At 35.7% G+C, this 144,179-nt stretch overlaps 2 protein-coding genes across 4 annotated transcripts; both read left to right on the forward strand.

The window, feature by feature from the left end:
• Positions 1–62,611: 62,611 nt before the first annotated feature.
• On the forward strand, positions 62,612–69,614 carry LOC142349876 (uncharacterized). 3 transcript variants are annotated; one of them, XR_012760853.1, is made up of 2 exons: positions 62,612–63,724; positions 64,279–64,794. XR_012760853.1 is itself a non-coding variant. In XM_075401702.1 (2 exons), exons 1-2 carry the CDS (start codon positions 62,638–62,640, stop codon positions 69,423–69,425), a joined length of 948 nt encoding a protein of 315 aa, XP_075257817.1. In that variant the 5' UTR covers positions 62,612–62,637; the 3' UTR covers positions 69,426–69,614. The 3 variants fall into 3 exon arrangements, 2 of the variants coding, with proteins under 2 accessions (XP_075257817.1, XP_075257818.1); XM_075401702.1 differs by lacking the exon at positions 64,279–64,794 and adding an exon at positions 69,326–69,614 and having other exon boundaries at positions 62,612–63,485; XM_075401703.1 differs by lacking the exon at positions 64,279–64,794 and adding an exon at positions 69,332–69,614 and having other exon boundaries at positions 62,612–63,485.
• Positions 69,615–74,598: 4,984 nt separating this feature from the next.
• LOC142349897 (prolyl endopeptidase-like) lies at positions 74,599–106,266 on the forward strand. The gene is made up of 9 exons (XM_075401743.1): positions 74,599–75,092; positions 75,760–75,927; positions 79,141–79,373; positions 83,319–83,457; positions 88,314–88,509; positions 93,780–94,007; positions 94,273–94,582; positions 95,824–96,069; positions 105,960–106,266. The coding sequence occupies exons 1-9, from the start codon at positions 74,623–74,625 to the stop codon at positions 106,190–106,192; spliced, it is 2,223 nt and encodes a 740-aa protein (XP_075257858.1). The 5' UTR covers positions 74,599–74,622; the 3' UTR covers positions 106,193–106,266.
• The last annotated feature ends 37,913 nt before the right edge of the window (positions 106,267–144,179 follow it).

Here is a 144,179-nt window from a genome sequence, read left to right on the forward strand (position 1 = left end):
AAACAAGTAGATTCCTATATTCAATGTTTGCCTAATGTCTAAAAGCCTATTTAAGATGCGTGATTCAGCGGGTGGGTTTCCTGCTGCGCCTTATTGTACTTTACGGTTTTCAGCGGGTTTGTTTCCTGCTGCGTTTAGGAAACTTGTAATTGCCTTTTTCAGCGGTTTGGGTTCCTGCTGCGACCTAAGAGCATTAAGTTACGGTTTTCAGCGGGTTTGTTTCCTGCTGTCTAAACAAGAAGGTTCGTATATTCAAGGTTTGCGTATTGTCTAAAAGCCTATTTAAGATGCGTGATTCAGCGGGTGAGTTTCCTGCTGCGCCTTAAATTCGTACTTTACGGTTTTCAGCGGGTTTGATTCCTGCTGCGCTTAGGTGACTGGAGATTGCCTTTTTCAGCGGGTTGGTTTCCTGCTGCAACCTAAGAACATTAAGTTACGGTTTTCAGAGTGTTTGTTTCCTGCTATATCTAAACAAGAAGGTTCGTATATTCAATGTTTGCGTATTGTCTAAAAGCCTATTTAAGATGCGTGATTCAGCGGGTGAGTTTCCTGCTGCGCCTTATATTCGTACTTTACGGTTTTCAGCTGGTTTAATTCTTGCTGCGTTTAGGAAACTTGTAATTGCCTTTTTCAACCGGTTGTTTTCCTGCTGCGGCCTAAGAGCATTGAGTTACGGTTTCCATTGGGTTTGTTTCCTGCTGTCTAAACAAGAAGATTCGTATATTCAATGTTTGCGTATTGTCTAAAAGCCTATTTAAGATGCGAGATTCAGCGGGTGTGTTTCTTGCTGCGCCTTAAATTCGAACTTTACGGTTTTCAGCGGACCTGTTTCCTGCTGCGCTTAGGAGACTGGAGATTGCCTTTTTCAGCGGGTTGGTTTCTTGCTGCAACCTAGGGGCATTAAGTTACGGTTTTCAGCGGGTTTCTTTCCTGCTGCGGCTTATGACAGATAGTTGGCGTCCGCAGCGGATTTCTTTCCTGCTGCTGATAGGAACCTAGAAAATGCTTTTTGCAGCGTGTGCATTTCCTGCTGCGGCCTAAATGACAGAGTTGCTTGTTTCATTAAGTTTGGTTCCTGCTTTGTCTAAGCAAGAAGGTTTGTAAATTCATTGCTTACCTATTATTTCTCTTATAGCCCATTTTAAATGCGTGATTCAGCGCCTCTAGTTTCCTGCTGCGCCTTATTTGTACTTTACGGTTTTCAGCGGGTTTGTTTCCTGCTGTCAAAACAAGAAGGTTCGTATATTCAATGTTTGCCTATTGTCTAGAAGCCTATTTAAGATTCGTGATTCAGCGGGTGAGTTTCCTGCTGCGCCTTATTTGTACTTTACGGATTTCAGCTGGTTTGTTTCCTGCTGCGCTTAGAAGACTGGAGATTGCCTCTTTCAGCTGGTTGGTTTCCTGCTGCGACCTACAAGCATTAAGTTACGGTTTTCAGCGGGTTTCTTTCCTGCTGCGGCTTATGACAGATAGTTGGAGTCCGCAGTGGGTTTCTTTGCTGCTGCTCATAGGAACCTAGGAAATGCACTTTGCAGCGTGTGCGTTTCCTGCTGCGGCTTAAAACGACAAAGTTGCTTGTTTCAGTAGGTTTGGTTCCTGCTTTGTCTAAGCAAGAAAGTTCGTAAATTCATTGCTTACCTATTATTTCTCTTACAGCCGACTTTAAATGCGTTATTCAGCGGGTGAGTTTCCTGCTGCGCCCTATTTGTACTTTACGGTTTTGAGCGGCTTTGTTTCCTGCTGCGTTTAGGAAACTTGTAATTGCCGTTTTCAGCGGTCTGGATTCCCGCTGCGACCTAAGAGCATTGAGTTGCGGTTTTCAGCGGGTTTGTTTGCTGCTGTCTAAACAAGAAGGTTCGTATATTCAAGGTTTGCGTATTGTCTAAAAGCCTATTTAAGATGCGTGATTCAGCGGGTGAGTGTCCTGCTCTTAAATTTGTACTTAGCGGTTTTCAGCGGGTTTGTTTCCTGCTGCGCCTAGGCGACGGGAGATTGCCTTTTTCAGCTGTTTGGTTTCCTGCTGCAACCTAAGAGCATTAAGCTACTGTTTTAAGGGCGTTTGTTTCCTGCTATGTCTAAACAAGAAGGATCGTATATTCAATGTTTGCCTAATGGCTAAAAGCTCGTTTAAGATGCGTGATTCAGCGGGTGAGTTTCCTGCTGAATCTTGTTTGTACTTTACGGTTTTCAGCGGGTTTGCTTCCTGCTGTCAAAACAAGAAGGTTCGTATATTCAATGTTTGCCTCTTGTCTAGAAGCCTATTTAAGATTCGTGATTCAGCGGGTGAGTTTCCTGCTGAATCTTGTTTGTACTTTACGGTTTTCAGCTGGTTTGTTTCCTGCTGCGTTTAGGAAACTTGTAATTGCCTTTTTCAGCGGGTTGTTTTCCTGCTGCAACCTAAGAGCATTGAGTTACGGTTTTCAGAGGTTTTGTTTCCTGCTGTCTAAACAAGAAGATTCGTATATTCAATGTTTGTGTATTGTCTAAAAGCCTATTTAAGATGCGAGATTCAGCGGGTGTGTTTCTTGCTGCGCCTTAAATTCGTACTTTACGGTTTTCAGCGGGTTTGTTTCCTGCTGCGCTTAGGAGACTGGAGATTGCCTTTTTCAGCGGGTTAGTTTCCTGCTGCGACCTACAAGCATTGAGTTACGGTTTTCAGCGGTTTTGTTTCCTGCTGTCTAAACAAGAAGATTCGTATATTCAATGTTTGTGTATTGTCTAAAAGCCTATTTAAGATGCGAGATTCAGCGGGTGTGTTTCTTGCTGCGCCTTAAATTCGTACTTTACGGTTTTCAGCGGGTTTCTTTCCTGCTGCGGCTTATGACAGATAGTTGGCGTCCGCAGCGGATTTCTTTCCTGCTGCTGATAAGAACCTAGAAAAAGCGTTTTTCATCGTGTGCATTTCCTGCTGCGGCCTAAATGACAGAGTTTCTTGTTTCATTAGGTTTGGTTCCTGCTTTGTCTAAGCAAGAAGGTTTGTAAATTCATTGCTTACCTATTATTTCTCTTATAGCCCATTTTAAATGCGTGATTCAGCGCCTCCAGTTTCCTGCTGCGCCTTAAATTCGTACTTTACGGTTTTCAGCGGGTTTGTTTCCTGCTGCGCTTAGAAGACTGGAGATTGCCTTTTTCAGCCAGTCGATTTCCTGCTGAGATTTTAGAGCATTAATTTATGGTTTTCAGCGGGATTGTTCCTGCTGTCTAAACAAGAATGTTCGTATTTTCAATGTTTGCCTCTTGTCTAAAAGCCCGTTTAAGATGCGTGTTTCTGCGCCATAAATTTGTACTTTACGGTTTTCAGCGGGTTTGCTTCCTGCTGCGTTTAGGAAACTGGTAATTACCTTTTTCAGCGGGTTGGTTTCCTGTTGAGATTTAAGAGCATTAATTTATGGTTTTCAGCGGGTTTGTTCCTGCTGTCTAAACAAGAATGTCTGTATATTCAATGTTTATGTATTGTATGAAAGCATATTTAAGATGCGAGATTCAGCGGGTGTGTTTCTTGCTGCGCCTTAAATTCGTACTTTACGGTTTTCAGCGGGTTTGTTTCCTGCTGCGCTTAGGAGACTGGAGATTCCCTTTTTCAGCGGGTTGGTTTATTGCTGCGACCTACAAGCATTAAGTTACGGTTTTCAGCGGTTTTCTTTCCAGCTGCGGCTTATGACAGATAGTTGGCGTCCGCAGCCGATTTCTTTCCTGCTGCTGATAGGAACCTAGAAAATGCGTTTTTCATCGTGTGCATTTCCTGCTGCGGCCTAAATGACAGAGTTGCTTGTTTCATTAGGTTTGGTTCCTGCTTTGTCTAAGCAAGAAGGTTTGTAAATTCATTGCTTACCTATTATTTCTCTTATAGCCCATTTTAAATGCGTTAAATTCGTACTTTACGGTTTTCATCGGGTCTGTTTCTGCTGCGCTTAGAAGACTGGAGATTGCCTTTTTCAGCCAGTCGATTTCCTGCTGAGATTTTAGAGCATTAATTTATGGTTTTCAGCGGGATTGTTCCTGCTGTCTAAACAAGAATGTTCGCATATTCAATGTTTGCCTCTTGTCTAAAAGACCGTTTAAGATGCGTGTTTCTGCGCCATAAATTTGTGCTTTACGGTTTTCAGCGGGTTTGTTTCCTGCTGCGCTTAGAAGACTGGAGATTGCCTTTTTCAGCCAGTCGATTTCCTGCTGAGACTTTAGAGCATTAATTTATGGTTTTTAGCGGAATTGTTCCTGCTGTCTAAACGAGAATGTTCGCATATTCAATGTTTGCCTCTTGTCTAAAAGCCCGTTTAAGATGCGTGTTTCTGCGCCATAAATTCGTACTTTACGGTTTTTAGCGGGTTTGCTTCCTGCTGCGTTTAGGAAACTGTAATTGCCTTTTTCAGTGGGTTGGTTTCCTGCTGAGATCTAAGAGCATTAAGTTACGGTTTTCAGCGGGTTTGTTCCTGCTGTCTAAACAAGAAGGTTCGTATATTCAATGTTTGCCTCTTGTCTAAAATCCCGTTCAAGATGCGTGATTCAGCGGGTGAGCTTCCTGCTGCGCCTTATTTGTACTTTACGGTTTTCAGCGGGTTTGTTTCCTGCTGTCTAAACAAGAAGGTTCGTATATTCAATGTTTGCCTATTGTCTAGAAGCCTATTTATGATTCGTGATTCAGTGGGTGAGTTTCTTGCTGCGCCTTATTTGTACTTTACGGTTTTCAGCTGGTTTGTTTCCTGCTGCGTTTAGGAAACTTGTAATTGCCTTTTTCAGCGGGTTGTTTTCCTTTGCGACCTAAGAGCATTGAGTTACTGTTTTCAGCGGTTTTGTTTCCTGCTGTCTAAACAAGAAGATTCGTATATTCAATATTTGCCTAATGTCTAAAAGCCTATTTAAGATGGGTGATTCAGCGGGTGAGTTTCCTGCTGCGCCTTATTTGTACTTTACGGTTTTGAGTGGCTTTGTTTCCCGCTGCGTTTCGGAAACTTCTAATTGCCTTTTTCAACTTTTTGGGTTCCTGCTGCGACCCAGGAGCATTGAGTTACGGTTTTCAGCGGGTTTGTTTCCTGCTGTCTAAACAAGAAGGTTCGTATATTCAAGGTTTGCGTATTGTCTAAAAGCCTATTTAAGATGCGTGATTCAGCGGGTGTGTTTCTTGCTGCGCCTTAAATTCGTACTTTACGGTTTTCAGCGGGTTTGTTTCCTGCTGCCCTTAGGAGCCTGGAGATTGCCTTTTTCAGCGGGTTGGTTTCCTGCTGCAACCTAAGAGCATTAAGTTACGGTTTTCAGTGTGTTTTTTCCTGCTATGTCTAAACAAGAAGATTCGTATATTCAATGTTTGCCTAATGTCTAAGAGCCTATTTAAGATGCGTGATTCAGCGGGTGAGTTTCCTGCTGCGCCTTATTTGTTTTGAGCGGCTTTGTTTCCTACTGCGTTTAGGAAACTTCTAATTGCCTTTTTCAGCTTTTTGGGTTCCTGCTGCGACCTAAGAGCATTGAGTTACGGTTTTCAGTGGGTTTGTTTCCTGCTGTCTAAACAAGAAGGTTCGTATATTCAAGGTTTGCGTATTGTCTAAAAGCCTATTCAAGATGCGTGATTCAGCGGGTGAGTTTCCTGCTGCGCCCTAAATTCGTACTTTACGGTTTTCCGCGGGTTTGCTTCCTGCTGCGCCTAGGAGACTTGAGATTGCCTTTTTCAGCTGGATGGTTTCCTGCTGCGCCCTTATAGCGTTAAGTTACCGTTTTCAGCGGGTTTCTTTTCTGCTGCGGCTTATAACAGATAGTTTGCGTTCTCAGCGGGTTTCTTTCCTGCTGCTGATAGGAACCTAGAAAATGCGTTTTGCAGCGTGTGCATTTCCTGCTGCGGCCTAATGCTTGTTTCATTAGGTTTGGTTCCTGCTTTGTCTAAGCAAGAAGGTTTGTAAATTCATTGCTTACCTATTATTTCTCTTATAGCCCATTTTAAATGCGTGATTCAGCGCCTCCAGTTTCCTGCTGCGCCTTAAATTCGTACTTTACGGTTTTCATCGGGTTTGTTTCCTGCTGCTCTTAGAAGACTGGAGATTGCCTTTTTCAGCCAGTCGATTTCCTGCTGAGATTTTAGAGCATTAATTTAAGGTTTTCAACGGGATTTTTCCTGCTGTCTAAACAAGAATGTTCGTATATTCAATGTTTGCCTCTGGTCTAAAACCCCTTTAAGATGCGTGTTTCTGCGCCTTAAATTCGTACTTTACGGTTTTCAGCTGGTTTGTTTCCTGCTGCGTATAGGAAACTGGTTATTGCCTTTTCAGCGGGTTGGTTTCCTGCTGAGATCTACGAGCATTACATTAAGTTACGTCTTTCACCGGGTTTGTTCCTGCTATGTCTAAACAAGAAGATTCGTATATTCAATGTTTGCCTAATGTCTAAAAGCCTATTTAAGATGCGTGATTCAGCGGGTGAGTCTCCTGCTGCGCCTTATTTGTACTTTACAGTTTTCAGCTGGTTTGTTTCCTGCTGCGTTTAGAAAACTTCTAATTGCCTTTTTCAACTTTTTGGGTTCCTGCTGCGACCTAAGAGCATTGAGTTACGGTTTTCAGCGGGTTTGTTTCCTGCTGTCTAAACAAGAAGGTTCGTATATTCAATGTTTGCCTATTGTCTAGAAGCCTATTTAAGATTCGTGATTCAGCGGCTGAGTTTCTTGCTGCGCCTTATTTGTACTTTACAGTTTTCAGCTGGTTTGTTTCCTGCTGCGTTTAGGAAAATTGTAATTGCCTTTTTCAACTTTTTGGGTTCCTTTTGCGACCTAAGAGCATTGAGTTACGGTTTTCAGCGATTTTGTTTCCTGCTGTCTAAACAAGAAGATTCGTATATTCAATGTTTGCCTAATGTCTAAAAGCCTATTTAAGATGGATGCGTGATTCAGCGGTTGAGTTTCCTGCTGCGCCTTAATTGTACTTTACGATTTTGAGTGGCTTTGTTTCCTGCTGCGTTTAGGAAACTTCTAATTGCCTTTTTCAACTTTTTGGGTTCCTGCGTCGACCTAAGAGCATTGAGTTACGGTTTTCAGCGGGTTTGTTTCCTGCTGTCTAAACAAGAAGGTTCGTATATTCAAGGTTTGCGTATTGTCTAAAAGCCTATTTAAGATGCGTGATTCAGCGGGTGTGTTACTTGCTGCGCCTTAAATTCGTACTTCACGGTTTTCAGCGGGTTTGTTTCCTGCTGCGCTTAGGAGACTGGAGATTGCCTTTTTCAGCGGGTTGGTTTCCTGCTGCAACCTATGAGCATTAAGTTACGGTTTTCAGTGTGTTTGTTTCCTGCTATGTCTAAACAAGAAGATTCGTATATTCAATGTTTGCCTAATGTCTAAAAGCCTATTTAAGATGCGTGATTCAGCGGGTGAGTTTCCTGCTAAGCCTTATTTGTACCTTACGGTTTTGAGCGGCTTTGTTTCCTGCTGCGTTTAGGAAACTTGTAATTGCCTTTTTCAGCGGGTTGTTTTCCTTTTGCGACCTAAGAGCATTGAGTTACGGTTTTCAGTGTGTTTGTTTCCTGCTATGTCTAAACAAGAAGATTCGTATATTCAATGTTTGCCTAATGTCTAAAAGTCTATTTAAGATGCGTGATTCAGCGGGTGAGTTTCCTGCTGCGCCTTATTTGTACCTTACGGTTTTGAGCGGCTTTGTTTCCTGCTGCATTTAGGAAACTTGTAATTGCCTTTTTCAGCGGGTTTTTTTCCTCTTGCGACCTAAGAGCATTGAGTTACGGTTTTCAGCGATTTTGTTTCCTGCTGTCTAAACAAGAAGATTCGTATATTCAATGTTTGCCTAATGTCTAGAAGCCTATTTAAGATTCGTGATTCAGCGGCTGAGTTTCTTGCTGCGCCTTATTTGTACTTTACGGTTTTCAGCTGGTTTGTTTCCTGCTGCGTTTAGGAAACTTGTAATTGCCTTTTTCAGCGGGTTGTTTTCCTTTTGCGACCTAAGAGCATTGAGTTACGGTTTTCAGCGATTTTGTTTCCTGCTGTCTAAACAAGAAGGTTCGTATATTCAATGTTTGCCTATTGTCTAGAAGCCTATTTAAGGATTCGTGATTCAGCGGCTGAGTTTCTTGCATCGCCTTATTTGTACTTTACAGTTTTCAGCTGGTTTGTTTCCTGCTGCGTTCAGGAAACTTCTAATTGCCTTTTTCAACTTTTTGGGTTCCTGTTGCGACCTAAGAGCATTGAGTTACGGTTTCCATTGGGTTTGTTTCCTGCTGTCTAAACAAGAAGGTTCGTATATTCAAGGTTTGCGTATTGTCTAAAAGCCTATTTAAGATGCGTGATTTAGCGGGTGTGTTTCTTGCTGCGCCTTAAATTCGTACTTTACGGTTTTCAGCGGGTTTGTTTCCTGCTGCGCTTAGGAGACTGGAGATTGCCTTTTTCAGTGTGTTTGTTTCCTGCTATGTCTAAACAAGAAGATTCGTATATTCAATGTTTGCCTAATGTCTAAAAGTCTATTTAAGATGCGTGATTCAGCGGGTGAGTTTCCTGCTGCGCCTTATTTGTACCTTACGGTTTTGAGCGGCTTTGTTTCCTGCTGCGTTTAGGAAACTAGTAATTGCCTTTTTCAGCGGGTTTTTTTCCTTTTGCGACCTAAGAGCATTGAGTTACGGTTTTCAGCGATTTTGTTTCCTGCTGTCTAAACAAGAAGATTCGTATATTCAATGTTTGCCTAATGTCTAGAAGCCTATTTAAGATTCGTGATTCAGCGGCTGAGTTTCTTGCTGCGCCTTATTTGTACTTTACGGTTTTCAGCTGGTTTGTTTCCTGCTGCGTTTAGGAAACTTGTAATTGCCTTTTTCAGCGGGTTGTTTTCCTTTTGCGACCTAAGAGCATTGAGTTACGGTTTTCAGCGATTTTGTTTCCTGCTGTCTAAACAAGAAGGTTCGTATATTCAATGTTTGCCTATTGTCTAGAAGCCTATTTAAGGATTCGTGATTCAGCGGCTGAGTTTCTTGCTGCGCCTTATTTGTACTTTACAGTTTTCAGCTGGTTTGTTTCCTGCTGCGTTCAGGAAACTTCTAATTGCCTTTTTCAACTTTTTGGGTTCCTGCTGCGACCTAAGAGCATTGAGTTACGGTTTTCAGCGGGTTTGTTTCCTGCTGTCTAAACAAGAAGGTTCGTATATTCAAGGTTTGCGTATTGTCTAAAAGCCTATTTAAGATGCGTGATTTAGCGGGTGTGTTTCTTGCTGCGCCTTAAATTCGTACTTTACGGTTTTCAGCGATTTTGTTTCCTGCTGTCTAAACAAGAAGATTCGTATATTCAATGTTTGCCTAATGTCTAGAAGCCTATTTAAGATTCGTGATTCAGCGGCTGAGTTTCTTGCTGCGCCTTATTTGTACTTTACAGTTTTCAGCTGGTTTGTTTCCTGCTGCGTTCAGGAAACTTCTAATTGCCTTTTTCAACTTTTTGGGTTCCTGCTGCGACCTAAGAGCATTGAGTTACGGTTTTCAGCGGGTTTGTTTCCTGCTGTCTAAACAAGAAGGTTCGTATATTCAAGGTTTGCGTATTGTCTAAAAGCCTATTTAAGATGCGTGATTTAGCGGGTGTGTTTCTTGCTGCGCCTTAAATTCGTACTTTACGGTTTTCAGCGGGTTTGTTTCCTGCTGCGCTTAGGAGACTGGAGATTGCCTTTTTCAGTGTGTTTGTTTCCTGCTATGTCTAAACAAGAAGATTCGTATATTCAATGTTTGCCTAATGTCTAAAAGTCTATTTAAGATGCGTGATTCAGCGGGTGAGTTTCCTGCTGCGCCTTATTTGTACCTTACGGTTTTGAGCGGCTTTGTTTCCTGCTGCGTTTAGGAAACTAGTAATTGCCTTTTTCAGCGGGTTTTTTTCCTTTTGCGACCTAAGAGCATTGAGTTACGGTTTTCAGCGATTTTGTTTCCTGCTGTCTAAACAAGAAGATTCGTATATTCAATGTTTGCCTAATGTCTAGAAGCCTATTTAAGATTCGTGATTCAGCGGCTGAGTTTCTTGCTGCGCCTTATTTGTACTTTACGGTTTTCAGCTGGTTTGTTTCCTGCTGCGTTTAGGAAACTTGTAATTGCCTTTTTCAGCGGGTTGTTTTCCTTTTGCGACCTAAGAGCATTGAGTTACGGTTTTCAGCGATTTTGTTTCCTGCTGTCTAAACAAGAAGGTTCGTATATTCAATGTTTGCCTATTGTCTAGAAGCCTATTTAAGGATTCGTGATTCAGCGGCTGAGTTTCTTGCTGCGCCTTATTTGTACGTTACAGTTTTCAGCTGGTTTGTTTCCTGCTGCGTTCAGGAAACTTCTAATTGCCTTTTTCAACTTTTTGGGTTCCTGCTGCGACCTAAGAGCATTGAGTTACGGTTTTCAGCGGGTTTGTTTCCTGCTGTCTAAACAAGAAGGTTCGTATATTCAAGGTTTGCGTATTGTCTAAAAGCCTATTTAAGATGCGTGATTTAGCGGGTGTGTTTCTTGCTGCGCCTTAAATTCGTACTTTACGGTTTTCAGCGGGTTTGTTTCCTGCTGCGCTTAGGAGACTGGAGATTGCCTTTTTCAGCGGGTTGGTTTCCTGCTGCAACCTAAGAGCATTAAGTTACGGTTTTCAGTGTGTTTGTTTCCTGCTATGTCTAAACAAGAAGATTCGTATATTCAATGTTTGCCTAATGTCTAAAAGCCTATTTAAGATGCGTGATTCAGCGGGTGAGTTTCCTGCTGCGCCTTATTTGTACCTTACGGTTTTGAGCGGCTTCGTTTCCTGCTGCGTTTAGGAAACTTCTAATTGCCTTTTTCAACTTTTTGGGTTCCTGCTGCGACCTAAGAGCATTGAGTTACGGTTTTCAGCGGGTTTGTTTCCTGCTGTCTAAACAAGAAGTTTCGTATATCCAAGGTTTGCGTATTTTCTAAAATCCTATTTATGACGCGTGATTCAGCGGGTGAGTTTCCTGCTGCGCCCTAAATTCGTACTTTACGGTTTTCAGCGGGTTTGCTTCCTGCTGCGCTTAGGAGACTTGAGATTGCCTTTTTCAGTTGGTTGGTTTCCTGCTGCGCCCTTATAGCGTTAATTTACCGTTTTCAGCGGGTTTCTTTCCTGCTGCGGCTTATAACAGATAGTTTGCGTTCTTAGCGGGTTTCTTTCCTGCTGCTGATAGGAACCTAGAAAATGCGTTTTGCAGCGTGTGCATTTCCTGCTGCGGCCTAATGCTTGTTTCATTAGGTTTGGTTCCTGCTTTGTCTAAGCAAGAAGGTTTGTAAATTCATTGCTTACCTATTATTTCTCTTATAGCCCATTTTAAATGCGTGATTCAGCGCCTCCAGTTTCCTGCTGCGCCTTAATTTCGTACTTTACGGTTTTCATCGGGTTTGTTTCCTGCTGCGCTTAGGAGACTGGAGATTGCCTTTTTCAGCCGGTCGATTCCCTGCTGAGATTTAGGAGCCTTAATTTATGGTTTTCAGCGGGTTTGTTCCTGCTGTCTAAACAAGAATGTTCGTATATTCAATGTTTGCCTCTGGTCTAAAACCCCTTTAAGATGCGTGTTTCTGCGCCTTAAATTCGTACTTTACGGTTTTCAGCTGGTTTGTTTCCTGCTGCGTTTAGGAAACTGGTTATTGCCTATTCAGCGGGTTGGTTTCCTGCTGAGATCTACGAGGATTACATTAAGTTACGGTTTTCAGCGGGTTTGTTCCTGCTATGTCTAAACAAGAAGATTCGAACATTCAATGTTTGCCTAATGTCTAAAAGCCTATTTAAGATGCGTGATTCAGCGGGTGAGTCTCCTGCTGCGCCTTATTTTTACTTTACGGTTTTGAGTGGCTTTGTTTCCTGCTGCGTTTAGGAAACTGTAATTGCCTTTTTCAGCGGGTTGGTTTCCTGCTGAGATCTAAGAGCATTGAGTTACGTTTTTCAGCGGGTTTGTTTCCTGCTGTCTAAACAAGAAGGTTCGTATATTCAAGGTTTGCGTATTGTCTAAAAGCCTATTTAAGATGCGTGATTCAGCGGGTGAGTTTCCTGCTGCTCCCTATATTCGTACTTTACGGTTTTCAGCGGGTTTGCTTCCTGCTGCGCTTAGGAGACATGAGGTTGCCTTTATCAGCTGGTTGGTTTCCTGCTGCGCCCTAATAGCGTTAAGTTACCGTTTTCAGCGGGTTTCTTTCCTGCTGCAGCTTATAACAGATAGTTTGCGTTCTCAGCGGGTTTCTTTCCTGCAGCTGATAGGAACCTAGAAAATGCGTTTTGCAGCGTGTGCATTTCCTGCTGCGGCCTAATACTTGTTTCATTAGGTTTGGTTCCTGCTTTGTCTAAGCAAGAAGGTTTGTAAATTCATTGCTTACCTATTATTTCTCTTATAGCCCATTTTAAATGCGTGATTAAGCGCCTCCAGTTTCCTGCTGAGCCTCAAATTCGTACTTTACGTTTTTCATCGGGTTTGTTTCCTGCTGCGCTTAGGAGACTGGAGATTGCCTTTTTCAGCCGTTCGATTTCCTGCTGAGATTTAAGAGCATTAATTTATGGTTTTCAGCGGGTTTGTTCCTGCTGTCTAAAGAAGAATGTTGGTATATTCAATGTTTGCCTCTTGTCTAAAAGCCCGTTTAAGATGCGTATTTCTGCGCCTTAAATTCGTACTTTACGGTTTTCAGCTGGTTTGTCTCCTGTTGCGTTTAGGAAACTGGTAATTGCCTTTTTCAGCGGGTTGGTTTCCTGCTGAGATCTAAGAGCATTAAGTTACGGTTTTCAGCGGGTTTGTTCCTGCTGTCTAAACAAGAATGTTCGTATATTCAATGTTTGCCTCTTGTCTAAAAGCCCGTTTAAGATGCGTGTTTCTTCGCCTTAAATTCGTACTTTACGGTTTTCAGCGGGTTGGCTTCCTGCTGCGTTTAGGAAACTGGTAATTACCTTTTTCCGCGGGTTGGTTTCCTGCTGAGATTTAAAAGCATTAATTTATGGTTTTCAGCGGGTTTGTTCCTCTTGTCTAAACAAGAATTTTTGTATATTCAATGTTTGCCTCTTGTCTAAAAGCCCGTTTAAGGTGCGTGTTTCTGCGCCTTAAATTTGTACTTTACGGTTTTCAGCGGGTTTGCTTCCTGCTGCGTTTAGGAAACTGTAATTGCCTTTTTCAGCAGGTTGGTTTCCTGCTGAGATCTAAGAGCATTAAGTTACGGTTTTCAGCGGGTTTGTTCCTTCTGTCTAAACAAGAATGTTCGTATATTCAATGTTTGCCTCTTGTCTAAAAGCTCGTTTAAGATGCGTGTTTCTGCGCCTTAAATTCGTACTTTACGGCTTTCAGCTGGTTTGTTTCCTGTTGCGTTTAGGAAACTGGTAATTGCCTTTTTCAGCGGGTTGGTTTCCTGCTGAGATCTAAGGGCATTAAGTTACGGTTTTCAGCGGGTTTGTTCCTGCTGTCTAAACAAGAATGTTCGTATATTCAATGTTTGCCTCTTGTCTAAAAGCCCGTTTAAGATGCGTGTTTCTGCGCCTTAAATTCGTACTTTACGGTTTTCAGCGGGTTGGCTTCCTGCTGCGTTTAGGAAACTGGTAATTACCTTTTTCAGCGGGTTGGTTTCCTGCCGAGATTTAAGAGCATTAATTTATGGTTTTCAGCGGGTTTGTTCCTGCTGTCTAAACAAGAATGTTCGTATATTCAATGTTTGCCTCTTGTCTAAAAGCCCGTTTAAGATGCGTGTTTCTGCGCCTTAAATTCGTACTTTACGGTCTTCAGCGGGTTGGCTTCCTGCAGCGTTTAGGGAACTGGTAATTACCTTTTTCAGCGGGTTGGTTTCCTGCTGAGATTTAAGAGCATTAATTTATGGTTTTCAGCGGATTTGTTCCTGCTGTCTAAACAAGAATGTTCGTATATTCAATGTTTGCCTCTTGTCTAAAAGCCCGTTTAAGGTGCGTGTTTCTGCGCCTTAAATTTGTACTTTACGGTTTTCAGCGGGTTTGCTTCCTGCTGCGTTTAGGAAATTGTAATTGCGTTTTTCAGCAGGTTGGTTTCCTGCTGAGATCTAAGAGCATTAAGTTACGGTTTTCAGCGGGTTTGTTCCTGCTGTCTAAACAAGAATGTTGGTATATTCAATGTTTGCCTCTTGTCTAAAAGCCCGTTTAAGATGCGTGTTTCTGCGCCATAAATTCGTACTTTACGGTTTTCAGCTGGTTTGCTTCCTGCTGTCTAAACAAGAATGATTGTATATTCAATGTTTTCCTCTTGTCTAAAAGCCCGTTTAAGATGCTTGTTTCTGCGCCTTAAATTTGTACTTTACGGTTTTCAGCGGCTTTGCTTCCTGCTGCGTTTAGGAAACTGTAGTTGCCTTTTTCAGCAGGTTGGTTTCCTGATGAGATCCAAGAGCATTAAGTTACTGTTTTCAGTGGGTTTGTTCCTGCTGTCTAAACAAGAATGTTGGTATATTCAATGTTTGCCTCTTGTCTAAAAGCCCGTTTAAGATGCGTGTTTCTGCGCCTTAAATTCGTACTTTACGGTTTTCAGCTGGATTCTTTCCTGTTGCGTTTAGGAAACCGGTAATTGCCTTTTTCAGCGGGTTGGTTTCCTGCTGAGATCTAAGGGCATTAAGTTACGGTTTTCAGCGGGTTTGTTCCTGCTGTCTAAACAAGAATGTTCGTATATTCAATGTTTGCCTCTTGTCTAAAAGCCCGTTTAAGATGCGTGTTTCTGCGCCTTAAATTCGTACTTTACGGTTTTCAGCGGGTTGGCTTCCTTCTGCGTTTGGGAAACTGGTAGTTACCTTTTTCAGCGGGTTGGTTTCCTGCTGAGATTTAAGAGCATTAATTTATGGTTTTCAGCGGGTTTGTTCCTGCTGTCTAAACAAGAATGTTCGTATATTCAATGTTTGCCTCTCGTCTAAAAGCCCGTTTAAGATGCGTGTTTCTGCGCCTTAAATTTGTATTTTACGGTTTTCAGCGGGTTTGCTTCCTGCTTTGTTTAGGAAACTGTAATTGCCTTTTTCAGCAGGTTGGTTTCCTGCTGAGATCTAAGAGCATTAAGTTACGGTTTTCAGCGGGTTTGTTCCTGCTGTCTAAACAAGAATGTTGGTATATTCAATGTTTGCATCTTCTCTAAAAGCCCGTTTAAGATGCGTGTTTCTGCGCCTTAAATTCGTACTTTACGGTTTTCAGCTGGTTTGTTTCCTGCTGCGTTTAGGAAACTGGTAATTGCCTTTTTCAGCGGGTTGTTTTCTTGCTGAGATCTAAGGGCATTAAGTTACGGTTTTCAGCGGGTTTGTTCCTGCTGTCTAAACAAGAATGTTCGTATATTCAATGTTTGCCTCTTGTCTAAAAGCCCGTTTAAGATGCGTGTTTCTGCGCCTTAAATTCGTACTTTACGGTTTTCAGCGGGTTTGCTTCCTGCTGCGTTTAGGAAACTGGTAATTACCTTTTTCAGCGGGTTGATTTCCTGCTGAGATTTAAGAGCATTAATTTATGGTTTTCAGCGGTTTTGTTCCTGCTGTCTAAACAAGAATGTTCGTATATTCAATGTTTGCCTCTTGTCTAAAAGCCCGTTTAAGATGCGTGTTTCTGCGCCTTAAATTTGTACTTTACAGTTTTCAGCGGGTTTGCTGCCTGCTTTGTTTAGGAAACTGCAATTGCCTTTTTCAGCGGGTTGGTTTCCTGCTGAGATCTAAGAACATTAAGTTACGGTTTTCAGCGGGTTTGTTCCTGTTGTCTAAACAAGAATGTTGGTATATTCAATGTTTGCCTCTTGTCTAAAAGCCCGTTTAAGATGCGTGTTTCTGCGCCTTAAATTCGTACTTTACGGATTTCAGCTGGTTTGGTTCCTGCTGCGTTTAGGAAACTGTAATTGTCTTTTTCAGCGGGTTGGTTTCCTGCTGAGATCTAAGAGCATTAAGTTACGGTTTTCAGCGGGTTTGTTCCTGCTGTCTAAACAAGAATGTTCGTATAATCAATGTTTGCCTCTTGTCTGAAAGCCCGTTTAAGATGCGTGTTTCGGCGCCTTAAATTCGTGTTTTACGGTTTTCAGCGGGTTTGCTTCTTGCTGCCTCTAGGAAACTGGTAATTACCATTTTCAGCGGGTTGATCTCCTGCTGAGATTTAAGAGCATTAATTTACGGTTTTCAGCGGGTTTGTTCCTGCTGTCTAAACAAAAATGTTCGTATATTCAATGTTTGCCTCTTGTCTAAAAGCCCGTTTAAGATGCGTGTTTCCGCGCCTTAAATTCGTACTTTACGGTTTTTAGCGGGTTTGCTTCCTACTGCGTTTACGAAACTGTGATTGCCTTTTTCAGCGGTTTGGTTTCCTGCTGAGATCTACGAGCATTAAGTTACGTTTTTCACCGGGTTTGGCCCTGCTGTATAAACAAGAAGCTTCGTATATTCAATGTTTGCTTATTGTCTTAAAGCCTATTTAAGATGAGTGATTCAGCGGGTGAGTTTCCTGCTGCGCCCTTAATTTGTACTTTACGGTTTTCAGCGGGTTTGTTTCCTGCTGCGCTTAGGAGCCTGGAGATTCCCTTTTTCAGCGGGTTGGTTTATTGCTGCGACCTACAAGCATTAAGTTACGGTTTTCAGCGGGTTTCTTTCCTGCTGCGGCTTATGACAGATAGTTGGCGTCCGCAGCGGGTTTCTTTGCTGCTGCTCATAGGAAATGCGTTTTGCAGCGTGTGCGTTTCCTGCTGTGGCTTAAAACGACAGAGTTGCTTGTTTCAGTAGGTTTGGTTCCTGCTTTGTCTAAGCAGGAAGGTTCGTATGTTTAATGCTTGCTTATTGTCTAAAAGCCTATTTAAGATGAGTGATTCAGCGGGTGAGTTTCCTGCTGCGCCTTGATTTCGTACTTTACTGTTTTCTGCGGGTTTTTTTCCTGCAGCGCTTAGGAGACTGGAGATTGCCTTTTTCTGCGGGTTGGTTTCCTGCTGCGACCTACGAGCATTAAGTTACAGTTTTCAGCGGGTTTGTTTCCTGCTATGTCTAAACAAAAAGGTTCGTTTATTCAATGTTTGCCTAATATCTAAAAGATCGTTTAAGATGCGTGACTCAGCGGGCGAGTTTCCTGCTGCGCCCTATTTGTACTTTACGGTTTTCATCGGGTTTGTTTCCTGCTGTCTAAACAAGAAGTTTCGTATATTCAATGTTTGCCTATTCTCTAAAAGCCTATTTAAGATACGTGATTCAGCGGGTGAGTTTCCTGCTGCGCCTTATTTGTACTTTACGGTTTTCAGCGGGTTTGTGTCCTGCTGTCTAAACAAGAAGGTTCGTATTTTCAATGTTTGCGTATTGTCTTAAAGCCTATTAAAGATGCGTTATTAAGCGGGTGAGTTTCCTGCTCTTAAATTTGTACTTAACGGTTTTCAGCGGGTTTGTTTCCTGCTGCGTTTAGGAAACTTGTAATTGCATTTTTCAGCGGGTTGGTTTCCTGCTGAGACCAAAGAAACATTGAGTTACGTTTTTCAGCGGGTTTGTTTCCTGCTGTCTAAACAAGAAGGTTTTTATTTTCAATGTTTGCGTATTGTCTAAAAGCCTATTAAAGATGAGTGATTCAGCGGGTGAGTTTCCTGCTCTTAAATTTTGTACTTAACGGTTTTCAGCGGGTTTGTTTCCTGCTGCGTTTAGGAAACTGGTAATTGCGTTTTCCAACGGGTTGGTTTCCTGCTACGCCCGAAGACCATTAGGTTGCCTTTTTCAGCGGGTTTCTTCCCCGCAGAGCTTAGGAACTTTGAAAATGGTTTCCCAGCGGGTGCGTTTCTTGCTGAGCCTTAAAATGATAGAGTTGCTTTTTCATTGTGTTTGTTTCCCGCTAAGCCTAAACAAGAAGGTTCGTATATTCAATAGTTGCCTATTGTCTAAATGACTGTTTAGGATGCGTGATTCAGCGGGTGAGTTTCCTGCTGCGCTTTAAATTTGTACGTTAGTGTTTTCAGCGGGTTTGTTTCCTGCTGCGACCTACGAGCATTAAGTTACAGTTTTCAGCGGGTTTGTTTCCTGCTATGTCTAAACAAAAAGGTTCGTTTATTCAATGTTTGCCTAATATCTAAAAGATCGTTTAAGATGCGTGACTCAGCGGGTGAGTTTCCTGCTGCGCCTTATTCGTACTTTACGGTTTTCATCGAGTTTGTTTCCTGCTGTCTAAACAAGAAGTTTCGTATATTCAATGTTTGCCTATTCTCTAAAAGCCTATTTAAGATACGTGAATCAGCGGGTGAGTTTCCTGCTGTGCCTTATTTGTACTTTACGGTTTTCAGCGGGTTTGTGTCCTGCTGTCTAAAGAAGAAGGTTCGTATTTTCAATTTTTGCGTATTGTCTTAAAGCCTATTAACGATGCGTGATTAAGCGGGTGAGTTTCGTACTCTTAAATTTGTACTTAACGGTTTTCAGCGGGTTTGTTTCCTGCTGCGTTTAGGAAACTTGTAATTGCATTTTTCAGCGGGTTGGTTTCCTGCTGAGACCAAAGAACATTGAGTTACGTTTTTCAGCGGGTTTGTTTCCTGCTGTCTAAACAAGAAGGTTCTTATTTTCAATGTTTGCGTAATGTCTAAAAGCCTATTAAAGATGAGTGATTCAGCGGGTGAGTTTCCTGCTCTTAAATTTTGTACTTAACGGTTTTCAGCGGGTTTGTTTCCTGCTGCGTTTAGGAAACTGGTAATTGCGTTTTCCAACGGGTTGGTTTCCTGCTACGCCCGAAGACCATTAGGTTGCCTTTTTCAGCGGGTTTCTTCCCCGCCGAGCTTAGGAACTTTGAAAATGGTTTCCCAGCGGGTGCGTTTCTTGCTGAGCCTTAAAATGATAGAGTTGCTTTTTCATTGTGTTTGTTTCCCGCTAAGCCTAAACAAGAAGGTTCGTATATTCAATAGTTGTCTTTTGTCTAAATGACTGTTTAAGATGCGTGATTCAGCGGGTGAGTTTCCTGCTGCGCTTTAAAATTGTACGTTAGTGTTTTCAGCGGGTTTGTTTCCTGCTGCGCTAAGGAATCTGGAAATTGCTTTTCAGCGGGTTGGTTTCCTGTTGCGCCTCAAGGCCATTTATTTGCGGTTTTCAGTGGGTATATTTCCTGCTGCGTCCTAAGACAGATAAATTGAACTTCTTATAAATGATGGAAAACCATTCATGTACTTTACTTTAGTTTTTTGAATTGGGAAGCAATAAATTCCAATGGCTCCTTATGTCCGTAGAAAAGGAGGATATTTGCATTATTGAGGCTGAATCAGATATTTGGGGTGAAAGAACATTAGCAGAGAAGTTGCTTAAAACGGAAGGAAAACAAATAGTGTTTTTCAAAGATCAAAAATTAAGGACTTATTTAGTTGTGAAACAAGGTGTGGGTAGCATGAACAAATTGACAGAAGATTCATAACAAGAATATGGTCTCAGATGTTCATCTGAAACACAGTTCGCTGTGGCGTCCAATTTAGCGAAAGAAATATCACAAAAGTGTAAACCGTTGGATGGAGAAGACCGGAATAATGAGTCTAGACAAAGAGATGCAGCAAAAACCGTTCCCTCAGAGAGCATTCGTGTTGTTCAGGTTAATGAGTTAACGTTAAATAAAAGGTCAAGTTTGTAAGGTAGTTTAAAAAGTAGTTGCGGAGTTGCATTTGTCAAGGCTAAATTTTCGAAGGGAAAAAACAATAATAAAGTTTCAAAATTTTAGTTTTTGGGTTTAGTGCTGTGAGAAACATCAGTTTGCTGCAAAAGTTGCGCTGGAAGACGAGAAAAGAGTCCATGAGATCATTAAAGTTTTGGAACAGACTATCAGACAGGCTGCTGAGGAGCTTGCGTGCTTGACGACAAAGTTAAACTCTGTTGTAATCTCTTCAATTCGTCTTTCCTTTCCTTCTATGTCTTTTTTTCTGCGTCAAAATTTTTTACAGAAAAGCTTCTGAAATATTTCAACTGAGTTTTATTCACAAGGGCGGCATTGGTCTTCTTTATGCTCATCGCTGAGTTTTTTGTGGTTTTTTTTCAGTTCGTGATTTTTCATCCAATTTTTTCTTTGTCTCAGTTGAAAGGTGTAATTGGCGATCTCGAGAACGCAGAAGGCGATCTGATCGACAGTACCGAAACACGTACCTTAGATTCTAGTGATGAAGGCAATGAAGAAAATCAGTAAGAGTCCCTTGAAGATGCAGCTGTTTATAAACAAGTTGAGGCAAAGCCACCGGTTCAATTTGGACTCAATAAGAAAAAGCTGGACCTAATCTATTCTGGTCATCAGCCATGCATGGGCATTTGGCTTGGCTCTCCGCAAATGGATTTTGGGTGTTAATGGACTGGCATACGTTATGATGTTACCAACGAAACAGCAAGGTCTCAAGCGAACCTGTGTCTTAATGGAAAAAATGCTTGTTTTTTGTAAGTTTTTCTTTAACTTTCAATTGTTCTTTGCTCAGGGTCCCTCCAATCAAAAATTTTTTGACATAGATTTCATTGAATTCTAACATTTCCAATGAAGGGTGAGGAAAATATTCTTCAACTTAAATCGATATTTGGTTTGACAGTTTGCAGGCGCAGTTGAGCGGAATTTTCCTCAACGAGCTTTCCCTGATGCCAGAAAACTAGCCTCGAGGACAGCCAATAAAGCAGGATTGATTGCGAAGCAGGGTATGGAAAAAAACTGCGAAATACAGTGCTGATGCAAAACTTAGGAAGCATGAAGCTCGAAAGAAACGTCAAGTTTTGAAGTAGATGTTTGTAGTCAATGCTTATTAAAAACGTATACTCTGAAATGGGTATATTGTTTCCAATTGTGTTGCTATAATTGATTGTTTTAATCTTTTAAAGTTTTTGGGAACACTTCATTTGTATTCGATATAAAATTGTTTTGATTGTTGTTGTTGTTGTCGTGCTTTGATTTTGTACAGCCTGAAATCTTACTTTTTTTACCGCCTGACGTTACATAGATTAGTTTTGTTTCCATGCTTTGCACAATTGGAGGTAGATAGATAAAGAATCCTATAAAGATTATCCTATAGATAATGAATCCTATGGTGAATCCTTTAGTATTTATCCTATAATGAATCTTGATAACGTCTACTAAGTGAAGTTTGTCTGGCGGCACTGCTTTAAATTTCGTTAAAACAATCTTGGACTCAAAATAAATCAAAGCTTTTTTACGTAACCTTCTTTTTTTAATCTTTGCAAGAAATCAGATCTTCCAAATTTTTCTTGTGTAATCGTCTCTTCTACAAACTTCCTAATTTGATATTAGCTAGCCATTAAAGACAGGTATGCTGTAAGGAAGTATTTTCCAGTGTCATGTTTCAAAAGAAAGCAGGAGTTCGAAGCTCAGGTAGAGTTATAAACGAAAATCATTTTGAAACCGAGCCCGAAACTGCGGTTGCCCGAAGTTTCCGATATGAGCATAGAGATACCAAGTTTGTGTTTACTAATGGTCAAAACATTTTGATGGCTTCAATTGAGAATGACAAATGGCCTTTGGGTACAACCCTTGACGAAAAACTTTCTTTGAAGCCCGGTGATCCTGTCAAAATCATCTTAAACAGACTGCCTTGTGATGTGACGTTTCTTGGAAGAGGTTCTGCGAGAACTGCCGCTTTCTATAAAACAAAAGCTGAACTTAGGCTTTCCAAAGGTCTGCAATTGGAATTTATAGATTGTCCTCCTGCGCAACAAACCAAGAAATCTCTGAGTCAAAATCCCTTAGGCATTCTTACAGCGCAAGAGGTAACATGAACCCCAATTTCTTCACAGAATTAAAGTTCCCACGTGTTTTCACAGGCTGCTCAACCAGTGAAGAGAAAATTGGTTCTCGAGAACAATGTGGAAGTTTCCGAGAACCGCCTATTTAAGAAAATGTTCCAAGAGAAAAACCACTCCTGCTCTTCAAACCAGATGCTTCCTTGCCACAAACGTCGGATTCTCAAGTCGCACAGTTGATAAAGGCAGATAGATTCCTATCGTTTCTCTCGCTGCTTCGTTTTTTGTAGCTAACTGCTTGTTTAGGCTTTCTTTTTGCAAGCTGGTGCTCCTGATTTCTTATTCCTTAGCAAACGTTTTGTGAAATTAGAAAACTCAATTCTGAATTATTTACAGGAAGAAAATTTTTGATTTTTTTGAATTATTTTTTAAAACACAAATTTTAGGAATGTGAATCAGTTTGTGAGGACTCCACAAGTTTTGCTGAAGAACATGAACAGCGAATGGTGAGAAGTGCAGCTGTTGCCTATGCCGTCGAGAAAAATTCCGAAAAGAAGAGAAGGAAAATTTTCGAGGCTTGTGAGGAATCGGTAAAACTTAATTTTTTTGTAGATATTTCCTCATACTGCTAACTTTAAATTTACTGCTAATAAAAATCATATTTCAATTAAGTGCGATTTATTGGGAAATAAAGTACATGATGCTTGCAAAATGATCTTTTACTCGAGACGTGTTTTTTAAATTGCGATTTCAAGTAGTGTGTAGACAAACCATATAAATGAGTTCAAAATCAGATTCCAAAGTGCTGAGGATGTTTCGATGTTTCAATGAACTTTGGTTTTGTTAAACTTTGATCTTTTTTTGTAGTTACAATTGTTACAATTGTTCAAAAAAAGGATTCCAAAGTGTTGACGAATTTCCAGACTTGCTTGAGGCATATCCTGAGAAACGTGTTATGTACCATGGCACAAATTTAATGGAAATGCGAGCAGATTCTCATCCATCGTTGCTTGGGTGAGCTCTCAGAAAAGAGGTTTTTGGAATTGATGGGCTCACTGGCGAAATGATAGACAGCCAGAACTCTCCAAAGCAAAGTGAGGCCGTGTTGGATAAAACAATGAAATTCAAAGGTGTCTTTTTAACTTCTAAAATACATGATTTTGTACATTAGTTGATTTAATAAATTGCAGTGTTGTTTATCTTGTTAACTTGTCAGATATGGGAGAAAAGTTTAAGGTTTCAACCTACAACGTGAGCATAGTGACTTCTCTTATTGTGTATTGATTAGAGCTAAAAAAAATTATTTTAGAAGTCGTAATTCAGAAGTATCCCCTCACACCTTGACTGGCTTATGAGAAGGCAAAACTAGCTGCTAACAAAGCTGGGCGGGAAAGAAATTCAATTTTACAAGTCTCAGTCCGAGGAAGGGCCTCCTAATTCAAATGAAGAGCAAAATTCGACCGAACGATGCGTTCGAAGAACGATGAGTTTCACAGAACGCTGCGATTTCAAATAATGTTAATTAGCCATGAATAATTTAGATGGAGAAACTGATTTTGATAGTGTGTAGTGATAACTCTTCTGGGTCGCAGTCTGAAATTTGAGTTTGACTTAAAGCTTTAGTTACAAAAGTTTTTTCGTTGTAACTTCATACTTTTGTATTTAGATATAAAGTCATGATTCGAAGTTTAAACTGTAGTGAAATTGTACTGTTGATGTATCATAAAGAGCTTGGCAGTTTGATTTTTAGACTTGTAGCTGTTAATTCTTTTGGCGTTGCTCTCTGAAGTCTCTCTGGAATGTTGATATATGAGAGAAGTTTTTGAAAACCTGATATGAGTCAATTGTTGTTTGAAAGTATAACTCAAATTAACTTTTTTTAACCATGAGACTTTCAACCAGGACATTTTAAAATTCTTCTGTTTCTTTTGTTATGAAAATTTTGCAGTAAAAGTGCGACAAGGAGCAAGCTGATCAAACGTGATTTTTTAAAATGACTATTTTGGTGGGTGAAACTGTTGCGTAGAGTAAGACTTATGCAATTAGAAAATTTATTTCAAATTGGCCGATGCACAATTGATCTTGAGCATCTTTTATCTGAGGTTTTTTTGTCTGTGTTATTTGCGTTTCTCAATTTTTTGTTTTTGAAACTCTTGATTTTTTTTTATTTTACCTAATTTTGAATTTCAGAAAAATGGATTATTCTGAAATGTTAGCGAAAACTGAAGGCCACGTGTCTGTTAAACTTCTTGAGCGCAGCGATAGAAAAGCACATAATTTGACCAATTTGTTATCTGAAGAAGATTTTTTGAGCTCTGGAATAATGACAGAAAGTTGAGGAAACTCTTTGAAGATATGATACAGATCTATTGAGAGGCGTATCATGCGGGCTTCAAAATTGAACCCCGGTGAGATCAGTTGTGCTGTCGGATTGCTTGGAAATCAGCGTAAGGGTCGTTTTCTAGACGATTGGTCACTGATGGAAGGAGATAAGTTGGTTGTTGGTGTAGCTCGATGGGCCAATCATTTATGTCGTCCAAACTGCAACTATTACATGGCTGGTGGTTTTAATGGAGGTGTTTGCGTTCGGCTGCGCTATTAGGGAAATTGAAATAGGAGAAGAGCTTGTGACATTCTATAACGGTGACTTCTTTGGAAGGGGCAATAAAGATTGTTTGTGCGGAAATGTGGAAGATCACGACAAGGATTCGCTGGGGTTGAAATTTCCGAAACAGTAGTGACGACCAAACGGCGGAAACAATTAAAACCCGCTAGCAAATTTATTCGATCAAAAAAGCAATCAGATCTATTGGGTGATATGCTTAGATTTTACGATGAACTTCCTAGTGATAGTTCCAGTTTAAAGCATAGTTATCTTGACCAAGCAGTTTCATCTGTTTTTGATGCAGCTATGCTAGAAGAGTGTGTGGTTCCTGCTAGATTACAAACAGATACTGATGTTCCTCAGGTGGATATATGGGAAGATACCGAACTCAAAAATGCAACTGCCCTTCTTGAAAGCGCCGATTTCGAAATAAGTGAAACCTCCTCCGATAGTGAAAGTTCGGGAAAAGCAATTGAACTTTGTCCTGATCAGCAAACAAGATTACAAGAAGTAAATGCACTGACGCCTGTCAACCTCGCTGCATCCCTAATTTCAATTGTTTCCAAGCACAGTGGTTCAGATGCTCTGCTCAACGATCTTCTTAATCGAGATCAGAAGTTATTTTCTAACCAGCCAATAGCCCCTTGGACTATTAAAACGCGATTTCAAATGCTCTGTCTCCGTTATCAGCACACAAAGCAAACACTCGAAACTTGGTGAGCTCATTTTCCTCAATTTTCGCTTCTTGCTTCTTGACATTGTCAAAACGTCGTTAGAAGACATGCTGATCTATGCAGAAAATAAATGTTCTGATGAAGATATTGTTATGCCGACTCTAAAGATCTCAAACCGCAAAATCAAACTAAGATTGATTTTGAATAGATGGAGCCGTTGTGTGCAAATCTCCACCACTGTCAAGCTTTCAGAAATATTGTTTCGGTTTCCCTATTTGTCGGCACAGGGTATCCTAATTTTGATGCTATTTTGAAGCATGTTAAGAGAGAGTATGCAGTTGTCGAGACCATTTGCTTCAATAACGAAAACTTAGCGTAAGTTTTGAACTGATTTTGTTTGTTGCTGACTTAATGGCTAAATCTAAAGCTCTCAAGATGAAACAATTCAACGGATACTATGGGTGTACTTTGTGTTTTCAACGACGTGAGCACTTTGATGGAACCCATTACTATTCTTACAATGAAAAATTTGCTCTGCGGCCCCCAGAGTCACATTTAGTGAACATAACAGAGCTGGAAAATGAATGATACGAGCAAAGCATTGAAATGATACGAGCAAAGCATGGGAGAAAAGCTTATTGCAAGAAAAGGACCCAAGGCGTTAAAGAAAGAAGTTAAATTCTATCCGTCATAGCCAATCAGCCGTTGACGTCACCAGTAGACCCCATGCACCAACTATTTCTGGGAGTACGAAAAGATGTCCTGATTTTTTTACGACAAGATGATGCCTGAGCGTGAGAGTGAACTGAATGATGGCTTGAGCAATATTGTCCTACCGATTGAACTCAAGAACACCGTTCGAAGTCTGGAGGCGTTGTTTTGATCTCTTAAGCCAAAGAGATCAAAACAGTACTTCTTTATTTGTCACCTATTCTTGTGGTCCCTTATCTTATTGGGGAAGAAAGGAATAGCGATAAAGATGATCTGCATAAGCTTGTTTATGCTCTCCGTCTTCTATTTGAAAGTAAACAAAATACTGTGTTTGCAGACAAATTGTTTAATGAGTTTTGCATCAGCATGCAAGAGAAGACAAATATAATGGATTCTATTAACTTTCACCTCCTCAGACATCTAGGCTGGCAAGTGAAAAACATTGGGCCACCTTTTGTTTCGTCAGCTGCAATGTTTGCTAATCGTCTCCTCCTTGCGCCGCTCACAGGGACTGTAAATCATTGCCAGTTACTTGTTCATCGATATATTAGGACAAAATTGGTCCACAAAATGGAACTTCAGGAGGACAGCCTGAGTGGCTTGCTGGAGGATTTTGGAGCAGCAAAATTTTTCGACGAGTGTTTTAACAAGAATTGAAACTAATTGAAACTTAACAAGAACCCTGAACTTATATTAACCTGCAGACATCAGGGTACATTTTATCCAACTTCCGAAGCCTATGGAAGAGGGAATGCTGCCGACCGCTTCGTTGCAAAAATGGATGATAGTAAAATAGTAGGAGAACTCAGTTCTTTTTTGAGCATTTTGAGAAAATGGTTGTCATTCGGTTGTTTAGAATTTTGAAAAGACTCAAGTTAGTGAATTTTGATAGCCTTAGCTGTGTGCCATATGCGTTTTTAGTAAAAAAACTGAAGAACTACTTGATTTACCTTTGTGAGCTGTTTTACACAAACTGTTTAGTTTGAATTATAAAAATAATTTTTATCTCATAACCATAATGAAGCATTTTGAGCATAACTGAGATTTCACTTTTACTCACCGCTCTTTATAGATTATAGAATGTCTTTGTTTTTGCCTGTGATTTTATTGTGTTACCACAATTAGCGTTTGTTTATTCTATTTCTTTGTTAAAATTAAAAGCGTTGTTCCTTGTTTCATTAAAGAATTTTCTGAAATTGAATGTTTATATCTGCTTGTTGACCGTCAAGTAGCATGGGTTGTCTGTAGCTTCATGATAAACTTTTTTTGCAAGTTTGGCTAATCGCTAAATGCGTATTATGTTTAGAGATCCTTATGATTTGAAAAGCGTTTCAGAAAACTGTAATGGAGCAGACACAAGTTGTTTCCACTGAAACTGGAATTGGTATCAGAAGGGCTTCGGGTTCTCGTACATCTCTTGTGCCAGCAAGCCTGCGTATTAAACAGCTGCAAAAGGAACTGGAAAGTGTCAAAAAAAAACTTGAGGTGCTCTCAGAAAGAGTCCGTGAGCTAGAGAAGGCTTCAGTAGAATTCGTTGATCTTACTGGTGATTCCAGCTCAAGTTTGGCCTCAACGGTGTCAGTGGGCTCAGATGCCGAGTCTCCCAATGTTCCAAATGGCATCTGAAAAAAAAATGAGCTGTCTTTTTATGGTGTTACATTAGTTGCCTCTAAATTTAGTTTGTGAAATGTTTCTCAAGGCGTATGATAAATTACGACAAATTTTACTGGAAAGATTTTTATTTGCAGCCTTTTGTTTCTTTGAATTAAGTTTCTTGAACTTCAAAGATTTTTTTAAAAACAGTATTCAAATTATGTATCGGAGCTGTCTGTAAATTATAAAAATATTTTTCCTTCTGATGTAGCAAAAAAGTTGGGTTTTCATACGGAAATTTGCAAATTTTGCGAATAACGAATTTTAGTGTTGTTTTTGATTGGGTCAAGAAATTGTTCAAATTAAACAAAACTTGATATGGAGTATCCCCTGTGTCGGTAGAGTCTAGCACAAAAAGAATTTTTGCTATAGCTTGCCTAGGAGAAAAGTTAATTTTTCATACGGAAAGTTGCAATTATTTCGAATATATTGCAATTATTCAATTTTAATAATAGGTCTTTTTCATCGGGTCAAGGAGTTGTCCAAATCAAACCAAAAACGGTATGGAGTGTAACCAGTTTAATGAGAGTTTGTAAAGTAATAAGAATTTTTGGTATAGCTTGCCTAGGAAAAAAATTGAGCTGTCTATTTTTGATGTTAGATTAGTTGCCTCTAAAACTAGTTTGTGTTTCTCTAGGCGTATGATAAATTACTACTAATTTTACTGGAAAGATTTTTATTTGCAGCCTTATGTTTTTGAATTAAGTTTCTTGAATCTCGAAGATTGTTTTAAAAACAGTTTTCAAATTATGTATCGGAGCTGTCTGTAAATTATCATAATATTTCTCCTTCTGATGTAGCAAAAAAGTTGGGTTTTCATACGGTAATTTGCGATTTTTGCGAATAACAAATTTTAAATATAGTTATTTTTGATTGGGTCAAGAAATTGATCAAATATAACCAAACATGGTATGGAGTATCACAGGTTTAATGAGAGTGCAAAGTAATAAAATTTTTTGGTATAGCTTGCCTAGGAAAAAAGTTATTATTTCATACGGAATTTTGCGATTATTTCGAATAAATTTTGCGATTATAATTTTAAAAATTTCGTCGGGTCGAAGAATTGTTCAAATCTAACCCAGCTCGACATGGAGTTTCCCAAGGAAAAAAGGCTTGCCTAGGAAAAAATTAGTTTTTCATACGGAAATTTGCTATTATTTCAAATAAATAATTTTAAAATTACGTCCTTTTGATTTGGTCATAGAGTTGTTCAAATTGAACCAAACTTGGCATGGAGTATCACCAGTGCAGTTAGAGTGTAAAACGAAAAGATCATTTGGCATAGCTTCCCTAGGAAAAAAGTTAGGTCGTCATACGGAAATTTGCGAATTTCGCGAATAACGAATTTTAAGAATAGGTCATTTTCATCGGGTCAAGGAGTTGTCCAAATCAAACCAAACACGTTATGGAGTATCACCAGTGTAATGGAAGTGTAAAATAATTAGAATTTTTGGTATAGCTCGCCTGTGAATAAAGTTTTTTTTTCATAGGCATTATTTCCGTAGGCTATTAAAAAAAAAGTTTTTTTATAGCCTACGGAAATTTGCGATTATTTTGAATAAATTTGCGATTATAATTATAAAAATAGATCTATATCGTCGGGTCGAGGAGTTGTTCAAATCTAACCAAACTCGGTATCGAGTATCCCATGTGTACCTAGAGTCTAAAGTAGAAAGAATTTTTACTACAGCTTGCCTAGGAAAAAAGTTGCTATTATTTCAAATAAGTATTATTAAAAAAGGTTTTTTTGATTAGGTCTTAGAGTTTACCAAAGGGAACCAAAATTGGTATGGGGTATCCCCTGTGTATATAGAGTCTACAACAAAAAAAATTTTTACTATAGCTTGCCTAGAAAAAAGTTAGTTTTTCATACGGAAGATTGCTAGTATTTCAAATAAGTAATTTTAAAAATAGGTCTTTCTGATTAGGTCTTAGAGTGGACCAAAGGGAACCAAAATTGGTAGGGGGTATCCCCTGTGTATATAGAGTCTACAGCATAAAGAATTTTTGCTATAGCTTGCCTGGGAAAAAATTAGTTTTTCATACGGAAATTTGCTTTTATTTCAAATGAATAATCTTAAAAATAGGTCTTTTTGATTGGGTCATAGAGTTGCTCAAAGTGAACTAAATTGATATCCCCGGATACCAGTACTATTTAGGTTGTAATGCAAAAAGAATGGTCCTTCTAACTTTCCTAGAAAAAAGTTAGTATTTCGATCTGTTTTGGAGAGAGCTTTTCGAGCCTAGTTTTTTTCTACTGCTCTGCTCAATTCTCGTATAGTTGTTTGTTTGTAACTCCGCCATAGCCGGTCCCCAGCCCGGCTGAGCGAAGGAGGAGGGCAACACACACAGAACATACTGGAAAATCTCAAAAAGTTGATTTTCTCAATCAGCTTGAGATAATTTTCCGACAGTACTTTATAGAAAAGATGTAAAAAAGTGTATGGTGCAGACCTTAGCTCGCCTATGATAAAGTTTCCAGCTCGTCTGTGGGGCTGAAGGTGGCTCTTGTATACGGCAGAACGTGGCTCGTCTATGTTCCAGAATTGGTGCGTCTATGCTGCTGACTTTGGCTCGACAGTAAGTACCTGGTCCGTTAATGATGCTCGACCTATATTACCTGGTGCGTTAATGATGCTCGAGCTAACATACCTGGTGCGTTAATGTTGCGCGACCTTAAGTGCGTGCTCGTTTCTGCTGCTCGTCAATCAAGAATCCTCGATCGTGTATTTTTTGAACGCACCTTACCCCTTGTGTGCGTTCAAAAATGGTCTTCATCATAAAAGAGGACAAAAGAAAACCTCGTCCTGGGTAAATAGAGTTAATAAAGAAAGAGCAAATGAGGAGCAAACGTACAGAAATCTTAATAGGCTACGCGAAAACTTTGAAATTGATGATTGCGAAAATGTAAGATCACAATGGATATCAAATAGAGACAATTACAGTACAAGCGATTATAGACAAATTTTAGACGATAGAGAACAAAATCAACAAAATAAACGTTCAAATTTAAATGAACAATTAGAACAGCAGAAAAATAGTAAGGAGCAAAATGGTTCAGAAACTCCTCTTCTTTTATAAAAAAGACTAACATCAATGAGAGTATTAGAACTTGAAATGAAAGATAAATATCAACAAGTATCAAACGGTTCTATGCCAACAACAGTTACAGCATTTGATGGAAAAGATTTACATTACACTGTAGAAGAATATTTAAGTAGCCTTATTGCAGCAATGACGTTGAGGTGAGGTATATTTTTGGAAGAAAAGATTTACATTACACTGTAGAAGAATATTTATGTAGCCTTATTGCAGTAATGATGTTGAGGTGAGGTTTATTTTTGAGGTCGAAAAATTTTGTCTCTCAATTTTGCCAGAGGGAGAAAAACTTGTAAAATTTTTCTCGATTTGTGCCGCGGACAAAAACATGAAAAAATTTCTCAATTTTGTGGGGGACAAAAACTTTTTTGTCAATTTTGTGCGGTGAGAAAAACTTGAGAAATTTTTGTCAAATTTGTTTGGCGGACAAAACTTATGATATTTACAGCTCCTTTGTGCGGGAGATGAAAACTTGTCAAAATTTTACAGTTTGGAGGAATTATTGAAAAACTTGTTAAAATTTTGCAATTTTAGGGGTTCCATAAAGAAATTTTAAAAGTTTTTAAACCCTTTTTTAATCAAAAAGACTATTCTTGGTTTTTTGAAAAACATATAACACACTTACCTTTTTCATTTCAATCTCTTGATAATTTGTTATGTAATATATCAACATTTAAAGCAAAATGAAGTCAGCAAATGAGCAATTTTAGTGGTTTTGATGCAACACCTGGTTTTAATTTGATAGTTTTTTTGACCATGTGTTATCCCAGATTAGGGAGTGTGGCAGATTAGAAAACCAATAAAACGTAAGTGCCAGGGCTCCAAATTGAGAATTATCGTGTCTGGTATGAAATTGGCATCGCCAGAGGTGAAAAGAATGCTCTACCACGGTCATCTACCACGTTTAAATGACGGGAGAGTTAGAAATCGAGAAAAAAATTTTGTATTTTCAGAGTAAAAATTGTTGTTTTTGGATAACTTTATGCAAAATACTTCCACAAAAAGCAATTCCATAATGCACAAATTGTTTTGCATTGTGATTGACAACAACTGCACACCGGTAAATTGTATAACACAAGGTGTTTTAGGGCTACTGTGATCACGTAATATAGTGTAAAACTTCGGGAAAATTATAAAAAATGACGAAATTTTAACGGGAAAAACTGATGTCCGACTGAACCTTACTGCGTAATTTAAGCAAAATGACAGAGTGAGCAAAATATTTTGGTTATATACTATAGAAAACTAACCTCTCTTTTTTTGGGTAGGAAATTCAACTTTTTTTTCATTACTTTAATGAACAGTTTTCCTGTTCTGTTTTTGTACTCCAAATAGTTTCATAGCAATAACAAAAACTATAGCTGTATGTCTACAGTGTTCATCTATTTTTATCCAATCTGGACTTCTTTTGCTGACCTCTGATTTGTTGAAAACTGACTGAAGAATAATTTTAAACTTGTGCATATGACAAAAGATGTTTTTGATTTTTTTTGTTGCGCAAGCTTTGGTCTCGGCATTTGTGAATGGTTGGCCGAGTTTTAGGAATTATCATGTCTACTACATGTACCAACATTTGTCTTTCATTTCTATAAGCAATTGAGTGTGGTCGTCTCAGCTTCTCTGATTGGTCAGTCGAACGCTCTATTTAAGATTTATGTTGAACACGTCTTGCACAAGTTTGAACACGTGTTGTTTTATTATCAACGACAAGGTGTAGTCTATTTTAATTCCATATGCTAGTCTGATTGGTTGAGTTTAAGCTTTATTACTTTCTTGCACATATTTTAACAAGTTTTGTTTTGTTGTCAAAGACAGGTGTGGTCAAATGTTTGTTTTTAAAAAGAAAGCAGTATGTCGTCGTCTCAAGATTACTTTGATTTTTATCACTATATCGCTCGCTCAATAGAATGTTTACTATGTATAAATTAAAAGTGCAGTGAAAGCAAAAATTCAATTTCGGGTGAAACAATGTGCGTTGAGACGAACAATGGAAAGAAATGTTAGGCTATATAACACGGAACAAACGATACTAACAAAATAATTTTCACAATAGAAGATCTCAGAAACAAAAGAAACAATGTCTTTAATTAAGTTTGGTAGAGAAGAATTTGACCGAGTTGTAATTGGACTTTCGGGGCTAGTTGTAATCCGCCAAAAACTATCGATAATTTGCAGGTCCTTCCAATAGCCCTCCTGGTTTTCGTATAGAGGAATCTCTTTGATATCATAGTCATAAAGAATTTTCCTAACATTTTCATCTATCGTCTCTGGATTGAACACAAATTTTCTTATGTTACCAGTAACATGATCGATCGTGTACTGTGCTCCTTTCGTCAGCGCCTTTTCAAATCTGAATGATTGGATGTAGTCAAAAATTACAATTGGTAGCGCCATGTGGTTAATTGTAATCCACTCTTTGTCCCGCAACTCTTGTTTAACAATAACGACTTTCTCTTTTTTGCAAGTTTCATATGCTATTGCTCTCAAATCGGGATTGGTCTCTTTTTTCAGAAAAATGCCACCGGAGACATGTTCAAACGTCGAAGACAATGTTGCAGTTAATGAATTGTTGTGGTAGTCAATGAGGTCATGAAAACTTTTGGTCAGCTTTTCTATATAATCCAAAGATAAAACAATTTGTTCTAAATCTTAAGAATTGAGTATCAACCTATATAAACTGTGCTATAAAAATCTTTTGAAGTCAAGTTTTGAGAATAATTAGATTGTTAACAATAGTATAGAAAGAGAAAAAGAAATGAGGAAAGACTGTGAAAAGAATTTGCAAACAATTTTTAGATTGTTGTAGAGCAAAGATTTAGATTTTGTGAGCAACCAAACAATATGCAAGAATTGAAAGAGAATGATTATTTGTGTTGAATTGTTTTTTCTACATTAGGCGTGTTGCTTCTAAGAATAGCCCAAAAGTTATACTTGTCAGCTAGAGCATAATAATTGCATACATTTGCTTTTATCTTAGCCAATCAGAAAGCAGCAAATTTCGAATTTTAATCTTATGTCTAGTAAGGCAAAAGGACAGCAACTACAGACAGTTTACAAATGCGTTGTTCTATGTCTTATCTTAACCAATTGGAGAATTTGTGAACAAACAAAAACAACATGCAGTTAGCATTGCTGTCATTGGTTCTTAGTGGTTAAAATTATAAAATTCAAAACTCAATAAGTTAGTCTCTCGCTATTATTAGAATGACAAAATCTTATTCACTCATTGTTTAAAGATTATGAATAATGAATGGTTCAGACTCTTCAGAGAAAAGCATTAAAATTTTTGTTGGGTTGCAGTTTGATAAGTGAAAAAAAGGACTTAGCATGCGTTTTGATTAACCAGTTGTTTGTAGAAACTGTTTGGAAAGTAATCGTGAGAAGTATTTATCCGTTTTCCCATGTTATTCTGAAAAATCAGTGAGATTAAAATACTTCCTGGCAGCAAGTGAATACTTTAGTGAGTTGGACTGCTTTGATCATGATATTGCTCTAAAGTTGCGTCCATATGGAGGTCCAATTGGCATTGACAATTCATCTCTCCACAAGTATCTAATTTTACACGACTATTTTGCACGCTATTTTACACGACGCAGGTGGTTTCATATGCGAAATATAAAACCAAGGACCTGGTTATTCTTATTTGCTTCCGTGGAAAAGCAGCAATTGTTATAGCGGGCATCCGTCGGGAATATTATTTTGCTTATATATTAAGATTTTTCATACGTCAGTTTTTTGCTTATTGGAATGCTGAGCAGCAAAACGGTTGTGTTAGACGTTGAAGGATTTCGTCACAGAAAAGAAAATTTTTTTGTTAAAGAGTTTGGAATTTGTACTGAAAACTACCTTGACTGCGTGTCAGTTTTACCACCAACAAGTCATAGTGAGTTAACAACTCAACAATAGCAGTCTTTCAGTTGGTTGAGTAGAAATTTGCACGGAATCAATTGGGACATAGGAAATTGTGACTATATATCAAAGATAAATCAAATCGTTCACTTGCGGAATCCTGGTGCAATATTCTTTGCTAAGGTAGCGGAGAAAGTAAATGCTTTGTCAGAGATTCATGAATGCCCTGTTATTGATCTGACTTCACTTGAGTGTCCTTCGATATCTGTGAACTATTTTACACAATAATGTCAAAATCATTCAAAGGGCAAAAACATTTTCGACAAACATTGTGAAAAGAAAAAGCCATATTCTATTTCTACTGGTTAACAAATGAGGGAGAAATTGACGAAAGTGGAAGCACTCTTGTCACCGAGTTCAAAAATTTGCGCCTTGATTACAAGGGAGTGGAATCTGAGTCTTTCAATTTCCAAAGACAAAACCATAAAAACCGGAAACCGATTTTTACAGAGAAAAGTTAAATTCTTGCTGACTGAGGACAAAATTTGCTCATTTACTCATTCAGTATATTATATTGAACCTTTTCATCAGTAGAGAAACCAAAATGTTAAAAACTCAACCTAGAGTCTGCCCTCCGAGACTCTTAGTGACGTCGAAGCATCCGGTTGGTGAAGAAATTGACAAGAACGATCCTTCACTGCCAAAAGAGATTCAACACATGGTGAAGGAAGAAAGAGAGCACAAAATTATTCATTTTGACAAAACTGAGAGACTCACTGAGTGCTTTATGGTTCATATGAAAGACTCTCTAACTGAGTTCAATTGCTATGAATTGTTTTATGTAGAGTGAATTTTTCTCAATACATTTTTTAAAGAATTCATTTGGCCTCGAGATGGAAGGAGTAATATTTGATCAAGTTGACGCTGTTGTAGAAGAAATTTTTTTTGAAAAAGAAAGCAGCAGCAAATCTTCATGGAAATTTTGTAATCAAACAACGTCGCCACGGTCAGAAGTTGAATTTTTCTTTCAAATGTTTTTTATATTACGGCTAATATCACTTTGCATTGTTAAATTAACCGTTATAAAACCAAATTGTGAAGAAAAATTAGTTTGGATATCAAGATTGTCAAGTTTAGTTGGATTCATTTTACCAAATTCAAGACTATGATAAGACAAAATCTACACAAGATAGAGTTTTCATGGCCGTTGTAGGGCCTTCAGATTGTGGCAAAACAGAGTTAATTTTCAAAATGTTGAGTGGGAACACATTTTACCCAAAATTTAACAACATTAAATTTTTATACAGAAAAATGCAACAGATATACATCAAAATGGAGAAAACACTTGGTGTTACGGTAAAAAAGTACGCCAATTTAGAGTTTTTAAATAGCCTTGCAAACTGTCTTCTGATAAGTAATAGACGACTCGTACGAAAAAATTCACAATGACGAAGAGTTTGTTAAATCGGCCGCTGCAGGACGTCACAAAAACGTTAATGTTATTTATAAAAAGCACAAATTTTATCAACAGAGAAAGTAGTCTCGTACAATAGACTTGAAGACAACACACATCATTTTGTTCAAATCAGCTCGCGATATTCAACAAGTCGAATTTTTAGCCAAACAGTTGAGCCTTGTTAAATTTTTAAAACACTGCTGTCAGTTAGCAACGAAAGAACCGTTTGGGCATTTGCTTATCGGTCTTGTTCTAAAAACTTCTGATTGCTTACGATACTGTTCAAACATTACTGAGCCAGGTCCTGCGGTTTTCTATCTTCCATCTGATAAAGCAGAAACAGCCACTCTAAACATTGAAAGAGAAAAAATTATCTATACTGAAGCAAATGGTGCATTTGCAGCCAAAACAGTTAAGGAAAGATTTGCGTAGTTGTGATACTGATGTTATACTGGTTTTGTGTGAATGTCTTCACAATGTTTTACTAGGCCATATTAGAGTCAAAGTAAGAGACTTAGAAAATTACAGAAACATATTTGAAGACGTTCTTAAGAAAAATTTGTCAACGGATAAACGACGCGCACTTTTACTAACAAAAACCGAATTGGAACTGATTCAACTCATTACTAAATATTGTTTCATGCATTTGAGTTAAGCAATGTCAACTGCCGAAGAGTTTATTTTGATTCCCAAAAATCAGTTTATGGAGAAGCAATCATATTCCTCACAAAAACTAAAAGATCTCAGAGTTCAGCATGCAGTTGCTCAATTTTTGTTTTTGAACCGTATGCGACCAAATGAAAACACTGACAAAGAGAACCAAGAAATTTTGGATACAAGTGAAACAACTGATTCAACTGAATTGTCAAGGTTACATGCGGACAACATTTTTCAAAATCTAAACATGCGAGTGCCAGCAAAATTTATCAGGACGGAAAAATTAATAATACTCATTAAAGAATCAAAAACAGTTGTTATAGACAAAAATGAAAAATTCATTTTTGACGGCAGGGCGACAGGAAAAAATGTTCACATTTTTCTCTATGATTTGCAGCAACCATCTAAAAAAATTATCCAGATTATTTCAAGATTCTAGAGGCTTTAAACATAAAAGAAGACTTGGTGATCAACAGTAATGCTAAAGTTGCGATCCGGAAAAAACTCATAGAGGTATCAAATAAAAAAAGAAAAAAAACTCAAAAAAACTCAAAAAGAATCAAGCACAAAAAAACCAGGCGATTACTTACAGAGGAATCTTCAGACGCCGGAAATGGTTTCGAAACCTCAAAGGATGACAGAACTCAACAAGAGGAGAAGGAATGGGATTGTTTCGACGAATGAGAACAAATTGCTTGAGTTAAAATGTACGAAAGGTCCCGCAGCATTTGGAAGCGTAAAAAATCTACAAAAAGCACAAATTTGAAACCAAGTAAAATTAAACTGTTTCTAGATCGCAAAAATGCCCACATAAAGCATAAAAAATACAGACAAATTTTTCCAACGATGAAAGTTATTGCTTACGACATAAACGAGATTTGGTCGCTAGACTTGGCTTATGTGGATAAATTAGCAACAGAGAACAAAGATGTAAAATATTTGTTGGTTGCGGTGGACTGTCTCTCACGTTATCTACGAGTGGAACCCTTAAAAACAAAGTACGCCACAACAACAGCAGAAGCGTTTAGGAGGATGACAAAGAACAAGCGACCTAAAGAGTGTGGGTAGATGCTGGTATCGAATTTAAGGGCTCCTTCAGCACCTTGTCAGAAAAATGAAACTGAACTTTAAACAACTTTCAGCGAGAATAAATCAGCATTTGCGGAGAGAAAGATACGATCGCTCAAGAATTTGATATACAAGTATTTAGAGGACAAGTGGACATATTCGTATATTAATCAGTTGCAGAGCTTTGTACAAACCATTAACTCTAGAGTCAACAGGGTAACGAATTTGTCGCCGAATAAAGTGACAAAAAAAGACGTTCCTTACTTGATATCCTTAATTTTGTTGCAAAAATAAAAAGCGGATCTTCCTTCTAGAAAAGGATACAAGCAGACATTTAACAACAAAGTTTCCGAGATTTACGATATACTTACAACAAATCCCCCTACTTATAGTCTCATTGATGCATCCCAAGAGCCAGTCAAAGGAAAAATTTATGAGTTGGAGTTGTTCAAAGTTAGAGACAATAGTAGTGAACTAACAAAACATGAATGAATTCACGGTTCACTCAGCTTCGTCAGCCTCTATGAATTTTTCCCCCAAAACACCTTGTCTTAATTCAAAACTTATTTCAATGAAGAAATTAATTTGGAGTGGGATTGGCGAGTTGCACTAACTGAAATTATCTTCCCGGCAAAAATAAATCAAGTGAACAAAATTCCTTTGAAGATTTTTCCTTCTGACGGTCCTAAATTTTATGAGAAAAATATTCCATTTGATGCTGTTTCCAGACCATACGGAAAAGAAAAAGCTATCATTGGAATTGGTTCCTATGAAAACCGTGACCATCTTTTGAGATCCTTAAAAACAACTACCGGATTGCTTCATTTTGACTATCAGTATAACAAAATCAATGGAGTTTTATTTCTCTTTTTTGGTAAAAACGAAAGAATTACTTTTCCGGATAATGAAATTCCAAGCATACTAGGTTTCAACGATATTCATGATGGGTCCGGTTATCATATTGGGTACAAGATATTGGACACTTTTGAAAATCTGACCATGGCAGATGACGAAGAAAAAATTTTGTTGGTGATTATCTATTTGATTTGTCTGCAGGAAAGCAACTGATTTTTTTTTACGTTAACATAATTGAGTATCAAAACGTAGGTGATACTAAAGCTCCTCTTATTCGAGTCATTGATTCAGAACAAAGCCTGAAAAACGGTAGCCCCTGCGAAATAGAGCCAACACATAGAATTGTTTTCAGCAACTTGGAATACAAAAAATTATTATGAAAAAATTTTTAGTCTAATGAAATTCAATTGCGGACAGAAACCGGAAAATTAGTTCCATTTGCTGGAAAAGAAAAGTTATTTTGACTTTGAATTTTAAAAAATTCGACTAGGTGGAAGCCTACTATCAACAGCAATCGGTGTCACCATACTTTTGAGGACACTATCGCCAACGACGAATTGGCTGTGGCTTTAGGAGCAGGTATTGGCAGAGCCGCATTGCCGATTGCAACAAAATTTCTTTGGCCTGTAGCCAAAAAGATTGGACGTGAATGAATTGTTCAAGCAGCTACTGAGCTGGTAGATGTAGTTACAATGAAAAAGTCTCCAAAACAAGCAATAATGTCTACTGTGGAAAAAACTGTTAGAAAACAAGTGGGCGTATCAAAAACAGGAAGAATGCGTAAATTGAAAACCAACGGTGAAAAGCCAAAACAAGGCATTCGTAAGAAGAAGTCTTTGACGAGAAGTCGGTCAAATTTCTTTTCTAAAGTTCAAAATGATTACTAATTTACTGCCCGCAGAGGTAACACACACAACACTTGATTTGTTTGAAAAACAGCCTCTGCTTATTACTTTTGACAATGTTTTTACTCAAATAGTTGGACCATCATATTCCCCGGAGGGTCCAATGCTCGGGTTTGAAGTTTTGGGTGATACGAACAACTTCATAAATTTACAAAAACATCTCCCTGAAATTAAATGCAAAATCTCCCGGAACAAAAACGGCAATTTACGGACAGGAACTGATGCAACAAATACAGGCGCGCCATACTTTAGCAACAACGCATTACATTCTTTGTTTTCAGAATGCACTGTATCTGCTAACGGTGACAAAATTTCCAAGACAAACGGAAACTATGCGAACAAAGCATTCATTGAAACGGAATTTTCTTCAGGAAAAACTGCAAAAAACACATGGCTAGTTTGTCAGGGATATAATTACGAGGATGAGACAGCTAAAATTGATGGCACCGGCGGTCGCGCTGACGTTGTAGCGGCCAGAAAACCTCTTGTTGCTAATTTGCAGGCAAACTACTTAATAGGAAAGCCGGCGAGTGATATTTTAACTTGTGTTAAACACCTAATTAGTGGCGTTACTCTGCGAGATTTATGTAGAAGTTCTACAAATAATTTTGCTGTAATTTTAGATTCGAACAAACATTACAAATTTAAAATAGTTGAAGCTAAAATCTACGTCAGCAAAATAACAATAGGGGATCATTATTGACGGCAATTGAGAAAACTCTAATAAAAACGCCTGCCGTGTATCGCCCACGAACATTTTAGCTACAACTGCAATAAGAAGTTGGAGCCATGAGTATATTTTCTCGAAAGAACCTGTACGACGTATGATAATTGCAATGGCAACAAATCAAGCATACCTCGGAACTAACCGCACTAATCCTTTTCACTACCAGATTTTCAATTTGAGCCAAATTGTTGTTTATAGTAATGGTCAACCTATTGTAGGAACTCCGGTCCCAACAAATAACCACGCATTTACTTCAAAACTCTGGAAGCCCTGGATTTTCTTGACAAAGGTGGGCATGGCATAACTCTGGACAATTATCCCAATCAATTTATTCTGGCTTTCGATTTAACTTCAACGCAAGAGGCTTCTCGTGATTTCATTCATCAAGAACTTAGAAATTGCTCAATTTCAGATCAATTTACATTTGACGAAGCATTGGCGGCCAACGTAGAATTTTTATTTCTGGGTGAAAGAAGCCCCACGTTTTATGTTAACCCAGAACAAAAGGTGACAAAAAACTCAATTATCAACTATGAATAGTGATGAAACACGCTGTTTGTTGGGAAAATGTATTCAATTGAAATATTCTTCCTATGGAGTTTTTGCAGCGGACAATTTCCCAAAGCTAACAGGAGAAGGATTTATTATAGTTAATGCTTCATCTAGGCAATATGAAAGAAGTCATTGGATGGTTATTTTGTTTCATGAAAACAAAGCTTATTTTGCAGATCCGCTTGGAATCCCGATACAAAACCACCAATTATTGTATTGCCGACTGGTAAAAATTTACAATGAAGTAACTCAAATACTCAAACTTAAGCCAATTCAAAATCAAAACTCAAAACTATGTAGAATTTTTGCCTTTATATTGCGCATGTGATTTTATGGATATCCGTTGATAATGAATATGAACAATAATGATTTGCTACGTTTTGCTAATCATATGCTCTAACATTTTTTAATTAACATTTTTTGCTCAATTCTTTCTTCAAAGACAACAGAACAAGACAATTCTTTATTAAAAGATTTCGATTCCATATTAAAATTTATCAAAATCAAACTATTATCAACATGCAAACAACCATAAGCACTAAATAAAATATCAAGTATTTTTGAACGCTCACCGTACATACCACCATTATAAATACTATAAAAACTTTCAATCGTACAAGTAGGTAAAAAGTCAGTTTGCCTTTGAATATCCTGTGTCACTATCATGTTGACATTTTGTAATTTTTTTTTAGAAATTGAAACAGTTAGATTGTGCTGGTCGTTGTAACTGACTGCCTCATAGAGTTATTCCATCAATTCGTCATGATGCACTATGTGAGAAGACCCCCGAATGAGCAGTTGAAAACAAGTGAAGAGACATGGTATTGTATATGGATTAGAAGAAGTATCCTTGAAGGACTGCGGTAAATGATCAACAGCAACAATGACCTGGTAATTGAATTGTTGTATTTTGCAATGATCTTCATTTTTGTGCTGGCTGTGTGCGAAGTTTTTTGTAAGATTAGAATCAAATTGAGGCTCACCATTGCAAATAAATTATCAAAAAAGTTTTTGGAATTGTCGAAAATATTCGGGCGTACGTTCAAACATTGCTTCAACCATTTTCTTTTGCTATTTAATTCTCTTTATTACTCACTTAGGCTTATTCTGATTTTTTTAATCTGCAGCTACGACTTTGACCTTTCGTTTCTAAACTGGAACCAGGCTGTAACTTCCTTTTGCCAGAACTGCTCTGCTCGTTCATAAACTTTGAGAGAGTTATTCTTCTGATAGCATCAATTTTTTCTCCCACTTGCTCCAATTCCTGCATAGAGAGAGTGAGTTTTTGGTTGAAACGAAATTCGTTGTCTCGGTTTTCTTTTTTGAAATGTTTCAGCAATATATAAGTTCCAGTATCATCATATGTTTCCACACAGGCAACTACATTTATTGTTTTTCAGAACTCGCTATATCGTGGTAAATATCAAAGTAATCTTGAGACGGCGACATACTACTTTCTTTTTAAAAACAAACTCAAACCTTTGACCACACCTTGTCTTTGACAATAAAACAACACTTGTTCAAACATGTGCAAGACGGTAATAAAGCTTAAACTCGACTGACCAATCAGAGAGTCGGAGACGAGCACACTGAATTAATTATGGTAATAAAACAGACTACACTTTGTCTTTGGTAATAAAACAACACGTGTTCAAACATTTGCAAGACGGTAATAAAGCTTAAACTCGACTGACCAATCAGAGAAGTTGAGACAACCACACTGAATTGCTTATGGAAATGAAAGACACATGTTGCACATGTAGTAGCCATTATAATTCCTAAAACTCGGCCAACCGATCACAAACGCCGAGACCAAAACTTACGAAAAAAAAATCGAAAACATATTTTGTCATTTTTTGTAATATGCCCAAGTTTAAAAATAATCTTTAGTCAGCTTTCAACAAATCAGAGGTCAGGAAAAGAAGTCTATATTGGATAAAAATAGATGAACACTGTAGACATACAGCTATAGTTTTTGTTTTTGCTATGAAACTATTAGGAGAACAAAAACAGAACAGGAAAACTGTTCATTAAAGTAATGAAAAAAAAAGTTGAATTTCCTACCCAAAAAAAGAGAAGTTAGTTTTCTATAGTATATAACCGAAATAGTCTGCTCACTCTATCATTTTGCTTAAATTACGCAGTAAGGTTCGGTCGGACATCAGTTTTTCCCGTTAAAATTTCGTCAGTTTTTATAATTTTCACGAAGTTTTACACTATATTACGTGATCACAGTAGCCCTAAAACACCTTGTGTTATACAATTTACCGGTGTGCAGTTGTTGTCAATCACAATGCAAAACAATTTGTGCATTATGGAATTGCTTTTCGTGGAAGTATTTTGCATAAAATTGTCCAAAAACAACATTTTTTATTCTAAAAGTACACAATTTTTTTTCTTGATTTCTAACTGTCCTGTCATTTAAACGTGGCGGATGAATTGCTTTACCGCACATTTTTAAACACTTTTTCAGTTTTTTTTGGAACATTTCACATAGTTTTGTGCATTTATTTTGTCCATTTCATACTTATATATCTTCCTTTTTCTCTGCAATGTTGCATTCTTTTCACCTCTGGCGCAGCCAATTTCAAATCAGACACAATATTTCTCAATTTGGAGCCCTGGCACTTAAGTTTTTTTGGTTTTCTAATCTGCCAAACTCCCTAATCTGGGACAACACATGGTCAAAAAAACCATCAAATTAAAATCAAGTGGATCAAAACCAACAAAATTGCTCTTTTGCTGACTCCATTTTACTTTAAGTGTTGATATATTACATAAACATTAACAGGAGATTGAAATAAAAAAGGTAAGTGTGCTTTATGTTTTTAAAAAACCCATGAATAGTCTTTTTGATTAAAAAAGGGTTTAAGAATTTTTAAAATTTAAAATCAACTTTATGGAGCCCTAAAATTGCAAAACTTTTACAAGTTTTTCAATAATTCCTCCGCACAAGTTTTCATCCCCCGCACAAAATAGTTTTTGTCCCGGCAAAAATCGAAAATATTGTCCCTCTGGCAAAATTGAGAGACAAAATTTTTCGACCTCAAAAATGAACCTCACGGATCGTCCCCACCCGTTACAAAGCGTGTACACGGATGGTCACGGGGGATGTTCCCCCGTGACAAAGCGTGTATTTGGTCTTACTACTACCGTTAATATTACATACGTTAACAGGACCAGCTCAAAATTTGTTTTCAATATTACAATCAAAAACAAAGTTGAATTGGGATTCATTTTGTAAAGAAGTATCAGATGTTTGAAACTGAAAAATCACGACAACAAGCAAGATTAGTACTACAACACAGCCAGGAACATACTAAAGAAACATTAAAATCATTAGCATCAAGAATTGAGACCCTATTTAAAACAGCATGCTCATACAAACAGAGGGATATAAAAATCATGATGAATGTAACATTTATGCGATGTTTAGACACAGATTTACAAAAGATAGCACTGAAGAAAAGAGCAAATCATAAACAAACAACAAAAGAGTCCGAAATTCTGTTTAATTCACTTGATGAGAAAATAGATCAGATGGACTTAACATGAACAATAACAAACAAAAATGAAAGATTAGATAATATCATTTCAATAAACGTAAAACCACAAAAAGAATTACTTAAAGCATCACTAAATCAACTACTAGAACTATTGAAAAATTAAAACAAAATTGATCAAGGCAATTTTTTTGATTAATTCGAAAACTGTTCTAGATAGGGTAAATAACTCTTATGGTAAACGACGGAGTTTCAAAAGCAGACCCAGATTTGCACTCTATTGTAGTATTTGTAACACACGGCCATACCAAAGGAAATAATTCAAACGTCAAATAAAACAAAAAATACAAAAACCTTGAGATAAATCAATTTATGGATACTTGAAAAACAATAAAAGTTTACAAAACAGAGAAACATCATCAAATAATATAAACGGCAGACAGCTTCCGAGTAACTCTCAATTTAGACAAAGAGAACGGTCATATTCAAGAGATAACAGAAATAAAAGGTACAGCACGAATTCAAATTATTGAAATAATAAAAGAAGTCAAAGAAGAAATTATTATGATAATAGACGAAGTAGAAGCAATAGTAGAAGTAATAATAATAATTATAACAATTATCATAACAGAAGCCAACTTTAGGTTTCAAGAACACGACTCAGAGAGATATTATAACAGATCGCATAATCAATCCTCACATCGGTCACCACTGTCTTCAGAAAATCCTATAAAAAAAGCTATAATTAAAAAAACACTGATAACCACGACTATAATAACAGTAAACATGATTACAAAATTAAACAGCACCCAAATGTATCAATCTATAATACAAGAAACAATAGTACTACCCGGGCCGAGGTGTCAACGCTAAAAAACGCAAAATTATGTAAGATTGGCGTTGTATGCGTTGAATTTATGTAAGATCTACGCCTGAGCGTAGATCTTACATAAATTCAACGCATTCAACGCTAATCTTACATAATTTTGCGTTGAATTTTGGCGTAGATCTTACATATTTAGCGTTGAATTTTAGCGTTGATCTTACATAATTTCAACGCATTCAACGCTAATCTTACATCATTTTGCGTTGAATTTTGGCGTAGGTCTTACATATTTAGCGTTGATCTTACATAAATTCAACGCACTCAACGCCAATTTTACATATTTAGGGTTGAATTTTAGCCTAGATCTTGCATATTTAGCATTGAAATTAGCGTAGATCTTACATAAATTCAACGCATTCAACGCTAATCTTACAAGATTTTGCGTTGAATTTTGGCGTAGGTCTTACATATTTAGCGTTGATCTTACATAAATTCCACGCACTCAACGCCAATTTTACATATTTTGCATTGACTCTGGCGTAGATCTTATATAATTAGCGTTGAATTTTAGCGCAGACCTTACGTAAATTCAACGCATTGATCGCCAATCTTACATAATTTTGCGTTGAATTTTGGCGTAGAATTTACATATTTGGCGTTAAATTTTTTCGATTCAACTGCAGACCACTTTACAATTTCAAAACCTTTTCAAGTGTTTTTTTCAAAAAATCAGTTTTTTTCACTGTTTCGAACCCTATATTGCAAAGGTGAGAAAAGTGAGACATGAGGTCAGAAAAAAATCATTTTTAGTGCTCTTTTATAGTGCAAAATCCAATTCAGACCATGTTATGATTTAAATTTTTCCCAGTACGCCTCACAAGGTTAATGTGTTGAATATGCTAAGTTAAATACTCCGCAAAATCAACGCAAAATATGTAAGATCTACGCTAAATTCAACGCAAAATATGTAAGATCTACGCTTTATGATGGTTGCGGCTCTTAAGGAAACCAAAGTACTGTGGTACAATGGTAGAAGAGGCGACAAGCAAACAGGAGGTCAGCAGTTCGAGTCCCATACGCAACTGGAGGTTAATAGTTCAAGTGGACGCTTTGATTTTTTGTAAGATCAACGGTAAATTCAACACAAAAATATGTAAGATCTACGCTATATTCAACGCTAATTATGTAAGATCTACGCTAATTTCAACGCTAAATATGTAAGATCTACGCTAAATTCAACGCTAAAAATTTAAGATCAGCGGCAACTAGCGTTGACAGGTCCGAAAATTCACCAAAATTTTCTTACATAAATTTGCGTTGAATGCGTTGAATTTTTGTCGTCACTTTCAACGCATTGAACGCAAAATAATGTAAGAAAATTGCGATGAATTTTCCGACTTGTCAACGCTAGTTGCCGCTGATCTTAATTAATTTTGGCCAAATTCCTTGGCCCGGGTACTAGAGGACGACAACATAGTAGACCTATTAACGCAATAAAATATAGAGTAGAGACAATCAAAGGAATTCATCAAAATTTAACAACGTAAAAACGAATGAAGATTCACCAGGTTTTGATGGATATTTTAAAAATTACTCATCTTCAGAAGAAAATTTACTAGAAACTTAAAATAATGCAATTGAATCCTGCAACACATTAACAAACATACTTGAACATAATCCATTATGGATATTGCCATTTTACTATAATAATAAACTAAAACTCGATTTTACAACTCACAAACCAAAAACACAAATTGACTTCCTTTTGGATTCAAGAGCATCCTCGAAATTTTTAAATATAGACAATTCGCATGAATTAAAATATAGTAATCACAACCTAATAGCAGCATCAACAAAAAGAACGTTAACTGTTGTAAATAATACAACTTTAAAAACAATAGGTAAAGTTACACTAAGTTTTACATCTGATAATTTAGCAAACAGTAGAAATACAACAAAACAGTCTGCTTAACATTCCGTACAACAGATAGTATATATAAAACATACCTGCAACACCGTTGCTCTTTGTTTACCATGTAGAATCAATCAATATTAACACACAAAAGCTAATGTTAAATACAAATAAAATATTGCCTAATGAAATAAATTTCTATTCTAATACAACGCAAAATTATGCCATTTATGCAAGAAAACATCCAGTGATTAACTGAGAAAGACAATACTTTTACCCAAATGAGCACAGATGTTTACTTTTTCCAATACCAACATTCGCAACAATGAAAAAAAAATCAAGCGATAAAAAGTTTACGCATCATGGTTTTTATTTTGAACCAGGTATCAAATATCAATTACTGTCATTTACTGTTAGAAAATTTTTGTTTTCAGAAAACAGAGAAAATGTCCTCAAACACTTTTTAGTGAATAAAACAAACCGTAAAATCGCATTATAAAGAGTATTAAGTTAGTCATTTGATTTTATACCAACAGACCATAATACAACAAATAATATTACCTTTCCACAACATTATGCAATCTACCTACGAGCAGGACTACGATGTCGAAAAACTTTTAACAATAGAAAACAAAGAATAATGTTTTCACCAAGTCGCCACAGAGAACGAGAAACTAAATTTCAATTGTACATAAAACAAAAAACTAACGATACAGATAAAGAATTCTTAACAAGTTTAGACTTCGAAAATTTACATCTAACACAAGAACAGTTTGAACGCATAGAAACAATCATTTCAGATAATCGAGAAGCATGTACAACGACAAAAGTCCGCGTAGGAAAACAAAAGCAGAACTGCATTTACTCATGAAAAAATCGCAATATTCAAAAAACAAAGAAAAAGCAAAATAACATTACATTTAAGAGAAAGAATAAAAAATCTATTAGACACTATACCAAAAAATGACATAAAGTTTCTAGTAACCAACGAACAACTAAAAAAAGGCAATACAATTACAAACCCAGTGATAATTCTCAAAAAAGAGGAAGTTATAAAAATAGTTCTCGACGAAAGATATTTGAACAGTATGATTGACCAAGCAAAATGCAACTGACCAATCAAACCAGTAGATGTAGCACTTACAAGAATTAATGGAGCAATTTTTACAGCAACAGACTTAAATAGTGCTTATGACCAGAAAACGTTAGACGAAAAATCGGTACAGTATGCTCATTTTACAATTGGAAATGTACTATATTGTTTCAACCAATTACTTTACGGAGTTTGTTTTGGATCAGCAGCTTTTGCATCTATCTTAACTCATTTTTTTCCACCAAACAAAAAAAACAATTGTCTTTTATATAGACAATATAATCGTGCATACACAAATGTACGAGGAATTGTTCGAAACCTTAGTTCAATATCATAAAATACTGCAACAGGAAACACTTAAAGCAGCATCTGATATCTTGTTAAAGAAAATCAATTTTCCAGGACAAATATTGGAAGATAAAAATATAAAATTATTAACATCTAGAAAAGAATGTTTTCAAAAACTAAAACCGCCATTGATATGAGAGCATTACAACGAAATCTCAGGGAAAAAAATTTCTCAAAAAATCTATACGGTATGCAAAGCATCCTAGAACCGTTATATAGTTTTTTTACATAAATAAACTGAAATCAAAAGGACAGAAGAACAAAAAAAGTTTTTCAACAGATGAAAACAAAAATTACTAATTACCTGAAACAAAAGAACCATTTTATATATACTATATATATATATATATATATATATATATATATATATATTTATATATATATATATATATATATATATATATATATATTATATATATACTTTATATATCCTAACGGATGCGTCACATTTTGGAATAGGAGCAGCCTCAATGCAGAAAATTAGAGAAGGTACAAAAATGGACCTCATATGAGCAAACTCAAGATCATTTACACTGATTGAGATGAAACTCTCTAATTTGATGAGAGAATGATTAGCAATGATACTTGCGTTGAGTGAATTTGAATTTCTGATAACAGGTTCGAATCACCCAATCAATTTATTTACAGACCAAAAACCTATCATTTAGTTTTTTACACAGAAAAACAAACACAATCAACTAATATACAGACTTCAACAGATTTTTATGAAAATGCCAAACCTACATTTTGTATGGACTGAAGGTAAAACCCCTGCATTACCTAATCTATTAAATGGAAACAACAACGAAGCAACCTACTCAAAGATTAGAGAAACAACTGTTGAAAAGCCTGAAAAAAAACGAATTCATTTTCTCAAAAACATAATTTCCATCACAACTCGAATACCAATATAAATAATGCTACGACAACAATAATCAAGAAAATTCAACTGAGAAAAGCACACAATGCCCAGTTTTAGCGAAAATAGCATTTATCTATTTCAAACTAAAACAAATGAAAACCAATTTAACTCAATAAACCAAAAAAAAACTTCAAAACGAAACAACATTAAAGATAATCTCCAAGCACGTGCCAAATATCCAAATATGGAATTCAAACATAAAAGAGAATGACTACCTAAATTTTGAACAAAAGAAAATTGGACCATCCAAACAAATCATGGAAATCTTTTTTTTTGCGATTAATAAGCAGCGTTAACAGAGAACAAATAACGATCAATGAAACGATTTACACAAATGACACAGGTATATACATAGACTTGTTATATGAATTACAAATACTTGACCCGATTCCACCACAGATACGAATGTGGAAAAAGATCAAAAACAAAACAAGAACATTAGATATTAAAGGAAATATAGGGTTATTTTATTGTTTACAAAAATAAAACTCGTAATCAGTTAAACAACGATGGAAAATATTTAAAATATTACGTAGGAACAATGCAGATCAACCACATAACGTGCAACAAATTGCCTACCATTAACTTTTTTCGCTTTTCGCATCTCACAAACATCACGCAACTGATACAATAGGTCATACGGGATTGGAAGGAAACGAAAGGAACTTCACAGAAAAACAATATTTCCCAAATTTAAGAGCACCTTTAAAAATTCTATTAGCGGAATGCATCAACTGTTAAACCAAAATTTTTGCCTGAGACCATACAAATGCCCAAGCTCAAAAGTTAAGCTCAGCAAAGACATCCTTAATGAAATAGAAATGATAGAATCAAACGGACCAAAAAACGACCAAAAAAACAAATCATGAGAGGGAAGCCACTTTATCAGCGTAATATTAGATGCCTTTTTGCATTATATTGCAATTGTATGGGCACAAACAAAACAATGCATACTATGCATACACAGTTCTCATTGAGCATTGTTTCATGAAAATTGGATTACCAAAACAAATATAATCACATAACGATAAAAAAATATATCAACACCGAGTTTCCACATTTATGCCGTTAATTTAACATCAGTGTTAAACCAAATACAGTGAAAGCACCTTGAACAAATTTACTGGCTGAAAACACGAACAAAGCATTAAGACAATTTATAAGACAATTCTTAGACAAAGTAAAACATTACAATGAAGCATATCAAATAATAAGAAAACTATAAAGAAATAGAAAGAAACTGACAGATAATCTGTACACACGGTTTCGAACACCATGACCATTACAATTAAACACTAATGCCTTATTTAACAACAATAAGGACAAAGAAAGAATATCGAAAAAGCTACAAGAATGTGAAGTTCTATAGATTCCAACAAATTCTAATGAAATTCCCAAGCCTACATTTTGTATGGACTGAAGGTAAAAACCCTGCAATAACTGATCTATTAAATAGAAATATTAACGAAGGAGCCTCTTCAAAGATTAGAGAATCCGAACATAAAAAACAAGAAAATATCAAATTCCTAATAGCAAAATCACAATATTCATCACAAATTGAATGCCATTATCACTTATGTTACGTCAACAATAATCAAGAATATTCAACAGAGAAAAGCACACACTACCCAGTATTAGCACACATAGCGTTTTCGATTTCAAAATTGAGATAGATGAAAACAAATATAACTCAATAAGGCAACAAAATCCTCAAATCGAAACAACATCAAACTTAAACCACAAGTACGAACCAATAAAACAAATATGGAAACTAAATATAAATGAAAATGACAACCTATATATTCGTAGAAATCAAATTGGACCACACAAAACACATCATGACAATCATTATTTCCGATTAATAAGCAATGTTAAAAACGTTAAAAACAGCGAACAGATAAAGAGCAGTAAATTGTTTTACATAAATTACACAGGTAGAAACAAAGTCTCATTATATAAAACAAAAATACTTGACCCAATTCCACGACAGATCTGAATGTGAGAAAAGAACAAAAACAAACCAAAAACACTAGATATCAAAAGAAATAAAGGGTTTTACTCTTTTTTTTCCAAAAACAAAATTCGGTATAAATTACCAAACTATCGAGAATATTATTAATGTAAAAGAAACCAATTTGTCAAATTAAAATTACTTCCAATACTTAAAACAAACGTTTTCGAACTTTACGTTCTTCGTCAGGTTAAAACTGTTTTACAAATTGTTAAAAGATAAAATGAATATGTATTTACATTTGTCTGAGATGACAATTAAAACAATTCTAGGAAACATTCTAAAAAATTCAATCGAAAATTTTTCCTTATATACAATATTTAGCCTATTTACAACACATATTTACATCTGTTATCAATTTACTTAAAAATATTCCTATTCCGGATTTTTCGATTTTGTCCATGTTCTTGTATTTTTAGGGTTATTCCGAATTTGCCCTAACCATAAGTATCCCTCTTGTGGAGGTTTTGCAAATTTCGTTTTGTCATGCACGAAATGTTTTTTGCCCTATGCATTCTCATTTAGTCAAAATTATGATTTGAACTAATATTTTAGCGTGAGTTCCCTCCCCCTATATTCGTCGCGTGTGTTTAGTGCCGGCTTCAGCTTGCTGATATATATAGCTTCGATGATCATTAGTTTTTCTACTGACCGACAGGCGTCCAGAATTCTCCATTCAATGTCATTCGTGGCGCCACGACATTCAACTAGATGTTGACCCACCTGTGAATCCTTCTTTTGATGTTCTGTTATCCTTGTGGTAACATGCCGGCTTGTTTGCCCAACATAGATGGATCCGCATCCATTACATTTAATTTCATATACCACGTGGGATTTCAGATCTCTATCAAAGGATGATTTCAGGGTGGGGAGGCACGATCTTAATTTTCGCGTTGTAAAAACTACTTGCAATTCGCATAGTTTCTTCAATTTGCTTGCGAAGTTTTGAGTGAGGTTGCCTCTGTATTGTAGAAAAATAGTGGGCTTATCATTAGATTTAGTCTTGCTTTTTTGATGCTCTTTTGGTGTTGTTTTTAATTGGTCTTTACCGCCACTTATTATTTTTTCTAGAGTCTGATTCACAATTTTTGAAGACCATTCCTCTGGATATTGATTTTTGGTCCAGCAAGATTTGTTCTTTTCAAGAGCCTGATCGAAGGCCAACCAATTAGAGGTCGCATTAAAAACCCTGTGAACCGTCCCTTGAATCACATTTTTCTTATGTTGAAGCGGTGCACAGCTGCGAAAATTCAGTATTATTCCAGTGTCAGTTGGTTTTTGATACCAATGACAGGTGATATTATTTTTGCTGCTCACATTTACGTTAATGTCAAGAAAAGCCAAACCCCCATCCATGTTCACTTTTTCTAAGGTAAATTGCAGGTTGTTGTGTAATGAATTTGCAAATTTTAAATACTCATCCGGGTCACCACGAACCGTGCAGATAATATCATCCACATACCTTTTAAACAATTTCATCTCCTTATCGTGTCCCACTGTCTGTTGGTTGCTGCAATAAGTACAAATCCAAACCACATCCTGCATGTTGGCGTATTCCTCATTCGATATTATTATAATATTAATATTAACCAGGAACAATGACGATAAATCACAAAAACTACAAAGAATTGCTCACCTTTACTAACTTCAAAATAACCAAAAACGTTAGATATTAAAGAAAATAATGATTTATATTTATGTGAGTTATATCAGCTAGTTTTGCTGGAGGGTTACAGTTTTCATAGGCATAATATTCTCCAACTGCACGTGTTACTTTCGACATCATTTCTCAGTAGAAAGTTGCCCCAGAAGAGATCACTAACTCTTAACTTCCTTTGCTCTGGGAAAATTTTTGAATATCTGCTAATGAAATTGAATTGAATAATTGAGAGCTGCGTGAACAAAAGATTTCGTCACTTCTGCTAAGACGAGTTTTCAGTATTTTTATCTAGCTATTTTTTCCTTGTCTCGTACAATCGTTTTTAATAAAACGTATTTGATGAGCGAAGTTAACATCGTACCTATCGTCAATTTGGTCAGATAGAAGTAAAACGGATTGTAGCTCAAAGTAAATCCACATTTTTCTTATTTTTCTTATTGTGTTAATGGAAGCTTCTTGGGGATCTAATATTTGTACCAGCGTCACTGTTTTATAGAAATATTGGAGAAAAAGGTATAACCTATGGAACCAATACTGGTGCTGTCAGTTTCGGTCAAAAATTAAAGCAAATAGCAAAAGAAGTTTACAAGTTTATGTTTACCTTTGGATCCAATACTGGAACCTTCGGCTCTAGTTTCACACATTTTTCTTATTGTGTTAATAGAAGCTTCTTGGGGATCTAATATTTATACCAGCGTCACTGTTTTAAAGAAATATTGGAGAAAAATGTATAACCTATGGAACCAATACTGGTGCTGTCAGTTTCGGTCAAAAATTAAAGCAAATAGCAAAAGAAGTTTACAAGTTTATGTTTACCTTTGGATCCAATACTGGAACCTTCGGCTCTAGTTTTGAAAGCAACCACTCCTACACACACCCTCCGTGTGTTTGAAGATGGCCTTGGCCATCAATGGTACTGCTGAATTTATTTCGAAGAATTTTGTTCCTTTGTATTGAGCAAACACCAACAAGGGCTACACCGTTAAGATGTACGTCATCGTTTTCTAGGTGGTATTCGGAACCGAATATATCCTTACTGGCTCCTCTAAAGTCCCAGTCATTTTCGTTTGCTAGGCTATGCAGACTGTCGTTCAAGGCTCTTGATCGTTTTTTGCTATCTATCTATTCACATCTGCTAGGTATTCCGATATCAAAGTCTTTCTTTGCTAGTGGTACAAAGTTATTGGCTTAGAAAGCGAGTTCTCCGGCAATCTCTTCTTGTTCTTCAGTAGAGGGCAAGAAAACTATGAACAGATTGTTTCTACTAATGAAGAAAACAATTATATTGTACTGGCCTGCTGGGGTATGAAATGGGATTGGTGCTGAAGTTTGCAAGGATGATATGTTTCTACGGTGATAATTGTATCACTGATTATTGAATCGCATTGGGACTCCAATTGACATTGGGACGTCAACTGTCAAAGCTAGGAAGTGAAGGGGATGTGGAAATATACCTATGGAACCAGTACTGGTACCGGCGGTTTGAGAATTGATTATTCTTTTCAAGCTCTACTAATGTGAATCCAGACAGTTCGCATACGGGTTCCCATTTAATAATATTAGAAAGAATTAACGACTTATTAATAAGTATTAAATAATTAATGAGTATTAAGGGTATTAAATAAGTTCGTATCTAAAATGTATTAGAGACAATGGTAAAAATAGTCATAATTTATACCTCTAACCTATCTGAACAACCTGGTTATATGATAATTAATATTGCAACAAATATTTTAAACCAAAATGTTACAAAAGTTGGAATATAATATATTTAATTAAAATTTAATTAAAATGTTGCAAATGTGATCTTACAAAAATGGAATAGATTTTATGTAATTGAAATGTAAAATTCATTGCAATTTTGACTCATTTCAAAGATATTTTTGATAAATAATTTTAATTGATTGTAAAACAGTTTTTTGTAAACCTGATGAGAAACGTTCGAAAGTTCAAAAACTTTCTTTTCTATATCAATTTAACATTTATTAAAAATTCCTTTCTCTCTGCAGCTTTAACCATTGTCATTTCGATCTTTAACGAGTTCTAAAAAGGGCAAAACAAAGCAAAAATTTGATGTTTTTCAGAAGTGTTACAGACAAGATAATTAACATTCTAACAGCCAGCTCACTCAATCAAGCGGTAAAAAGTGTCCAATATAGCAAACAAGAGGAGATTCTGAAAAAGGTGATAACAGTCTCCAGACTTTTTTGAAAGCCCTAATATGAAAAATTTGCTGACAAACGCACAGAATATTCTGGTCAAGGGCCAATTGAGCACAAGGACTGACATAGTTGTGTGGCATGATGTAAACAACAACAACATCTCAAGCCAGAAAGCGGACAATTACAGACCATATTGTGTACAGGAGCTGAGAAACTACTTGACTACGAGAGAAGCACGTATTATCGAAGTGGAAGAAGAGAACACAGCTGGTTGACTAATGTGTGCTCCACCATGAACTGGAACGTGAGATCAAGTCACGGGACGTTTTTCTGCACCACCAAGGTAATTTGAAAACTCTATCAGGAAAGCTACAGGGGAGAACCTTGGGGAACGACACAAGAAGGCGAAAGCAGAAAAAAGACTGCCAGATAGAGCACAGGAGGAGAGGGCAGCTCCTGAACAGTTAAGTTTGCCCCCCGTTCTTGAGCGAGCTTCCGTGATGTGCGAAATAATACTACAACCTTGACTCCTGAACATTCTAAGGCATAACAACTGCTTAAAATATTAACTAAATTATGTCCAACCTTCGAATAAACAAATCAATTGTAATTATCTAACAGACTTTCTAAATTCTATAATAAAAATAATGAAACCAAGCGGGATTTTTTGAAACTTCGAATTTCCAACAAAAGTTTTTTTTTCAGAACAAGTAGTGCACAGTTTTCTGCGTAAGCTCTTGAGGAAAGAAATAAGTCTTGCGGAACATGGGCGTAGAATGTTCAATTAAAAGAGGGTAGGGACATTCTCAGGAAAATTGTGAAAAAAAATTTCACCATCAATTGTGTACAACATTAGAAAGCAAATGAGATATCATTCCGAATTGATTGGTAAGAGACTTAACAACAAAATGACAAAGCTGTCGGAGAGACAGGACAAGCCTTTGCTGAATGGATCTCAAATAATGTTCTTACATTGGACGGTGTTGAACTGCCGAAATTTGTCCTGACGTCTTATCATTAGTTCCAAAGCGTCCAATCAGATACAAATTGTTCGTGATGATTAGTTCGTGAGTTACGTGAAAACAACAACGGTGGAAAAAAGTTAGAAGAAATAGAATTATCGGCGAAATGGTTCGCCAAAAAATTACGTGAGACACCAATGCTTATAGGGGTCGAAATAGTTCATGGTTTTTCGAAGGCTCAAAAATTACTTGCTCTACAATTTGATAAGGCGTATGGTTTTTGTGTGATGATTCAGACAACATACTCAGCTAAACTGAATTAAATCATTAGAGCCTCTAAGTTGGAGGCGGATGCTTGTGATGGATTAAGTGACAGTCTAACCGTAAAACTGGGAAGCAGATAAATAGCAGTTTGCCTCAACTAATGAAGCAGGGAAAAATAAGCGAGAAGATTTATCACAGGCACAGAACAATTGGATCGCAACCGTCCAGGCTTTATGGACTTGCTAAACTTCATAAAAAACGGTACTCGGCTTCGGACTGTTCTAGCAAAACCCGTGAGCAAATAGGAGAACCTCAATAATTTTCTGTCTCCCTTTTTTCAGAGGTTACCAGGGGCAAAGATTGAGACTAAATCAAACGATACCAGTGCCCTTTTGCAGGATACCAATCTGGAGGAAGATGAACAGTATCTTTCGATGTCAAGAGCTTTTCCACCAATTTACCAGTTGAGGAGGCAATTGAAAATGAGCCTAGGGAACTGTACTCCAGTGACAAGGTTCCCGAGATTCTGAGGTCGGCTAAGAAGAGCCTTTTGAGACTATCCGTAACGAATGCTAGTTTAAGTGTTATAAAATGTGGTACATACTATTTGACGGTTTTGTCATGGGTGCTTCACCAACGGTAATTCTGGCAAATTTGTGGGTGAAATCTTTTGAAAAATCATAAAAACCAAATAAGAGAAGGGAGAACAAAACTCTGACATGAAGGGAATGTGCATTGATTGTGACCGACGGGTTACTCTTTGAGGGAAAGGAGCTGGGTGCAAATCACATGAAAACTGTTTTCATGCAATATGGCATGGCATTACTGTTGCGGAATATAAAAGCATGCAGTATATTGTATGAATCTGTTTCTATTGTGCAGAAAAATGTACAACGAAGGTGAAACAGGAATTAAAAGTATTTGTCAGGTACGCAGATGAACGGGTGTGCACTGTTAACGGGAACCCTCTGGAGTACATTGAGTATGCGAATTCTCTCCACAAAAACATAGAGTTCACTCTTGAGACAACCAACGCTGATGGGGAACTGTCGTTGCCAGATCTGAACATAAACGTAAACTATGAAAGACCAATTAGCTGTAATTGGCATAACAGTTCTACTGATACCGGCATTCATTTGAGTTTCCGTAAATGTGCACTGTTACAACATGAAAAAAATATGTTTCAAGGGATTGCACATAATATTTTGAATAAAACCAATGATTGGTGGCAAGCAAAATCAGGAGATCTAGACTGATTATCAGTATCCAACTAACCGGTCTTGAAGAACTGTTAATCAAACGTTGGACAAAATACACTCAAGAAAGGAAAGGTTCCATCAAAAGCCCTTAAACATGAACATTATCTGAAAACAATTAAAAGTCTCAACAAAAATGAGACTAAACTGACCTTTTTGTTCAATAGAGAAGAAAAATCACTGATACGTTTGCAAGTAGACTGAAAAAACTGTTTGATATTTAAATCAATTTCACAGGAAGAAAATTAGAAAATTGTTTGCCCACCCTGAAATCATCTTTCAATAAAAATCAGAAATTGCATGTGATATATAAAGTTACATGTAATGGCTGAAATTCCATATAATGGCCAAACTAGCCGACATATTACCTTTAGAATTTCGGAACATAAAAAAAAAGATTCCCCTGGGCGACAACCACTCGTCGAATGTTGTGGTACAGCGCGTATTATTGAGTGGGTCAATGTCGATACTTGTCGCGGGGTTGAAAAACTAATGACAATAGAAGCGATCTACATCAAAAAGTAGAAACCGCAAGTAAATACGGGCGACTAGTACCGGGAGCGGGAAGTGATGTTGAAGTATTAGTTCAAATACAAAAAATGTGACTTTTGAAATTCAAAAATTATTCTGATACGTTTTTTCGAAATTTTTTTAACCGCAACTACTAAAAGGGAAACAACATTTGAATGAAAGTAAAAACTCCTTTTCAGGAATTGAAATTAAAATAACCGGGAATTGCAAAAATACGGTAATTAAGATATTTTGATGAGTTACATGTAATTAAATTGTTGTAATTGTTATTATAACTGTAAATAATTTCAAAAATTCGTTGAGATTTTTGTAGAATTCGGCAAGGCTATATAAGTTTTAAATCATTATTCGATTGTAAAATCAGTTTTAAGCAAGCCTGACGATGAACGCAGTGTTGAAAAACGTTCGTTTTTTAAATCAAATTAATTTTCAATTGACAATTCCTTTGATCTTAATGGCGATTGAATTTACACTACATTTGGGGTAATATTTATAATAATTATTTTTCTTATAAGTCATAAGTGTTTCGGAATGGCTGTTGTAAGCCAGATTTGAGAAAGAAATAAATTACAAAAAAATACGCCGAAAAGGTCCATTATTTAAAAAAATAACTTTAAAGGCAGCAATTTTGAAGAATTTTTTTATTGGCTGAATATCACTTTTTATACACTACGTCTATTACTACTATTACTTTTACTACTACTATGCCGCCGCTGTGATGTTTCGTAGTGGTGATGTTCGATGTTGAAGTATTAGTTCAAATACAAAAAATGTGACTTTTGAAATTCAAAAATTATTCTGATACGTTTTTTCGAAATTTTGTTAACCGCAACTACTAAAAGGGAAACAACATTTGAATGAAAGTAAAAACTCCTTTTCAGGAATTGAAATTAAAATAACCGGGAATTGCAAAAATACGGCAATTAAGATATTTTGATGAGTTACATGTAATTAAATTGTTGTAATTGTTATTATAACTGTAAATAATTTCAAAAATTCGTTGAGATTTTTGTAGAATTCGGCAAGGCTATATAAGTTTTAAATCATTATTCGATTGTAAAATCAGTTTTAAGCAAGCCTGACGATGAACGCAGTGTTGGAAACCGTTCGTTTTTTAAATCACATTAATTTTCAATTGACAATTCCTTTGATCTTAATGGCGATTGAATTTACACTACATTTGGGGTAATATTTATAATAATTGTTTTTCTTATAAGTCATAAGTGTTTCGGAATGGCTGTTGTAAGCCAGATTTGAGACAGAAATAAATTACAAAAAAATACGCCGAAAAGGTCCATTATTTAAAAAAATAACTTTAAAGGCAGCAATTTTGAAGAATTTTTTTATTGGCTGAATATCACTTTTTATACACTACGTCTATTACTACTATTACTTTTACTACTACTATGCCGCCGCTGTGATGTTTCGTAGTGGGGTGGATCATACCTTTTTATATTTTTTTCAGTTCCTCATGAACAGTTCGTATAGTATACTCAGATTCAAACGTAGGCAATCTGAAGATCGACCTGAAACGATTGCTGTGCAGTGTAAAAAGCCCAAACTTGATGGCTCTGAGGTTAGTGACTCCGTTATATTCAAATATGTTGGTCACGCTACTGATGACAGCTCGATAGAATTGACACTGAGTCAGATCGATTCTCCTGTGAGAAAGAAACGTTCCTTGACTAAAAGTGGAAATGACGGTATGAATAAGCATGTATTGGATTCTCACAGCAAAAATTGCAGGTCCGTCTCTGTATCAAAAAGGCGAAAAGTGGGAGAGAATATTGAGTTGATAGAAGTAGCAGGAAATACACCTCTGAATAGCAATGATCTCTCTAACGTCCAGTCTTATTCGGATTTATTGAGCTGCAACGGACTCAAGCTAATGAGAGATAAGCTAAATATCAGCGAGGAGCCTTCCAGCTCTGCTTGCTACAATTCTGATGGTGACGATTTTTTTGATCTCTACTACCATTGCTGGTCGCATGGCGAAGAAATTCAAGCTTTTGACCCGCTGGACATCCTTTACGTCGCTCCGCTAAGCTCACATGATTTATTGGAAGATTCAGAAAATGAGAACGTTGGTGACAGTGACAGTAATGATGAAGACAATTGGAGGAACGATTATCCGGATTTTGACGGTTTTGTCATGGGTGCTTCACCAACGGTAATTCTGGCAAATTTGTGGGTGAAATCTTTTGAAAAATCATAAAAACCAAATAAGAGAAGGGAGAACAAAACTCTGACATGAAGGGAATGTGCATTGATTGTGACCGACGGGTTACTCTTTGAGGGAAAGGAGCTGGGTGCAAATCACATGAAAACTGTTTTCATGCAATATGGCATGGTATTACTGTTGCGGAGTATAAAAGCATGCAGTATATTGTATGAATCTGTTTCTATTGTGCAGAAAAATGTACAACGAAGGAGAAACAGGAATTAAAAGTATTTGTCAGGTACGCAGATGAACGGGTGTGCACTGTTAACGGGAACCCTCTGGAGTACATTGAGTATGCGAATTCTCTCCACAAAAACATAGAGTTCACTCTTGAGACAACCAACGCTGATGGGGAACTGTCGTTGCCAGATCTGAACATAAACGTAAACTATGAAAGACCAATTAGCTGTAATTGGCATAACAGTTCTACTGATACCGGCATTCATTTGAGTTTCCGTAAATGTGCACTGTTACAACATGAAAAAAATATGTTTCAAGGGATTGCACATAATATTTTGAATAAAACCAATGATTGGTGGCAAGCAAAATCAGGAGATCTAGACTGATTATCAGTATCCAACTAACCGGTCTTGAAGAACTGTTAATCAAACGTTGGACAAAATACACTCAAGAAAGGAAAGGTTCCATCAAAAGCCCTTAAACATGAACATTATCTGAAAACAATTAAAAGTCTCAACAAAAATGAGACTAAACCGACCTTTTTGTTCAATAGAGAAGAAAAATCACTGATACGTTTGCAAGTAGACTGAAAAAACTGTTTGATATTTAAATCAATTTCACAGGAAGAAAATTAGAAAATTGTTTGCCCACCCTGAAATCATCTTTCAATAAAAACCAAAAATTGCATGTGATATATAAAGTTACATGTAATGGCTGAAATTCCATATAATGGCCAAACTAGCCAACATATTACCTTTAGAATTTCGGAACATCAAAAAAAAGATTCCCCTGGGCGACAACCACTCGTCGAATGTTGTGGTACAGCGCGTATTATTGAGTGGGTCAAGGTCGATACTTGTCGCGGGGTTGAAAAATTAATGACAATAGAAGCGATCTACATCAAAAAGTAGAAACCGCAAGTAAATACGGGCGACTAGTACCGGGAGCGGGAATACATGTTGAAGTATTAGTTCAAATACAAAAAATGTGACTTTTGAAATTCAAAAATTATTCTGATACGTTTTTTCGAAATTTTGTTAACCGCAACTACTAAAAAGGAAACAACATTTGAATGAAAGTAAAAACTCCTTTTCAGGAATTGAAATTAAAATAACCGGGAATTGCAAAAATACGGCAATTAAGATATTTTGATGAGTGAGTTACATGTAATTAAATTGTTGTAATTGTTATTATAACTGTAAATAATTTCAAAAATTCGTTGAGATTTTTGTAGAATTCGGCAAGGCTATATAAGTTTTAAATCATTATTCGATTGTAAAATCAGTTTTAAGCAAGCCTGACGATGAACGCAGTGTTGGAAAACGTTCGTTTTTTAAATCAAATTAATTTTCAATTGACAAATCCTTTGATCTTAATGGCGATTGAATTTACACTACATTCGGGGTAATATTTATAATAATTGTTTTTCTTATAAGTCATAAGTGTTTCGGAATGGCTGTTGTAAGCCAGATTTGAGAAAGAAATAAATTACAAAAAAATACGCCGAAAAGGTCCATTATTTAAAAAAAACTTTAAAGGCAGCAATTTTGAAGAATTTTTTTTTTGGCTGAATATCACTTTTTATACACTACGTCTATTACTACTATTACTTTTACTACTACTATGCCGCCGCTGTGATGTTTCGTAGTGGTGATGTTCGCTGTGATGTTCGATGTTGAAGTATTAGTTCAAATACAAAAAATGTGACTTTTGAAATTCAAAAATTATTCTGATACGTTTTTTCGAAATTTTGTTAACCGCAACTACTAAAAGGGAAACAACATTTGAATGAAAGTAAAAACTCCTTTTCAGGAATTGAAATTAAAATAACCGGGAATTGCAAAAATACGGCAATTAAGATATTTTGATGAGTTACATGTAATTAAATTGTTGTAATTGTTATTATAACTGTAAATAATTTCAAAAATTCGTTGAGATTTTTGTAGAATTCGGCAAGGCTATATAAGTTTTAAATCATTATTCGATTGTAAAATCAGTTTTAAGCAAGCCTGACGATGAACGCAGTGTTGGAAAACGTTCGTTTTTTAAATCAAATTAATTTTCAATTGACAAATCCTTTGATCTTAATGGCGATTGAATTTACACTACATTCGGGGTAATATTTATAATAATTGTTTTTCTTATAAGTCATAAGTGTTTCGGAATGGCTGTTGTAAGCCAGATTTGAGAAAGAAATAAATTACAAAAAAATACGCCGAAAAGGTCCATTATTTAAAAAAATAACTTTAAAGGCAGCAATTTTGAAGAATTTTTTTATTGGCTGAATATCACTTTTTATACACTACGTCTATTACTACTATTACTTTTACTACTACTATGCCGCCGCTGTGATGTTTCGTAGTGGGGTGGATCATACCTTTTTATATTTTTTTCAGTTCCTCATGAACAGTTCGTATAGTATACTCAGATTCAAACGTAGGCAATCTGAAGATCGACCTGAAACGATTGCTGTGCAGTGTAAAAAGCCCAAACTTGATGGCTCTGAGGTTAGTGACTCCGTTATATTCAAATATGTTGGTCACGCTACTGATGACAGCTCGATAGAATTGACACTGAGTCAGATCGATTCTCCTGTGAGAAAGAAACGTTCCTTGACTAAAAGTGGAAATGACGGTATGAATAAGCATGTATTGGATTCTCACAGCAAAAATTGCAGGTCCGTGTCTGTATCAAAAAGGCGAAAAGTGGGAGAGAATATTGAGTTGATAGAAGTAGCAGGAAATACACCTCTGAATAGCAATGATCTCTCTAACGTCCAGTCTGATTCGGATTTATTGAGCTGCAACGGACTCAAGCTAATGAGAGATAAGCTAAATATCAGCGAGGAGCCTTCCAGCTCTGCTTGCTACAATTCTGATGGTGACGATTTGTTTGATCTCTACTACCATTGCTGGTCGCATGGCGAAGAAATTCAAGCTTTTGACCCGCTGGACATCCTTTACGTCGCTCCGCTAAGCTCACATGATTTATTGGAAGATTCAGAAAATGAGAACGTTGGTGACAGTGACAGTAATGATGAAGACAATTGGAGGAACGATTATCCGGATTCACCCTATAGTCTTAGCGAATCTTCACAATCGGATGATAGCTTTTCCCAGAGCAGGCACGTCTTGAGACACCGTAATTGGAATGCTGATGGTGGCAATTATATCAGTGATTATGACAACACCCAGTATGGCTTTTTTCATGACCCAACAGACTTCTTCGATCGTTATTCTGACCACGTTCAGTCCGATCATTCACTTTCTGACTAAAGGAATGTTTGAATAAGAATCTTTAATTACTGGTTTTCAGCTGTTTATTTGCTCTCGAACGAAGTTTGAAGCTATTATTGTAAACGTGTTGATCTTTTTTATGCAAAATTTTTCCTTGACCGATTTGTCTTTTCGAGTGACTTTTGCGCCCTTTATTTTTTCGTTTTGCGTGATTTAAAATTATCATTCACAATTTTCAAGCAGCTGAACTCAAGTGGCGGCAGTTCACCACTAAAAGTCAATTGAAAAGTGCGCCGAAATTGGTCTAGTTTTCCTTTTTAAAATTTATTAGTGACTAGCGGTATATAATATCTACTGACGTCATTTGAAGCGCTCAATAATTTTAGTTACCCCCTCCCCGACTGAAGCAGGCCGCAATAGGTTAGAGCTCCCACTAATCGTCCGAGAGCAATTCTTCCAACGTTGGTCAGAAATGTTTTTATTACTATTGTGTACTTTAATGATCGTATGAATTTGAAATTTTGACCAAGTTGCTTACTCTCGGAATACTTGTAGAGGCACAAGGTAATCTAAAGTATAGAGAAGAAATTATGTAAAAGATTTGCAAAAAGTGACGGATTTGGTGCGGCTTTTGGCGATAACTCTTTCCTATAGCGGTCGAAGTTCGCTTGGAAATTGGAATCAAACTGAGAGTTAGAATTCCGTTTTTCTCCATTTTTTTCTGTTCTAAATATTAACCCATGAGCTTTTAAAGTAAGATTATAATTCAGAGTGCTGAGCTGTCACAATGCCGCTTTTTTTCTTGAGATACCATGAAAACTTTTTCCTCTTATTCTACAACTTCAATACAACTTTGGGTTCCATATTAGGGCCACTGTTATTGCCTATGTTCATAAACGATCTGCCGAACGTTGTTTTTCATTCCACTTTTTAATGATGATTTGAAGCTTTTTTAATCATGAACAATTGGGCGATGACTATCGAGCTCAACTTGACTTAGATCCGATATGCCGGTGGAGTTACGAAAACATGAATTTTAATCTGGAAAAATGCCATATTTGTTTTAATAACGCGCCTAAGATGCAAGTTCTTCTGGGTAATTCAATCCTGAATATGAAAAAATCTGTTGAAGATCTTGGTGTTATTGTGCAAAGCGATTTATCTTGGAGCAGCACGTTGAAGCTAGAATGAACGTTTGAAGAAATTATGTAGCAGTTGAGAAAAGTGATTTTGGCGATAACTCTTGCCTATAACACTCAAAGTTTGCTTGGAATTTGTAATCAAAACTATTCGAGAGTTGGAATTCAGTTTTTCCCTGTTTTATTTTTTCTAAATCTAAACACTTGAGCTTTCAAAGTAAGATTTTAATTCAGAGTGCTGAGCTTTCACAATGCCCCATTTTCTCAAGATACTATAAAACTTTTGTCTCATATTCTACACATTCGATACAACTTTGGGTTCCCTATTAGGGCCACTGTTATTGCTTGTATTTAAACGACCTGCCGAACTTTGTTTTTCATTCCACTTTTTAATGATGATTTGAAGCTTTTTTAATCATGAACAATTGGGCGATGACTATCGAGCTCAACTTGACTTAGATCCGATATGCCGGTGGAGATACGAAAACATGAATTTTAATCTGGAAAAATGCCATCATTGTTTTAATAACGCGCCGAAGATGCAAGTTCTTCTGGGTAATTCAATCCTGAATATGAAAAAATCTGTTGAAGATCTTGGTCTTATTGTGCAAAGCGATTTATCTTGGAGCAGCTCGTTGAAGCTAGAATGAACGTTTGAAGAAATTATGTAGCAGTTGAAAAAAAGTGTTTTTGGCGATAACTCTTGCCTATAACACTCAAAGTTTGCTTGGAATTTGTAATCAAAACTATTCGAGAGTTGATATTCAGTTTTTCCCTGTTTTATTTTTTCTAAATGTAAACACTTGAGCTTTAAAGTAAGATTTTAATTCATAGTGCTGAGCTTTCACAATGCCCCATTTTCTCAAGATACTATAAAACTTTTGTCTCTTATTCTACACATTCGATACAACTTTGGGTTCCCCATTAGGGCCACTGTTATTGCTTGTATTTAAACGACCTGCCGAACTTTGTTTTTCATTCCACTGTTTACCCTTTTACTGATGATTTGACAAATTTTTTTTATGAACGATTGGGTGACGACTATCGAGCTGAACTTGACTTAGATTCGGTATACCGATGGAGTTACCAAAACATGAATTTTAATCTTAAAAATTGCCATATTTGTTTTAATATCGCGCCTAAGATGCAAGTTCTTCTGGGTAATTCAATCCTGAATATGAAAAAATCTATTGAAGATCTTGGTCTTATTGTGCAAAGCGATTTATCTTGGAGCAGCACGTTGAAGCTAGAATGAACGTTTGACGAAATTATGTAGCAGTTGAGAAAAGTGTTTTTGGCGATAACTCTTGCCTATAACACTCAAAGTTTGCTTGGAATTTGTAATCAAAACTATTCGAGAGTTGGAATTCAGTTTTTCCCTGTTTTATTTTTTCTAAATGTAAACACTTGAGCTTTCAAAGTAAGATTTTAATTCAGAGTGCTGAGCTTTCACAATGCCCCATTTTCTCAAGATACTATAAAACTTTTGTCTCATATTCTACACATTCGATACAACTTTGGGTTCCCTATTAGGGCCACTGTTATTGCTTGTATTTAAACGACCTGCCGAACTTTGTTTTTCATTCCACATTTTAATGATGATTTGAAGCTTTTTTAATCATGAACAATTGGGCGATGACTATCGAGCTCAACTTGACTTAGATCCGATATGCCGGTGGAGTTACGAAAACATGAATTTTAATCTGGAAAAATGCCATATTTGTTTTAATAACGCGCCGAAGATGCAAGTTCTTCTGGGTAATTCAATCCTGAATATGAAAAAATCTGTTGAAGATCTTGGTCTTATTGTGCAAAGCGATTTATCTTGGAGCAGCACGTTGAAGCTAGAATGAACGTTTGAAGAAATTATGTAGCAGTTGAAAAAAGTGTTTTTGGCGATAACTCTTTCCTATAACACTCAAAGTTTGCTTGGAATTTGTAATCAAAACTATTCGAGAGTTGGAATTCAGTTTTTTCCTGTTTTCTTTTTTCTAAATGTAAACACTTGAGCTTTCAAAGTAAGATTTTAATTCAGAGGGCTGAGCTTTCACAATGCCCCATTTTCTCAAGATACTATAAAACTTTTGTCTCTTATTCTACACATTCGATACAACTTTGGGTTCCCTATTAGGGCCACTGCTATTGCTTGTATTTAAACGACCTGCCGAACTTTGTTTTTCATTCCACATTTTAATGATGATTTGAAGCTTTTTTAATCATGAACAATTGGGCGATGACTATCGAGCTCAACTTGACTTAGATCCGATATGCCGGTGGAGTTACGAAAACATGAATTTTAATCTGGAAAATGCCATATTTGTTTTAATAACGCGCCGAAGATGCAAGTTCTTCTGGGTAATTCAATCCTGAATATGAAAAAATCTGTTGAACATCTTGGTCTTATTGTGCAAAGCGATTTATCTTGGAGCAGCACGTTGAAGCTAGAATGAACGTTTGAAGAAATTATGTAGCAGTTGAAAAAAGTGTTTTTGGCGATAACTCTTGCCTATAACACTCAAAGTTTGCTTGGAATTTGTAATCAAAACTATTCGAGAGTTGGAATTCAGTTTTTCCCTGTTTTATTTTTTCTAAATGTAAACACTTGAGCTTTCAAAGTAAGATTTTAATTCAGAGTGCTGAGCTTTCACAATGCCCCATTTTCTCAAGATACTATAAAAATTTTGTCTCTTATTCTACACATTCGATACAACTTTGGGTTCCCTATTAGGGCCACTGTTATTGCTTGTATTTAAACGACCTGCCGAACTTTGTTTTTCATTCCACTGTTTACCCTTTTACTGATGATTTGACAAATTTTTTTTATGAACGATTGGGTGACGACTATCGAGCTGAACTTGACTTAGATTCGGTATACCGATGGAGTTACCAAAACATGAATTTTAATCTTGAAAAATGCCATATTTGTTTTAATTACGCGCCTAAGATGCAAGTTCTTCTGGGTAATTCAATCCTGAATATGAAAAAATCTGTTGAAGATCTTGGTCTTATTGTGCAAAGCGATTTATCTTGGAGCAGCACGTTGAAGCTAGAATGAACGTTTGAAGAAATTATGTAGCAGTTGAAAAAAGTGTTTTTGGCGATAACTCTTGCCTATAACACTCAAAGTTTGCTTGGAATTTGTAATCAAAACTATTCGAGAGTTGGAATTCAGTTTTTCCCTGTTTTATTTTTTCTAAATGTAAACACTTGAGCTTTCAAAGTAAGATTTTAATTCAGAGTGCTGAGCTTTCACAATGCCCCATTTTCTCAAGATACTATAAAACTTTTGTCTCTTATTCTACACATTCGATACAACTTTGGGTTCCCTATTAGGGCCACTGTTATTGCTTGTATTTAAACGACCTGCCGAACTTTGTTTTTCATTCCACTGTTTACCCTTTTACTGATGATTTGACAAATTTTTTTTATGAACGATTGGGTGACGACTATCGAGCTGAACTTGACTTAGATTCGGTATACCGATGGAGTTACGAAAACATGAATTTTAATCTTGAAAAATGCCATATTTGTTTTAATAACGCGCCTAAGATGCAAGTTCTTCTGGGTAATTCAATCCTGAATATGAAAAAATCTGTTGAAGATCTTGGTCTTATTGTGCAAAGCGATTTATCTTGGAGCAGCACGTTGAAGCTAGAATGAACGTTTGAAGAAATTATGTAGCAGTTGAAAAAAGTGTTTTTGGCGATAACTCTTGCCTATAACACTCAAAGTTTGCTTGGAATTTGTAATCAAAACTATTCGAGAGTTGGAATTCAGTTTTTTCCTGTTTTCTTTTTTCTAAATGTAAACACTTGAGCTTTCAAAGTAAGATTTTAATTCAGAGGGCTGAGCTTTCACAATGCCCCATTTTCTCAAGATACTATAAAACTTTTGTCTCTTATTCTACACATTCGATACAACTTTGGGTTCCCTATTAGGGCCACTGCTATTGCTTGTATTTAAACGACCTGCCGAACTTTGTTTTTCATTCCACTGTTTACCCTTTTACTGATGATTTGACAATTTTTTTTATCATGAACGATTGGGTGACGACTATCGAGCTGAACTTGACTTAGATTCGGTATACCGATGGAGTTACGAAAATATGAATTTTAATCTTGAGAAGTTTCATATTATTAGTTTTAATAACGCTTAAGATGCAGGATCATCCGGTTGACATTAATGGTGAAGACAATTGGAGAAACGAATATCAGAATTCACCATAGTCTTCACTACTTAAATTCAAATGAAATGTGCGACGAAATTGGTGTAATTAGGAAATATGTATCAGTGACTCTAGTGGTATATTCGGTATACAGCGACTTATATTCGGTATACCGATGGAGTTACCAAAACATGAATTTTAATCTTGAAAAATGCCATATTTGTTTTAATAACGCGCCTAAGATGCAAGTTCTTCTGGGTAATTCAATCCTGAATATGAAAAAATCTGTTGAAGATCTTGGTCGTATTGTGCAAATTGATTTGTCTTGGAGCTCCATGTTGAAGCTAAAATTGAATGTTCGAAATTTTTTTCTATCAAATTAAAAACGTGTCAAGTAAACTCATGGTGACGATTGGTTTGATCTCAACTACCATTGGTGGTCGCAAAATGAAGAGATTCAGGTTTCTGACCCGTTGGACATCATTTACGTCGTTCCGCTAAGATTATATGATTTATGGGAAGATTCAGAAAATGAATACGTCGGTGACAGTGACAGTAATGGCGAAGAGCACCCGAGAAACGAATATCAGGATTCGCCAACAGTCTTCACTACTAAAATTCAAATGAAATGTGCACCGAAGTTGGTGTAATTTGAAAAAAATCGTCAGTGACTCTAGTGGTATAAAATATCTATTGACGTTATTTGAGGTACGACACGTGATTTTAGTTAAACCTTTCCCGACCGAATCTGGTTGCAATAGGTCGGAGCACTCGAACTCTTTCCTATAGCACTTGAAGTGTACTTGAAAATAGGAATTAAATCTATTTGAGATCTAGAATTCGTTTTTCTCCTTTGTTCTAAATAGTAGCCGCTGATTTATTTGGTAAAATATTAGAGTGCTGAGCTGGCACAATGCCGAAATGTTTTACTCAAGATGGTATGGAACTTTTAGCTCTTATTTTAAAACTCCTATGCAACTTAGAGTTCCATATTAGGGCCGAACGTTGTTCTTCATTCCACTGTTCAGCTGTTTGCTGATGATTGGAACCTTTTTTTTAACCATGAATCTTTGGGTGTTGACTATCGAGCTCAACTTGACTTATTAATAGCCGCACAGCGATAGCTGGGGCTATTATTGGCCTTCTCTTGGATTTTTTTATTTCGTTGTCATGATTTTTGTTACGACCATATGACGTCACAGCCACTTTTTGTTCATTCGTTCATGCAATTTCAACTGAATTGCATGTGTGACGTCATTTTTCGCTCTTAGTGGAGCGAGTTTGTTTGTTCATGCGCGTGATTAAATTTTTGGTCACATTTGACTTACCTCACTCTCAAAAATGACTTCCTCACTTTGAAATTGACTTTTATTTCCTTCAATTCAAAGAGATAAGGTCAAATGGGTGTGTGTCACTCTAAATGAAGGTTATTAGAGATCAGCTAATAGAGGCAGCAATAACTTATACACATTTTCAATCAAAATATAACAGATCAGCCCTCAATGAGAAGACGAATTTTTTTGGTCTGTCTTTTTTACTGTTTTTTTAGACTGCCGATCTACGAATCTATTGCGGCTATTTTCTGGCAATCTGCCAGCTATGTTATATAAATTCACTCAACTCGACTTGACATAAATTTTAATCTTGAGAATTGTTCTTTTAGTTTTAATAACGCGGATCTCGAAGATCTCGGTCTTCTTGTCCAAAGCTATTTATCATGGAGCAACACGTTGAAGCTGTTGTTGAAAGGCCCTTTTAATTTTCCTAATGTATTGGATGTAGTACGTTAAATTTTTCAACGCGATCAGCTGTCTTATACCGATTACATTTTTGTGTTTTCTTAATTCAGTTGACGACTTCATACTAGAAAGAAAAATACACTTCAAATCCAATTCATCTGTTTCTCCAATGGAAGCAACAAAGTAGAACTGATTTGAAAGAGACATAAAGCAGAGTACTCTAAATGACTAATGAAAAGTGCGTGAGAAAGAATGATGAATACTTTGGTTTGAAATCTATGTTGTACAGTTTCAATAATTTTGATACCAACAGCCATATTTTTCATAATTTTTCACTTGTGTTTAAAAGCAAAGGTCTATGGTAACACCAATTAGATTCTTTTTTACTTTTGCTTTTCCTACAACTAGTCTAAGAATCGTTGAGCCTGTTATCAGTTTTGCGAGCGAACGTAATAATCTCAGTGTTTTGGCATACAAGTTTAACCCAATGATACAAAAGTAAGTTTTCAAACGTTTAATGTTTTTCTGAAAAAAAGCAATATCTGAACCTACTGCAAAAGCTTGTCAGTTTCTCTTACTTGCTCTGGGAGGTCATTTATATATAAATTGAAAAGACGTGGTCCTGAAACTGTCCCCGGAGGAACTCATTGCTTTAGCTCAATACAATTTGACACAACTCCCTTAACAAAAACTGGTTGTATGCGATCCGTAGGAAAACATTTGATGACCTGCAATGAAGAAGTTGAAAAGTTTAGAGATTCTAATTTTCGCGAAGGATTTTGTGCGATAATGAGTCAAAAGCTCTAGTAAATCGAGCAAAACGGCATGAACAATATTACCATTATCAATTTCTTGATTCAATGAAAAATAAAATAGCATCTTGTGCTGATGCCATACGTCGAAATCCAAATTGAAGCAGTGATAGTATTTTCCTACCTCTCAATATAACTTGATTTGTTTGTTCAAGCTTCTTTTCTAATGTTTTAGAAAACGATGTGGCTATCGAAATAGGACGATAGTGTACATGGTCCATGATGTCATCTTTGTTTATTGATTGGTTTTATGGCAGCTCTTTTGAGAATCGTAGGAAAAACAACAATTAGGGCATTGATTTATAATGAACGTTGGGTTGGGGCTACAATTTGCTTACCATCATTTGTAGCCCAAGTCGGTTCTTTACAATGACCAATGGGCTTGTTGAGATTTAGCTCTCTAATGATATCAAAATGTTCTCTGACGTTGGCCAAAAATCAAATGATGAATCGCCAAAATTGAAACATGCTGTTTTTCATTTTTCTTAACCATATTCTGCCTTAGGTTTGAGAACACAAAATTAAGATATTCTGCAATTTTTCGCCGTGAGATAGCATATAACCGAAGGAGTTTTTTTTTCTGCAGTAATATTTACAGCTTGCTTATTTGTCCCCCTAACATTATTAATAAAGCTCCAGCGATCTTAAGCAGTACTAAGGGAGAAAAACAGTTCCAGGAAAACTTCCGTTTTTCAATATATTGGACAGTTTGTTTTGAGGCTTACTGTTTAGTGACCAATTTTCTAGCAATGAATTCAAACTAAAATTCTTATACGCTGTTTGACGTTCACGCTTTAAACTTTTGCATTCCTTGTCAACGCCATTTCCTTAAAAAGTTTTGGAGTTCTTTTCTTTAATAATACCTTCTTAAGGGGCGCATGCTTTTGCAATGCACTTGATAGAAGATAGACAAACATGTTAAACATATCACTGGCATTTGAATATTCATATACTTTGAACCATTGCATGTCCGACAATGATTTGCGAAACAAGATTTTATTATACTTCTTCCTATCGAATCTATTTAATATAATGCTCTTTTTCCAAAGTTTACTCCGGTAAACAATACAGCCAAATTGTTCGGTTTTGATAGGACTGTCAAATAAAAAGCTTTTATCATCGGCAACGTTTTCAGCTAAAATGTAATCATTGAGGTTTCGTTTTCTTACATCCACGCGTAGGTAAATTTGGACTAGCTATTGTGAAACCGTCGGGTAGAACTACCGAGTCCAGATTTTCTTTTTCGCGAATATTAAGGTAATCTGTTATAATCAACCAACAGAGTGATAGGAATGGAAGCGCAAGGTGAATGGTTTATGTTAGTCGATAATTGCCCAAGGAATTCATTCTGAAGAAAGGGGTGAAGTAATGCTTTTCGAGGGCACAAAAAGCATTACTTCACCCCTTTCTTCTTAGAGGTTATTGCTTTTCTAACACATCTAAATACTTCATGAGTATTGGGAGCTACATTCCATAAGAACAATTTATCTGCTGTCAACAACCCTTTTTCTGTTATACCCACAATAGCATTCTTTCCCATGTCTTTAACAAAAGACTTCAGTTGCATACGTTTTCAGATTCTTTCTGAAAGTTATGAGCAACGCGTAATTTTTGTTTATACTTCTCCGACACTTTGAAAACGTTTTTGTATTCATTTTAAGGGCCCGGATTTCGCTTGATGTCACCACAGCGGTTCAGAAACTGTTCAGCATACAAGAAAAACGTCAATGCGCAAACTGATGAGTCAGATATCCCAATGTTTCAAAAAGCAAACTTTTTTACTTTCTTACATACATCAGAGAATAGCTCATTATCGCACTTTTGGAACTTGTGCAGATCTCTCAGTGATAAAGACATTAATTTTCTCATTAACAGTAAGAACATAACCAACATTTTACTTCTTCCTCAATTAACTAGTTATCTTGGTACGAATTGGGGTCAGGTCGTCATTAACAAATATGTTGTTTTTAAATTCCTCTTTTTCTTCAACTGATGTTTAGTATCACGTCTGACAATTTGTTAATTATCGGCTTTGGGCCCTTACCACCACTTGGTAAGCTATGACATGTACTAACATAATTTGAAGTGATTAGACCCCGGCCTTCTCAGCTACATTCACCACCTTTGCAAAGACATCCCCAACTGGCTCCTCCGCACCAAAGGTCCGCACGTTTTCACTGCGCCCGTTTTGCTCAATGCTGTCAGCATCTATGACTGAAGACAGGTCTTCCACAGCAGAGCAACGCTTTTTTCTAATTCCTGGACAATTCAGAAACCACATAGGAAAAAATTGTGAAAAATTTTTTGGGGATGAGTGTCGGCACCCAGATGTTAGTCCAAATAATGCAGCCATTCCCATCAACCCCTGTGCCATTACACTCCACAAGATGATTGCTGCCCTCCTCTCTTGCCCGAATTGTTTGCGAAGTTATTTCTTGTATGAACCATCTCGTCTTGATGTTTTAATTTCAGTTAATCTGAAGAGACTTATTAAACAGCCGAAGCTATTCGATAAGTTTATCACAACAAATAGGCTCTGCAACCAATTCGGGCAAGAAAGAGGAAAATTGGTGACATGATGATCAGTTTTCCACTTGTTCAAAAATGGAAAGCAATAATGTAAAAACCATGAAAAAATTGAAGTAAAAACAAATGGTCTATGTCATGGACTGTTCGAGTGAAAGGAAAAAGTGTAGAACCATTTTGTTATCACTTTTTTGAGCTAAGAAAAAGATCAAAACTTTTCCGTTCATTATTTTTCTAAGTTTCTGCCCGTCCAAGCCTTCTAGTGTATTAGAAATAGATTTGATGGAAAATTCACATAATGGACCAATTTTGCGATACAGGAGACAAAAACAACAGAAAACATAGTGAAAAGTTTGTTTTTCATTTTTTTCTGATATTTTCTGATGTCTCAGGCGACCTTCAAACTTATGTTTCTCGTTAGCCTCTAATTGACTTGTAATGTTCGTTAACTAAATAAGGAAAAAAAAATAGTACCTTATCGTTTTGAAAAAACAAGGCACTAATATACGGAACTTCTTAAATTCCCTGAGATAGAAAAGCAACTAATAAAAACAAAACTGAAGAAGGCCGGATAATTGACTCTCAGATGACAATACATAAAACACGAAGAATGTAAAAGTTATTCATTAATGTTTTTCTACTAATTTTGCTGTCACACATAAACATGTCATTAAAAAATTTAATATGTTGCTGGTTAAAGAAACGAAATGTTTTTGGCATAAAATTGAGCAGAACTTCTCTTTTTTAATGCTAGTGTTTCAGTCTTTTGAATGCGTCGTAAAATTACCGGCCGGATATCTATTTGCAGATATTTGATTGGGTCAGCACGCTTGAGAATGCCTCTTACACATCAAGACTACCCGGAGTTCAAGAGAGATGAGAGTAATGTGATCACATCGCATGGATATAGCATTGCTGACCCGTACAGGTGGCTTGAAGACCCGGAAAGTGAAGAGACAAAAGAGTTTGTAGAAAAGCAGAATGCGATCGTTAACCCAATCATTGACAGCTATGTTGATCGAGAGAAAATCGAAGCTCGCTTGACTGAGCTGTATGACTATGAGAGATATGGATGTCCAATGAGGCGAGGAGATTTCTACTACTATTTCCACAACAGTGGACTCCAGAATCAGCCTGTGTTGTATCGAACTAAAGATTTGACATCGAGGGGGAAAGTGTTCTTGGATCCCAACACCTTCTCAACAGACGGCACCACCAGTATCAACAGCTATACATTCAGGTAATTTAATATCAAGATAAAAAATATCCCACTACTCTCCAACTAAAAAGTTTTCTATTTTGATTTGGCGAATACACGTGTATGTGCATTGATTATCCCTTTTAGAGACCAAGAGGGTGTCGCACTAGGCATTTTTTAAGAGAATTAAAAAGGGTGTTTGCTCTTAAGCCGCGCTGGACAATCCAATGGACGAGTAGTGATCCCCTACTATGAGACATCACTGCATCGTATATAATTTTAAAGACACAGCATTATAGCTCTTTTAGAGCGGCATCATGAGAATTAAATTTCTATATAAATCGACATCACTGCATCGTATATAAAATATGTGTATACCATCTTAGTGGTCTAAAAATGCGAGAAATTGACGCAGTTGGAGGTATCAAAGTCTAAGAAATTGACAAAGGAGAATATACTGCAACTAATAAATGACTAATTTGTCTGATGCTAATTTTTACTTCCTATATTTCAGCTAACCCTATTAGATAATGATAATTCAGTTCTCCCCGACCGTTTCAAATTGCTAGTTCGAATCTCATCTTTGCCAGCCTTCTCCTGCATTCTTAAGAATCTTCTTAGCTTGAGGAATGGCCCTGCGTGGTTACAGATTAGAGTGGTAAATGAATAGCAATTGGCTCCAAGATACGATGAATGTTCGTTTTTATAGTCAGGACGGTGCTCTGTTCGCTTATTCGGTGAGTGAAGCAGGATCCGATTGGACAACAATACACGTGAAAGACACCATAAACAACCAAGTCCTGTCAGACAAACTGGAGAGAGTCAAGTTCAGCTCTCTCAAGTTCACTAAAGACGGCAAAGGACTCTTCTATAACCGGTATGTACTATATCAGTGTTCCGCTCCACTTTTCTGAAATCACTGTTTTTTAAAATCTGAAACATGTAAAATAATCTAACCACTTGGTTAATGTTACATGTTATAAATTTATTAATCAAACATTATTATTTTCTAATTCATAACAAGCTAAGGTTCGGTTTTCTTAAAATAGTTTAATAAAAAATATGTTTGAATCCTGCAACCCTTCTGCCTATTGGAACTCTTTCGTGTTTTGCAAGCATTTCCGCTGTAACTTTTTGTTTAAATTTGGTGTTCGACGTTTCTTTGTTAATTGTAATGGAAGTGTGTTCCATTCTCGAATAAAGTTACGAACAATTGAACCATTACTCCATTTTGACTTACATTTTTGTTCTAAGAAAAGGTTATGGGTTCGTTTGTTTGCAATAATTGGCACGTTTTCTAAAAATCTGAAATGTTTATTAGAGCGATTTCTTGTTTGTTGGAGAATATTGAAAAACCTATTTAATGACACCCGTGTTATTTGGAATGAAGTTAATAATGAAGTTATTTAATGAAGTTAACATTTGCTAGTTGATATTTTGCATTAGTCTTTTACCTTAATAATAGCCGCCAGCAATTCCAGGCGGCTATTATTGCGCTCCTGATTTTTTAACTACGTCTAAAAAACTATTACTATTGAATAATTAGCGGCATTTTTCTAAGTAATTTGGAAAATTTCTTGAGATTCCTGGGGCTGCCAAGTTGCAAATATTTTCAAATGATCTCTAGTTGTTTTTCTGTCGCCGCCAATCATCAAAATTGTTCCTCTGTTTGCATACTTTTCCTCTGTCATGATTTTCAGTTCCTTTGGTCTACTAGAGAACATTGTGCATTGGTTTCTACTCGATAAGAGGTGGTTGCGTTTGGCTTCTCTTGGGTCCAAATTTGAATCCAAATTTGATAAACTATGGTTCTCAGGAAGAGCTTAAGATCCTGTTGGACCAGCCTACGTGAAGTTCATACAGGGCCATTTGGCAATTATTTGAAGTGAATGGTAGCATTACTCTTTGAACATCCCCATTACATGTCTCCGCCTATGATCTTGAGAACATGTAGGGCATGTCGTTGCTTGGGGTTTAGCAGGTTATTTTATGCAAATGAGATAGCTTCCGGGAATTCCTTCCTATGACGATTTTCGTGCAAACAAGAGGAAGCTTCGAATATAAGCAGAGTAGCCTTCGATTAATCTTTTGTTAACCGCCAGAATTTTGTAGTGACATTGTCCTCGAATTAATAGCCGCCGTCAGCCTCTCAACGGCTAATACTTAGGCGCTGTCCTTTTCCTTTTACAATTCAAAGAATTGGGGTGCTGTCTTTTTTTAAGATCTGTTCACACATTTTCAGGATATTTGAAGTCAAATTGGAGTAGTAATTTTTGTCACACGAAAACAGGAAGTGGAGTGAAAAATTGAATGGTTTTGCGGCGTTAATTTTTTCTAATTCCATAGTAGAGCGAGAAAACGGTGTTTGAACAAAATTTCGCCTTCTCGCTAGTGATTTTTTGTTCACATGTGGCACTTTTACTTTGATTTGACTGTTTTTCGATTTTTGGACAGGATTTTTAGATTAATTGTTTTCCCAATCCATTCATAGTTCATTCTAGGCCTAATTTTTCTGTTTGAATCAAATTTCCCTTTCTATTGTTTTTTTTTTGTTCAGATACGGCAGTTTAACTTTGATTTTCCGTTTTTTTTTTGTTTTTTTATCTGATTTTTTTTAGGAAATCGTTTTCAAAATTCATTCTAAGTCCACTCTAGGTCTAGTCGTTTGTTTAGTCAATGAAAATTCTTTGAATTGTACCTCAGGACTTGTCCTGCTATGTTTTTAATTTGCTTTACCTTTTGATCACGTTTTTGATGTACATAAGTCACGATTTTCACTTTTGACTGTTTTCTTACCTCATTCACTGTTTAAACTGAATGGATTTTAAGCTCTGCCTTTCCTTGAATTGCGTACTGTAGTGAATGCGGTCAAATTGATGACAATTTTCGTGCAAACAACAGGAAGCTTCGAATATAAGCAGAGTAGCCTTCGATTAATCTTTTGGTAACCGCCAGAATTTTGTAGCGACGTTGGCATCTAATTAATAGCCGCCGTCAGCTTTTCAACGGCTATTATATGGGCGCTCTCTTTTTTGCTTCGTTTTAACTTTTGATCACGTTTTTCGTTTTACATAAGTCAACTTTCAAACTTGACTTACTTCACTCACTGTTTCAATTTAATGGATTTTGAATTCTTTCACGTATTGAATTACGTAATGTAGTGAATACGGTCTGTTTCAAAAGAGGGAAATCAAAATAATTCAAAATTAGCTCAAAAAGCGGATTGCTAGCTGGCATTGGTATTAAGCTTAATAGATTTCGTTTTAGAAGCTGAATTACGTGGTCATAGTCAAAAGATTAAAATCAAAAGAAACGAGATAAATATATAAAGCCCGTTCAATAGGTCATAATTCATTAGGTTATCAAAGTTCATTAAAGCTATTGCTAGCTGACAGTAGTATTATGCTTAAGAGCCTTCAGTTGAGAAGCTTAATTAGGTGTAATTTTAGAACCTAACCGAATATGAACACTTTGAAGCTTAGAAAAATCTGTTAATTTCTATCTCTTAATTTCCTTTTCTGTTTCAATCCCAATGTGCTTCAAGCGGGTCAACGGTGGCTATTTTCCAGCAGTTTGCTGGCTATATTTCAAATTTTGCAATTTCTCCGCCCAGTTGAATCGAGCTACCTATTAAAGCAAAGATCTTGATATCATTCGCTGTATGCGCTGATTATCATAGATCAGTGCGTGCAAAAAGAAGGTTTTGGTCATGCGGGCTATATTCAGCTTTCCCGACACAGCTTGAAGCTCAGTTAGAAATGATGTTCATTATTTGTTGTATTTTGTTTATGGATTCATCATTTATATCAGTGTCAGCATACTCATGGTGTGCAATAGCAGTGCAATTACCGCGAGACTCCAATGTGTCCAATTTCAAGCGAACTTGGTATACTTGGTATACTCGCGTGGTATACTTGGTATTGCACACTATAATGATAATACGCATCTTTTTCGGATATTGTCTCAAGTATAATAAAATAGTAATTTGTTTCGGAAGTAGACGGACAGAAGCATAGTAGTTGGTTATTCATAAATTAATGCCTTAGAAGCTGTTTGGAGGTTGCTTCATATGCGAAGTGTTCTGCTTTAGGTATCCAGCAGATGGAAGCAGTGCCTCTGGCACCAGCACAGCTGCTAACAAATTCCACACTCTCTACTACCACCAGTTGGGACAGGAGCAGGCAGCTGACGTCATCATGGCCAAGTTCCCCGATTTCCCTGACTATATGGGTCACGTGACGGTGTCTGAAGATGGCAGATATCTCTTCCTGTCAGTATCGGAGTCTTGTGACACCAAGTGCCTCTTCTGGTATTTTGATTTAGGTAAGCACTCGCTCAACCTACGTGCTAAAATACTCCATTTCAGACAACACTCCGGAATAGGTATGCAAGGTGCAAGGGATTGTTAACTCTGAAACACTAGGTTTAAATATAATTTTTACAATATAATATTAATGAATCATTCAAAAATTTTGGTCACGTCGAAAGAGGACGTGGAGCAAAAATGTGAGTGGTTTTGTGGAGTGAATTTTTCTACCCTAATTATGAAGCAGAGTGAAAAAACGGTGTTTAATGGCTGCCGTCAGCCTCTCAGCGGCTATTATTTAAGCTATTTTTACAATTCAAAGAATTATGATTGTATTATTGGGGCGCTGTCTTTTTTACGACTCGAAGAGGAGTATTGGAGAAGTCCTTTTTTAAAAATCAATTTTATTGGAGTGATTTTTGAAGCGGGAAATGAAACGCGTGAAAAAATTTGAGTGATTTTGGTGCTGAACAAAAGTGAAGAGCGGAGCGAAAAGAGAGTGGTTTTTGTTCATACCGCTGTTTTTGAGAGAGCGAGAAATTGATGTGTGAAAAAAATTTCTCTAAGCGGGCGAATATTTTTTGTTCATTTGCGGCTTTTAAAAGCAGATTTCTTTTGCAATTTTTGATGGTTATGAGGTTTGAATGTGGTATTGTGTTAGTTTTAGGCTTGTTTTGATATAAATTGAAGGTTTCAAGTATTTAGTTTGAGGTTTTTGGTCAGTTTTAGACGAAATTTTTTGATTTTTTGCCTGATCTGTTTACACATTTGCATGATTTTTGAAGTCAAATTGGAGTAGTGATTTTGGTCACACCGAAAATGGAAATGAAGCCAAAAAGCGAGTGGTTTTGCGGCGTGATATTTTTTCGCTATAATTTTAAAGTAGAGTGAGATATCGGTGTTTGAACAAAAATTCGCTTTCTCGCTAGTTGTTTTTTGTTTACATGCGGCAATTTCACTTTAGTTTTTACTGTTTTCGATTTTTTTATCGGATTTTTTTTCCAAATGGTTTTCCCAATCGATTCACGGTTCATTATTGGCCTATTTTTTGTGAGAAACAGATTGACATTTCTCGGTAGTGGTTTTTTGTTCTCGCTAGCGACATTTTGACATTAATTTTCTGTTTTTTTGTTTTATCTGATTTTTGTAGAAATGGTTTTCCCAATTCACTCGTTCATTCTAGGTCTTGTTTTGTGTTTAGTCAATGAAAATTCTTTGAGTTGTACGTCAGGACTTGTCCCGCTATGTTAAGATCTGTTCACACATTTTCATGATTTTTGAAGTCAAATTGGAGTAGTGATTTTGGTCACACCGAAAATGGAAATGAAGCCAAAAAGCGAGTGGTTTTGCGGCGTGATATTTTTTCGCTATAATTTTAAAGTAGAGTGAGATATCGGTGTTTGAACAAAAATTCGCTTTCTCGCTAGTTGTTTTTTGTTTACATGCGGCAATTTCACTTTAGTTTTTACTGTTTTCGATTTTTTTATCGGATTTTTTTTCCAAATGGTTTTCCCAATCGATTCACGGTTCATTATTGGCCTATTTTTTGTGAGAAACAGATTGACATTTCTCGGTAGTGGTTTTTTGTTCTCGCTAGCGACATTTTGACATTAATTTTCTGTTTTTTTGTTTTATCTGATTTTTGTAGAAATGGTTTTCCCAATTCACTCGTTCATTCTAGGTCTTGTTTTGTGTTTAGTCAATGAAAATTCTTTGAGTTGTACGTCAGGACTTGTCCCGCTATGTTAAGATCTGTTCACACATTTTCATGATTTTGAAGTCAAATTGGAGTAGTGATTTTGGTCACATTGAAACAGGAAATGGAGTGAAAAAGCGAGTGGTTTCGCGGTGTGATATGTTTTCGCTCTAATTTTAAAGTGGAGTGAGAAAATGGTGGTTTTTGAACAAAAATTTTCTTTCTTGCTAGTGGTTTTTTGTTCACATGCGGCAATATGACTTTGTTTTTTAAGGTTTTTTCGATTTTTTTGATCCGATTGTTTTCTAAATGGTTTTCCCAAGACATTCATAGTTCATTCTAGGCCTAGTTTTTAAGAATCAGATTGACATTTCTCGCTAGTGGTTTTTTTTGTTCTCGCTATTGGCATTTTGACATGGATTTTCTGTTTTTATCTGATTTCTTTTCAAATGGTTTTCCCAATTCACTCATATTCCGTTCTAGGTGGTTTTTTGTTTAGCCAATGATAATTCTTTGAATTGTACGTCAGGACTTGTCCTGCTGTTTTTTTATTCGCTTTACATTTTGATCACGTTTTTCGTATTACATGTCACGGTTTTCATGCGTTATTTTTGACTTACTTCACTCACTGTTTCAACTGAATGGATTTTGATTTTTTTTCACGTATTGAATTACGTAATGTAGTAAATACGGTCAAAGTCAAGAGCAAAATCAAAATAAACGAGAGAAGCATATAATGCGCGGTCATTAAGTGATAATGCATTAGGCTATCGAAGTTCATTAAAGCGATTGCTAGCTGGAATTAGTATTATGCCTAATAGCCTTCAGTATTGAGCTGAATTAAGTGTAATTTAAGATTGAAACGAAATATGCATGATTTACACCAAATAAGACCACTTCTGTCTGAAAAAGTTCTGTCTATTACTATCTCTTATTTTCTGTCCTCTGTTTCGATCCCAATGTGCGTCAAGCGAGTCGACGGAGTCTTTTTCCGGCAATTTGCCAGCTATGTTTTTAAATTTTTGCTTTCTTGCTAGTGTTTTGTTTACTTGCGGCAATTTGACTTTGATCTTGGCTGTTTTCCCATTGATCCGTTTTTGTGCGGTTTTCCCAATTTAATCATGGTACAATCTATGTCTTTGAATTGTAGCTCAGGACTTGTTTGCTACCATTTTGAATTGCTCTTGAAGAGAAGCAATTATTGTAAACGTGTGTCTTTTTAATGCACAATTTTCTTTTTTGACTTTTCGATGGACCTTTACTCCCTTGGCTTTTTGCGTGATCTTACACTCTCTCTGAATCGCAATTTCAAGCAGCGGAACTCAATTGTTGACATATTGATACTAAAAGCCAATTGATCTTAAACTCGCTCTTAAACTCGCACTGCGTGATCTTAAACTCTCTCTGAATCGCAATTTCAAGCAGCGGAACTCAATTGTTGACATATTGATACTAAAAGCCAATTGATAAGTGAGCCGTAATTGGTGTCATTCTTTCACTTCAAATCTGAATAGTGGTATATATCAACCTCTAATAAGGTTATTTGAAGCCCAGTAATGAATTTCTCAGTCCCATTTAGCTCTCCAGACTGAAGCAGATTGCATTTGATTAGAGCTCCCACTAATCATTCGAGAGCAATTCGTCCTACCTTTCGATCGCATTGTTCCTTTTGAAGTAGTCACGACTTTCACGTTTGACTTCTGCATTACCTCTCTCGCTGTTTCAACTGAAAGGATTTTGAATCCATTCACTCAATGACAAACGCAATATAACGATTACGGTCATGGTCAACGGAGCAGAATAAAAAGAAACAGATAAACCGATAAAGTCCTGTCATTAAGTCAGAGTGCAATAGGTTATCAAAGTACCTTAGAGCGATTGCTTTGTTTTATCAGTTTTAAGCTGAATAGCTTTGAGTTTTGAAGCTGAATTAAGCACATCTTTAGAATCTAAAAAACTGCACACCAAATTAGAACACTTTTTGACACGTTCTATATCTTTTTTTCTATTTCTTCTTTTCCCTCTTTGTGTTTCGATCCCGATGTGTATCAAGGGAGTCAAAGGTGGCTATGTGTTTACATTGTTTCGACGTCTTTAAACTTATACCTATTTGTTAACACCGCTGATCAATAATTGAGAGTTTTTGGAACTGAAATGCGTATAGGACATGCAATAAAGTTCCTTAGTTGCAGCCTCTTTTCTAAGCCTTTACTATATTTACTGAGCTGGTTGATAGATGCCTTTTTAATGGATAGAGTGTGATTAGAAAATGTGCATTACGAGTTGGACGGGAATAGTAGTGGTGATGGTGGGATAGAGTGGGTGAAGCTGTTTGACAAGATGGAGGCAGAATACCAGTATGTGTACAACTTCAACAGAGACGTCATCCTACTCACAAACAAAGAGTTAGTAACACTTACATTTCTCCACTCATATTGTAAGACACTGAATAAAGCAAGCAGACGCTACGAAGTTTGTGGCAATTATTGTAAACATGTCGGTCATGTTTAATAGCCGCGAAGCGATACCGGCTATTATTGGGGACAACGTGATATTTTTCAATTCGTCGTCTCCATCGATTATCCTTGCGACCTGACTTTTTGAAATTGATTTTTTCAATTTCAGTGACTTCTACTGCTTTGCAGTTGAAATTTGTATGCGTGACGTCATTTGTTCTGCTTTTAGGTCATTTGCGTGACTTACCTCACTAAAAAATGACTTCTGAAATCACTTAAGGAACTTTAATTTTTATGAAAATTTACTAGTTAAAGATCAATAGTGTGCATCTTAGTAGTGCCAAACATATATGCCCTAATTCTTGAGTATTTAAATTCGAGTCTTAAGTTCTTGAGGCTCCATTAGGGCTTTCCTTATAAGAGCATATGTGTCTCAAAGATCTCACCCAAAAAATCCAGTGGTCTATTAAAGGACCGGTGGTCAAACTGCCTATCTTGTTTTTCATTTCATGGAAGGCCACAAGCGTCTATCGCGGCTATTTTCCGGCAATCTGTCAGCTATTTTTCTACTCAAGGGAGTATTGGTATTCTACAGATTTTTACGACTCGAAGAGGAGTATTGTTATTCTATAGGTTTCAACGACCCGAAGAGAAGCATTGAGATTCGTCTCTTCGGTTGATTTTTACGACTCGGAGAGGAGTATTGAGATCCTAAAGATCTTTTTAGCTGAAGTCATGACTTCAATTTGGACTTCTTTCGAACAAATTTTTAATTTTCGAACGAACTTTTTAATTTGCTTTAGAACGTTGACTTCTGTTTTTGAACAATGGACGTTAAAAGTAACTTAGTTTGTAATATATATTAACTAAGAACTGATGGTGAAAAGATAATTTCGAGATTTTTTTGACACCATATAAGGCCCTCCTACCTATCTAACCTGCCCCTTCCCCCGAACTAGCCCCCCTCCGCCTGCCCCTCCCCCCAAGAAACACACCTACCCCCACCCCAAACCCTCCTCCACCTACCTACCCACATTTCTTACTAAAAGTGGTTTTTTCTCATTGTCTTTTTCTTCTCTTTTCTTAAATATGTGAGATTAGATAACAGTTTTTTTGCACGGCTCCTTGATCCGTTTCCGGTATTCTAACGGCTATGTTTTTTTTGGCTAGAGCCAGTGTACAGTCCTTAGGAGCTGCTGGTAATATTCAACACGAGGATATCATTTTGAGATTTTAGGTCCCATACAAGTCATCCTACTTACCTGAACGACAGACACCGCACTACCTACCTACCTGCACCACCCCACCTTTAACCCCCTCCCCTGATTGCCCCCTACAAACACCTTCCCTTTTTTGAATATTTTTGAAATAGGAAGGGTGAATTAAGAGTTTTCATTGCACGATTCTTCTACCAGCAATGTTTTTTAGCTGAGATGATGACTTGAACTTTGACTTTTGTTTTCGAACATTGATGTTGTTTTAGTGCGTTGATTTCTGTTTTCGATCAGTGGGCTTGAAAAGTATCCTATTTTGTAATGTATAGTAATTAAGAACTGATGGTAATATTCCAGGTGAAAAGGTCATTTCGAGAATTTTTGATCCCATATAAGTCCCACCTACCTATCTAACCTACTCCCGCCACCGAAATATCCCCCCTCCCCACAAGAAGCTCACACCTAACCGCGCCCCAAACTACCCACCTACCTTGCCACATTTCTCCCTTAAAGTGGATTTTTCTCACTGTATTTTGCTTTTTATTTTTCTCTTTTCTGAAATATGTAGGGTTAGATAAGAGTTTTTATGGCACAACTCTTTGAGTTGTTTCTGGTATTCTAGCGCTGTTTTTTTAGATAGAGCAAGTTTGTTCATGACTTTGATATTGATTTCTTTTGTTTCGAACATTTAGGAGTTGCTGTCAATATTCAAGATGATGAGGTCATTTTCAGATTTTTAGTGCCTTACAAGTCAACCCTACTTTGCTAAAAAAACGCCCCCACTCCTACCTCCCCCCACCTGCCTACCTGCACCACCCCCACCATTAACCCGCTACTTTAACCTCCCTTTCTTTATTTTTTTTTGAAACAGGAAGGGTGAGTTGTGAGTTTTCATTGCACGACTCTCCGTGTTCTACGTATTCTACCGGCTGTTTTTAGTAAAATTTCTGCTTAACCGTTTTGAATTTTCGAGTGACTTTTGCGCCGTTGGCATTTTCGTTTTGCGTAATCTAAAGTTTCTCTAATTAGCGGTTATAGTGGCATATAATAACATCTAATGACGTCATTTGCAGTAAGTCCAAGTGAATTTAGTCCCCCCGCCCGCGACTGAAGCAAGCTGCAATCGATTCCAGCTCCCACTAGTCGTTCGCGAGAGGCTCTCGCGAAATTAGTGCATATTGTTTCTCAATTTGCCTCCACCTTGAATGTTTTTAATTGCTCTGGAATAAAGGTTGAAGCCATTAATATAAATGTGTCTTTTTTATGCAAAATTTTTGCTTGACCAGCTTTGCTTTCGTTCTAGAACATTCTTTGACTTCTCAATCAACTGTTTCACTTTTCTTTGAGTGACCTCAAAATTTTCATATTTGAGTGACCTCAATTGCTCTCACTCATAAGTAAAGTTTGTTACTAAAGTAAACTCGTTTGTAGGATTGGAAAAAACGAGTGGTAAATGGGGCTGCCCAGGACTCTGGAGGTTGCGGTTTCGAGTTCCAAGCTGGGCGAAAGTTTGCACCTATAAACAAAATATCTAGACTAAAGCCCTTGTATTAAATTGCCCAGCCTGTAGCTCGAGAGCAATTTTTCCGATTTATGTCGGTTTATATTGAACTTTTTTGCTTTCCATATTGCCATCAATTTGTATCGAAAGCTATTTTTGAAGTACTCAGCTGCAATTCTCGTTCTTGTCAAATATAGCTCATATGATAAAAGCAATATAAACCTCCTATGTTTTTTGATAAAAGAATTCTATTGATGAGACATAGGTTCAAGTAGGCCTGTTTTTAGTCAGAGGAGGTTAATAGGAAAGATTAAAGATTGTGAGTGTATGCAGAATATGTAAGCGGTACTTTTGAAACGCTGGAAAAACAAATTTTTGCTCAATCAGGGAGTTACTGTTGCGGTCTGTGGTAATATTTTTCTCCGGGGACTACAGTAATAGTCTTGATGGATTGAATTTGCTTGTTTAGTGCACCCAAGTGGCGAGTAATGAAGGTGAACCTGGATGATACAGAGTGCAAGTTGATAGACTTGGTGGCAGAGTGTGAACAAATAGCCCCCCTCCCTTGAAGAAGCTCACACCTAACCGCTCCCCAAACTACCCATTTACCTTGCCACATTTCTCCCTTAAAGTGGATTTTTCTCACTGTATTTTGCTTTTTATTTTTCTCTTTTCTGAAATATGTAGGGTTAGATAAGAGTTTTTATGGCACAACTCTTTGAGTTGTTTCTGGTATTCTAGCGCTGTTTTTTTAGATAGAGCAAGTTTGTTCATGACTTTGATATTGATTTCTTTTGTTTCGAACATTTAGGAGTTGCTGGTAATATTCAAGATGATGAGGTCATTTTCAGATTTTTAGTGCCTTACAAGTCAACCCTACTTTGCTAAAAAAAACGCCCCCACTCCTACCTCCCCCCACCTGCCTACCTGCACCACCCCCACCATTAACCCGCTACTTTAACCTCCCTTTCTTTATTTTTTTTTGAAACAGGAAGGGTGAGTTGTGAGTTTTCATTGCACGACTCTCCGTGTTCTACGTATTCTACCGGCTGTTTTTAGCAAAATTTCTGCTTAACCGTTTTGAATTTTCGAGTGACTTTTGCGCCGTTGGCATTTTCGTTTTGCGTAGTCTAAAGTTTCTCTAATTAGCGGTTATAGTGGCATATAATAACATCTAATGACGTCATTTGCAGTAAGTCCAAGTGAATTTAGTCCCCCCGCCCGCGACTGAAGCAAGCTGCAATCGATTCCAGCTCCCACTAGTCGTTCGCGAGAGGCTCTCGCGAAATTAGTGCATATTGTTTCTCAATTTGCCTCCACCTTGAATGTTATTAATTGCTCTGGAATAAAGGTTGAAGCCATTAATATAAATGTGTCTTTTTTATGCAAAATTTTTGCTTGACCAGCTTTGCTTTCGTTCTAGAACATTCTTTGACTTCTCAATCAACTGTTTCACTTTTCTTTGAGTGACCTCAAAATTTTCATATTTGAGTGACCTCAATTGCTCTCACTCATAAGTAAAGTTTGTTACTAAAGTAAACTCGTTTGTAGGATTGGAAAAAACGAGTGGTAAATGGGGCTGCCCAGGACTCTGGAGGTTGCGGTTTCGAGTTCCAAGCTGGGCGAAAGTTTGCACCTATAAACAAAATATCTAGACTAAAGCCCTTGTATTAAATTGCCCAGCCTGTAGCTCGAGAGCAATTTTTCCGATTTATGTCGGTTTATATTGAACTTTTTTGCTTTCCATATTGCCATCAATTTGTATCGAAAGCTATTTTTGAAGTACTCAGCTGCAATTCTCGTTCTTGTCAAATATAGCTCATATGATAAAAGCAATATAAACCTCCTATGTTTTTTGATAAAAGAATTCTATTGATGAGACATAGGTTCAAGTAGGCCTGTTTTTAGTCAGAGGAGGTTAATAGGAAAGATTAAAGATTGTGAGTGTATGCAGAATATGTAAGCGGTACTTTTGAAACGCTGGAAAAACAAATTTTTGCTCAATCAGGGAGTTACTGTTGCGGTCTGTGGTAATATTTTTCTCCGGGGACTACAGTAATAGTCTTGATGGATTGAATTTGCTTGTTTAGTGCACCCAAGTGGCGAGTAATGAAGGTGAACCTGGATGATACAGAGTGCAAGTTGATAGACTTGGTGGCAGAGTGTGAACATGTGATTGATCATGTCTCTCCCATGGCAAATGGGACGATGTTCATCATCAACTACATCATGCATGCTGTAGACACTCTCTTCATATATGACTCCACTACCTGGAGTGTACTAAAGGTCTCAATTTTCTCCCGCCACTATTAACTTATCTCGCACGAATGAATTACTTGTGAATTGCTGGTATTTTCATCAAGTTTTTTCCTCTAACCGATCTGATGTTCCCTCCATATAAAAATCAAGAAAGCTGAGAAGGAAAGCACAGATTTTCAATGATGCCTCTTTGTAATGTCCTAGAATAATAATAATATATCGGCGGTTTTTGAAATGTATCTGTGTATTCCTCCTATAAATTAATTGTGTGACGGTTAATAAGAGTCCCATGTTTAGGCGCACTGAACACCATGTTTAAGCGAAGAGCATGGTTTAGGTCTCGTGGAGAATAATGATTTAGAGTAAAAGGCAGATGGTATTTCCAGGTGTACCATAAAAATTGATAACATATTTTAAATATATTATTAATAGCCGACTCAGCTTCTCACCCGGCTATTATATTGTATTGGTGTTTTTTGTCACTTGAAGAGGAGTTATGGTGACCTGTAAAAATCGGTCCAGTTCTGAAAAAGGATGTAAAAGTCAATGCCGAACGTGTAAAAACAGTGATTTTCTTTTGTTGAACAAAAATGGAGAGGAGAGAAGAGAGAGTGGTATTTTCGTTCATACCAGCTTTCGAAAAATAGCATCAAGGAGTAAATGAGAAAAATTTTTCGCTAATCGAATGAAATTTATCGATCACTTGCGAATTTTTCGAAGCAGTTTTTACTTTACCCCGTGTTGAAGTTTCTTTGATTTCATACAAGGATCATATATGATTTCATACTGTCCATACTTGATTTCTTAGTACGATCCTTGTATGAAAACAAAGAAATCATATATGATCCTTGTATGATTACCAAGAAATCATATGATCCTAATACGAATACCAAAAATCATACATCTATTTCTTGAAAATCTTTAACCATTTATGTTTTTTTGTTTTTATTCGGTAGGGCATCACCTATATGATACCCCGGCATCACATTGTGATCCGCCAAAAGACGCTAACGTAAAATATTAATTGCAAGTTGGGCGCAAAATAAAGGAGTAAGTCCAAACAAATAACAAAATTTTTGACATACTCTGAAGCCAGTTTATACATATAAAGCTCATTTATAAGAAAATTAATCAAGAAAAAAATGGATATCACGTCAATTTCGTTTTTTGAATACGTTTAAACCACAAAGTTATTCTTTTAGCGCACACAAAGAATCAAATGTGGAGCGCAAATGCGATATAATAATTTAATAAGTCCTCTGACTACATTATACGAGAATTCGTGGCACCAGTCAATGTATTATGTGTCATATATGACTTTGTATGAAATCCAAGAAATTTTTTCAACTTCAATGGAAAATCAAAATTATAGTTTTTAGTCTTTGTATTTTTTTATGATCCTTGTATGATTTATAGGAAATCATATATGGTCCTTGTATGACTATCAAGAATTCATACAAATCATATATGACCTAGTATGATTACTAAGAATCATATATGACCTAGGACGAAATCAAAGAATGTATGTTCGTTGACCCGGGACATTTTTGGGTAGTGGTTTTTCTAAATCATATTAACAAGTAACTGTATGTTTCGGAGAATTTTCGAGCATCTCAAGTATATATTGGAGCTTTATATGCGTTTTGAGGTATTTTTAATTGCTCTTGAACGAAATTCATAGCAATTATTGTAAACGTGTGTTTTTTTAATGCAAAATTTTCGCTTGATGGTTTTCGAGTCGAGTCACTTTTACGCCCTTGACTTTTTGAATTTCTCTCTCAATCACAATTTCAACCAGCTGAACGCAATTGGTGGCAATTTAATACTAAAAGTCAACTGAAAAGTGCGCCGAAACTGGTGCCATTTTCATTTTAAATCTTAATAGTGGTATATGTTAACCTCTAATACGGTTATTTGAAGCCCACTATGGAACTTCTTAGTCCCATTTAGGCTTCCCCTCACCCCCCCGACTGAAGCAGGCTGCAATTGATTAGAGCTTCCACTAGTCGTTCGAGAGCAATTCTTCCGACGCTTAGTCGGTTATGTTTATGATTTCGCCGTTTTATACGTTTTGACCGGTTTTTAATTGCTGTCAAACGAAGTTTGTCGCAATTATATTAGTCCTGTTGGTCTTTTTAATGCGATTTTTCGCTTGACAGATATTTCGTCTGGCCCATCTGATTTTCTTTCTCAAAAATGGGACATACAGGTAGCGCCCAGAACGCATTAAGTGCTCTTAGAGCCCTTCAGCTCACTAGTAACCAAGTATGCGATTCAAAGAAACAGTTTTGGAGACTTATACTTATGGTGTGAAGGGCGGTTCTTAGACGTTGACCCCCCCCCCAATCCACACTCCTGCACATCGTTCAGGCCGTAAGGGCCCCGTGTAGCCAAAGACCCGCCACCACTGCCCCGCCCCCCCCCCCCACTGCGCTCTCGTCACACCCCTTCAATTAATCTAAACCTAGCCTCACTAAAACGCAGCTAGCTACAAAAAAAGCCAACCGCTCGCCGGCTGTTTGAGCGCAATTGGCCCGACGTTAGTCGGTTATGTTTGTACTATTTTTCATGTTAGTGTCTGAAGTATTTTTTAGCGGTTTCCTCCTAGCCATTTTTGCTCAGATTATACAAATCTTTCCGGCCGCCGGCAGTAAAACCAAACTTCTCCCTCGCTAAAAATGTCTTAGACAAAAAAAATGTGGGAGTCGGTGTAGATGCATCAAAGATAAACGCAAAAAAACTTGAAGTTTTTGAAAATTTTTCACCTATTGATTGATATTTAATTGCTCTCAAACGAAGTTTGTAGCAATTATATTAGTCCTGTCGGTCTTTTTAATGCGATTTTTCGTCTGACGCTTTTGACTTTTCGTCCTCAAAAACGGGATAAACAGTTAGCGCCCAGCGGGCATTAAGTACTCTTAGAGCCTTTCAGCTCAAACTGTTTTGGAAACTTATACTTATGGTGTGAAGGGCGGTTCTTAGAGGTTGAAGACACCCCCACTGTTGACCCCCCCTCCCTATTGCCCCACCCCCCACCGCGCTGTTGTCCCCCCACCCCAGGGTTGCCCCCCAAACTTCCCCAAGGGCCAGAAAACATCCTAAGAGGGTTGATAGTAAGTTGCTCACAATTTTTTATTGGCCATGGAATAGTTTTTCAACTTTTAATGTCACAAATTCTAGCAATTTTTTGATAAACTTGCTTTTTTTTTCAAGTTTTTAAATTTTTTTGTAGTTTTTTAGATTTTTGCAGCCTCAAGAGCCAAGGAGCTTCCTCTAGGGTTTGAAAATAGGTTACGGAGTAATTTTTAGATTAAATGGATTGTCTTGCAAGATTTTAACATCACGAATGTTAGCATATTTTTCATATTTTTAGCCTTTTTTTCCAATTTTTTGACATTTATACTCATTATTCAGATTTTTTGAACCTCAAAGGTCAGAAAGCCTCCGTTAGGGTTTGATAATAAGTTACTGGAAAATTTTTGTTGGTCATGGATTAATGTTCATCTTTTAATATCACAATTTATAGCAATTTTTTTTATAAAACTTGCAATTTTTTTTCAAGTTATTAAAAATTTGTGTCATTTCTTAGGATTCTCTACCCTCAAGGGCCTGGGAACTTCCTCAAGGGTTCGATAATTTATTACTGCATAGTTTATAGATGTAATGGAACGTTTTTCAAGACTTTAATATCACGAATTTAAGCAATTTTTTAAAATATTTGCAATTTTTCAAGTTTTTGGTTTTTTCCGGCAACGAGGCCCTCAAATCTCCTCCAAGGTTTGATAATGAGCTACTGTATAGTTTCCAGAGTTAATGGGATGATGATCAGCATTTTTTATGACTCCGGTTTTAGTGTTTATGGATAAATTTAAACGTTTCAAATTTTTGGAAAATTTGTATGTTCCAAGTGTATGGATCTCTATGAGCCTTTCAAACTATTTCTGGCTTCAAACAGGGATACCAGATAGTCTCTTGAGACAATGAATTGGTTCTTAAGATATTAATGTCTTGCGTAATGTCATCATCTCTGATCCTCATTATCAATGAGTTATACTTGAAATGTTCTTTATCATAACTGATCTAACAGGCACTTTTTAGGAAACCATTGTTAATTGCTCTCGAAAGCAATTGTAGCAAATTTATTAACCCTGTTTGTCTTTTATGCAATTTTTTGCTTGGCCGGTTTTTCGCTCGCCGGTCGTTTGAGAACAATTCGCACGACGTTAGTCGGTTATGTTTTTCCTATTTATTAAATCTGCTGAATGCTCAATGCTGTCACCGCTTATCGAAGGAGTTTAAAATTTAAAAAAATTTCTGGATTGTTTTTGAGTCAGCATAATCTGTGATTTGCTCTCTTTATTTGTTTAATCTCTGAATTGTTCAATTATTAAGTTTAATTGTTTCCGAAATTGAAAAAATTGGAAACAACTGCAATTTTTGTGTTTCTCATTGAACTCATACCATTTAGTATGCATTTTTCTAATCCTTTATACCTACCAGTGGGTATTCAGCTTATTGTTCAACAGTTGTTAATCATTTCGGAGAAAATTGTATGAAAATTGCAATTTGAAAACTTTTTTTATCAAAAAAAACAAAAAAAACTGTAAGCCGATCATCCTCCTCATGGTAGCAGAGATGCTGGTAGGTTTATCATAATATTTATTCGGTGGTTTTTTATGGCTGAATTGTCTTAAAATAAAAAAATTTAGCTCTAGCAAACCTTTCAGGGGCCCGCTCTGGGTTTATCCAGCAACGTTTTTATTTTGAGGCAGTAGGGCTAGTTAGACTAGATATGGAAAAAATGGACAAAATATGGAATAAATTTATAACTAGATATGAAAGAGGCAAAATGTATATGGACAATATATGGAATAAATATATAACTAGATATGAAAGAGGCAAAATGTATATCAGAGACAAATATATAAGCAATATTTTTTTTTACAAAAGAGCGAATTTTGTGGTTTCCTTTGTCGTTTGAGAGCAACTTATCCGCTGTTAGTCGGCTATGCAGGCGATATTAATTTATTTATGCGATCCAAAACTATTCGATTAGGTTGAGGGTTTGCAGAATAATAAACATCGAACTGAAATGCTATTGGTTTTCTTATGCATAATTCTTTCTAATCTTTATATGAAGCTTTACCATATCTATCGCAGCTGTTTTCTGACAAACTCCAAGCCGTGCTGTTTTAAATACAGATTCCTGTTATGTTGATATTTCGTTAGAATTAGGCTGAGGAAGTTATTCATCGCCTAATTTTTGAAAATTATTGAATAATTTGTTTTGATTGTAGAAATTAGACTCAGGAATATCAGCTGTGAATGGCATATCAGCGAGACACGACTCCTTCGAGCTGTTCTTCCGTGTGTGCACTTTCGTGACACCAGGAACAATATACAGAGTAGACCTCACTGACACTTTGTTCACTCTTCAGCTGTGGAGGGAGCTGAAGCTGAAGAATGTGAATCAAAATGATTTCACGAGCAGACAAGTATTCTACACTAGCAAGGATGGCACAAAGGTAAAGAAAAGAAGAGAAACCGTCTATTTCCACAGCCATCAAATCAATATTGAATGGCAATGATGACAGCGTCAGATAAACGACAAAACAGGAAAACGGCATCAGATAATCTTTTCCAAAGTACTCATTACACTTGCTGTATGTCACTTGGAAAGAACAGTGAAAAATAAAAACAACTTTTAATTCTGCTATTGGTTTATTTTGCTGACGCGCATTGATTGACGTGCTTCAACTTGTAACTATGAATATTTTTGTCTGTTATAAGGTGCCCATGTTTATCACTCACAAAAAGTGCATTGATCTAACGAGTGGAAATAACGTGACATTAGTGTACGGCTACGGTGGCTTCAACGTAGCATTGGGGCCTACCTTCTCTCCTTTCTACATGATGTTCATGCAACACTTCAACGGCATATTCTGCCAGACGAATCTAAGGGGCGGCAGTGAGTATGGGGAAGAGTGGCACACGGGCGGAATGAAACTCAACAAGCAGAATGTTTTCGACGATTTTGTGGCGGCTGCCGAGTACATGATAGCGAACAACTACACCAACTCAAATAGAATAATTAGTTTAGGTTGGTCAAGTATTCGCTCACGGAATGTATGAAAATTTATCTCAGCTCGAATTAAATTGCTCTCGAACGAAGTTTGAAGCAATTTTTGTAAACGTTTGTGTGTGCGTGCATGCGTGTGTGTGCCTGTGCGCGTGTGTGTGTGTGTGTGTGTGTGTGTGTGTGTGTGTATGTGCGCGTGCGTGCGTGCGTGCGCGCGCGTGTGGGTGTGTGTATATACGTATGTGTGTGTACGGATGTGTGTGCGTGCGCGCGCGTGTGTGTGTGTGTGCGTGCGTGTGTGTGTGTACGTGTACGTGTGTGTACGCTGACAGACACTCACGCGCACAAACATACACACACACACACACACACTTTCGCACATGCACGCACGCGCGCGGACGTGAACACACGCACGTGCGCAGGCGCACACATGCTACACGCACGCGAGCACACGCGCGAATGCACACATCCGAAAACACCCACACAACACACGCACGCGCACACCACACACAAACACGCGCGCGTATACACCACGCACACACAAACGCGAAGTTACACACACGTACACACACACACACACTCAAGAACACACACAAACGCGAAAACACGCAGGCGCACACACGCAAGCTCGCGCACACTTACGCTTGCAAACCACATGCACACACACAAACACGCTGACAGACACAGAAACACACAGGCGCACACACGAATACAAGCACTCGCTCACACACGAAGATCACACACGCACACAAACACACAACGTGTGAACACACTACACGCACACATGCGCGCGCATACACACAAACACACGCGCGCACACGCAAACTCAGACCACACAAATACGAGCGCAGACATACACGTGCGCGTACACCACACACACGCTCAGTTACACCTACGCGCACATGCGCACAATCGCACACACTGACAGACACACAAACACACGCGTGCACACACACATAGGCGCACCCGCACACACACGCTCAAACGCACATACGTGAATTTACCACGCATGCACACACGTACACAAACACCCCACAGACACGCGCACAAACACCCATCTGCACACAAACGCGCACTCAAATACTTTGATTTTACCAAAGGCTTTTGAATTGTTTAATTGCTCTTGAACGAGGTTCATATCAATTATTGTAAACGTGTTGGTCTTTATGTGCAAATTTTTCGCTTGACCGTTTTTGCGCTTTTCTCTAGAACATTCTTTGACTTCTCAGGTGACTTTTTTATACGCTTTGTGCTGTGTTCAGGTGGTTCCAATGGTGGTCTCTTGACTGCAGCCTGTATGTGTCAGAGGCCAGATTTATACGGAGTGGTGCTGTGCCAGGTCGGGGTGTTGGACATGCTTAGATTCCACTTGTTCACCATCGGAGCTGCCTGGCAGTCTGACTTCGGATACCCAGATGACAACAAATTACATTTCGAATACCTAATGACTTATTCGCCCCTACACAACGTCAAAATGCCGCAAAAGGGTCAATGGCCCGCGTTCCTAGGTACTCACTATTACTCCAGGTTACAAGTAATGACTATCGATTTTGGGGTACAAAACTTTAGATTGATTAATAGCCGCGTCAGCAATTCCAGGCGGCTATTATTGCGCTCCTAATTTTTTACAATTCAAAGAATTTGAATTGTATTGGGGCGCTCTGTGTTTTTTTTAATATGTGCTCACACATTTTTCAATGACTTTGATCTTCAAAACAGGATAAACAGGTAAAGCCCAGCGAGCATTAAGTTTCATTAGAAGCCCAAAGTGGGCTTTAATAGTCCTTCAAGTGCTTAGAGTGGTGCTGCTACTGGGATTGTATTTTTAATAGCCGCACAGCGATAGCTGGGGCTATTATTGGCCTTCTCTTGGTTTTTTTTATTTCGTCGTCGGGATTTTTTTTTGACCATATGACCTCTTCAAATCTGCTTTTTGTTCATGCAATTTCAACTCTGAATTGCGTGCGCGACGTCATTTTTCGCTCTTAGTGGACCGAATTTTTTTGTTCTTTTGCGTGATTAAATTTTTGGTCACATTTGACTTCCTCACTCTCAAAAATTGACTTACTCACTTTGAAATTGACCTTTATTTACTTTAATTCAAAGAGATAAGGTCCAATAGGTGTGTGGCACTCTAAATGAAGGTTATTTGAGAGCAGCTAATAGAGGCAGCAAAAACTTATACAGATTTTTAATCAAAACTTAACATATCAGCCTTCAATGAAAAGACGAATTTTTTTTTGGTCTGTCTTTTTAACTATTTTTTTGAGACGGCAGATCTACGAAGCTATTGCGGCTATTTTCTGGCAATCTGCCAGCTATGTTTTTGAATTTTTTGTTTGATAAGTCTTAAGTTTTGATGGAAAGCCTTTTGCGAGACAAAATGACTTGTTGTGGCCATTTTATGAGCTATATGGTTTGGTACTACAAACACAAACAAGCAAAATAATACCAATTTTTTCAAGTTTTTTGAAGTTTTTGTCATTTTTGAGGTTTTCCATCTTCAGGGGCCACGGATTCTCCTTTAAGGTTTGATAATAGGGCACTGAATAGTTTCTAGTAACAATGGATTGGTTTTCAACATTTTAATGTCCCGAATTTTAGCATTTGTTTGATAAAATCTGCAGTTTCTTAAGGTTTCCTAAAGTTTTTGTCAATTTTTGATATTTGTCCATTCTCAAGTGCCAGAAAACTTATTCCACGGTCTGATAAAAAGTTACTGCTTGGTTGTTAGTTTCAATGGATCTTTTTCAACAATTTAACCTTTCAAATTTTAAAATTTTTTCAAAATTTGCAATTTTTAAGTTTTTTCAAAATATTTGTCTTTTATTAATAACCGCCCTCATCTTCTCAGCCGGCTATTATAGCGCTCCTTTTTTTTTACTTCGTCGAATAAAAAAATGTTTCGCTTTACCTCATTTTGCCGCCTTTTCAACAATTTGCGTGATATCTTTTTGACTTCTCTAGGCTAGTTTCTCTCTTCTCTCATTCTGCTAAAAGTGATTTTGAACATCAGTTGCTCAGCAAAGCAATTCAAAATGAACAGAGTCAGTATAAAAAATTGAAGTCAGAAGTAGAAACGGGATAAACCCATAAAGCCCAATTTTAGATGCCCGCTATTTGAACATCGTTCCTATAAGTCTTAGTTACCATCTCTAATGCTTATTGGTATTGATAGTAGCCCATGTAGCCTCTCTCTAAGAAACAGAAGTACGTTATGTTCAACTACGAAATGCCATCAAAATAAATCGGTCTTAAAAATGTTTTTGTACAAAAATCTTTTTTTTTTCAATATCTATTCTTTCAATCCCAATCATGCTTATTGGAATCAACGGCGGCTATTTTCCGGCAATCTGCCGGGTATGTTTCATTTTGCTTGCCTCAGCAGCCAGGTAACTTAATCCGGGGTTTGATAGTATTTATTAAATAGTTGCTAGGAGGCAACTGAATGGTTTTCAAAATTTTAATTGAACGAATTTCTGTTTTTTCAATTTTGAAACTTTTTCTAAAAATTTTTGCCTATCGATCTTTGAGCCAATGATTTTTTAAGGCTTGGAGATGGGGTTACTGGATAGCCTCTAGAGATAGAGAAATGATTCTGAAGATATTTATATCTCGATTTTCAGCAGTATTTCATTAAAATTCGAAATTGATTTCATTTTTAAAGTTTTCTGACATATTCTGAGTTAATGGATCTTCAAGGGCCAATGATTTTTTTTCAGGTCTTGCAGATATAATACTGGACCGATTTTAAAAATTGGCTTTGAAAATTCTTTTGAAATAGGTATACTTAAAAGGATCAAATTTTGCCTTAGGGCTAAAATCATCAGAGTTTTAGCAATGAGTTTTTTTTGTTTAGTTTATTTGATTGTTTGTTTTACAATTTTTTGAGATTTTATATTTTGGCTGGCATTGTTCAATTGATCTGCTGGTCAGGTAGAGTACTTCTAAGTTTTCTTAATTCAATTCTTTGAATTGTAATTCAGGACTTGTCCTGCTATGTTTTTTTACAATTCAAAGAATTTGAATTGTATTGGGGCGCTGTCTTTTTTTTTTAAGATCTGTTCACACATTTTCATGATTTTTGAAGTCAAATTGGAGTAGTGATTGTGGTCATGCCGAAACAGGAAGTGGAGCGAAAAAGCGAGTGGTTTTGCGGCGTGAAATTGTTTCGCTCTAAATTTAAAGGAGAGTGAGAAAACGGTGTTTGAACAAAAATTCGCTTTCTCGCTAGTGGTTTTTTGTTCACACGCGGCAATTTCGCTTTGATTTTTTGTTTTTTCGATTTTTTTGACCGGATTTTTTTCTAAATGGTTTTCCCAATCCATTCATAGTACTTTCTAGGTCTAGTTTTTTTGTTTAGTCGATGAAAATTCTTTGAATTGTACGTCAGGACTTGTCCTGCTATGTTTTTTTTTACTTCGTCTGACAGATTTTTGTTTCGTCTTACCCTGACTTCTTGCAATTGACTTTTTCAATGGCTTAGTGACTTCTACTGATTTGCAGTTAAAATTTGTGTTCCTGACGGCATTTCTGCTTTTAGGTAAATTGCGTGACTTACCTCACTCAAAAAAATGACTTCCGAACTCACTTATGGAACTTAAAATTTTATGAACATTTACTAACTAAAGGTCAATTGTGTGCATCTAAGTAGTGCCAAATATGCCCTAATTCAGGAGTAATAGAGTGTTGAGTTTTATTATCGAATATTAGTTTTGAAAAAGCTCCATTAGGGCTTTTTCCTTGTAGAGCAAATTTGTCTCATAAAAATGACAGTCGGAATCTAACCCAAAAAGTCGCGTGGTCTATTAAGCTGGTGGTCGATCTGTCAATGTTATTTCTTCAGTTGTTTCAATTCATGGTAGGCCACAAGCGTCTATCGCGGCTATGTTTAATATACAAAACAAAAACTATGCAACCCAAAAAGGTCAACGTATATTTAATTGCTCTCAAACAAAGTTTATAGCTGTTATATAAGACTTGCTTGCTGGTTTTGTATACAGTCTTTTGTACTACAACGTGTTTTCTGATATTTGTTTTTTCCCTCTGCCGACTTTTCGTCCTCAGAAACGATAAGCAGGTAAAGTGGGGGGGGGGGGGGTATTAAGTCGCTGAGCAGTAATCTTAGAGCCTTGCGTCTTAATAGGTTGTTAGTGTGCGATCCACCGAAACTGTCGAAACCGATGAGACAAATTCATGTGTGAAGGGCGGTCCTTAGAGTTTGACCCCTGCAAGCAACCGCAGTCCGCCTGTAACCCCACCCCTCAACTAATCCTGAGCTATCCTCTCTAGGTTGCAGCTGTCTCCTGATCAAGCCAACCGCCCGCCAGTTGTTTTATAGCAATTCGCCCGTTAGTTGTTTATTTTAGCTGTAAGCTGAGCGGAGCTCTATTGCGGTGTTCATGGTTTTTTTACAATCAAAATTTGGATTCCTTGGCTGCTCTGGAGTCTTTGGAGCCTCCCGGGTTGAAGTTTATTTGATTTCATACAAGGATCATATATGATTTCATACTGTCCATACTTGATTTCTTAGTACGATCCTTGTATGAAACCAAAGAGATCATATATGATCTTTGTATGATTACCAAGGAATCATATATCCTAGTACGAATACCAAGAATCATACATCTATTTTTTGAAAGTCTTTAACCATTTATGTTTTTGTTTTTATTCGGTAGGGCACCACATATATGATACCCCGGCATCACATTGTGATCGGCCAAAAGACCCTAACGTACAATATAAATTGCAAGTTGGGCACAAAATAAAAGAGTAAGTCCAAACAAATAACAAAATTTTTGACATACTCTGAAGTTTATACTTATAAATGCTCATTTATAAAAAAAATTAATCAAGAAAAAAATGCATATCACGTCAAATTCGTTTTCTGAATACGTTTAAAGCACAAAGTTATTCTTCAAGCGCACACAAAGAATCAAATGTGGATTGCAAATGCGATATAATAATTTAATAAGTCCTCTCACTACATTATACGAGAATTTGTGGCACCAGTCAATGTATTATGTGTCATATATGACCTTGTATGAAATCCAAGAAATTTTTTCAACTTCAATGGAAAATCACAATTATACAGTTTTTAGTCTTTGAATTTTTTTGTATGATCCTTGTATGATTTCTAGGAAATCATATATGGTCCTTGTATGACTACCAAGAATTCATGCAAATCATATATGACCTAGTATGATTACTAAGAATCATATATGACCTAGTACGAAATCAAAGAAAGTTGTATGATCGTTGACCCGGGCTTTTTTTTTGTTTTTACACATTTTTCCATGACTTTGGCCTTTCAAAACGATATAAAAACAAGTAGCGCCCAGTGGGCTTTAAGTTTCATTAGAAGCCTGCAGCTGGTATTAGTAGTTGTCTTTCAAGTGCTTAACGTGCTGGGAAGGCCTACATTAAAGGTGAGAAGGTCAATATTTGTAGTTTTGAGTCCAAAATGGTTCACTTTTTCATGCTTTTTCGTTATTTCCTAATTTTTTTGTTAGATAGGTATCAAAATCTAAGGTTTTTAAGAGTTCATAAACGTTTATTGCAAGCCATAAATAATTTGTCTTTGTTTTGCTATATAATTTTTATTGCAAACCTAAACACCCAAAATAATAATATTTTTGGCAATTTTTAAGTTTTTGATAGCAATTTTTAAGTTTTTGTCGTTTATGAGATTTTCGATCTTAAGGTTTCATTTGAAATCCTGAAGAACAAAATATAGGGGCTTGAAGATGGTTTACTAGATGGTTTCTTTTGATCACGTTTTTCGTTTTACATGAGTCACGATTTTCACATTTGACTCCTGACTTACGTCACTCACTATTTCAACTGAATGCATTTTTAATGCTTTCTCGCATTCAATTAGGCAATTTGGTGAATAATGTCAAATTCAGAAGATCAAAATCAAAAGAGACGGGATAAACCGATAAAGCCCTATCATTAATTCATTGAGAATTAGGTTATCAAAGTTCATTAGAGTGTTTGCTAGCTGACATTGGTATTAAGCTCATTAGCTTTCAGTTTAGAAGCTGAATGTTAGAATCCAACCGAAACTGCACTCCAAATTAGACCACTTTTTGACACTGAAGAGAAACAGAGAAAAACTTTGGTCAATTTATCTTTTTTTTCCTTTGTTTCAATCCCGATGTGCGTCAAGCGCGTAAACGGTGGCTATTTTCCGGCAATTTACCGTCTATTTTTTAATCTTCAAGACCAATGACTTTTTTTGATCTTTACAATGATTTACTGGATAGTTTTAGTGACAATGAAATGCTTTATTCGATAGTTTAATAAATTGGGGAAACTTTTGAGTACAATTTGCTAGTTCAAGTTTTGGGAAAATTTCGAACGTTTTTAATTGCTCTCAAACGAAGTTTGTAGCAATTATATTAGTCCTGTTGGTCTTTTTTTAATGCGATTTTTCGCTTGACCGATTTTTCGTCTGACGCTTTTGACTTTTCGTCCTCAAAAACGGGATAAACAGGTAGCGCCCAGCGGGCATTAAGTGCTCTTAGAGCCTTTCAGCTCTGTTTCAGCTCAAACTGTTTTGGAGACTTATACTTATGGTGTGAAGGGCGGTTCTGAGAGGTTGAGAAACCCCCCCCCCCCCCCGTTGACCCCCATCCCCACCGCGCTGTTGCCCCCCCCAACCCAGTGTTGCCCCCATCAGCCCCCAGTGCACCCCCCCCGTGGCTAGCTACTGACTAACTGACTAAGCCAACCGCTCGCCGGTCGTTTGAGAGCAATTCGCCCGACGTTAGTCGGTTATGTTCATTTTTTTGATCTGTAGAGACCGTGAGGCTTTTAGAAGGTTTTTGCTTATAATTTTGTGACATAGATCTTGGTTTTTTGGACATTAACGTCAAGGACTTTAGCAAATTTATGTGGTTTTCGCTAATTTGATCTGGCTTCCGTTTGCCTCTTTTGTACAGCAAGATCCGTGCTAGCATGCAAATTAAATGATATGCGGATTGTAGCAAGAAACATTGGATTTTGAAAACAAAAGTATAAAGAATTACACAAATTTGCATTGATTTTCGGTTTTTCTGTTTGAAGTTTTAGGAACGTTTTGTCACCTTCAATTTTTCTGAGCTCATGTAGTCAATAATTTTTGCGCTTGGTGCTGTGTCTATGCATGAACTCTAACATTACAGTTTCTGTTTGACATCAGAAGCTTTTTTGACATCAGAAGCTCTAACGGATCTTGGTATTCAACACATTGGCTTTCAAAACACGCTGATCCAAAAAGTATATGCACTTTGAATGCTGTTACAATTTCTGTAGTTCTCTGAGTTCGAGATACTACTTTTTTATGTGTGTCTGGCATTGTTCAATTGGTCTGCTGGTCAGATACATTAGTTTTTAGTGTTTAATTCAATTCTTAGGATTGTATTTCAGGGCATGTCTTATGTTTTTTGATTCGTCTGAAGCTCTTTTTTTCATTTCACATTTGTTCACACAGCATAGCTAAAAAGTCAAGTTTTATAAATGACTTCCCTAATACTATCGGCATTTATACACGCCTGACGTCATTTCTCACTCTCTTGAGCCAAAGTTTTTAGTTTATTTGCGTGATTAATACCCGCAAAGCGATAGCTAAGGCTATTATTGGGCTTCTCTTGGCTTTTTACGACTCGAAGAGGAATATTGGTTGTCTTGAGGTTTTTTTTATACCGGAAGTGCTATTCGTTCAGACGGTGTTTTGACCTAAAAGCGAAAGAGTAAAATTGTGAATTATTTTTGTCTGAGCGAGTGAATTTTTTTGATCATGTGCTTCTATTAGTGAATGAGTTTTTTACTTTGAAAAATATTTTTGAGAGACCGGCGCTTATAGATAATCGTTTTTAGCCGTTTTTTGTTTGTCGATTTGGCTCAATTTTTTAACTTGTAGTTTGTTTTTTTTTTGGCAGAAATAGTTTTTGATCGATGCTGCATTAATACACATTTTTCTGAAATTGATACCACAAAGTTTTGCAGATCCTAATAATTCTTTTCAAGTGTAAACTGGGCACATATTTCAACTTTATAGTTAATTTTTGATTTTTGTCCCTTAATTTCTTTATTATCTGATCTCTGAAAGGACTTTCTTAAAAATCAGTGTATATGGCAACGCTCGTTTGGCAATTCGTGCATTGAACAACTCTTTTGAATCATAGGTCTTTTTTGTTATAAAATTTTACACATACTAATCCGTTTTCTATTCAATGTTTGTTTTGTTTTAGGTTTTAAATCGTAGAAATATTCTTTCTGTGCTCAGCCAGTGGTTTAATTTCGAGTAATTAAAAACTGATTTATTTTTTGACGTTTAATATTTGAAATTCAATGAAAATTCTTTCTTTCAATTACAATTTTCATATATTTTTGACCATTTTTTGAAAAGTATTTTAATTTCTCAAATCTGTATTTTTATTTTTTATGTAGACAGAACGATGAATGTGTGATGTTTTCAAGCCTTGATCGCTAAATAAATATGTAGTTATTTTTGATCGTTGTGGAGTGTGTTTGAAGCAGGATGTAAAAGTCAATGCTTCATGTGAAAACTAATTATTTAGGTTAAACGGCTGAATGGATCGAAGGGCAGCAAGGAGAGAGATTGTTTTTTTGTTCATATTATTTTTTGAGACAACGAGAAAAGTAGGTGAGGAAACATTATTGCTAAGCGAGTGAAATGTTTGATCACGTGCGGATTTTTTAGAGCACTTTTTTTAGCTTCAACTCCTTCAAAAGTGTTTTTCACAATTTTCTAAACTAGTTATAGTTTGTTTGGAAGTAGTTTTGACCATCGGAAGCAAATATTACACTTTAAGATCCTATTTTCAGCTATTTTTACAATTTTGCCCTATTTTTAAGTTTTCTAGCATTTTGTGTATTCTGCTTCTATTTCTGAAAGCAGTTGCGGAGTTGTGTGGTTGGAATCAGTTCGAAAGACGAACTGTTTTCAAAGCAGTTTTAGTAGTCTTTCGTTTTGACTAATAATTTCAGATGTTTATGTTGAAGAAAATTGGCTAAATTTGAGCAAATTATTGCGTTTCTTATGTTTTTTATTGTTTTTGCCTATATCTTCTGATCTTACGCTTTTCACTGCAGTTTTTCTCGGTTAATTCTCAGTTAAGAGTTTTTCTATAGGTGTTGCTACTATGAAGTGACACTTCAAGTGTAGATATGGCCTTTTTGAACAAAAATCAATTACGCAAATTTCCATTTTTCCAGGTTTTTTGATCTTGACGGTTTCCAGTAGTCGTTTGATACTTCTCCGCCCTGCGTTTTGATGAGTGACCGGTTTAGCAGAAGAGCTATGAAAAGTTTTTGGAATCATTGTCGGGAAGAATCTTGGAATGCAAGCAGGGCACTTTTCATTTAAATAAATTACACAATTTTCTTGTTTTCAGGTTTTTGTCTTTCATTATTTGGTTGTTGTTTAGTACTTCTTACGTAATTATTTTTTCTCGAATCAATGGTCCGGAAATTGCATTTAAAATTTGTTGGTCTTTTTCTAAGGGAATAATACCTTGCGATTTTGTTCGTCGTCTCCTTTCCTCGAGCTTCTTTACCAACCCATGTCAATTGTTAATTTTTTTGCGAACTACCTGTTTTCAAGGCCTTTCACCAATAGTTTTTTTGGAATCTTAACTAAAATGAAATTTTGTTTTATGCTGTATCACTTTCTGTTAGTTTGTTTTCTCATTTTTTTCCTGTTGTTGTTTCAAAATGCTTAGCGCAATTATGTAGAATGTGCATTCGTACAATGAGGATGGTGACTTTTCTACTTCAAGTTATTTCCGGAATTCTTCCGGCTATGTTTTTAATTTCGTCATCAGGAATTTTGTTACGACAATATGACGTCACAATCACCACTTCTGCTTTTTGTTCATTCGTTCATGCAACTTCAACTTAGGCATTTTAGAAAATTTCTTTTTGTTCTGTTTTTTAACCTTTTTTGAGACTGCAGATCTTGCTATGGCGGCTATTTTCTGGCAAACTGCCAGCTATGTTTAGATTTGACTTACCTCACTCAATAAAAATGACTTCTGCTCTTTAAAACTTCAGTTGAATTTGAATTAAAGGAACTCATATCTGTACTAAAGGCTCCTAACAAAAAAGCTTCTGCGGAATGAATTTTAACAAGCTTTATAAATTTATGGCTGAATTTTATACATAGCTTTTCGTGCAGCGTCGATAACTTTTTCAACTAATATTTGTATCTGTATCTATCTCTATTATACGGCACGCAAGTATATTCTTTCGCAGCTATTCCGGCAATCTGCAGGCTATGTTGTTTAATGTATATGCTTGATTGTGTCAAGTCGAAAAAGTAAACAATGATCAGGGATTCGTTCTACTTGCTGTAAGTGTCTAAGTGATAACATGTCTGCTTTTGTTGTAGCTCTGACTGCTGATCACGATGATCGTGTATCACCTCTACACACTCTCAAGTTCATGGCCACTTTGCAGCACGAGGCCAACAAGCACAAGGACAGGCAGACTAACCCTCTCATGGCCATGATAGACACGAAAGCGGGACACGGGGCTGGCAAACCAACTGCCAAAATAATCGAGGAGAGGAGTAGAATGATGTCTTTCTGCGCAAAACATCTAGACATTAATTTCTGTCAATAAAGTTCATTTCTGCGCAAAAAGTTTGTAAATCTAGAGAGACTCTAAAGTTACACAATTAAACTCTAATCTGCCAACTCTTTCATCGTCACTGGATACTGCAAAATCACAGTTGAATGAAGTTTGCCTGTAGGGTATGCTTTGCTGCCTAAGTATCGATGCACTATTGTTGTGCAGGTTGAATGTTGTTTAATTGCTCTTGAACGAAGTTCCTGGCAATTATTGTAAACGTGTTGGTCTTTTTTAATAGCCACACAGCGATAGCTGGGGCTATTATTGGCCTTCTCTTGGTTTTTTTACAATTCAAAGATCTGTTCACACATTTTCATGATTTTTGAAGTCAAATTGGAGTAGTGATTTTGGTCACGCCGAAACAGGAAGTGGAGCGAAAAAGCGAGTGGTTTTGCGGTGTGAAATTTTTTCGCTCTAAATTTAAAGTAGAGTGAGAAAACGGTGTTTGAACAGAAATTCGCTTTCTCGCTAGTGGTTTTTTGTTCACATGCGGCAATTTCGCTTTGATTTTTTGTTTTTTCAATTTTTTTGACCGGATTTTTTTCTAAATGGTTTTCCCAATCCATTCATAGTCCTTTCTAGGTCTACTTTTTTGTTTAGTCAATGAAAATTCTTTGAATTGTACGTCAGGACTTGTCCTGCTATGTTCTTATATTTCGTCGTCATGATTTTTGTTACGACCATATGACGTCACAGCCATTTTTTGTTCATTCGTTCATGCAATTTCAACTGAATTGCATGTGTGACGTCATTTTTCGCTCTGAGTGGAGCGAGTTTATTTGTTCATGTGCGTGATTAAATTTTTGATCACACTTGACTTACCTCACTCTCAAAAATGACATCCTCACTTTGAAATTGACATTTATTTACTTCAATTCAAAGAGATAAGGTCAAATGGGTGTGTGTCACTCTAAATGCGGGTTATTTGAGATCAGCTAATAGAGGTAGCAATAACTTATACAGATTTTTAATCAAAATATAACAGATCAGCCTTCAATGAAAAAAAAGACGAATTTTTTTGGTCTGTCTGTTTTACTGTTTTTTTTAGACTGCCGATCTACGAATAAATTGCGGCTATTTTCTGGCAATCTGCCAGCTATGTTTATAGCTGCGAAGCTGTAAGCTGAGCGAAGCTATATTGCGGTGCTCTTGGTTTTTTTTACAATTCAAAGAATTTGAATTGTATTGGGGCGCTGTCTTTTTTTACGACTCGAAGAGAAGTATTGAAGTCCTTTTTTACGACTCGAAGAGGAGTTTTGGAGAAGTCCTTTTTTTAAATCAGTTTTATTAGAGTGATTTTCGAAGCGGGAAGTGAAACGCGTGAAAAAATTTTAGAGTGATTTTCGCACTGAACAAAAGTGAAGAGAGGAGCAAAAAGAGTGGTTTTTGTTCATACCGCTGTTTTTGAGAGAGCGAGAAATTGATGTATGAAAAAATTTTATCTAAGCGAGCGAAAGTTTTTTGTTCATGTTTGGCATTTTAGAGCAGTTTTTTTATTTATTTTGGTTAAGAGGTTTGGTTATGATTTTGTTTTAATTTTAGGCTGGTTTAAGTAGTGGTATGAATGTTTCTGGAATCTATATATTAATTCTAACTCGAATGCTACGTGACCATGTTTAGGCTCCTAATCTTCACATGTTTTAGCGTCCCTTAAACATGCAGCCTAGCGTTGTGCATGCATTTTGAGCGCTGCGAGGTGGATTCGAACCGGGGTCTGTTGAGTTCGATCAGGGTATAAAAACGTTCGCAAACCACTAGGCTAAATCCCTTGATGTTAAGCATCTAATATTTCAACGTCGACAGAGCCACTGAGCACCTAGCTGCATACTGTTTTCTTTTCTTTTCTCTCTTGCTTTTCTCTTTTTTTCTGCACTTTTCTCCCTTCTGTTTCTTTCTTTCCTCTTTCTATTCGTTTTTTTTGTTTTTGTCTATTCTCTTCTTTCTTTTCTCTTTTTCGTTTATCTCGTGCTTTTCTCTCTTGCTTTTCTTCGTCTTTTCTGTTTTTCCCGTCTGTCTTTTCTGTCTTTCGTTTGTCTTTCTTTTTTCTTCCTCCTTTTTTTTGAGTTCTTTTCTGCCTTTCTTTTCTTTCGTTTTTTTCTTTTCTCTATTTCTTTTCTCTCTTTTCTTTCTTTTTCTTTTCTGTCTTTTCGTTTGTTTTTTCTTTCTTTCGTTTCGGTCATTTCTTTTTTTCAGTTTTCTCTTTCTTTTGTCAGTTTCTTTCTGTCTTTTTTTCTCATCCTTTTCTCTTTATTCCTCTTCCGCTTCTCCTTAGTTTCTCGTTTCTTTTTTCCTTTCTGTTTTTCTCTTTTGCTCTTCTTTTCTGTCGTTCCTTTCTCTGTTTTTATCTGTCTTTCTTTTCTCTTGCATTTCTCTTTCTTTTCTGTCTTTTTCTCCCTTCTGTTACTTTTTTTTCTCTTTTTATTCGTTTTTTTTTCTGTTTTTGTCTGTCTGTCTATTCTCTTCTTTCTTTTCTCTTTGTCGTTTATCTCCTGCTTTTCTCTCTTGCTTTTCTTTCTCTTTTCTGTTTTTCCTGTCTGTCTTTTCTGTCTTTCGTTTGTCTTTCTTTTTTCTTCCTCTTTTTTTCAGTTCTTTTCTGCCTTTCTTTTCTTTCGTTTTTTTCTTTTCGCTATTTCTTTTCTCTCTTTCTTTTTCTTTTCTGTCTTCTCGTTTGTCTTTTCTGTCTTTCGTTTCTTCTGTCTTCTCTTTTTTTCAGTTTTCTCTTTCTTTTGTCAGTTTCTGTCTTTTTTTCTCATCCTTTTCTCTTTGTTCCTCTTCAGCTTCTCATTAGTTTCTCCTATCTTTTTTCCTTTCCGTTTTTCTTCTCTTTTGCTCTTCTTTTCTGTCGTTCCTTTTGCTTTTCTCTGTTTTTTTCCTGTCTTTCTTTTCTTTCTTGCTTCTCTTTCTTTTCTGTCTTTTTCTCCCTTCTGTTACTTTCTTTTCTCTTTTTATTCGTTTTTTTTGTTTTCGTCTGTCTGTCTCTTCTCTTCTTTCTTTTCTCTCTTTCGATTATCTCTTGCTTTTCTCTATTGCTTTTCTTTCTCTTTTCTGTTTTTCCTGTCTGTCTTTTCTGTCTTTCGTTTGGCTTTCATTTTTCTTCCTCTTTTTTTAGTTCTTTTCTGCCTTCCTTTTCTTTCGTTTCTCTCTTGCTTTTCTCTTTTTTTTCTGTCTTTCGTCTTTTTTCTGTTCTTCTTTTCTGCTTTTTTTCTCTACCGTTTTTCTTTTCTCTCTTTATTTTCCTTTTCTCTTTCTTTCTTGTCTTTTCAATTGTCTGTATTTTCTTTCTTTCGTTTCTGTCTTTTCTCTCTTTTATCTTTTTTCTATTGTCTCTTTTTTCTGTCTCTCTTTTCTCTCCCCCTTTCTCTTTAGTTTTTATTTATTTTCTGTATTTTTTTTCTGTCTTCTATTTTTTGTCTTTTTCTTTACTATATTTATTTTTACTTTCTGTTCTTTATATCTGTCTTTCTTTTTCTCATTATTTTTTCTCTTTTGGTACTCTTTAGCTACTCTTTAGGTTCTCGTTTTTTTCCCTTATTTTCTTTGTGGCTTTTTTCTGCTGTCTTTCTTTTCTCCCTTCTTTTTCTTTCTTTTCTCTTTCTATTCTTTTTTCTCTTTGTTCCACTTCCGCTTCTCCTTAGTTTCTCGTATCTTTTTTCCTTTCTGTTTTTCTTCTCTTTTGCTCTTCTTTTCTGTCGTTCCTTTCTCTGTTTTTTTCATATCTCTCTTTTCTCTCTTGCTTTTCCTTTCCTTTCTGTCCTTTTCTCCCTTCTGTTTCTTTCTTTTCTCTTTCTATTCAATTTTTTTTGTTTTCTTCTGTCTGGCTATTCTCTTCTTTTCTGTTTCGATTATCTCTTGGTTTTCTCTATTGCTTTTCTTTCTTTTTTCTGTATTTTTTTGCCTTTCCTGTCTTTCGTTTGTCTTTCTTTATTCTCTTCCCTCTTTTTTCTCTCCTTCTTTTCTGTATTTCTGTCTTTTCTTGCTTTTCTCTTTCTTTTCTGTCTTTTTCTCCCTTCTGTTACTTTCTTTTCTCTTTTTATTCGTTTTTTTTGTTTTCGTCTGTCTGTCTCTTCTCTTCTTTCTTTTCTCTCTTTCGATTATCTCTTGCTTTTCTCTATTGCTTTTCTTTCTCTTTTCTGTTTTTCCTGTCTGTCTTTTCTGTCTTTCGTTTGGCTTTCTTTTTTCTTCCTCTTTTTTAGTTCTTTTCTGCCTTCCTTTTCTTTCGTTTCTCTTGCTTTTCTCTTTTTTTTCTGTCTTTCGTCTTTTTTCTGTTCTTCTTTTCTGCTTTTTTTCTCTACCGTTTTTCTTTTCTCTCTTTATTTTCTCTCTTTTCTCTTTCTTTCTTGTCTTTTCAATTGTCTGTATTTTCTTTCTTTCGTTTCTGTCTTTTCTCTCTTTTATCTTTTTTCTTTTTTTCTATTGTCTCTTTTTTCTGTCTCTCTTTTCTCTCCCCCTTTCTCTTTAGTTTTTATTTCTTTTCTGTATTTTTTTTCTGTCTTCTTTTTTTTGTCTTTTTCTTTACTATATTTATTTTTACTTTCTGTTCTTTATATCTGTCTTTCTTTTTCTCATTATTTTTTCTCTTTTGGTACTCTTTAGCTACTCTTTAGTTTCTCGTTTTTTTCCTTTATTTTCTTTGTGGCTTTTTTCTGCTGTCTTTCTTTTCTCCCTTCTTTTTCTTTCTTTTCTCTTTCTATTCTTTTTTCTCTTTGTTCCACTTCCGCTTCTCCTTAGTTTCTCGTATCTTTTTTCCTTTCTGTTTTTCTTCTCTTTTGCTCTTCTTTTCTGTCGTTCCTTTCTCTGTTTTTTCCATATCTCTCTTTTCTCTCTTGCTTTTTCTTTCTTTTCTGTCCTTTTCTCCCTTCTGTTTCTTTCTTTTCTCTTTCTATTCGCTTTTTTTCTGTTTTCTTCTGTCTGGCTATTCTCTTCTTTTCTGTTTCGATTATCTCTTGGTTTTCTCTATTGCTTTTCTTTCTTTTTTCTGTATTTTTTTGCCTTTCCTGTCTTTCGTTTGTCTTTCTTTATTCTCTTCCCTCTTTTTTCTCTCCTTCTTTTCTGCCTTTCTTTTCTTTCGGTTCTTTCTTTTCTTTCTTGCTTTTCTTTTTTTCCCTTGCTTTTCTCTCGCTTTTTTCTCTCTTTTTTCTGTTCTCTTGTTTGTCTTCTTCTGCCTATCTTTTATCTCTTCTTTTTTCGCGCTCTCAATTCTGTCTGTCCTCTTTTTCTGCTTTTTGTTGTCTTGCTTTTCTCTTCTTTCTCTATCTTCCGTGTCTTTCTCTTTTCTCTGTATTGTTTCTTTTCTCTTTCTTTTCTGTCTTTTTTCTCTCCATTTGTATCCTGCTTTTCTCTTCGTTTTCTTTTCTCCTTTTCTTATTTGCTTTTCTCGCTTTGTTTTCCCTACCTTCTTTTTATTTTTTAAATTTCTGTCTTCTCTTTTCTTTTTTTTTCTTTTTTCTCTCCTTTCTCTCTTTCCTTTCTCTTTCTTTTCTGTCTCTCTTCTCTTTCACTTCTTTCTTTCTTTTCGCTTTCTTTTTTCTTTCCTTGCTGTCTTTCTTTTGATCTTTCTTTTCTCTTCTTTTCTTTTCTCTTTTGTTTCTTTTCCCTTTTCTGTTTTTCTTTCTGCCTTTCTTCTGTCTTTTGTTCTTTTCTTTCGTTTTTTCTTCAGTTTTTTGTTCTTTTCGCTTTCCTTTCCGTTTTTTTCTTGTTTTTCTCTTTCTGTTCTGAGTTTTTTCTGCTTTTTCTTTTTTTTCTCTTCTTTATCTTTCGTTTCTGTCTCTTTTCTCTGTATCGTTTCTTTTTCTCTTCCTTCCTGTCTTTTTTCTCTCTTGCTTTTCTCTCTTGCTTTTCTCTTTTTCCTTTCTTTTCTCTCTTGCTTTTCTTTCGTTTCTGTCTTTTCTCTTTTTTCTGCTCTCTTTTTTCTCTTCTACCTTTCTTTTCTCTCCTTTTTTCTCGATCTCATTTCTCTTTTTCTCCATTTTCCTGCCTTCTGCGCTTTTTAGCTTTCTTGTTTTTCTCTGCTTTCTCTAACTTTCGTTTCTTACTCTTTTCTCTCTATTGTTCCTTTTCCTCTTTTGTCTTTTTTCTCTCCATTTGTATCTTGCTTTTCTCTTCTTTTTCTTTTCTCCTTCTTTTCTGATTTGCTTTTCTCGCTTTGCTATCTCTTTATCTTCTTTGTACTTTTTTAAAATTTCTGTCTCTGTTCTCTTTTGCTTCTTTCTCTTTTCTCTTTCTTCTCTTCTTTTGTTTTTTCTTTTGTTTCTTTGTTGTTCTCTTTTTCTTTTCTTTTTATTCTTTTTTGCCTTTCTTTCAAATCCTTCTCTCTTTTGTTCTTTGTTCGTTTTTTTCTTCAGTTTTTCGTTCTTTTCGCTTTCCGTTTTTTTTCTCTTGTTTTTCTCTTTCTGTTCTGAGTTTTTTCTGCTTTTTCTTTCTTTTCTCTTCTTTATCTTTTGTTTCTGTCTCTTTTCTCTGTATCGTTTCTTTTTCTCTTCCTTCCTGTCTTTTTTCTCTGCCTTTCTCTCTTGCTTTTCTCTTTTTCCTTTCTTCTCTCTCTTGCTTTTCTTTCTTTTCTGTCTTTTCTCTTTTTTCTGCTCTCTTTTTTCTCTTCTACCTTTCTTTTATCTCCTTTTTTTCTCGATCTCATTTCTCTTTTTCTCCATTTTCCTGCCTTCTGCGCTTTTAATCTTTCTTGCTTTTCTCTGCTTTCTCTAACTTTCGTTTCTTTCTCTTTTCTCTCTATTGTTCCTTTTCCTCTTTGTCTTTTTTCTCTCCATTTGTATCTTGCTTTTCTCTTCTTTTTCTTTTCTCCTTCTTTTCTGATTTGCTTTTCTCGCTTTGTTTTCTCTTTATCTTTTTTGTACTTTTTTAAAATTTCTGTCTCTGCTCTCTTTTGCTTCTTTCTCTTTATCTCTTTCTTTTCTCTTTCTTTTTTCTTTTGTTTCTTTGTTTTTCTCTTTTTCTCTTCTTTTTATTCTTTTTTGCCTTTCTTTCTTATCCTTCTCTCTTTTGTTCTTTGTTCGTTTTTTTCTTCAGTTTTTCGTTCTTTTCGCTTTCCTTTTCGTATTTTCTTTCTCTTGCTTTTCTCTTTCTGTTCTGAGTTTCTCCTGCCTTTTCTTTTTTTCTTTCTTTATCTTTCGTTTCTGTCTCTTTTCTCTGTATCGTTTCTTTATCCCTTTCTTTTCGGTCTTTTCTCTCTGCCTTTCTCTCTTGCTTTTCTCTTTCTTCTTACTCTATTCTTTTGTTTTCTGGTTTGCTTTTCTCGCTGTCTTTATTTTCTTTATCTTTTTTTTCTTTCGTTTCGCTGCCTTTCTGTATTTTCTGTATCTTTCTCTTCTTTTCGCTTTGTTTTCTGTTTCTTTTAAGTCTATATTTTATCTTCTTTTTTGCTCTTTCTTTGATGTCGTTATTTTCTCTTTCTTTTCTCTTGGTTTTCTCTCTCTTGTCTTTCTTTTCTGTATTTCTTTGCTCTTCCCTCTTTATTTTGTGTTCTTTTCATTTTGCCTTTCTGCCTTTCTTCTTTTGCTGCCTTTCTTCTCTTTTGTTTACTTTTCCTTTTTTCACCTTATTTTATCTGTTTTTCTGTTCTTTTCGTTTTTTTTACCTCTCTCTCCCGTTTTTTTTGTTCCTCTTTTAGATTTCCTCTTTAGCTTTTTTGTTATTTTCCCTTTCCTTTCTGTTTTTTCTCTCTTGCTTTTCTCTTGTCAGCCCTTCTTCGTTTTCTCTTTCTTTTCTGTCTTGTTTGCACTTTCTTCTCTGTCCTTCGTGTCCGTCCTTTTTTCTCCTTTCTCTATTCTCTTGTTTTCTGGTTTGCTTTTCTCGCTGTCTTTATTTTCTTTATCTTTTTTTCTTTCGTTTCGCTGCCTTTCTGTTTTTTCTGTCTTTTTCTCTTCTTTTCGCTTTGTTTTCTCTTTCTTTTGAGTCTATCTTTTATCCTCTTTTTTGCTCTTTCTTTGCTGTCGTTATTTTCTCTTTCTTTTCTCTTGGTTTTCTCTCTCTTGTCTTTCTTTTCTGTATTTCTTTGCTCTTCCTTCTTTATTTTGTGTTCTTTTCATTTTGCATTTCTGCCTTTCTTCTTTTGCTGCCTTTCTTCTCTTTTGTTTGTTTTTTTTCTCCTTTTTTCACCTTATTTTATCTGTTTTTCTGTTCTTTTCGTTTTTTTACCTCTCTCTCCCGTTCTTTTTTGTTTCTCTTTTAGGTTCCCTCTTTAGCTTTTTTGTTATTTTCCCTTTCCTTTCTGTTTTTTCTCTTGCTTTTCTCTTGTCAGCCCTTCTTCGTTTTCTCTTTCTTTTCTGTCTTGTTTGCACTTTCTTCTCTGTCCTTCGTATCAGTCCTTTTTTCTCTTTCTTTTTTGTTCTTTTAAGCGTCTTTTTTCCTTCGTTTCGCTCCATCTCTTTTCTGCCTTTCGTTTTCTTTTTTCTCTTTCATTTCTCTCCTGCTTTTCTCTTTTCTTTTCTTTTCTTTTCTGAATTGCTTTTCGCTTTCATTTCTCCGTTTCTCTTCATTTTTATAATTTTTTCATATTCCGCCTTTTCCTGTCTTGTTTGCACTTTCTTCTCTGTCCTTCGTGTCCGTCCTTTTTTCTCTTTCTTCTTTCTCTATTCTCTTGTTTTCTGGTTTGCTTTTCTCGCTGTCTTTGTTTTCTTTATCTTTTTTTCTTTCGTTTCGCTGCCTTTCTGTATTTTCTGTCTTTTTCTCTTCTTTTCGCTTTGTTTTCTCTTTCTTTTTAGTCTATCTTTTATCTTCTTTTTTGCTCTTTCTTTGCTGTCGTTATTTTCTCTTTCTTTTCTCTTGGTTTTCTCTCTCTTGTCTTTCTTTTCTGTATTTCTTTGCTCTTCCTTCTTTATTGTGTGTTCTTTTCATTTTGCATTTCTGCCTTTCTTCTTTTGCTGCCTTTCTGTTTTGTTTGTTTACTTTCTCCTTTTTTCACCTTATTTTATCTGTTTTTCTGTTCTTTTCGTTTTTTTTTACCTCTCTCTCCCGTTCTTTTTTGTTCCTCTTTTAGGTTTCCTCTTTAGCTTTTTTGTTATTTTCCCTTTCCTTTCTGTTTTTTCTCTCTTGCTTTTCTCTTGTCAGCCCTTTTTCGTTTTCTCTTTCTTTTGTCTTGTTTGCACTTTCTTCTCTGTCCTTCGTGTCCGTCCTTTTTTTCTCTTTCTTCTTTCTCTATTCTTTTGTTTTCTGGTTTGCTTTTCTCGCTGTCTTTATTTTCTTTATCTTTTTTTCTTTCGTTTCGCTGCCTTTCTGTATTTTCTGTCTTTTTCTCTTCTTTTCGCTTTGTTTTTTCTTTCTTTTTAGTCTTTCTTTTATCTTCTTTTTTGCTCTTTCTTTGCTGTCGTTATTTTCACTTTCTTTTCTCTTTGTTTTCTCTCTCTTGTCTTTCTTTTCTGTATTTCTTTGCTCTTCCTTCTTTATTTTGTGTTCTTTTTATTTTGCATTTCTGCCTTTCTTCTTTTGCTGCCTTTCTTCTCTTTTGTTTGTTTACTTTCTCTTTTTTTCACCTTATTTTATCTGTTTTTCTGTTCTTTTCGTTTTTTTTTACCTCTCTCTCCCGTTCTTTTTTGTTCCTCTTTTAGGTTTCCTCTTTAGCTTTTTTGTTATTTTCCCTTTCCTTTCTGTTTTTTCTCTCTTGCTTTTCTCTTGTCAGCCCTTTTTCGTTTTCTCTTTCTTTTGTCTTGTTTGCACTTTCTTCTCTGTCCTTCGTGTCCGTCCTTTTTTTCTCTTTCTTCTTTCTCTATTCTCTTGTTTTCTGGTTTGCTTTTCTCGCTGTCTTTATTTTCTTTATCTTTTTTTCTTTGGTTTCGCTGCCTTTCTGTATTTCTTGTCTTTTTCTCTTCTTTTCGCTTTGTTTTTTCTTTCTTTTTAGTCTATCTTTTATCTTCTTTTTTGCTCTTTCTTTGCTGTCGTTATTTTCACTTTCTTTTCTCTTTGTTTTCTCTCTCTTGTCTTTCTTTTCTGTATTTCTTTGCTCTTCCTTCTTTATTTTGTGTTCTTTTTATTTTGCATTTCTGTCTTTCTTCTTTTGCTGCCTTTCTTCTCTTTTGTTTGTTTACTTTCTCTTTTTTTCACCTTATTTTATCTGTTTTTCTGTTCTTTTCGTTTTTTTTACCTCTCTCTCCCGTTCTTTTTTGTTCCTCTTTTAGGTTTCCTGTTTAGCTTTTTTGTTATTTTCCCTTTCCTTTCTGTTTTTTCTCTCTTGCTTTTCTCTTGTCAGCCCTTCTTCGTTTTCTTTTTTTCTGTCTTGTTTGCACTTTCTTCTCTGTCCTTCGTGTCCGTCCTTTTTTCTCTTTCTTTTTTGTTCTTTTAAGCGTCTTTTTTCCTTCGTTTCGCTCCACCTCTTTTCTGCCTTTCGTTTTCTTTTTTCTCTTCCATTTCCCTCCTGCTTTTCTCTTTTCTTTTCTTTTCTTTTCTGAATTGCTTTTCGCTTTCATTTCTCCGTTTCTCTTCCTTTTTATAATTTTTTCATTTGTCCGCCTTTTCTTTTCTGTCTTTTCTTTCCTTTTCTCTCTTTTTTCTCTTTCCTTTCGTTTTTTTCAGTCTGCTTTCTGTTTCGTTTTTGTCCTTCCTTTTTGCTTTCTTTTCTCTTTTCTTTCCTTCTCTTTTCCTTGCTTTTCTCTTTCTTCGTTTTTCTTTTTTGTGTAGTTTGTTTCTGTCTTCTTTTTACCCACTCTCTTTTCTGCTATTTTCTCCTCTTTACTTTATTCTTTCGTTTCTTCTCTCTTTTTTCTTTTCTTTTTCGTTTTTTCTCTTTTTGATGTCTTCTCATTTTTTTCATTCTTTTCTCTTTTTCTCTTCTGTTCTTTTTTGCCACTGATTCTCATTCTTCTCTCTTTTGTTCCTCTCTTTGGCGCTTCTCTTTCGTTTTTTCTTGAGGTTTTTCTCTTTCCTTTCTGTTTTTCCTTTCTCTTTCGTTTCTTTTTCTTTTCTGCCTTTCTTCTCTTTCTTTTATCTTTTTTCTGTCTTGCTTTTCTCTCTTTTTTCTCTCGTATTCGTGTCTCTTTTCTCTCTCTTTCTTTCCTGTTTTCTGTTCCTCTTTTCTGCTTTTATTTTTCTGTTGTTTCTTTTTTCTCTTCTTTTCTCTTCTTTTTCTTCTGCCTTCCTTTTTCTTTCTTTCTTCTTTCTTTCGTTTCTTTCTTTTTTCTCTGTATCGTTTCTTTTCTGTTTTTGCCTGTCTTTTTTCTCTCCTTTTTTCTCTTTTCTCTCTTCCTTCTCCCTTCTTTTCTTTGCTTTTCTCTGCTTTTCTTTTTTGTTTTTGTCTGTGTCTTTTCTCTCTTTTATTTTTCTATATTCTCTTTTTTCCTGTTCTTTTCCTGCATTTTTTGTCTGTCTTCTCTCCTTTTCTCTCCTTTCTCTTTATTTTCTCTTTCGCTTTTCTCTTTTTTTTTGCTTTTCTTTTCTTTCAATTCTGTCGTCCGTTTCTCGATTTCTCTTCTCTCTTTCCTTACTCGCTTTCTTTTCTCTTTTTCTTTGTCTTGGTTTTCCTTGTTTTTGTTTCTTTTCCTCTTTTCCGACTTTCATTTGTCTTTTTTGTGTTCTTTTCTCTTCTGTTTTTTTCTATTTTCTCTTCTTTTCTCTCCTTTGTTTATCTTTTTCCTGTTCTTTTTTTCTGCGTTCGTTTTCTCTTTCCTCTGTTTTTTCTCTTTCGTTTCTTTCTTCTCTCTTTCCCTTTAGCACGTTTAAGCTCCGTATCATTGCATATTATGAACGCTTCTTAAACATGCAGCTTAACGTAGAACATGAGTTACACTATGTCACCATGTAGAATATCGGTATCTGTGCAAGTCTGAGCGCTCCCTAAATATGCAAAATGGTACAGCAGGAAGAAAACGTGGTTGGACAAAAAAATTGTTGGCACATAGGGTAATATACTCAAACCAAACACATCGGTGACGAAGCGTAATACCTATTGCTTTTGAACGAGGGGATAGGTTCCAGCCCCCGGTGGTGCGAAAAAAATCTGATTTTTTAAGCTTATCTTTTCTTTTAAATGATTTTCTTGTGATGCTTTTGCGGGCCTGCTAGTTTAATATGAATTTTATGATAATTCGGAGGTTTTTAATGTATTTCTCCGATTTTCGGGTTAATATTTGCGTTTTTTTAAACGATTATTTTGTTTTACTGGCTCAATTGGGTATTGAAGAAACCCCTTCTTCTTGAGCAATTTTATGATAACAATTGGTTACAGTTTTGTGGGTAAGAATCATTTTTTGTTGAGAAATATGAAAAAAATGGCGAAAATTGGAACTATTTTTCTTAATTTTTTGCAGTTTTTCGTTTTTTTTTCTGTTTTTAGCTAAGTTTTTTTGCCAATTATGACTTGTCTTTTGTTTTGCGGCCATCTGGATACCCTATTGGCTGAAGGGAATTTGTCTTTGGATTTTTATGTTTTTGAAATATTAAAAAAATTAGTAACTTTTTTCGGTGAAAGTTGTTTTTACGAGTTTTTTCATAATTTTTGCCTAAAGTATTTTTTTCAAAATTCACATAAGTGGTTTTTTTAAGTACTAGTTGTTTTGATGAAGATATTTTGGCAGAGATAGTTTTTTCCGAATCTCAATTTATAACATATTTTGATCAGATTTTTTATCATATTATAACAAATTTGATTTTATTGTTTTTACTTTTTTTCTTTGTTTCAAGATAATCATAAATTAGTGAAGGCACGTTTTGTTTGATGAGTAGTTGGATGTCGTTTAAATGGATTTTCACTTCGAGTTGTTTCCGGAAATCTTCCGGCTATGTTTTTGATCAATTTTATTGGAGTTTTTTTGCAAATTTTGGTGGTTATGAGGTTTGATTATGATATTGTATTAGTTTTAGGCTTTTTTGATAGGAATGGAAGGTTTCAACTCGTTAATTTGAGTTTAATGCTAATTTGGAGGTTTTTGATCAGTTTTGCTGATTTTTAGATAAAATTTAATGATTTTTGCCTGTTTTTTTTTGTTTTACTGCTTTAAGTGGGATTTGAATAGAAGCTTGTTACTTAGGGAATGTTCAGATACCAATTGATTGAAGTTTTGTTAGTATAAATTATATTTCTTGACAGAAAAATTGAGCAATCTTAAATAATTTTTCTCAATTTTTTTGCAGTTTTTCTTTTTTTATAAAACTTACACAAGTTTCTTAGCCTATTATGACTTGCCTAATATTTTGCGAGCATATGTATACCCTATTGGCAGAAATAATTTTTCTTTGGATTTATATGCTTTTGTAATATTTAAAAAAATTATTAGCTTTTTCCAGGTTTTTAGTGCAAGTTGTTCTCATAGGTGGTGTTAGTATGTACTAGTTGTTTAGATGAAGTAATTTTGGCAGAAATAGTTATTTCGGGATCTCCATTTATGACAAAATTTGATATGACAAAATTTGATCAGATTTTTAATCATATTTTAACAATTTGATTTTATTGTTTTTTCTTTTTTGTTTTATGGTTTCGTCTGAAGATAATGTTAAATTAGTGGAGGTACGGTTTGTTTGATGACTACTTGAATGGAGTGTAAATTGAATTCTACTTCGAGTCGTTTCTCCGGAATTCTTCCGGCTATGTTTTTTTTCAAGATCTGTTCACACATTTTCATGATTTTTGAAGTCAAATTGGAGTAGTGATATTGGTCACCCCGAAACAGGAAATGGAGCGAAAAAGCGAGTGGTTTTGCGGCCTGAGTTTTTTCGCTCTAATTTTAAAGTAGAGTGAGGAAACGGTGTTTGAACAAAAATTGGCTTTCTCGCTAGTTGTTTTTTATTTACATGCGGCAATTTCACTCTGATTTTTTCTTTTTTTTTCGATTTTTTGGATCGGATTTTTTTCTAAATGGTTTTCCCAATCCATTTAGAGCTCATTCTGGAACCTAGTGTTCTGTTTGAATGAAATTTTCATTTCTCGCTAGTAATTTTTTTGTTCACATGCGGCATTTTGACATTGATTTTCTGTTTTTTCTTACTTTTTTATCTGATTTTTTCAAAATGGTTCTCTCATTTACCTCATAGTTCTTTCTTGGTCTAGTTTTTCTGTTTAGTCAATGGAAATTCTTTGAATTGTACGTCAGGACTTGTCTTGCTATCTTTTTTTTAGTCGTCTGACGCTCTTTTTTCGTTTTACATTTGTTCTCACAGCATAGCTGAAAAAGTCAAATTTTCTGAATGACTTCTTCCTCTCACTAACGGCCTTTGCGCGCGCGACGTCATTTCTCACTCGCTTTTGCAAAAGTTTTTATGTTATTTGCGTGATTAGATTTTGATCATACGTGACACACATCACTCAATAAAATGACTTTTGCACTTCAAAACTAAATTTAATTGAATTTTTTAAGGTCAAAGGAACTCATATGTGCAGTAAAGGTTCCTAATAAAAGGCTTCTGCGGAATGAATTTTAACAACCTTCATTAACTTGTCGCTGATTGTTTTTACCTAGTTTTTGAGCGGCGCCTTTTTTTTCAATTGAGATCTGTATCTGTTTCCAACTATTATATGGCACGCAGGTCTATTCTTTCGCAGCTATTCCGGCGATCTGCCGGCTATGTTTATCAATTTTTTTTGCTTGATCGTTTTTGCGCTTTTCTAGAACATTTTTTGACTTCTCAAGTGACTTTCACGCTTTCGTTCTGCATTTTTGAGTTATCTCTGTTATTTTTATGCAGAAGTAAAGCTTGTTGCTAATATAAATTCGATTGCAGCATAGCAAAAAGAAGGATCTGATAGCCGAGTGGGCAGTGCTTCTGGATAGGGAGCGGGAGGTCAATGGTTCGAGTCCCGGCATGGTCAAATGCTATTCCACTCGCCTGTCTCATTATCACTAACCTGTGGTTGGTAGCAGTTTGTGTGCAAACTGGAAAAGTACTCCCAAACCGAATTTTATGGTGGCCGTAAAAACAGTTGTGTTGGTTGTTTTAATCTATATATTAATCGCTTGAACACATAATGCGGCATGTTTCAGAGGCATCACTGAGCAGCATGTTTTAACAGTACTACCGAAGATCACGGTTAAGCGGTTGCTTAATTGGGGTTAGTGGCCGCAAAAGTGTGCTTTAAGGTCATTAACCGTTTAATGTTTCTAAAATGTCACCTACCGAAAAGAATTGCCAAAAGGTCATTGACCCAAAATGTCGCTAACAGGTCGTGTCATCTACCGAAAAATGCTTTGCGAAAAAGCCTGTTGCTGAAATTTTTTAGTCACGGTTAAGCGGTTGCTTAATTGGGGTTAATGACCGTTTTTGCGCTTGATCGTTTTTGCGCTTTTCTAGAACATTTTTTGACTTCTCAAGTGACTTTCACGCTTTCAGTCCGCATTTTTGAGTTATCTCTGTTATTTTTACGCAGAAGTAAAGCTTGTTGCTAATATAAATTCGATTGCAGCAAAATCGATATAAATTCGTAAAGCAAAATTGAAGCAAATTCGATATAAATTCGTAAAATTTTGTTGGTGACATTAGCCAGCCTTTTAATTCAGTTCTTTGTTTGTTGAATTCGTAAAGGCATTCGCAAAGGCGTGCCAATGATTCCTATTTATCAGCACATTACTCGTTTCGGGCACTTCCATCGTGTTCACATTAGCACGTTAAAGAAAAAAAACAATAATCGGTTCTTCAGTAAACAAAAACAAGTGTCGAAAAAGTCATTGGCCGAATAGTTGTTCAGAAAACGGTCTGAACAAAAAGCTTCTAATACTGAAAAGGTAAACGATCAAAATTGTTTCAAGACAATATTTTTTCACCGAAAATCAAACATTGTTTTTTGTAGTTAATTGTCAAAAAATTGTTGATGAAAAATGTTGTCTCAAAAACTTCTGAAAAAAAGTCACTCACTGAAAATGTCAAGGTTTTTTTAGCGCTCAGTAGAGAACTTTTTCATATTAAGGGCTGTTACTAATAAATTATTGCATCCAAAACATGATAGGTATATAATTTTCCTTCTTTAATTTTTTGTCGCGTAAAATTTTGTTGGTGACATTAGCCAGCCTTTTAACTCAGTTCTTTGTTTGTTGAATTCGTAAAGGCATTCGCAAAGGCGTGCCAATGATTCCTATTTATCAGCACATTACTCGTTTTGGGCACTTCCATCGTGTTCACATTGGCACGTTCATCATTTTTATGAGAACTGGAATTCATTGTCTCACCTAGGATCTGTTCTCTCTTCTCTTTTGAACTGTTGTATCTCCCTCTCATCTGTTTCTTTCTCTATCTTTCTTTTTTAGGTTCTGTGATCTTCTATTTCTACTCCTAAAGTGTTTTCTTTGTGTTGCTTTCTTTTTGCACTGAAATCTTTGCTTTGCGCCTGCTCATTATCTCGCTGTTTTAGCTTTTCTCTCATGATTTCGGCTTTTTTTTTTGCTTCCCCATTTTCCTTCATTGTATCGTTTTTGTTTTTTTTGCGTTCTTTTTCATGCTCCCTTTCCTTTTTCCTCCTTTCTCTCTCTCTCTCTCTCTCTCTCTCTTAATAACTTCTTTTCTTTTTATTTGCCTGTTTTTGATTCAATTTTTTGTTTCCTATCGTTTTCTTACGGTAGGTTCCTCTTATTATGGCTTCTGTTGCATTCTATTCTCTCTGTTTTTTTCCTCTCATCTTTTTCGAGTTTTCCTTCTCTTTCTCGTTAATTCCATTTTTTTCGCTATTCGCTCCCGTTGGCTTCCTCTAAGACTCGTTTTTGTTTTGCTTCTCTGCTTTCAACCTTCTTTTGTTCTGTCTTTTTGAATTTTTCGTGTTTTTAAACTATTCGCTCTCCGACTCATTATGAATTTCTGCTATCGATCTTTCGCTCCCTCTTTATGCCTAATTTATGCCTGGTTTGATTTTAAATATCTATGACAACGTCTATTACTCTTAACTTGCATAGAACCTTGCTTTGACATATTTGGCTCTCTTCTTTTTTTGTTGTGTCCGGAGTAGTTTGCAACAAAATCATTGAAACGATCGCATGTACACCAGTTATCACGAATAAGTTTTCAATGAGACTATTAATTGTTAAAATTTGAAGACAAAGATACCTTCAGATAGCCTTTACGGACCTGCTAGTGGTTAATTAAGTGACAGTAACATACTTGAGTGCACCAAAATTAATTTTCAGTACGTTTCTTGGCAAGAACATGCCAAATTGCTTCTCTCTATCTGTGTAACTACCCGTTTTGAGTTGTTTGTTACCAAATGTGAATTTTCGAATTCTTCACTTTGTAGTGGTCCAAATTTGATGCACTATGGCTTGTTTTACTCCTTATTTTATAGAGAATCCCCCAAGCAGGTGCTGCATATAGGTTTTCAGGGGTCTTGGTGCTGAATTTTTCCTCTGCAACTGTTGCCCACCCTTTAGCTGTTGATGTGGTACCAAACGTGCATTTCAGAATTTTCGCGCTACAATGGTCTAAAAATGATTTTCTATGGCTTGTTTTACCCCTTTTATATGTAGAAACTAATACCTATTTGCTGTATAGAAGTTTTTGTGGTGGATTTTGACTCTGCAGGTGGTGTAAACCCCCCCCCCCCATTGGGGGTACCAAACGTGTATTTTGACGTCTTTAGCGCTAAAAATTTCTAAAAATGACGTTCTATGGCTGATTTTACTCATTGTTATATGTAGAAATTAATAACAATGTGCTGCATATAGGTATGCAGTTGTCTTGGTGGTGAATTTTGCCTCTACAGTGAATGCCAGACGTATATTTTGAGATGTTCGATTGCACATTGGCCCAAACTTGATCTGCTACTGCTTGTTACGCTCCTTGTTATATGTTGAAACTGGTATTTATATGCTACAGATAGGTGAGAATTTTGCCTTTGCAGGGGGTGTACCCCCCGCCCCGAGAGGGGAACGGTGCATCTAATGTGTTTTTTGAAATGTTTATCATAGTAGTTAGTCCTACACAAGCTGAAATTTTCAGAAGTGCATGAGGTCTTTGAGTATTATCAAGTGGGAATAACAGGAGATTCCCACTTAATGAGGAAACTTTATATTCTTTGCATGTACGTGTTCTTGGAGAGGGAAGTGAATGAGCCCATAATGTACTCCTTTATAGAAACACTTTTGATGGGTTGGATATCACTTATAATTCTTGGTGGCTATATGCGCCGATTCTTCCACGTTAACTGAATTTGTCGGCAACATAAGGGCAATTGGAAACGCAGCCAAAGAAGTAGGTATCCATTGTTTAAAGGTAGACCTTGTACCGAGAGAAGCAAACCCTGCTGTTGGTGCAATGTCGAACCAGAGGCTCTTGGAACGTTTTAATCATGTGACGTTGAACGGCTTCACTTTTATCCCGTTGAAAGACAAATTACATATAGTCAGTTATGACGAGTTGTGGGAATTTCTTTACAAGAAGATTATTGTACGAATTATAGTGGCACTTGTATGTGATGGCATAGAAGGCTGATAACGGAGAACAATTGAGAATGACGTCGAATTTGGATTTATTTATTCTCTAAACAGCCGATGAGGGCGCTGATTTTGCCCGGGCCGAGGTGTCCACCCCTAATACACCGTTATTAAGCGAGATTAGGGTGTAAAGTGTTTTCCACTCTTAAATAGCACTAGTGATGGTATTTAAACATGATTTTAACTTAAATTGAATACACTGGTAAGAGTGATGTTTTTGAAACCAGTAGGTGCAAAACCAGATGTAACGTTTCCTGAACTTTCCTTGAATCACGTTAAGACTTGTTCTGGGCTTACCTTTTATTGGGTATAATCCAGGTTGTCTTATGGTCGTCTCAAGAATATTAATCTTAAGGCTTACCTGACTAATTAAAGTTCTATGTCTCTAGTGGAGTCTTGATATCCAGAAATAAAACTTGAAAAAACAATTTATTCAAAAAATAATAAATTATTTCTTGAAACTCGAATACTCGTTTCTGATTGGATAAAATTATATTTATTATTTTCCCTTTTAGAAATACGCTAAAACTTTTCCTTTCACTCTTTAGTTGGTTCCTTCAGAGTCAGACCTGATATAACAATAAAGTATATGAATTTCTCTCTACTCCGCTCGTGAAACATATTTGAGACTAAGTCTAGATAGCAGCATTGGGGCCCGTGCTCTATCCACTAGTACTCCCATCGAAGAGTAATGGACTAGAGTCATAGATCTTTAATTAGTCAGGTAAGCCTTCAGATTACTAATATTCTTGAGACGACCATAAGACAGTTCCAGAAGTACCCTATAAAAAGGTAAGCCCAGAACACGTCTTATCTGGTGCGACCAGTGTTGCTAGCATTCAGAGAACCAACAAGTAACCTTTTCATTTTATTCTTAATTTTCTTTTATCAATCACATGTATAGTGCAATCACCAGTACTATATTAGTATACTACTAACCAAAGCATGGATAACGATATATCGTTAACACCTTTCAGTATATCACCTGAATGTACACCAGATAATAAACAAATAATACAAAAAATAATAAAAAATTCAAAAACTAACCTGTTCCTGGACACCAAACAAGTAACCCAATATACATTACATAAGCACCACTTATCACACTATATACCTGCAATATGTCTAACGACAGATCACTTAAACAAAAATTATATCTTCCAATTAACCGACGAAAATAATAAAACAATAACACAATATAATAACCATGCAAACTACTCCTAAGAAGATATAGTACGAATCTTCTTACATAACCATGAATTAAAACAAGACAGAGATAGAATAATAGCTATAAGCCAAACAACCTTCAAATTTCTCAAAGATAGCACACCATATCTTCAAATAGTATCAGAAACAAATAACCAATCGGTAAACGACACGTTACGATCACACATCAAAAGCTTTGGAAGTTGGTTAGCTAGAATAATTGAAATCAGGAAAGACATCAATGAAGAAACAGCAATAGACATCCTGAAGATAGTATCAGAAATATGCTATCTATTTTGGTTAGATAATATTGAATATATTAATAATACACGATCCTTAGTTGGAAAAGCATTCGAAAAAGAAATACCTTACCTAGAAAAATAGAGTTACAACAACACTGGTACCTAACATACGCATCGCCTTATCACGAAAGTATACTACAAGTTAGCTCAAATAGTATTACTTACATCAAAGTACAAATCAATAAAGTTAATATTTATGATAGAGAACAAACTGGATCACTATCAATGACAACACCAAAAAATATAACGTCCACTTCGACAAAAGAAAACCTTACAGTACCATCGGAGAAACGGAAATCAACACTTGTACCAGACAAGAATCTAAGTGCGAACCTATTTATTCATGAAAATGACAGTCGTGAACGCCTAAATGATACAGACGACGAAAGTGATTCATATCCACAAGTTGCAATGATAACAGATAGAAACAAAAAACAGAAAGCACAACAAAATCGCATTCATTTTGGATTTGGAAATAATACCGAACTCACCTATAGCCCGGCGGTACCTAATATTACAAATAACCACATTGCGACATCAAGCTTTAATGAAAACCAAAGTACAAGAATAACAGAAGCAAATTTTAACAAACTTCTAGAAAATATGGAGAACAAGTTTAATAGAATGAGTGAAAATCTCCAAAGGAGACAAGAAGTACAACTAAATGAAGCATATGATCAAATACAACAGACAATAATTGAATTCAATACACAACAAAATCAAAGAAATGGAATAAATACACAAAACAGAAGAAGAACAGAAATAAACGATCAGAGACAACAACAATCTGAAAACACCGAAATTCAAAATAATTCCATAACGGAACCTCCTTTACCATTTTATAAACAATTAACCTCGATGAGTATAAACCAAGAACCACAAATAGAAACCTTGAGCTCAAATGGGTCATTACCCACAACAATTAAACCATTTGGTTGCACCGATCTTGGATATACAGTTGAAGAACATCTCAATAGTATCATCGCAGCTATGATATTCATTAACGGTATAGAACCAGTAAACAAACCTGGGCATCATCAATGGAAAGTGAAAAGAGCAGCACTTATTCTACACAGCTTACAAGGACCTGCTCAAAAATGGTATTCCAATTTACCAAGTGAAAACAAATTGGGTTGGGAACTATTCTGCAAAAAATTCTCGGATATGTTTGATTCCGAAAAATCTAAACAACCTGCCAAAATAGTGCTCCAGCAAATTCAAAAACATACAAATGAATCATTGAGATCACTAGCACTAATAATTGAAACATTAGTCAAAACAGCATATAGTTTATACACTGAAGACTACAAAAATAGTATAATGAACTTTCATACGATGCTTAGATAATGAACTCAAAACGGCAGGGTTGAAAAAACATGCAAATCATAAACCAACACCTCGAGAGCCTGAAATACCATTTAAAACCTTCTTAGACAAAATAGATCAAATGGACTTTACCAGGACTATTACTAACAACCATAAACGATTGTATGAAGTAAATCAAAGCACCAGTAACCAGCAAATAGATATTAACCAGATATCAGATATATGTAGCAATACAGATAACCTAAACCAAAACAATCTTGATCAATTCGAAGACGCAGTCTAATGTATTGAATGGTATCAACAATACATATGATCGGAAAAATTTCAAAGGCAGACCAAAATTTGCACTATTCTGCAGTTATGGTAGTTCACACGGTCATACCAAAAGTAGATGTTTCAAAAGACCACAAAGAGACCAACAATGTAGACCACGAGAAAGGTCATTCTACGGTCACATGAGAAATAACCAGAATTTACCTAATAGACAAAAAAATTCGAATAATGTCAACGGTAGACAATTACCTTCAACGTCACCTGTTTACAATAACCACAGGAGTAGAACACCTGACAGACACAGTAGATATCCGAGTAACCAAAGTAACCGAACTTATAATAATAATAATAATGGTAGATACTCGGATAGACCACACAGTAATAATAGATCATACAACAACCATCAATCTTATAGTAATAATCGATCACAAAACAGATGTAACAACAATAACCGAAGCAGATCGCAGAGTTATAATAGAAACAATAATAACCGAAACTACTCTAATAACAGAAACCGTAGTAACAGCTACCACAGAAATTCCAACCGTTCCAATTCAAATCATCGTAATAACCAAAGATATAATTCACGATCACCATACCAACATTCGCGATCACCGTATCAATCCAGATCACCATACAATAGAGATAGAAACTCAAATAACAATAAAAGAAGTAGATACCCCAGCAACGATAGAAATCGAGGACCCAATAATCAAAATAACAGACAAAGTAGTAATAACGGAAACCGAAATAATCATAAAACACACCATCGACAAAACGGAAATAGAATCAATAATATTGAAGACAAACCACACGAAAATGAACAAGATCCACCTGGAATTGAAGAGTGCAATTACTCAACAGATTCTTCGGATGAATATAAGCAGATATTAGAAAAATTCTATGACACCCAAGCAAATACCCAAGAATCAAATCCTGCATGGATACTACCAATGTATCAATGTACAAGCTTAGAAAACGATTTCACTAAACAAAATCCATTACTTGAAATTGATTTTCTATTAGATTCAGGAGCCACACTCAATCTCCTAAAGGAAGACACATGGAATGAATTAAAATACAATAATCCTCACCTCCAATTAACCAAATCAGTTAGAACGCTGACTGCTGCAAATAATACAAAAATCAAAAATTTGGGAACTATAAATTTAAACGTGACACCGGAGAGAATATCTAATAGTAGGAGTAATCCTTAACCAATCTTTAATAAATTTTTCTATGTCACACAAGGTAACCACAATATTCTTGGAACACCTTTCTTCAAAGAATATATTGAAACAATAAACCTGAATACAAATAAATTAACAATTAACACACCGACAGACATTGACAATGAAATGCATTTCTTTCAAAACACAACCAAAGAATATCCATATTACTCTAGAACATATCCTGTATACAATAAGGAAACCCAATACTTCGAACCACACGAACACAAATGTTTAACCTTCCCAATTCCCATTTTCAAAAGAATGGAAAAATGAAACGGAAAAGTTCTGTACGGATCATTACATTACTTTTAACCTATTAATAAGTGTCATAACCTATCATTCCCCGATATTAAAGATTTAACCAAAGACAACGAGAATTTCGCAGACATTTAACTTAATTAACAAAAATAACCATAAAATGATACTCAAAAATGAACTGATTGGATTTATATAACAAAACACGACATTTAAATCGTTTCATGTGGAAGTTTATCAAACAAACTCATTAGATCTTTTCTCAGCATTATATCACCTCACCTACAAAAATGAAAACTATATCAACGATATTCTTCGAATAAACAACGACGAAAGTATAAACCAAGTTGCAACATTCGAAAGAAAACCTTATTTCAAATGTAAATTTAACATCACCAAAAAGAATTTATACAAATGTTTGATTTCCAACATTCTCACCTAACACAAGAACAATTTGACAAAATAGTAGACATAATTTTGAAATACCGAAATGTGTATGCTACAACAAAATTTGATGTCGGAAAAACAAAAGTAAAACTTAACCTACCTATGAAAAAAGATGCAATCTTCAAAAAGCAGAGAATCAGCAAAGTACCAATTCACTTAAGAGACAGAATTCAAAAACTACTTGATGTATTGAAAAAGTACGATATAATTTCACCAGTTAACAAAGAACAATTGTTTACAGGCAACACATTCACAAACCCAGTGATCATCCTAAGAAAAGGGGAATCACAAAAAATCGTCCTAGACGCCAGATACATGAACAGTATGGTAGACGAATCAAAGTGCAACTGGCCAATAGAACCAGTAGATGTAGCATTAACCCGAATAAATGGTACAGTTTTCTGAACAGCAGATCTGAACAGCGCATATAACCAAATTCCATTAGATGACGAATCGATGAGATATACCCACTTCACGATTGGAAACGAAAAGTACTGTTTTAAAAGACTTTTCTACGGAATATCAATTGGACCAGCAGCATTCGCCTCTATCCATATCCATTTCCTATATCCTCTAATTCGGAAAGGAACAGTAATCTTCTATGTAGACGATATCTTCATCCAAACAACAACATACGACTAAATGTATGAAACATTGGAAAAATATCACAAAATACTGCAAAAAGAAAACCTTAAAGCAGCACCTGATAAAACTTACTTCATGTTGAAGAATTTAAAATTCCTTGAACACATAATTGAAAATAAGAAAATAAAACCTTGATTTCAAGAATTGAAGGATTCCAAAATTTAGAGCCACCAAATAGCATCAATTCACTTCAAAGATACCTTGGGACCATAAATTTCTTAGCTAAATATGTCTATGGAATGCAACCAATATTACAACCCCTCTATAAACTATTACATAAAGAAACAGAATTCAAATGGACAAAAGAACACCAAACAGTATTTGAAAAAATGAAACAAACGATAACAAAACAACTCGAAATTACAATGCCGGACACTAGTAAACCATTTTACATCATTACCGATGCTTCGAACACCGGAATCGGAGCAGCATTATTGCAACAACACCCAACAGAAAATAAAATGAACCTGATATCAGCAAACTCACGATTATTTACACTTATCGAATTGAGACTATCAACTCTCATTCGCGAATGTAGAGCAATAATATTTGCACTAACAGAATATGATTTTCTCTTAACAGAATCAAAACACCCGATAATACTATTTTCTGATCATAAACCTATTATTTACCTATTCGCCCAAAAAAATAAACCTAATCATAGAGTTTACAGATTCCAACTAATACTAATGAAATTCCCGAACCTCCATATTATATGGACAGAAGGAAAAAACCTAGCATTGCCAGATCTCCTCAGCAGAACCATTAACCAAGAACAATTCGCAAAAACTAGAGATATCACAGTTGAAATACCAGAAAACATTAAATTTTACTTTGCCAAAACACCGTTTGGAAATAACATAGAATGCCAATATAGCATCTGCTATAACAACGTCGAAAAAACAGATCAAACATTTTACCCTTTATTAGCTAATATCCACAATAATTTCTTTGAAATTAACATCGACAAAAACGAATATCAACCAATTTCATACGAAAAATTTAAAAAGGAAACAAAAACAAACCTGATAGCAAAATATAAACCGAAAATTAAAAATTGGAATTCACCAATAATTGAAAAAGATGACCTAATAATATCTAAAAACCAGAACGGACCTTACATTAAACACCACGAGGCACGACTATGACTATCTTGGATTATTAAATAACGTACAAGCATCCAAACAACAATTTGACAATGTTAAAATAAATGACATCTTCTTTGACGAAAATACAAAAATCACGAATTCTTTACTTAAAGAAACACAAATCCTAGACCCAGTACTGCACAAAGTAAAAATGTGGAAAACGCATAATAGTAAACCACATTCAGTCACACTAGAAATTAGAGGAAATAAAGGACTATTCGCATATTACAGAAAATTTAAGTCAATAGTGATAGACGAAAACACCTCACTAATGACAATGCTAATTACAGTTAAGAAAAAATCACTGATACGAATTTGCCTACCAATCACGCTACTACTATGCGCATTCTATGAAAACCACTGCATAGATACAATTGGTCACACTGGATTAGAAAAACAAAACGGAACCTGATGGAAAAATATTATTTCCCTAACCTCCATACTTGGATCAAGATCCTATTAGCAGATTGTATTAAATGTCAAACAAATAAAATATTTGCAAATAACCATAACAAAGCAAACACGGAACACCTTGCTTCAACAAAAACACATTTCAATGAAATGGTCATGATAGATACAAAAGGACCAATCAATCCACCTTCTGACGTACATCTATTTCTTTTTGTAATAGTCGACGCATTTTAACACTTTGTCACCATCATGTGTGCACCAAAAAATAACGCTTACTATGCATATACAGCATTATTCGAACATTGGTTCATGAAATTCGGAATACCAGAAGAATTAAGATCAGACAACGGGTCAGAATATATTAACACCGAACTTACACACCTATGTAAATATTTTGAAATAAAATTTAAACCAAGTACTACCTACGCACCCTGGACAAACGGTCTAGTAGAAGGAACAAATCGTATTATTGGACAGTTCATACAAACATTAGTAGATGGAAAATTCAATAATTGGTCACGAAAAGCAAAATTCTTCCCATACGCTTATAATACTCAATACCAAGCTAGATTAGGAATGTCACCTTATGAAGTAGTATTTAACCAAAAACCACGTAAACCAACACAAGTAAAATTGGGAACAACAACAAATGAACTTGGGAATTGTAATACTTCAGATGAAAGCATCTGTAAGACCCAACCTACACACACTCACCTAGAACAACAATTCAATCACCCAAAACTTGCAAAATTACAAAAAAGAACTTTTGCAAAATGGTTCTTAGATAAAGAAAAACAATTTAACGAAACCTATCAAACAATAACACGAATTCTTCAGAATCGCAAAAATTTAACCGATGAAATGAATAAGAGATTTCGAACAGCCAAACCTTTACAATTCGTACATTTGTACTCCTAACTAACCAACAACAAATAGATGGAGTATTGAAAAAACTATTACCCCTCAAAACAGGCCCATACCTAATAATTGAAAAGCAACTGATGCAATATACATACTACAAGACAAAAATAAAGCAAAAATTACAATCCACAGAAATCATATAGTACCATACTATCCTAAAGAAAAACATATTAAAGAGGAACTTAACAATTACTTATTTGATAAAAACGTGCCAACATTAAAACAGAAAGAACATTAAAACAGAAAGAAACAACATTAAACCAGAAAAAACAATAATAAAAAAAACCGCATGGATCTTACACTGAAATCGAAAAACCGGAAGAAACTTCACCATACCATCTCAGAAAAAGAAAAGTCAAAATAAATTCGAAATAAACGAAATTAATTCAAAACGGATCACTAATTGAAAAATAAACCTTGAAATAATTCCCTAACCCTTTCCTATAAAGTTATCATTATTCCTTCAACATAATCATTTCGCAAAGCAATTATTATCCGTAAATGTAAATTACACTCGGGTCAAACCTTCATTTAAAAATGATTTAAAATGGGTCATACCTTTATTGGGTCACACCTTGAATCACACATCCATTTTAATACCAGCAAAGTGACCTTTTTTCCTTATTGTGATAAAATAATGCAAGCAATAGCACTCCATAAATGACCAAGAACTCGTATTTAGTTCACATTTACTTGTATTTCGTTCACATTTACAATTACTTCACATCACAATATCCTTCCAAACTATCCTATCATATCACAGTATCCTATTCTCGCCATTAGTATACACTAATAAATTAATGCACGCATTATCACTCCATAGCAAAATCACTTATGCATAAACTAACCAATGCAATATACCATAATGGAAACATATGAAGTGTATTGCAGAACGTTTAGCCGAATGAATAATTAGCCGAAAGTCCAAAAAATCATTTTTTCATTATATCTTATGACATTAGTGTCAACACTAAAAGAATTTATTAACATTCAAGACAGTATTACAAGTATGTATTTAATGACACATTACACCGAATGGTCACCTAGTCGAACGATCATCTCGCCGAATGATTGTTTAAGCGAAATGAATACACTCTTATCGGTAATACATTCCCTTTTCAGCACCCACATTCAACATCTATTTTAATTATCTATTACATTTAATTATCACATTATTAATTATCTATTCTCACCACATTCAACATCTATTTTAATTATCTATTACATTTAATTATCACATTATTAATTATCTATTCTCACCACATTCAACATCTATTTTAATTATCTCTTACATTTAATTATCACATTATTAATTATCTATTCTCACCTTCAGAATGCCTATTATCACCTTTTCATCTCATCTTTTATTTTCATCTATTCATCTAATCTAAGCACCATTCAACTATTCCTTTCATCAACTTCTCTTCACCCTTCAACTATTATCTTCAACTTCTCTTCAACATTAAATTATTCCTTTCATCAACTTCTTGATACGTTCTTGACTTGCATAATCTATTCTCATTCTCCTCGCCTTTTCCTACTTGTAGAATCTAAATATCACTTATTAAATCACTCCTTTTATAACTTCGTTATTTCAAAACAAAACAAAGGAATTTAATTCAAAATAATATAAATACTACACACTACAACATACTACACACTACAACATAATAATATAATATAATGCTACATACTACATATAAACTAAAGCAAAGAAATAAATCAATAAGCTAAAATATATCAAAAGTTCAAATAACCAGAGTTAAAAAAGTTCAAAACGTTCTTCAATAAGTCACTCATCAAAACATGTTTCATCTTTTATCCTCAATTGTGAACTCGAAATCAGATTAGGAACCACTCTGCGCCACCTGCAGATACACCATCACACACCAGTCGCATTTCACATTAGCCACTTCAAATTGGCCACGTGAAAAAACATCGGCCATGTCGTCTCTCATCGGCCACGTACACTTCTCGCCACATCGTACACTTCTCGTTCACTTCACGCCAGCCGCATCATCAGCCACACAAAAAGAATTGTTAATCACTGTCACCAACTGCATCATCAGTTGTGTAATAATAAACGATAACTAATAACTATAAACAAAAATAATCTAATCTACGAACAAAGACAAATCTACGAACTAGTCTACGAATAACTAACTATAAGTATATATAATACAATAGATAACCTAATAGATAAAAGCTAACAAACAAACAAATCAAATAAGCAATACTATTATAAACTAGATAATCTAATATAATCTAATCTAATACTCGAGCTAACCTAACTAAACAAATGCTAAAGCTAAATAACTAATATCTTCGTTAGTTGCCTTGAAAAGTCACGTATAAGAAGTACAATCCAAATCTAAACCAATACACAATTGTGTGCAAGCGAAAACACAATCAGCAGAACACCTCAGCTAGACATACACCAATAGACACAAAGAATTCAATTAATGACGGCACCGGCCATGGCACCGCCTAATGCCGGCACCGTCTATTGTATAACCATCATTCTTACCCATCATGCGTAACCATCATTCGTAACCATCATGCGTAATCTCCTGCGTAACCATCATGCGTAACCATCCGGGAACATCAGCTAGACACACGCAATTAATCTACAGTAAACTAATTACATGACTCGTTATAAACTATCGGTACACTAACTAGTTAAACAAACTAAATAAACCATAACAAACTAAACAAACTATAACAAACTAACAAACTATAACAACGTAAATTCACTACTGTACATTAACTACACTGACTACTGTAAACTAACTACGTAAATTAACTACTGTAAATTAACTACACTAACTGATAACTACAGAACTAATAAATGTAACAAACTCATTGCTAACTGTAACTAACTAAACACAATTACTGATAAATACACTAACTGATAAACTATGAAACTGATAAACTATGAAACGGATATCCTAAACAATACTACACAACGTTAATCTACAAAGGTAATCAACACGATAATCTAAACGCTAATGCAACGGATGTAATCTAAACGAATGTAATCTAAAAGCTAATCTAACGAATGCAATATAAAAGGTAATCTAAAGGAATGTAAACTAAGGAAATGTAAACAAAACTAATGTAAACTAATGTAACGAGCTAAACTAATGGAACGAACTAAAGGCCGTAAGGCTAGCACCAATAATTATAGCACCATGAAGAAAGGAATACTAATAGAAATATTATCTATTTTGACGTCTAAGTAATATTGAGAATATTGATGATATTATTTATCCATCCTACACTCCCGCCATAAAATACTCCGACACCATAAACCCCAACATAACAAATAAAATAAAAAGCTTCACCGACTACTTAATCCAACGAACACGAACATCCATTTCCAATCACCTGAAATATAAATGGACAAATTAAAGTAAATCACCACATATTATCACCCATTAAAATACACAACAATATAAAACCATTAGTCGTATTACGAGGATAAACATACCTCCAACACGATCTTACCACTACTTAAGTAACACGTATTTATCTTTATGTATTCACCTCTACATATACACCTTTAGTTACATTGTAGTTATATCAGACTGGAATTATAATGTCATTACAGCAAGTAATTCGATGCCAACATTTTGCCTAATGAACATTCTGTTTCGTGAACATTACATTCACTACTCCGTTCACTCAAGTAGTTACACACTTGACACACGTCGTTCCAATATTAAAACTACGTTAACATTATTCCGTTCACTAACGTTTTACCCACTCACATTGTGCGTACATCTTACACACTATTTCGCTTTCCCATTCACCAATGATTCCACTAAACCTTTTCACTCTCTCACTCACACTAGATAAACATTTTCACTTTCTTATTCACACTAACTAAACACTTTCACTTTCTCGTTTCTCATTCACACCCTTTAGCTAAGCAACTGCATCATGACAGTCATAACTGACAGTCATAACCGACAGTTATCACGCTACATCACATATTCTGCTAAATAACACGGTTCTTCCGAATGAACGAAAATAGATAAATCATATCCGCAATTAGTGAACGTCAATCAAACACACTTCAACATATAGATCCATTAAATAAACACTCCAACCCATTAAATGATCAGAAAATATAACTCCCAGAAACGCCTACTACATTAAAAAACACATTAATGCGTACTTCACGATCTTGGTATAAAAGACTTAAGTACAATAGAACCAATTCTAACACTTGAAAAATAACACCAAGTCTACACCTAAGAACTTGAAAAATTCAAAAAGCACCAACAAAATTCAATTTTCCCCATCCCAGAAAGGAAAAATCATGCCTAAATCCATTAAGGATCCCATTAAAACACTTGACAATAAAAGGAAGACTTAAGTATGACTTTTATAAAAACTTGTACGGACGCAATTAAAGCACTCAATCCGACAAAATAACACACTTATACGGCTTTGGAAAGCCTCAAATACTCTTAAAACAGACAAATTGACATTAATAAACAATACTTATCCACTGTATACAGACGGACAGACTATGTTCAACAGAGCAGAACAAGTTTGATGATCACAAAGAAGCCACTCAAAGCCATTACCTATTGTTCAGATTCACGCTTAAAAGGATTCTAAAACTCAAACAAAACGGTAATTGGGAATTATCGAAAATAGACCCAATTCGATATAGAATCGCCATCACAATCTTGATTTTGCCTCTTGCTAGTCAGTTGACTTTCACAACCAGTTCAATCTCTATATCTTGAAATGAATTCAATCTCTTGAAATAAATTCAGTCTCAAGCTAGATTTTGCCAAATCTAATAATCTCGCCAAATCAAAAACAAACTATTCAATCTCTATTTCTTCAATGAAACAAGAATTCTTAAAAGCGAACAGTAAGAATATTCCTCTCTATGTTTTCAAACCAGAATCAGTCGTTGGTAAAGGTAATTCTTTCATTCATTAAACACCTGATCACTCCCATATCAGATAACTCTGGTCCCAATGCTGATTTCAATTCCAAACAAATATATTCCTACTCTGATTCTAATTTCACACAAATACATTTCAACCAGCCCTTATCCAGTTAGACAGAGTAATTCTAAACACCAACTCGGATTTAATTCCAAAAACACAATTCAGTCTCCGCTTCTGCAAATTTCAACCCCCGCTTCTACAATCCACCTCAGTCTTCACCTCTACATATTTCAAATCACCTTTATAAATAATCACCTTTACCAAGTGAGTACACTTATTTGATACAGTGAATATTTAGACATTCGCCTCCAAAGTTAGATATTGAAATATCTCTATCTTTATTTCATCGGAACTGTACTAGTTTTCAGATTTAGACTAATATTCAGTTTTCTCGATCATACTACCAATTGTATCATATTGTTTCTACCATTTAGAAATCACATCTTGTTTTGTATTAGGAAACTTAACTAAAAAACTACAAAATAGATATCAACCTAACGATAAACATACAAAACCCGTATGTTTATTATCATAAACATTTTGTAACAGATACGAATATCAATACTAACATCGCCGGATACACCTCTATTTCTATTAACCTACAATCTAGTTTGTACAAAGAACACCCAGAACTTGTACCCACTTACGAACAAACACTACAGATTGCTACAGAACTCGTAGAAGTCCAAAACATCCAGCTAAATCTTACGTTTAATATAAATTGTTTATACTTAATATTAAACTTGTCAAAATACCTTTATATGATTACGCGTAACGAGACAAAAGTCAAGAAAAATAATTATAGACAAACACTTCAAAATAGCCAAAAATACTAAAATAATCAACATTACATTAAGATTTCAAACGCAGGACACAGACGGACATACCAGAATAAGATATGAACAATAGGGATGGAAAAAGAACCAAAATCTGAAGTAGCTATTGTAGTCAAATGTCCTAACGATAGAAACAAATACAAACAATTAAACATACACGCACATTGTCATATTCATTATAATAACGATACATTACGCTTGCTTAATTGTAGAACATACCACAAAAAATACCATATAGCGTGCACAGCAATTAAAAAATAATAATACATTAGTAGACCTACACTGGGGAGAACACTACTTTTATCACCTACTGACAAAACCAATCTCGTTACAGTCTATGATAGATTACGAGAATCTCTGACGACAAATAACTGAAGAAAAGTGTATTGACATTTCTAAATTTCAAACACCATTTGTAATAGTCTCTGAAAAAAATACTGAAATATTAACCTCTAACCACCAAAATTGATGCCTTTATAATATTCTACACTATAATCAGTTTCACAACAATACTCACAACACCGTGTATTGTAGCTATTTCGATATACTTGGCATTTGAAATTATTCGTACCGCCCTTCGAAGAATAATAGTGTAATACATCCAACCATGCCAATTTATTAAATGTCCGAAGCACAAGGTTTAAACGAGGAAGACACAAACCATTATTGCAAAATTTTTCTTGAAAATATCGAACTTGAAATCTTCAAATTCCTAAAAACCGCATTTATAATATATTCCTTTGTATTAATGTGCTATAACTTAGTTAAATCTACATAACACACATCAAAATATATAAACATATATAAAACACTCATCAAAATTGATCCCGACAGAAACGTTGAAGACGCTATTTACTATACTTTGAGAGCCCATAACTTTTACTTACAAATCGTTTTCCCAGAAATTACACAATATTATGGAAACGTTCTAATATATCAAATAAACGTACGTGAAAACCACGAAGTTTGGATTTCTAATTTATGCGCACAAACAAACCAACCAATACAAATCATAACTCCGTTACTTATTCTATCACCACCAACTGCATTAAACGCACAATACACTCAAGATCTAAACTATCAAAACAATCCCACCACACTCGCATTTACACGTTATAACACAGTTGCATTGTATAATGACACATCCCAACAAAATACAACACAACTGAATCTCCAGTCACATTCACAAATAACACAACACAATATTCGACAGAATAGAGTAATACCAAGAAACAATAATTCATTAATAAACAACCCTTTCACTATAAATAATAGACACCAAAATAACCCGCCAGGTACGCCTGACGGAGGCGCTTAATTTACACAATTGCGTCGAACAATAATCATAATACTATTGAACGCCCGCACGACAACGAAGTCACTGATTTAAGTAATATACCAACATCACCAGAAGAAAGCGAAGTAAGTACAGAGAATCCATACACAGTTAGGCGCGAAAGCGTCCAACCCAGAAGGACTCTAGTAAAAGCAAGAAGACGATCTTCACTTTCGTATCCAAACCAAGCACCTCTAATCCCATATCTTACAACGGATATTGAAATAGACAATAACGACATAAGACCATTAAGCACCGGACGTTCAGAACCCTCCAGCAGAACAAGTACACCAACATTACAAAATTTTGGTATTGCTTCACCAGAATTACCCAGCGGATCATCAATAGCCACCCCTACATCAACAGAACTTAGAGCGAATCCCTTTTTATCAACCAACAAGACAACAAATCAAGGATTTTAACTTTGTACAACAACAAATTAGACAACATCAAGCGCACGCACCGCAAAGCTCATTTTGGTCAGCATCATCACGAGACTCAATTTTGGAGTCATTATTGACTTCCAACAAAAAGATTTAGAGACTTTATTTATTTTAATAAATATAAACTAAAATACTCCACCCTGATTGGTTGAAAATATGGAAATACCTTTCCTTTAAATGTTTATCTGTTTACCCGTTGGTAACACAACACGCTACCCCTTTAGTCGGTACCAGTCATACCTGATATAATAATAAAGTATATTTCTCTCTCTCTACTCCGCTCTTGTTTAAGTATTGAGATATACGTTAGACTTTAGCATTGCGGCCGGTGCACTGTCTACTGAAGCTCAGATAGAAGAGTAACAGACTAGAGATCTAGAACTTTAGTTAGTCAGGTAAGCCTTAAGATTTGACTATATTCTTGAGACACCATAAAACAGAAGTAGAGTAACCTCTCAAGGTAACCCTACCTCAGCACACGTCTTATCTGGTGCGACCGGTGCCGTACTATATTGAAATAACAAATTTTCATCTTTTATTCTCTATAACGGAAAAATTAACAGTTGAACAAAACAATCTATAGAACTAACAAAAAAAATAGTAACAAAAGCCAGTAGTTATCTAGAAGAAACAAATACTAACAATTTCTTAGCACCGTTTTTAATCTCTGATGTTTGTCCGCTAGAAAACCGCGAGACAATACACAAAATACTAATAAATTTGAAGAATAACTTCTTCAAAGAAACAAAATATATGCAACAAATCAGTATTCATAGAAACCATCTAGCACATTGTCTACCAGTAATACTACTGGGTAGAGACAAACTTAACAAACATTATATATTCACATTAACAGATTAAACAAGAAACAAGAAAACGTTTTATAATTTTCAAAATGAAACAAAATTATCAAATATGTTTAAAACATTCTTGAAACGACAGTAAGATTCTCAAGACAGATCAAAAATAACAGCAATACCAAATACAACATACGAAATACTCCGAAACACAATCGGATATTTGAACGAACAACAAAGACAAATACAGTCAGTAAACGATAGACTCAGAAATGATATATTAAATTATAATAATTGGTTAACAAAAATTATTGAACTAAAAACAGAATTAAAAACAGCTACAATTGATATAATTCAAATCATCTCAGAATTTACATTCTTATTTTGGTTAGATAATTTTGCACATATTAACGAAAAACGAATGGAGTTTGGAGAAGCATTTCACGAAGAGGTTGAAAATCTGAATGAAGAACTTAGACACATCTGGAACGGTGGGTACTATTCACCACACTTCGAAAGTACATTAAAAGTATGTTCAGACAGTATAAATTACATACAACGACTAGAAGATTATATACAAATCACAGATCAAGGACAACTGGGTTCCTCATCGTTTAGCCTGTCAAAAACACTTACAACTACGTCAACACCAAAAGACGTTCAAATAAACACAAGTCTGCAAGCAAAACAAAAATCAACGATAAAACCAGACAAACCGCTAACCTCAAAATTGTTTGGAAACCAACAAAATGTTGTAGACGAATTATATATTTCCGATTCAGATGAAAAAGAAAAAGAAAAAAAATTGGGAATTGGATACCACCAACGGTAAATCAGAGAGTTAGGAAGAAAACTCAACAAACGATGAACCAAGACTATATTAGAAACAATACATATATAAGCTCACTAAACGAAAACAATGATAATCACGATTTACATTGGGAACAACAGATGTACAACTGTGATGATCTAAAAGACGAAATCAAGAAAAAGTAACAAATCATACAAATAAATTAATAGACAATATAGAAAACAAATTTAGACAAATAAACGAAAACATGGAAAGAAAACAAGATGAAGCATTACAATCAATGTTTAACAGATTCGAAAGAACCATAAATGACATTAATATACAATACAATACACGAATAGAAAACAGAAATGTAGAAGACAATAATATACAAAACAACAGACACGAAATTAGAACACGAAGATCAACCCCAAGTACTACAAATTCAAATACAACAGAAGAAAGAGAAACAACGGTAACAGAACCTCCATTACAATTCTATGAACAAATAACATCAATGAGCATAAACGAAGAACCACAAATTGAACAAAACATAAGCAGTGGTTCAGTACCAACGACAATAAGACCATTTGATGGCACAGATCCAGCATATAGTGGCGAAGACTATCTAAGCAGTATAGTGGCAGCAATGATATTTAGCAGTGGCATAGAACCAGTAAACAAACCAGGACACCACCAATGGAGAGTAAAAAGAGCAGCCTTAATATTACACACACTACAAGGTCCTGCTCAAAAATGGTATTCAACTCTTCCGAGTGAAACCAAATTGGATTGGGAAACATTTTGCAAAGAATTCTCAGATATGTTTGACTCAGAAAAATCAAAACAACAAGCAAAAATAGTATTACAACAATTACAAAAACATACAAACGAATCATTACGGTCACTTGCTCTGAGAATAGAAACATTTGTCAAGACAGCATATTCACTATATACAGAAGATTATAGAAATAGTGTAATGAATCAAACATTCATAAGATGTTTGGATAATGAACTAAAAACGGCAGCCTTGAAAAAACATGCAAACCATAAACAAACACCAAGAGAACCAGAAATGCCATTCAAAGCACTAATTGACAAAATAGATCCAATGGACTTAACAAGAACAATAACGAACCATCATAAACGATTATATGAAATTAACCAAACTACAAATAACATTAATGACGACTTAAAACAAATGAACATAGCTTGTAATAATATAAACGACCTGAATCAAAACGACTTGGAACAATTTGAAGGAACGATCTGTAACGTTCTAAATGGAATAAATAACACATACGATAGAAAAAATTTTAAAGGAAGACCAAAATTTGCACTATTTTGTAGTTACTGTAGTTCACACGGTCACACAAAAGGCCGATGCTTTAAAAGACCAAGACGAGAAAGCATACCAAGATCAAAAGAAAAAACATTTCATGGTCACATGAGAAATAATCAAAATTTACCGAATAGAAGAATCGACTCAAACAATGTCAATGGAAGACAACTACCATCAACATCACCAGTGTACAACAGCTCAAGAAGCAGAACGCCATATAGATCACAATCAAGAAATAACTACAATAATATGTCAAGTATCAAAGAAACAATGACTCGAATAACAAATATAATAATAGAAATACAAGTTACAATAGAAACAATTTCAATAGAAGTAGAACAAACAGCTACAACAGAAATAATAATTATAATAGATATAACAATAGTAGATCAAGCTCAAGATACACAAATCGCAGTCAATCAAGACACCAATCACCGTATAACAGAAATAATAATAATAGTAATAATAATTATAACAGACAAAGATTTGATAACAGAGATTCAAATAGAACTGATAGATACAGACAAAGATCAAATAGCAATAACAGACATAATTCAAACAATAACAATAGAAATGATAGAAGAAATTCGTCACATCGAGAACAAAATAACAGACATCAATCAAAAGACAGAAGAACAGATGGAAACAAATATAACAATAATAACAATAAAGGCAGAATAAATAATATAGAGACAGATAGACAAAACGAAGATCAACCTGGCATTGATGAATAGGAATACACATCCGAATCATCAAATGAAGATCAAGAAATACTTGACAAGTTTTACAACGCCAACGAAGACACATGCAATACTATAGTGAATGCACTAGAAAGTAACCCAACATGGATACTACCAATGTATCAGTGTAACAAATTCGAACAAGACTTTACAAAGCAAAAACCAGTATTGGAAATTGATTTTCTACTAGACTCTGGAGCAACATTAAACC

Source organism: Convolutriloba macropyga, chromosome 11, assembly GCF_964194025.1.
Source record: "Convolutriloba macropyga chromosome 11, txConMacr16.3, whole genome shotgun sequence".
In the NCBI taxonomy this organism is placed as follows: domain Eukaryota; kingdom Metazoa; phylum Xenacoelomorpha; order Acoela; family Convolutidae; genus Convolutriloba; species Convolutriloba macropyga.

Excerpts from the sequence above, each read along its gene's own strand:
- LOC142349876 (XM_075401702.1), top strand. The coding sequence starts at position 62,638 with ATGAACAGTTCGTATAGTATACTCAGATTCAAACGTAGGCAATCTGAA. Across the intron at positions 63,486-69,325 it reads CGTTATTCTGACCACGTTCA|TGACAGTAATGGCGAAGAGC; the intron begins GTCCGATCATTC and ends CGTCGGTGACAG.
- LOC142349897 (XM_075401743.1), top strand. The coding sequence starts at position 74,623 with ATGCGTCGTAAAATTACCGGCCGGATATCTATTTGCAGATATTTGATT. Across the intron at positions 75,928-79,140 it reads AAAGGACTCTTCTATAACCG|GTATCCAGCAGATGGAAGCA; the intron begins GTATGTACTATA and ends GTTCTGCTTTAG. Across the intron at positions 94,008-94,272 it reads CTAGCAAGGATGGCACAAAG|GTGCCCATGTTTATCACTCA; the intron begins GTAAAGAAAAGA and ends GTCTGTTATAAG.